Genomic DNA, 144179 nt, shown 5'->3' with positions numbered 1-144179 from the left:
TCACGGTCTCCAGATAAAGGAAGTTCATTGGAGCAAAATGACATTAAACCTGTTTTTTGTCAGCCTACATACATGTGTATACCTATGTGTCATGCAGAGTCTGTGTTAGGCTAACGCAGGGGTTTGGCATTGGCTGGATTAATTTAGCCTGATGTGTTTTGTAACCAAAAGCCCACCGTCTTTAGCCACACTGACCCACACCTTCTACATACCAGAGCATACCAAGATTCCAGCATGTACTGGCTGACTTGGCATGATACTGGTTTTCGGGGCATGATAGGAGTGATTGTTAACGATCATTTATTAATATTGTTATTGCATTTTTGTCCAATTGTGGTGTTACTTTTAATTTTTTTTTTTTTTCTTTGGGGTGTGGGGGTGGCGGAGCCTGTCGTGTGTGTGTGTTTGGGTGTCTGTATTTGAGAGCCGGTCCTGGTGTGTTTTGGTCATCTGTTTCCTGGTACTTACTGTAGGAATAAATAGAACTATTTATTTTGTACTTATCTAGAGGTAAAACGCCCTCAATGAATTTGTAGTCACTTCAGAGGACAAAACTTTCTAGGCCCAGAAATCAGTGAGATTTTAATCTGCATATTAGTGCAATAACTGCAATAAATTGTGGCTTCAGGCACCCCGTGTATGATGACCTCCCAATCCCATCACTTAAGATTCTATCCTATATTAACTGCTGAGAAGTTAAATTCTGTATATTTCCATAAAAAGACCAACCAAATGGTTTTGCTAGTATACCACAAAGCTCTTTTAATAACTTGGGGTGTATCGCATCAGTCCTCCTCGACTAATTTGTCTTTACCTTGGACAACTGAAGTAGAACCTCCTCCTCGATAAACTCACATGTATCAAGCGACTGTCTTTTTTCCTAACCGAGGTCCCTTTTCCTTCATTTTCATCTGTAGAAACTGAACAGAAATATTTGTTGAGGCAGTCAGCTAGAAATTTATCCTATTATACATACCTTCCTTTTGTTTTTAATCTAACTATAACTTGTTTTACTTTCCTTTTCTGATTTATATATATCAAAAACATTTAGCTCTTCTTTTTTTTTTTTTTTTTATATTTACGACAAATATTCTCTCTTCTGCCTGAGATTTTGCAGCTCTTATAACTTGCTTTGTTTCTTTCTGAGAACTGAGAAACTGTAGACTAGAGCACTTTCATCCCACCAGCCCCCACTTACCTGTTCTGGCTGCCCGGTTCCTAGAAGTTGGATTGAACCCTGTCAAAAAATTGGTGATATGCCCCACAAAAAACACACACTAAGAAGGTTGGGGAATATTCATTTTATTTCTTCTTTCTTGCTTTTAGCTTATTTTTCATTTTCTCATACGTGGATTTTAGGGTGTATTTTAGACTGAGTAATATCTGTATGTGTATATATATGTGTGTGTGTGTGTAAAATATATATAATCGTATTTGCTCGATTATAAGACGACCCCCCAAAATCTGAATGAATGTTAATTCATGTAAACTATTTTTTCATATTTAATAAAAGCTATGATTGAGAAAAATATATATATTTTTTATTTCCTTTTATTTGCCAACCTGCCCCCCCCAGTTATGCACATCTGCCCCCAGGGTTGCCACTCTGCCCCCAGAAATGCCTTATACCCCTTATTTGCCACTCTGCCCCATGATATGCCTTTTAACCCTCTATATGCCACTCTGCCTCCAGAAATGTCTTATACCCTCCTATATGCCACTCTGCCCCATGATATGCCTTTTAACCCCCTATATGCCAGAGTGGCATATAAAGCAATAGGAAGTTCATCCATATGGGAGCAACCCACACTGCCACAGACTGTAGGATCACATTCCATCACAGAACAATCATCATCAGGCTTCAGCTGGACATTCACCAGAGTTTGAGAAGCACCAGGAATCACAGGGGTTGGTATATACTCCATGGGTTCGCTGTCCTGGAGAATAAAGCTACTTCCCCTTTTAGGAGAGCTCTGTGCTTGTGATGTAGACTGTTAAATCGGTACAGAGGGTTTAGGAGGTTTCAGTGGACATTGGGTGATCCAGTGTCCCTTTTTGCCGCAGTAAAAGCAAGATTCATCATCACGCCTTTGTTGCAATTCGGTTGTGGTAAGGGGTTCACGTTTCCTAGATTTCCTAGGAGATTCCTTTTTGATACTGGTAACAGGCTTGTTGGTTTTCTTAGGTGATGTAAAAGGTGTAGGTGAATGGTCTTCATGAGAGTGATTGGAGTTGGAGTCCCAGATTTGGATTAATGATTTGCACAGTTCAAGCAAACATTATCCTATCACTTTGATGTCTGAAAGTAACCCTGCAGACTCCTTGTAGTGGCCTTTGTATTCGGTCAGGACTCAGGTGATCAGGTCGGGTAGGAGCCCATGTGCAGGGAATACTTGGGGTTCAGTCTGTAACCCACAGTGCATGATTATGCAAACAATAAGTCTTTTGGCAGGGAACCCACTGGGAAGGGCACAAAAGGCACACAGCCTGCTTGGAAGGGCACGAAGCAGGTAACCAGGAACAGTACAGGTGCAGAGCCACAGCAGAAAGGTCCACATACTTCAATTCAAAGGCCCTGACTGAAGGGCAGGGCAGGTTCATAAAGGCAGGGTAATCCAGGTAACAAGGCTCAGCTGGATGTATTGACTAGGGCTCAACCCAGGTAACAAGGCACACCTGATCCTAGTAATGAGTTCTGAGTGCTCCAGAGGGCTGAGGGTGGCCACTAGTGGTAGCAGATTTAAATGCCACAGGTATAGAGAAAAAAAAAAAAAAAGCCATGGTTCAGGCAGCGAAAAAGTGGGTCCTGACAGTGTGTGTGTGTGTGTGTATATGCGTGTGTGTGTGTCAAGGAAGAAGGGCTTCGTTTATAGGTCCGCTTGGACATACTAACAGCATATTAAAGTCGCTGTCTCTACATCCATCCACATGCCTTAGCAGGACTTTGCGCGGATTCCTAACCGTGCATATGACGTAAGGTATGGAGGTCGGATTCTAGATGTCATTCCGTTAGGAAAAGGATCGTACGACAAGACACTCGCGTAGGAAGACGAAAGATGGCGCCAAACGCATAAGAAGACCTGCGGACAACCAGACACCATACTCCTGAGGAAGCCACATAGACGAAACGTGTCAACATTTTTGTATCAATATTTGCATTTGAGAAACTTTTTTATCAAATTGGGACTCTTTGCAGATTTCTATCTATTTATTGCTAAATAGTAGAGTAGAGGTTGTAGCCGTATTAGTCCAGTGGTGTCAATATCAAATAACAGATGGAATAAGTATCTTGTGATAATACCTTTTTTTATTGGACTAACAGAATTTTGGACTGACAAGCTTTCGGGAGCTCTTCTCCCTTTCTTAAGTCTAGACTTGAAAAAGGGAGAAGAGCTCCCGAAAGCTTGTCAGTCCAAAATTCTGTTAGTCCAATAAAAAAAGGTATTATCACAAGATACTTATTCCATCTGTTATTTGATATTGCTAAATATTTATTTATGATGCATACAAATTGTCCCATATAAGAAAATATATTTTTTATACTAAGGCAGGGGTGTCCAAGTTTTTTCTGCAGTGGGCCACTTCATCAGAATTGTATATGTGCGAGGGCCGCACTCATTTTTCACTGTGAGAAAATATAGCCTTTAATAAAATATGCAGATTAAAATAAACGACACAAAACCTGGTTGGCTGGGCATGATAGGAGTGTGATTGCTGTCAACAATCATAGAAATTAATGGTTATTGTATTTTTTTGTCCAATTTTAGTGCGTTAACCACACAAGTTAAAAGTAACACCACAATTGGACAAAAAAAAATCAACAATATGACTTGGCATGATAGGAGTGTGATTGTTAACAGCAAACACACTCTTTTTATACCAGGCGACCAGTAAATGCTGGAACCTAGGCATGATGGGACTGTGACTGCTGTTAGCAGATTGCTGTTAGCTGTTAGCAATCACTTCTATCATCCCAAATCAGCCAGTACATGGTGGCTGTAAGTGCAGACCCCATACTGCTGGCAGCATCAATACACAAGGGTGGCAGCTAGCCAGGTTTCAGCATGTACTGGCTGACTTGGCATGATAGGAGTGTGATTGCTAACAGCAATCACAGTCCCATCATGCCTAGATTCCAGCATCCATGCTATCACACACACAAATTCATTCATTCACAGATTCATTCCTTCAATCAGGCATACTCATTCAAACACCCACCCCCTTACCTGCACCACAGCTCTCGATGCCGCTCACAGACTTCAGCAGGGGGCGTGGCCTCCTGCTTCCTCTGTGCAGGACAATAAGACCTCCCACAAGTAAGCAGCAGCAGGGCTCTGGCTGCCGATCTCACGCGGGCCGCACCTCAAGGTCCCTCGGGCCGCATGTTGGACGCCCCTGTACTAAGGGATGTGTCCCAGAATAAATTATATATTAAACCTTTGGTGAAACTAAGTTTTGAAAAAAGGGTTACCATTAGCCACTTACTAGTCACAGCACTTTACCTACACTTTTACCTGGGCACGCTGCAATATATCTGGAACAATGGTAACCCTCCCCCTGTAACGGGGGGGTGTTCCCTGGAAAACACCAGTGAAGTCACCTCAGGATCCGGGAAAACTAGATCGTGGAGCTGCAGATAGACACCGGACAGTGACCATCCCTGGATACACACCTGAGTTGTATACATTCCCAGTATACCCATCTAATTGTAAATGCATTTACCTAATCCGATCGTCATTTGCAAGAAGATAACATCCCATGTTTTTTTGCTCCTTGTCTTTTTGTTTTCTCCATATGTGAGCTATATGCAGACCCAAAGAAGTGTTTTGAGGATTTGAAAACCACATACATATTGTGAGTGTAATGGTTGGATTCTTATCAGATATATTTGGTTGAGTTGACTCCTACACTATCACCTTTGTTTTTGTTTGTTTTTTAATTTTTGTATGATAGGCCTATACGAGCGGGTCTGTCATACAAGTGGAATCTGTCATATATTAAACCACACAGACTGATCATTAGATTCCAAACTTTCGCCTACAGAAATATCCTTTAACACATCTCTATTTGTGAACACTAAATCTAATATGGCCTCCTTACGAGTTGGCTTCTCCACTACTTGTATTAAAGATAATCCCAGTAGGGAGTTTAGAAGATCTGCACTCCGGGTACAACCAGCTTCTTTGTTTTTCCAGTTCACATCAGGAAGATTAAAGTCACCCATGATTATAACCTTCCCCTTCACTGTCATGTTAGCCATTTCCTTAATTAGCAGATTTTCCAGCTCTTCTACTTGTCCTGGGATCTATATATAACACCTACACGAGTTACAGTACTTTTACCAAATTGTAATGTAACCCAAACTGACTCTGTTCTCATTACTTTAGACCTCGACTTCTGTGCACCCTAATCACTACACCCTGACAAATGATGCAGAGCGCAGGGATATGACGTTGTACCTCCGCGCTCTGCATCAATAGCCGTCTGGTAGTGATGAGGGAACAGTAAAGAGAGGTCTGAAGTGACGGACCTTGTGCTCCTACCACAGGATGGAAGATAAAGGAAGAGGTAAGAGATGGGTGTATGGGCAGTGCATGTGTGTGTAAAAGCAGTATAGGTATTTGTAAGCCGGTGTGTAAGGCCAGTATTGGTATTTGTAAGCTGGTGTGTAAGGAAAGTGTGTGTGTGTCAGGGCAGTGTACGTACTGCACAATAAGGATACTTCATTAAGATCCAGCAGGTTTATTGAAAGTGACAGTTGGGAAAATGTAACTGTTCTCCCCAAAACGATGACATCATCATAGCTTCCTCTAGGCCGTAGCAGCATCACTTTCATATAGACTGCAGCCCATCCTTTACACTCCCAGGGATTCTCCACAAAACACCACATCCCCTCTCTCGCCTCACAAGAGAGATGGAAATAAATAAATAAAAATAACATATACTATATAACCTTTAACATATAACCCTAAGTATTACATGAACATTTTCATGGTAGGCCTTATATTATACATTTTATATTATTTAAGCCTGAGACTAGCTTAGCGCACCAACATTTTTTCTTTTACATGAACATGATCCAGGTGTAAGTGTCTTTTCTGGAATCTTGGCATTGTTTACCTCTTGGAAAGGCCGATTTGATTCATTTTGTCTGGATCCATTTTGTGTAGGATTGTCTGCTTTGTACCAGACGCCTTGCCAAATATCCATGTTACACTGCCTGTGAGATTACTCTTTGTTTTGGTTCTTGACAATTGTATACTTTTGTGCCTTTTTTGTTGGACCTGACCTGATTTGGTTAACATGTCTTCTAAATAATCTGCTTTGAATGTTTTTGACTAGATATGATTTTGTTCCCATCACTTTCTTAATTCTAGCTGCTTGCCGTCTTTGTGTATCGTTATAACATCGAGTCCAAATCGCTCTTGTCCAACAGTATAGTTCTGTTCTGGTCGCCTCTTCACCCGCATTTTTTGTGCCCGTGTAACATTTTCCAATGCAGAATGTAGTTGAGGTTTTATTTTATCAAGCTTGGTTCGTAGAGGTCGTCCAAAAAAGTTTGGCTGGCGTGTAACCTGTGGTTGCATGGACTGTTGTGCGATAATGAAATAAAAAATCCTGCAGTTCTGTAGCATTTTTACCTTTGTAATTTGATGCCTTCAGAGCTTTTTAATGTCTGTACAAAATGCTCTGCTTGGCCATTAGTTGCCGGGTGATAAGGTGCAGTTCTGTGAGGTTTAATTTGTAAATCCGTCAAAAATTATGTAAATTCCCTAGACGTAAATTAAGGTTCATTGTCCGACACAAGCTCTGTTGGTAAACCAAAAGTTGTAAATATACTTTTTAGAGCCTTAATTGTGCTAGTTGATGTCACTGTTAACAGTGGTAAAACTTCTATTACTACCAGATAGTTTTGGCCATCGATTGGACCCGCAAAATGCACGAGTAACCTCTTCCAAGATTCTAATGGCCATGTCCAAGGTTGCACAGTACTCTTTGGTGTAGAACATGTGGCCTGAGCACAATTTTCACATCCTTTTACATGGTTTTTAATATCCTGATCTAGGGCTGCAACAACTAATCAATAAAATCGATAATACAAATCTTTGACAACGATTTTCATTATCGATTAGTCAAATCGATTTTTAACGATTATAAAAAGAGGGTTTTTTCAGAGCAAATGCCCTGAAAAACAGAGATCGGATTATAACACTAGAATCCAGATTCCCCTCACTGTCAGGCGGTGGGTGTCCGTGCGATGTGCACAGACAACTTCCGTCTCTCCTCTCCACTTCCGCTGCAGTGCCAGCATCATGTGATGTAGAAGCCCCAGCAGAAGTGAAGGGGAGTAACAGAGGCTGTCTGTGCACATCGTGCAGACACCCACTGCAATGTGTATGGGAGGGGGAGGAGGCAGAGTGGTGTATGGGAGGGGGGTAGAGAGGCAGAGTGGTGTATGGGTGAGTCAGTAGTGTACCTAGGGGGGGGGGGCAGTCCGCACCGGGTGCCACTCATCGGGGGTGCCAACTTGCCGGCACCCGGCACCCCTCCAGAGACGGACAGCAATGTCCGCCGCTGGAGAAGCAGGCTCGCAAGGGAGCGGTATCGGAGGTCTTTAGCAGACCTCCGGCTCCCTTGAGTGATTTTAAGCCGGGTTCAACCCTTGAACCCGGCTTAAAACCACTCAAGGGAGCCGGAGGTCTGTTAAAGACCTCCGATATCGCTCCCTTGCGATCCGCGCGGCAACAGCTGCTGTGCGCCGGGATTTGCTGTCAGATCCCGGCGCACAACACTGAAGCCGCGCCCACTGCCCTCCGTGCCCTCTGACCCGGAAGAAGACAGAAGAACTGAAGAGGGGCGAAGAGGAGGAAAAGAAGCTGTAAGGAGAAAAGAGGAAAGGTAGGAAAGCATTCAGTGAGTGAGAGTTGATTGGTGTGTGTGTGTGTGTGTGGATTGGTGTGTGTGGATTAGGGCTGCAACAACTAATCGATAAAATCGATGATAATCGATAATGAAAATCGTTGCCAACGAATTTCATTATCGATTAGTTGAATCGATTTTTATCGATTATTAAATGAGGGTTTTTTCAGAGCAAACGCTCTGAAAAATACCCCTCATTATATAATCCGTTTAGTGTGACTCACAGCAGCAGCTCCTACTTACCAGCCCCTCCCTGTAATCACTGTGACAACTGGCCCCGCCCCCTTCCTTCTCCCAGAAGGCCAGAACCACATGGCTGTGACACTCATCTAACTGTAAGTATAAAATTAATATTTGGGCTGCTGAAAGTTAGGGGAGGTGGGGGTTAATTTAGGGGCAGCTATGGTTAATGGAGTGTTTAGGGTTAATTTAGGAGCAGCTGTGGTTAATGGGGTGTTTGGGGTTAATTTGAGGCAGTTGTGGTTAATGGGGTGTTTAGGGTTAATTTAGGGGCTGTTGTGGTTGATGGGGGTCTTTAGGGTTAATTTAGGGGATGCTGTGGTTAATGGGATGTTTAGGGTTAATTTAGGGTAGTTGTGTTTGATGGGGTATTTAGAGTTAATTTAGGGGCAGTTATGGTTAATGGGGTGTTTAGTGTTAATTTAATGATGAGGACTGAGGGTTCATTTAATTAAGTTAACTTAAGGCGCAGTTAGAGGTAAAGGGGGGCAAACTAAGGGCAATCTAAATCCTGGGGGCAGTGAAGATTAACCCAGTACTTATTTATAAAAGTATGGTGTCAGTGTGCTGTGAACAGGTCTGTGACTCTGAGGGGACTATGAGATATCTGGGGGGTATAAGGCATATCTGGGGAGGATGGTGTGACATATCTGGGGGTAGGGGTATAAGGCATATACGGTATATAAGGCATATGTGGGGAGGGCAGCGTGGCATGTCTGGGGAGGATGGAGTGGTGTATCAGGGGGTATAAGGCATATCAGGCACAGTGGCATATGTGGGGGTAGAGTGGAGTGGTATATGTGAGAGGCAGCGTGGAGTGGAATATGTGGGAGGCAGCGTGGAGTGCCATATGTGGGAGGCAGCGTGGCATATGTGGGAGGCAGTGTGGACTGGAATATGTGGGAGGCAGCGTGGAGTGGCATATGTGGGAGGCAGCGTGGAGTGGCATATGTGGGAGGCAGCGTGGCATGTCTGGGCTCAAATGTGCATAAATTGGGGGGGCTGGTTGGGAAATAAAGACAAGAAATGCATTTTATCAGTTTTTTTTTTATTCTGCGTTTGTATTTAACAACATTTGTTTATTAAATTATTTTAAATAAATGAAAACCGTACATTCATTTTTTATCCGATTAATCGATTAATCGAAAAAATAATCGGCCAACTAATCGATTATGAAAATAATCGTTAGTTGCAGCCCTAGTGTGGATTGGTGTGTGTGTGTGTGGATTGGTGTGTGTGCGGATTGGTGTGTGTGCGGATTGGTAAATGTGTGAGAGTGATGGGTGTTATGCTGTACCATTTCCAATGTATTTTTCATTATATAATTATGCTCTAGTACATCATAACTCCCATCACTCTATACTGTTCATACAGTGGCAGAGCTGGGAGACAGAGGCCTTGCACCCCTACCGCAGGACTCCTGAAAGGTAAGTGAACTTCAAAGGGGGCAGAGGGTAGATAGGGAGAAGGGAGTGAGACGGGGGGATAGGGGGTAGATAGGGAGAAGGGAGTGAGACGGGGGGATAGGGGGTAGATAGGGAGAAGGGAGTGAGACGGGGGGATAGGGGGTAGATAGGGAGAAGGGAGTGAGAAGGGGTAGGTAGGACAAAAGGGAGTGAGAAGGGGTAGATAGGGCAATCATACTCCTATCATGCCAAGTCTGCGAGTACATCCTGGAATCTGGGTATGCCTGGGCATGATAGAAATGTGATTGCTGTTAACAATTATATATATATATATATATATTATATTATTGTTATTTAATTGTTTTGTCCTATTTTGGTGTGTTACTTACTTGAAATAAAAGTGTTTGATTTTTTTTTTATGGTGTGGGGGGGGGGGCGCATATTCAGTTTCGGCCAGGTAAATGCTGCATTTTCGGTTTCAGTCCAGAATTCGTTTCGGTGCATCCCTACTACTAATGAAGTGGTAGGCCTACACCACATCAATGTTTGGCTTAGTATATAGTGATAGGAGTTATGCTGCACTATTGTCAATGTCTGGCTCAATGTATAGTGATAGGGATTACGCTGTACCACCGTCAGTGTGCCTCAGTATATAGTGATAGGTGTTATGTTGTACCACCGTCATTGTCTGCCTCAGTATATAGTGATGGGTGTTATGCTGTACCACCGTCAATGTCTGCCTCAGTATATAGTGATAGGTGTTATGCTGTACCACCGTCAATTTCTGCCTCAGTATATAGTGATAAGTGTTATGCTGTACCACCGTCAATGTCTGCCTCAGTATATAATTATAACAGTAAGTGTTATGCTGTACCACCTTCAGTATCTGCGCCGGTATATAACGGTAGAAGCTATGCAGTTTTAAAGTGTGTGTGTGTGGGGGGGTGCCACATACAGGATCCGCTCCAGGTGCCAAATACTCTAGGTACGCCCCTGGGGTGAGTTATAGTGGTGTATGGGGGGTATAATGAATTTCAGGGTAGCAGAGTGGCATATCTTTAAGTTTAATGAATGGCTGCTGTCAGTTAAACAGCTCTAGCTGTTAAAATATGCCAACACAACTATATATTTTTAGAAACTGCACCCCCAGCTGCAGCAAATGAGGTCTTATTTGTATTTGTATCACAAATATGATGTGTACAACAAATAAGTGAATATTCACACGCCTTTCATATTTCCATTCACTCGCAGAAGCGCACACCATTCTTTCCCCTTACAATCCCAAAGAAATTATGGTAAAGGGAGAAAAAAATCACTTTTACAGCAAAAATACGTTTTGCAGTAAAAATGCAAGGACCTTTGGCTACCACAGTGATCATTTAGCTAGAATACTTAAACTTTTTTATAATAAGTTAAACTAGTTTGTTTAGATAATTTAATTTGGGGGTCTCTAGGCAATTTTGATCTTTATCTGCCTTTAGAGACCACCAAATCTTATTTTTTTTATTTTTTTTTACTTAATATTTTTTATTCTTTTTATACAAGCCTTATACTGTTGGACAGGTGAGGCGATTACAATGCTGGGGGTCTGTAGCTGCTTAGATGCCTGAGATACAGGCATCTAAGCAGCATGCCCCCATACCTCTTTAACTGACAATTGTCAGACCTCCATCAAGGTAGGGTAGTGCTAGCAATGGCATGGTGCCGTCGTTAGCAGCTTACTAGGACTGCTAGCAACGGCACCATGCTTCCAGCAGTCAATGGGTTAAATCAATTTTTTAAATTTTTTGTCCCCTTGCCAGAGAGGCAAAAATTTCTTCAGTTCTGGGAAGTGGATATTTCTCAATGGCTAGCTGATTGTTGAGTGCCATCCTGAAGTCTCCACATATTCTGAATTTGTTCTTTTTTTTTTTTTTTTTTTCTTCCCTTTTTACAGGAACAATTGCCCATTTACTCAGTTCAACTTTCGTAATGATCCCTAACTTCTCTAAGCACTGTAGTTCATCCTCTATCCCATTTTTGATGGAAAAAGGAACAGACCGTGCCTTAAAAAATTTGAGATGCTTCTTACCCTAAGGCCGCCACTAGGGTGCTGCCTCCTAAGGAGACCAACCTTTTCCCGAGCACACATCCAATGACATACATAGCTCATCCTCCACGTCCCACTCTGCTCCGGTGCTACTCTCATACGAGGCCCCCTATTTCACCGATTATACACCAGCATTCACCATGCCTTGCGGTCTCTCATCTCCACACCGCCGTCTGGCACGGTTTTACTGCCCTTCCTTCCTCCCCACTGATCTTATATGGGGCATGGTCTATGGGCCACGCTGTCACACTCTTGCTACATTGACGGACATACTCTTCTCCTCCCTGCCTATTTTCCTACACATTATGACTTACACTTTTGCTTCTACACATCATCACTCGCGCTACTTTACCACCCCCACCAGAGCCTACCTACCTTGCCCTTCGGGCCTGGGTACAAGGTCAATGACCACTAGCATGGTCAATCAGCTCAATATTCGATGTTGGTTCATCGGGCTTTTAGTTGCCCAGTTCGAATTGTTTTATTGCACACGTTTTTTTGTATTGTTCTTGCCGTATTGCATCTTACTGGATGGTATGGTGCGCCGTCACCACTTACTGCTACCTCTTGGATCTTACTGTCTTATAGCTTCCACTCACTTTAAAGTTACGTCTCTGAATGTCAGAGGCTTGAGTAAACCTCAGCAAAGGTCAAAACTGCTCTTCCTCCTCCATTCATTCAAAACCCACATAGCCTTCCTCCAGGAAACCCATTTCGTTGACGCAAAGGAATTCAAACTGACAGACACTACCAAACGGCATACTTTTCCAGCTCCACCACTACCAAGACCAAGGGGGTTGCCATTTTACTACATAAAAGCCTTCCCCTTCAGCTCCTTGATGTATGGAGGGACACGGAGTGCAGGCGTTTGATTGTCAAGGGGTATCTAGGTATGCACAAGATTACACTCGCCACTGTCTAAGCACCCAATAAGGACCAACTACCTTTTCTGGTTTGCTTTCTCTCCAAATTAGCAGACTACCAGGAGGGCATGACTATTTTCATGGGGGACCTTAATATGGTACTGGATCCTAGACTTGACTGCTCGACGGGTACGTCCCATCTCCCCTACATGAAAATTAAAAAAGTAAAACGAATGAGTCTCCTTAATCAACTAGTGGACGTATGGAGAGCCCAGCATCCCACTACTCTAGACTACACCTTCTACTCCACAATCGCTACACGCGTATCAATGCTTTATTCATATCCCACTACCACCTTCCTTACCTCCAATCCACTACCATAGGCTCCCAAGCACTCAGCGACCACGCCTCTGTGCACATGACTCTTCGGCTCCCTTCACACCTTCCCAAAGTATGGTGCTGGCGTCTTAATGCCAACCTGATAGACAACCCCACGTTCCTCCCGGAGCTCGAAGAGCATTTCAAGAACTACTTTGACGACAATTCCTCTCGTGGTACCCCAATTTGGATGGTCTGGGAGGCCCATAAGGCGGTAATGAGGGGCCATCTTATTCAGCTTGGTGCCAAACTTAAACGTCTAGACCACCTGTCCCTTATTTACCTGACGCACCAAATAACTGATCTAGAACTCAGACATAAGCTAACTCTATCCCACGAAATCCTTGACCAACTTCAGGCCCTGCGTACCGGCCTATCCTCCCTCCTGGACTCCAGGGTCAAGAGAAATTTTCTTCTTACCAGGAAACACTTTTATGAAATGGGGGACAAGCCTGGGAAACTACTCGCCAGGGCTCTCAGGGCCATGAGATCAACCACATACATTCCTAAGGTTAGGGATGCGGCAGGCATGCTACACAAGAGACTTTGCCTGTTGCTTTTCTGACTCATAACAAACTCTACAACTTAAATGGGGGGAGGGACCCAGAAGAACCAGCGCTCCCTCGCTGAATATCTAGACCAGGGGTTCTCAAACTGCGGCCCTCCAGCTGCTGCAGGACTACATCTCCCATACTCCTCAGCCAGCCCCTTAGCTGAAGGAGCATTATGGGAGATGTAGTCCTGCAGCAGCTGGAGGGCCGCAGTTTGAGAACCCCTGATCTAGACAAACACCTTAAAGTTAGACTCTCTGTGGCAGATAGGGCTGGCCTTTGTGCCCAGACGGGAGGCCAGGGACAATACCCTCAAGGTCCTTGACCTGATGGCGCTGGCTCACTCTCTCAAAACCCCTTTTTCTTTTGGTATCGATGGACGCTGAGAAGGCCTTCGATAGGGTCTCGTGGGCTTTTCTCTTCAAAGTCCTAGAAAAACTGGCCGTGGGTCTCAGGTTCTTACAACACATACGAGCCCTATACTCCTCACCCTCTGCCTACGTTTGAATCAACGGTACTCTTTCCCATAAAATCACCCTGGCCAATGATACCAGACAGGGTTGCCCCCTCTCTCCCCTACTCTTCCTCCTAACGCTAGAACCCTTGGCCAACGCCATCCGGGCAAATCCTTCCATCACTGGCGTCTCTGTAGCGGGTCTGGAATATAAACTATCTATTTACGCCGATGATATGCTTTGCTTAGTCACAAACCCATTAACTTCTCTCTCCCACATTACTTCCGAATTGCACCAGTTCCATGACCTGTCCCAATACAAAATCAATTTACAAAAATCACATACAAAATGTCTACCCCTTTCGATGGACGGATACGTGTTTAACTTACCTAGGGGTGCGCATCCCAGCCGACTTGTCCACCCTGGTGGAGGTCAACTTCGTTCCCCTGTTGTCCTTGGTCTCGGCGGACCTCAGGAAATGGTCCTTCAGCCACATATCCTGGTTCGGGAGGGTGAGTGTACTTAAAATGAATATCCTCCCACGCCTTTTGTATCTGCTACAAACCCTTTCCGTCTACCTGAACCCAATCCTTCCTTAACCGATGGACCAGGACCTTTACAAGGTACGTCTAGTTCAACCGCCCCCCTAGACTGGCCCTCTCTTACCTGATCGGCACTAAGGACCAAGCCGGCTTACGCCCCCCCAGACGTCGAGGGGTACTGGGTCGCCTCTCACCTACCGAGTGGTGGAATGGTTGTCCAGCAACCACAAACAATGGGTTCATATTGAAAACTCCCTTTTCCCCCATGACATCGCTGCAATACCGTGGCTCTCACGGAGGCATCGCCAACCCGACATACCTAGACACCCGTCACTCCAACGCTGCGTGTCTTTAACAAGATCTCCGCCAAATACCCCCTTACGACTTGCCTGAGTCCTGTCTCCCCCGTCTCTTCATGAATTCCCTCAGGCTGAGATAATGTTTCTACTACCAGAAAGTGAGAGGGTGCTACACGTTTCTCACCTATACACTGGGGACTCCATCCGCCCCATCTCAGACTTCATGTCTACTATAGGGCTGCAACTAACGATTATTTTAATAATTGATTAGTTGGCCGATTATTTTTTCGATTAATCGATTAATCGGATAAAAAAAATATGCAAATTTTTTGTTTATTTAAAATAATTTAATGAACTGGATGTTAAAAAACAACTTAAAATTTACATTAACATTCTTATTTTGTTATGATGTAATAAAAAAACAATATTTTCAAAGTACAAAAACCCAAACACAATATTTATGAAACAAAATAACCCCAAACATTCTGAAAAGAGGTGGACTATTACTGTTCAAGAAACTTTGCACCCGGCACTTTGCACCCGGCACTTTGCACCCAGCCCTGGCACTTTGCACCCAGAACTTTGCACCCAGAACTTTGCACCCAGAACTTTGCACCCAGCCCTGGCACTTTGCACCCAGCCCTGGCACTTTGCACCCAGCCCTGGCACTTTGCACCCAGCCCTGGCACTTTGCCCCTGCACCCAGTCTCCAACTCTGCCCTGCACCCAGCCCTGCCCCCACATTCTGCCCTGCCCCCACACTCACACCCTGCACCCACTCTGCTCTGCACCCACACTCACACTCTGCCCTGCACCCAGTCTCCAACTCTGCCCTGCACCCCCACCCCCACTCTGCCCTGCACCCAGTCTCCTGCCCTGCCCCCACACTCACACCCTGCCCTGCATCCCCACCCTGCCCTGCACTCAGTCTCCTACCCTGGCCTGCCCCCCCCCCCACTCTGCCCTGCATCCCCTGAAACCCCACCCCCGCGAATCGCTCTGTGCGAATGGAGCCACTCGCACAGAGCGGTTCGCTCTATGCGAATGGAGCCACTCGCACAGAGCGAACGGAGCCACTCGCACAGAGCGAACCGCAACTAAAAGAAGGCGCGTGTAGCGGAAGCGGGGAACGCTCGCGGAGGTAAGTAAAAGGAGCCGAGTGCTCCAACAACTAATCGATCACTCGATTAATCGATAACGGAAATCGTCGACAACGATTTCCGTTATCGATTATTATCGATTTTATCGATTCGTTGTTTCAGCCCTAGTCTACTACCCCACTGCCCTTCAGGACAATTTTCCTACACCACCAAATCGCCTCTCTATCTCCAACCTGACCAGACCATTAATGACGTTTGAATTACTTTGTACAGACTCTTCTAGACACTCGCATCTTCTCTCCACATTATATAAACTTCTCTTGACATATCGTACCTCTAAGAAACCATACTTCCTTAGCCTATGGGAAAGGGACTTGTGCCGCACATTCGAGCCAGAAGAGTGGGACAAGATGATATCGCTCACTCTTCGGGGGATTACATCTAGTAAGTTACAAGAATCTGCATACAAGCTTCTTACCAGATGGTACAGGGTACCTACAGATCTCCGCCACTTTCTCCCACAAGTTTCCCCCACTGTGCTGGATATGTGGGGTCGATATGGGCTCCTATATGCACCTATGGTGGAACAGTCCCCTTGTACAGCTTCTATGGGCAGCTGTGACTGCGGTGATACGGGCAATAGACGACCCTAATTTCCAGGCCTCCTTTAAAAGTAACCATCACAATAACCTTTCCTAGTGGTTTTAGGTAATGTAACAAATATATTTGTAATCTTACATTTGTTGGTTTCAGTGTTTTTGAAATGTTTAATTTCTTCCAATCGTTAAGCGAGATGACTGATACCACTGCTCCCGTATCAAGATACATACTGAGTGGATCATCTTATATCTTCACACATATACCACTATTTCTTTCTGGACTGTTCTCAAACTGTAGATATTTAGTACCTACAGTACCTGTTACCACCATTTATTCCAGCAACCAGTACTGTATGTATTGATACTTTGTTATTGAATAAACCTGCTTAAGAACACATAGAAGCTGTGGTCTTGATTGCTGTTTGGTCACTGGAGAAGTTTAGATATTAAAGACAAAGAATATTCTAACACTAGCGCGGAAGAGGATTGCTGCGCAACAGGAGGTCTCCCTCTCCTGCGTAGCTCATCGGAAGACTGCGGTGGAGGGTGGTCTCCCTTTCCTCCGTGGTGGCCGTGCGGTGGAGGGAGGTCTTCCTCTCCTCCGTGGCGGCTGCTGCGGTGGTGGCTTTGTGGTGGAGGGATAAATTCCTAGAAGACCACCGGGGTTTTGCACAGTCCGAATGGGATCACCAGATATTCATAGTGTCCTGAACGTGTGTTGAGTGCAGTCTTCCATTCATAACCAGCACGGATACGGACTAGGTTGTAGGCCCCTCGGAGAACCAATTTAGTATAGATAGTAGCCTATCTAACAGTTCAGAGATCAGGGGGATAGGATACGGATTAAGTCTCGTGATCCTATTCCAGCCTCTGTAATCGATACAGGGATGCAACTCCCTGTTCTTCTTTTTTTTTTTTTTTTATTTTTTTTTTTTTTTAGTAGACCGGCGGATGAAGCCACATTTCAGGTTCTCCTCAATGTATGTCTCCATAGCCTTAGTCTCGGGAACAGGCAATGGATAGACTCGGCCTCTGGGTGGCATGGTTCCTGGAAGGAGATCAATCGGACAGTCATATGGCCGGTGTGGAGGCAATTTCTCTGCCTCTTTATCAAAGACGTCCTTCAAACTCTTGGTATTGTCTAGGGAGAACAGAAATGGTCTCTGAAGTAAAAAAACAAGGAAGCCAGTTTAATAGGCTTGATGCAATGCTTCTCACAGGCTCCACTCCAAGACGTGATTTGTCTGGTCGCCCAGTTGATGGGGTTGTGGGACTAGCCACAGAAATCCTCAAATTATGGAAGTAGAGGGGGAGCGGATAACCAGTAATTGTAATTTCTCGGCATGTACCAAGCCCACAAAGAGAGTTAGTGGAGTCGTGGTGCGGGTGACCTGAGCGGGGTGGAGGGGTCTGCCATCGGTGGCTTCGAGCCGTACAGGAATCTCTTTAGGCGTAGTAGGAATAAGGTGCTGCTCGAAAAAGGTAGTGTCGATAAAATTCCCCGCGTCTCCAGAATCCAAGAAGGCCTCCGTGCAAAATAATCCCGTAGACCAGTGTCATGATTGACTCATGGTATATAGTGGATGTATGGAAGGATAACCCAGCAGAGGTGGTTAGTTTCTTTAAATCAGTTAATCTGAGATTGATTTAAATGTGTTTTTCTGTGCATGCCCTCTGTATCTATTCTGGCAAGAGGTGTCTCTTCCCAAAGGACCCCTGTGGTGATTCATGGCCTAACTGATAAGGACCCTGAATTATAGGAATTCCATTCCTATCTTAAGTGGAGGGGTTACCATCACCTTTACCCCACCATAACTTATTGGCACACAAAATGTAAATATATTCATTTAGGAAAAAAGCCTTAATACAAGACTACCCTATAGGGGAAAAAAAGTTTTACTAGTAAATATTCACATGTAAACCATCCTTTTTTTTTTTTTTTTTTTTTATTCCTTTTGTTTGCTAACCTAGTTATACACGTATGCCCCCAGATATGCCTTATACCCCCTATTTGCCAACCTGCCCCTAGTTATGCCTTTTCACCCCCTGTATGCCACTCTGCTTCCAGAAATCCATTATACCCCCTGTATGCCACTCTTACCCCCCCCACCGACTTACCAGTGCATCCCTAGACTTGTCCATGTGCTTCAGATTCCCTGGTGTCTAGTGAGGGCAGCTGGTAGAGGTCTATGCGGAAGTGCCGACACCAGCGGAGGCTGTCTCCAAACGTTTGCTGACTGCCGGAGAGGAGGATCCAGGTCTTCCTGCAGCATTGCGGGGGATTCTCCTCTCTGGGAGCTGGTGAACTTTTGCCGGATGCGCACAGCCAGCCTCTGCTGCTGGGGTTTCTGACTGAGCACTGGAACAATTTTTATTATTGTATAGTTGAATGCAGTACCTGTATTCAACTTGCAAAGGGAGCCAGAGTTCTCAGTAGGGTCTGGAGAGACCCTCTGTGAAACTTTTTCAACTCCATTTTCTTGAAAGGACGCTCCGCCATCTTGTGAGGGGCAAAATCACTTGCAGTGGTGGTTGTGAACGCTCTCCAGAGCGGTCGTGACCGCGGCGTGTCCTGGGGTGGGAGTTTGGTGTCGCTGAATGCTTTGCTATTGAGGCATTTCAGCTACAGCATTGAAGTTTAGGAGCTGATCGTTGATCATACATTGTATGGCAGACATTGACGCCCGGGGAGGGGCCAGACATGGCCCCTGATGTTGATTCTGGAGTTGCTGTAATGCCTTGATGTTTGGGTGCCGAAAGCGAATGTAGATCACTTTCTGCACGCGTTTAAAGCCATGATGGTCCTGGTACGTCAGTTGTCACTAACTGGATGTTAGTGCATGACGTGCTCGGGTCATCAATTGTCATCAAGGGGTTAAAGAATATTTATGACAATTCTTTAGTATATTCAGATACCCAAACACATTTTGCTATTCGGCTTTATCAGAGGAGTAGATGTATGTAAAATGTTTAATTAATCAGCTTGTGTCTTTGCTCTCTAATAAGAACTCACTCTTCTGCACATATTTTTAATAAAAGTAAGTTGCACACCAAAATTCTACAAAAAAAATTATATATTATGATTAACAGCAATCTCAGGCATACCCAGATTCCAGTATGTACTGGTTGGCGGGGCATTGTACCAGTAATTTTTGTCCAATTTTAGTGTGTAACCACACTTTTATTAAAAGTAACACACCACAATTGGACAAAAAAAAATCAACAATATGACTTGGCATGATAGGAGTGTGATTGCTAACAGCAAACACACTCTTTTCATACCCAGGCAACCAGTAAATGCTTGAACCTAGGCATGATGGGACTGTGATTGCTGTTGCAAGTAGATGTTAATAGCTACATTTTTTCAGATAGCTGTCACTACACTCCTTGGCTTTATAATATCCCTAAAAGTCAATTCACAAGAATAAGCAGGAACTGTACAGATCAAGAACAACACATTACACAAGCCACGATAGTTTGGGATTCTATTATTGAAAAGTAATATGATCCACAACATCTAAATCATGTAATATATGAAGTGGCCTTAGAGAACAAAAAGACATCCTATAACCCACATATAAAAGGAAAAGCCAGCAAATGTCAAATAAGGTGCAGGGTAGGGGATTAAAGAAAATCATCAAACTACATTGGAACCTGCTACAAAAAGATCATGATTTACGAGATATATTAGAGGAACACCCTAATATAGTATTCAGGGGAGCACCTAAAATAAAGGATAAATTGGTGAAGAGCTACTTTAAATAGAAAAACAAATAGTTAAAGATGATTTTTTAACTAGCACTAATGGTTTTTTCAAATGTGGACTTTGTTCAGCCTGCCTGTGCCGCCTCCTGCCCCTGGAGCAGCCTGCCTGTGCCGCCTCCTGCCCCTGGAGCAGCCTGCCTGTGCCGCCTCCTGCCCCTGGAGCAGCCTGCCTGTGCCGCCTCCTGCCCCTGGAGCAGCCTGCCTGTGCCGCCTCCTGCCCCTGGAGCAGCCTGCCTGTGCCTCCTCTGCTTTCCCTAATCAGCCTGCCTGTGCCTCCTCTGCCCCTAACTTACTACTAACTTCATTCATTCACCAACTTACTCACCAGTCACTCTCACACCCTCTTACCTCGAGTGCTGATTTCCCTGGTCCGGGGGCTGTCTAACGCGGGCCTGCAGTCTACTGCTGTGGCGCCCGCGCACTGTAAGAGAAAACTATTCCTGCCCATGTTCCTGCTCCCCCTGCGCAGGAAAAGTTTCCTCAGAGTGCCTCACCACTCACCAGCCCTTTTGGTCACTCGCTTAACCCTTAAACGCACCACAAAAACACCAGACTGGTAATACTCTGCCACCACCAAGTTATGTTTTAAGCTGACTACAGCTTATGGGCGCTTCGGTAACACCCAGTACCACACTGAACCCAATTTAAATAAAACAATTAAGTAACGTGGTTTATTCCGGCTTTCTCGTAAGGTAGGGTTCGGTTAGAGCACAGAGACGGAAACTGTTAATCTCTTGAGTGCCTATGTACAAAAATTAATATGAACAAAGGTGATAATTTAGAGTATACAATACAGTTTGTAAAACTAAAACATGGACAAACAGAAAAACACAGAAATTATACAAAACCCATATAGGTCATCTGCAGGAACCTTAATTCTAGTTGAGTTTGAGGAATTTCAGAGATGATCCAAGTCCATAGAAGGTTCCAGGAGAGGTTCTCTGATTTTCAAAAAAGTAAATTTTATCCCCTGTTGAGATGTTCCGCCCCTCCAGTGTCGCAGAGACGTCCCAGGCCCAGCCATTAGTAACACACGCACACGCATATACTCTTAACATACATTTGTTAAGATTGACAGGTCCTCAATATGACCCAAACCCAGCATAGAAGACATCCCCCTAAATTCCATATCATAGGGGAGTTACCACTAATGGTCACTGAGGCTGAACCGGAATGAATTTATGTCAGGGCTCTGGTATGTACTAACAGTTGGTTAGTCTGAGTGGCTTAAGAGGGCAAGCTGTTGGTTGTAAAACACATCTGGCTAGGTTAACCCTTCCAACGCCAAACCCCTGCGTTAGCCCAACACAGGCTCTGCATGACAATATTCAGGGATATAATTCTTAAATTATGGGGAAATGACTTCTTGTCATTCAGGGGTCAAGAAGGAATCTATTTTCCTAGTTTGCTGCAGAATTGGAAAGAGCTACAAACTAGATATTTTTTTTTGCCTTTTGGGTCCACAGCAACTAACAGATGTGGGAAAGGCTAAAAATGATGGATGCATGTCTCTTCTGTTCTAACACCAAGCAGCACCATACTACAAAGAAGGAAGATTAGCTTAACTTAACACACACACATATATATAATTTATATATGTATGTGTGTGTATATATATATATATATATATATATATATATTGTGAGCTGGGATAATGTAACCACACAGTCTTAAGGTTTTAAAATACCACACAAGGTTGAATGATTTTTAGAAATTGTAGTCCTTTTATTAAAAGGTCTGTAAACAAACATAAATATCAAACAAACAAAAAGAAAAGCCTTGCTCTCTGAGCACTTACTGACAAATATCGCTAACTATCATTGGACGGCTTACCCGCTACCAACAAAACATTTAGCACAGACCTTTTTGCTTTAGTAGATTCTTTCTGGAGAGAAATGCAGTCTCACTCACTGGTTGTGTCTTTCTCACCGGAATAACTCACAGGGCTCTCTTTTGTAGAAGTCCCCTGCTGCTCATTGGTAACAGGTGAGTAAATATCTGGGATAACCAGAACTCCTGGACTGGCTTCATCACCTGCTGCAAGTAAGCTGTGGAGTGGAGCACTGGCCATCCCTTCTCTCCAAATGCTGCACCCCAGGGACCCAAACGTAACTACAGTATTACCATTATTTTGTCGGTAACAAAACATTCTCCCTGGGGTTATCGAATACATTGCACTGCAGTATTTTGTGAGAAATATACATGTTATCCACCACCATGTCTTGTTCCCTGTCACAATATATATATATATATATATATATATATATATATATATATATCACACATACACTACCGGTTAAAAGTTTTTTCAGAGTTCTAAAGAAAAGAGAACCTTTTTGGGGAAAAGTAATGTGTTTGCAACTTATAGTGATTGTGTAGCAATGTAACTAAATTAAATCTTGAAAGTTTAAGCTAACAATGCCTACAGGTGCTGGCCATGCCCTCTTAAGCAATATGTGCATGGTATTATACAGCATGAGGTAGTACATTGCTCTCAAAATGGCAAAAAAAAATTAATAAATGAAGGAAGACAAAAAGATCATTATAACCCTTAAGTGTTGGTCTTCCCTTTAGAGAAACTGCAAAGAAAGGCAAGGCATCAGTACAGTACTGTTTTCTACACCATAAAAAGGCACTTGAAAACCGGAGGAAACTCTGACAGGAAGAGCTCTGGCAGACCCAAAGCCGAAACAGAATCAGCTTGTGAGACAGGTGGTAAACAGCAAAATCATCTTCAAGCACAGCTTAATGCTAAATGAACGAAGCAAGTCTCAGTTTCAACTTTGAGCTGCAGGTTTGAATGGTCGAGTGGCAGTAAGAAAGCCATTGCTAACATGGCATTATAAGAAAGAGGCTTGCCTGGGCCATGAAGCAAGTCCAGTGGATTGCTGAGGACTGGAATAAGGACAGTTGAACCAAAGATCTCAAATTTGGATTCATCACATAGGGTTTGTGCATGCCATCAAGTAGGTGAAATGATGGGGTCTCAGTGTGTGACACCAACTGTTAAACATGGACTTTTGCTGGACTCGCACAGAGTGGCACCCTGAACCAATACCACAGCATTTTGCAGTGCCATGCAGTAGACTCTGGTACACGCCTAGTTGGTTAGCGGTTTATTCTACAGCAAGATAATGACCCAAAATATATTTCCAGGCTGTGCCGGAACTACCTTAGAAGAAAGGACCAAGACGGTAGGCTTCAAATCATAGAATGGCCAGCACAGTCTCCAAACTTAAAGCCTATTGAGAAACTGGACAGAAGGATGAAAGCAAAGCAACCTACAAGCGCAACATATTTATGGGAAGTTCTGCAACAGTGTTGGGAAGAACATTCAGAAGAATATTTGATTTCTGTTGTGAAAAGAAAGCCATGTGTGTTGCATTTATATCTGCAAAAGTTAGCTACTTTGAGTCAAAAAGTTTACATGTTTAGTAAACTTTCATGACTTCTTTGTCCAATTGTTTTTGTTCTATGCTTTATTTTCAGAGTACTTTGAGACACTGAACTGTGTAAATTTCAATAAAAACTGGTAAAAAAGGGTGTTCTAAAACTCTTTTGACCAGTAGTGTGTGTGTGTGTGTGCATGTATGTGTGTATATATACCGTATTTGCTCGATTATAAGATGACCCCCCCCAAAATCTGAATATTAATTTATGAAAAGAGCCTGAATATGAGGACCCTATAGGAAAAATTTTACCAGTAAATGTTAATTCATGTAAGCCATGTGAACAATTGTTTGTTAATAAAAGCTATGATTGAGAAAAATATTGTTTATTTCCTTTTTTTTTAACCAGTTATGCACATCTGCCCCCTGGCTTGCCACTCTGCCCCAGAAATGCCTTATACCCCCTATATGCCACTGTGCCCCATGATATGCCTTTTAACCCTCTTAATGCCACTGTGCCCCATGATATGCCTTTTGACCCCCTATGTGCCACTCTGCCTCCAGAATTGCCTTATACCCCTATATGCCACTCTGGCATTTAGGGGGTTAAAAGGCATATTATGGGGCAGAGTGGCATATAGGGAGGTATAAGGCATTTCTGGAGGCAGAGTGGCATTAAGGGGGTTAAAAGGCATTTCACAGAGAACTCTGCCTCCAGAAATGCCGGAGCTTCTGAACGATTCGCGAAGACAACTTCCGCTGCAGCCGGGAGGAGGTGCGGTTAGCAGCGGGGGTTGTCTGCGTCCATTGCGCAGACCTTCCCCAGCTGTCAGAGATCACGGGGAACTCTGATCTAAGACAGCCGGGGAAGGTCTGCGCGAATCGCGTAGAGCTGTACACGTTGCCCGGTGCTTAGTCTGGACAGCGTGTAGAGCTCTACGCGCTGCCCGGACTAAGCACCGGGGACTCAGAAGTACCGGTAAGTTGGGGGGGGGGCGGGGACAGGAGGATCCAGGTCCCCTGCATCGCTGTGGGGGATCTGGATCTTAGTCTCATAGTCAGACCTAGTTGAGGTCTGATTATAAGACGACCTCGATTATAAGACGAGAGGTATTTTTCAGCGCAAAAACGGTAGAAATATAAAACAGGGAGCGGTAAGATTTAAAAAAAAAAAAAGGGAGGTATGTAGAAGAGGATAAAGGTCTATCTCACTGCCTCAACGAATATTTCTGTTCAGTTTTTACAGATGAAAATTAAGGAAAGGGACCATGGTTATGAAAAAATATTGAGTCATTTGATACATGCGAGTTTATCAAAGTCGAGGTTCTATGGTAAAGACAAATATGTTGAGACAATAGGGTTGATTCTCCAAATAAGGAGGGGTGTTAAAGGGCCAATAATACAAACTTGTGCCAGCTGACAATTGTCAGTTAATAAAGTTGCACGGTGACGTCATCGCGTCATTGCGCGGATCAGGTGGCCCCGGTGATGCCCTTCAGCTTGAGGGGCAGATCGCCGGGGTAGGTGGTGATGGAGGTCCACAGACCTTCATCAAGGTAGGGTAGCGCTAGCGACGGCATGGTGCCGTCGTTAGCACCTGACTGGGACTGCTAGCGACGGCATCTTGCCGTCGTTAGCAGTCAAGGGGTTAGTCCCATTGCGGGACTGTCCTGGGTGGTTCCAAATTCGGTGGGGGGGCAAGGAATAACCTAGGGGGGGCAATCCAGTGCTTCTGAGTCCCCGGTGTGTAGCCGGGGCAGTGTGTAGATGTCTCTACGCGAATCGCTTACACTGCAGCCGGAAGGAGGTGTGGCTAGCAGCGGGGGTTGTCTGCGTCCATCGCGCAGACCTTCCCCGGCTGTCAGAGATCAGAGTTCCCCGCACCGGTGCGTGGAATTCAAAAGCACCGGTAAGTGGGGGGGGCGGGGCAGTGTTAAATGGGGGGCTTAAGGCATTTCTGGAGGCAGAGTGTTCTATGAAATGCCTTTTAACCCCCTTAATGCCACTCTGCCTCCAGAAATGCCTTTTTAACTCTCTATACGCCACTCTGCCTCCTGAAATGCCTTAAACCCCCCTAAATGCCACTCTGCCCCATAATATGCCTTTTAACCCCCTTAATGCCAGAGTGACATATAGGGGTATAAGGCAGTTCTTGAGGCAGAGTGGCACATAGGGGGTCAAAAGGCATATCATGGGGCACAGTGGCATATAGGGTTAAAAGGCATATCATGGGGCACAGTGGCATATAGGGTTAAAAGGCATATCATGGGGCACAGTGGCATATAGGGTTAAAAGGCATATCATGGGGCACAGTGGCATATAGGGGGTATAAGGCATTTCTGGGGCAGATGTGCATAACTGGGGGGGCAGGTTGGAAAATAGAAGGAAATAAAACCAAAATATTTTTCTCAATCATAGCTTTTATTAAAAAAAATAGCTTACATGAATTAACGTTTACTGGTAAAACTTTTTTCGTATAGGGTCGTCTTATATTCAGGCTTTTTATTTTTTTCATAAATTAATATTCAGATTTTGGGGGGTCATATTATAATCGGGGTCGTCTTATAATTGAGCAAATACGGTAATGGACTAGTAAGAAAATCATTCCTTTAAAGCAATGAGGGCGCAAGATGTTGTGTTTAGACTTTAGCGTACCTGGTGCGTTAGCATGTGCCAGCAGTTTTTCTGTTCTTGTCATCGTGAATTCCAGTAGGGGCTATCTCATCAGTTGTAGTCAGTGCCTTTCTGGGGCATTAACACCAAAACAGTTGTGATCGTTATCAGCCTTATAGTCTTGTTCTGGTGTCAGATTTTCATCAGCAATGACCTTGGCAAATTCATCCAATTGCATCAAATGTCCATTGCTTCATGATCAGCAGATGCTTTATCACCACAAAAAATTATGCCATGTTTTTTCTTAAATTTCTGTGATCAGCCTGTTGAATATTCACAGTTCATCGTGACAGATCTTTGCTTTGTTTCATGATCAGCATGCTGACAGATTTGTTCTATCGTTACTTGGTCGAAGTCTTCATTCTTAGCTTTATGCAATTTTTGTTTTTTTGTTTTTCATTAACTTCTGTTCATCACTTTCAGCATAAAACTTCATCATTTTAGCCTTCTGCGTCTTCAGCTTGTATATGATGGTCAATCCAACATCATCTCTAAAAGGTTTTACTCTGACACCGAGGTCCGGTTTCTGCAATAGCTTGACTAGACAAATATAGCAAAGCGTGCGGTCTTGCTGGTGTTTTGCGGGTGGGCGGTCAGACACTGTACCTGCGGGTCCCGGTAATCCATGCAGTCCTGCAAGGCTGCCTTTGCGCTGCGCCCTCACAGCATCTCTTCTCTTGCTCTGCCCAGGAACACAGCGGAGTCATGTGATGTGACCTCACTTCCTGTGACTCCGCTGTGTTCCTGGGTGGAACAAGAGAAGAGACGCTGTGAAGGAGCAACACGAAGCCAGCCTTGCCCAGGAAATCTGCAGTTCAGATAAGGAGGTGGGCGGGATTGGACCACATATGTGGCGGGAGCGGGCGAGATTGGACATACATGTTGCGGGAGCGGGCAGGAGTGGACAAAAAATCAGCAGGAGCGGGATTAAAAAAGCAGTCCCACGCAGGGCTCTACTGCAGGCCTTAAAACGTTTACACAAAATTACATGTAGGTCTTGGCCAATGTGCTCTTACCTGTATAAACAAATGTTTTTTACACAATGATTATTAACCCCTTCAGGACAGCCCCCCCCATGTTTGCACTAAATGGCCAGAGCAGTTTTGCTATGACTTTATTCAACTCTGATTGCCCACTAACTCATTTAGTGCAGCCAGACAGTTATTTTTTTTTAGCACAAGTAGGCTTTTCATTTGAAATAATAATTATATATATAACCATCATTTAATATGCAAAATATCCCAAAATGTGGGGGAAATTATGAAAAAAATTTCAGTTTTACCTATAAAAACTATATGCAAATGAGAGGGGACTCCAAAGTGTGTTAAGGTATTTGTCCTATTTTTGGAAACACCATATATGCCTCGTATTTTCATTTATTTTGGCACTTACAGGGTTAAATATGAATGACACACATCGCTGTTTCTAAATAAGATTTTTTTAAAACATGGTATGCTGGGAGTTGTGCCCCAATAGCAGCCAGAAAAAGAAAAGTTTATATTTTTTTTTAAAGTTGACAAGTATTTGACTTGGGGTATTTTAACACTTTTGATTTAACCATTTTAATGCCAGTCAGTAAAACAACTTGTGATTTGTATTCTGAAACAACCCCGAGTACAGGAATACCCCATATGCATGAGTAGGACATGTCTCTTTGGCAATGCGGGTAAAAAATAGGAACATGTGCTTTACAATTTTCGAACATGGAATTTTGACAGATCAGTTTATTGGGTCCAGGTCTAATTTGAGACACAGTAGAAGTCCCATATTTAATTTCCCCCAATACTATATATTTCCAGACAGCTCAGTGAATCTAGTTAGGGGCATATTGGCCTGTCCCGTGCAGCTGATTCCACACCAGCGCCTATCAAAGTTAGGTAGGCTAGCAAGTCTAGCCTAACCAGTCTAGCAAGAAAAAGAAAACATTTTTCGCATCCGCTTTGCAGTTTCACCATGTTTATTTTTCTGAGTGGATATGCGAAAGAACAAAATCAGTCTTGATTTGTGTTCAGTAACACCCGCCTGAGCAGAAATACCCAACATGCGTAGATATGTCATAACTGGTGAATTCAAAACTGGAACATGCACATTTTAATTTTTAAACTTTTTGTAATATTTATATGTAAAGCTATCACCTTCCTCATATGCTGAAACACAAAACGAAGAAAAAAAATGGTTAGTGATTAAAAAAAAAATCACTAAAATAATACAATAAATAAAAAAAATAAAGTGAGCTAAGTGATGTCATTATGACATCACTGGCATTAACGTGTTCAAGAGGTCCCTAAGAGGACCTTTAACCATTTTTTTAAAAATATATATAAAAACAAATATATATATAAAAAAAATAAAAATAAAACCCTTACATCCCATTGCCCTAACACAACATCTACCCAGTATAACCCTCCTGCCCACGTTCACAACCCCCAAACCCTTTAAGCCGTAGGCATAAAAATTATACAAAAAATGTACACCTTATAGTATGCTCCCTGGTGCTGGGGAAGTATGGAACATCTATATAAATTAGGTATTTCTGAAATAAGGACACCTGAATTGATAAACTTGCAGGGGATTTTCCATCATTTTACCTAATTTTGTGAGGATTCAGAGGGAAAATGTATAAAAAAAATTAGGGTTTTTTTCTAATATTCGCTAGTTTTTACTAAATTTCTCATCCTAAATTTTCAGCTAATCATCTATCTATGGTATCAAAAGAAAGCCCTGTCTCTCCTTGAAAAACCAATATATAGTTTACATGGGTACACTATTCCCAGGAAAAGAGAATAATTGCTGAACCGACAGCTCAAAAAATGGCAACATTGCTCCGGGATTTATGGTACCAATAACTGGAACCCTGGGATTGAAGGGGTTAAAAACAATGGGACTTAAACACAGGATCCTCACTCACAAGTTTCATCAATAAGCAGGCCTGTGGGAACTCTAAGTCCAGACTATTTATTTAGATATTGTTCCAATCAGGTTAAAACATGGGGTTCTTCTTTTGAGGTCCCTGCATTGCCCCTAAATCTGAGTCTCTTTCAAAGAAAGCACCTCTCTGGCTACTTGACCAATTATGTGATACCTTTTTCAAGAATCTTTGATCTGCCAATAACAAAAGTTATGGTGGGGTAAAGGTGATGGAAAACCCCTCCACTTAATAGGGTGTTGGATTTCTATAGCTCAGAAAACTTTTAAGCTAGCCCATGAATCATCACAGGGGTCCTCTGGGAATTTGACACTTGCTGCCTGAACAGATACAGAGGGCATGCAGAAAGAAAATGATTTAAATGAACATCAGATTAAACCATTGAAATTTTACACTAAGAAACTAACCACCTCTGCTGGATTACCATACCTGGGAACTTCTCGGCTCCGGCTACCTGGAGCCTTCCCTTGCGGGACGCGACCATGACTGCACACTGACGCCGGTGGGCGGTCCTGCTGACGGTGGGCGGTCCCGCTGACGTTGGTGGGAACACCCCCATGTAAAGTTAAAAAAAAAAAAAAAAATGTGCAGGGAGCGGGGCGTGTCAAGACACCGCGACCCGGAGGATTCGGGTCTTGACCCGGAGGATTCGGGTCTAGACCCCGAGGAGCAGCGCTCACCTGGCAATCTCTGGGTCAAACCAGGAGAGTTCCCAGGTATGTGGATTACCCTTCCCTACATCCACTATATCCTATGAGTTAATCATAACACAGACCATATCCAAACTTGACATGATTTTATCCACCATAGTATATTCGGTGAAGTTACTAGTTGAAACAAAATGAGGGCGTGCTTGCAAGGGAATATTTTTCTCAATCATATTTATTTTTTTTATTAACGTTTACTGGTAAAACTTTTTTTCCTATAGGGTCGTCTTATAATCAGGTTTTATTTTTTTCCTAAATTAATATTCAGATTTTGGGGGGGTTGTCTTATAATCGAGCAAATATTATTCAGTTGAAAACCTTACTAAATAAACAACATTAAGTGTCATTCTGGCCAATTCAAATGTTGAGGTATAATAAAGCTTTGCTTTGCTTTTATAAACATTTGTTTCTTATCTAAGTTGGGATTTGTATGTGTATTAACCAGTTTTCTTCAGTGTTTAAGTTCAAAAGCAAATGTGGCGTAATATTGGTATGATTTTAAGTTACGGATTCAACAGTTTATTCATAGCAGTCTAGAGTAGTCTATAGCACAGACATCTAGCACTTGCTGCCAGTTCCTTGTCCATAGCCATAACTCTAGTAATAGTAATTAGCATGTTTGGGCATAGTTGGCGATGTGTTAACACATCGGTTATAGAGAATAATACAACTACTGTGTTTTTATATGCTTTTTTCTCTCTTAAGCCTCCCTAGATGATGATGTCGACCTAGAATCTCTAGTAAATGACATGAACTCCTCATTAGAAAACATATACTCCACATACAGCAGTGTGCCTGAATCGGTACCACTCATTAAAAATGGCCAGCTTAACAGAAGCCACCTGTCAGACTCAGGAACCAACACTCTTCCGTCCATGCTTCAGAGGCAGAAAGTGCAGCGCTCACAACCAGTGCACATTCAAGCAGTCAGGTAGGACATTTTTTTTTTTTTTTTTTAAATAAAAAAATTGGACTATACTAGGAATTATCAAATCTGTAAATTTACAGAATTTACTGTTTTTCGTGTGTCCCTATAAATTATACAGTATATAGGTGTATATAATCTTGTTTTTTTCTTTGCTACCTATATATTTAAAGTAACCCCTAGATTAAGTCCCTTCATTTTCCTGTAGCACCTGTAGCAGAAGGTGAATAATAAAGCAATATTTCATGCTGAAGAGTCAGTGACTTGATCAAAACAGTTTGCTATACTAGTTCTTCCATGACAGTTACATTTTAAACGAGTCTTGCATTACTACCGATTGCTATGCGGTTTTGTGGGGACATGGTATCATGTATGGTCCCAAAATGTAAATATAAAGGGAAAAGATCAAAATCCTCATCACTGGAGTACTCCCCCAAAAAACCCTTTACCTTTTAACTCTTTTCCTTTATCTGTGTAGAGGAGAGGAGCATTTAGTACATTTTACTTATTTGCCTTTGTGTCAATATTTTGTTTTGGAACCCAGTTTAGTAATGTATGATTTTTAATCTAAGACTAATTACATTTTGCATATACATTGAATATATATATAAAAAAAATCTACACACCCCTGTTAAAATGCCAGTTTCTTGTGATAAAGAATGAGACAAAGATAAATCATGTCTGAAGGTATTCCACCTCTAATCTGAGCTATACCGTGAACAATTCAATTGCAAAACAAACTGAAATCTTTACAGAATATTTATGAAATAAATACAAACTCACAATAACCTGGTTGGGTTAGTTTGCACACCGTCTTATAACTGGGGCTGTGGCTGTGTTCAGAATTAACCAATCACATTCAAACGCATGTTAAATAGTCATTACACACCTGCCATCGTATAAAGTGACTCTGATTAAGCACTAATAAAGTTCAGCTGTTCTAGTAGGATTTACTTGACCTTTGCTTAGTTGCATCTCAGAGCAAAAGCCATGGTCCGCAGAGAGCTTCCGAAGCATCAGAGGCAGGCCCGGACTGGGACAAAAAATAGGCCCGGGCATTTGAGACTGAGCAGCCCATTTTTATTTATTTATTTATTTATATGCCAGAGATGCCACTGTGCCCCCTGATATCCCTTATACCTCCTATATGACACTCTGTCCCGTGATAGAAAAACTGACAGCGCTAAAATAGGTATGAAAATATATAATAATTAGACAAAAAAAATAGATAATACATAATACAATATCAATATATAAATATATGGACAATACAAGCAATAAATCAAATATTACAGCAATCAAAAAAAAAATTAAAAAAAATTCAAGAATGCACATAATTAATAGATCCCGAAAAAATTGTATCTGCCCACCAGGGGTTAATATATCAACAGAAGAAACATGGGGCAAATAAGCAAAAAAATAAAGATAATACTCCAGGCTAAGCTTACCCAGTGGTGCTTATTTGCCCTGTTTTTCTTCTGTTGATATATTAACCCCTGTTGGGGCAGATGGAAGTGAAGTAGTGGAAGTTGCGCACTAAAATCCAAATTCCCCGCAGCACTGCAGGGGACCTGGATCCTCTCTCGCAGCCAGTCACAAACTAAGAAACTCAGACCACGCCAACTGAATTGCGGCGCTCAGCCAATCCTCTAGGCTGAGCAATGTGACTAAAAAAAGTCATCATACACGGGACCCCTGAAGCCACAATCTAGTGCCACAAATCCTTTTTAATAAGATACGCAGGTTGAAATAAGAGTAAATAACACAATACCTTTACTTTTGCTGGGCCTAGAATGTTTTGACCTCTGAAGTGACAAATTCAGGAGGGCGTTTTATCTCTGGATAAGTAAAAATTAAATAGTTCAATTTAATCCTACAGAAAGTAAAGAGCCAGAAAACAGATGACTAAATACACATCAGGACAGGCTCTGCCACCCAGTCAGTCACACACACACACACACACACACACGGACAGGCTCTGCCACACCAACACCTAAACACAAACACCGGGACAGGCTCTGCCACACTGACACCCGCATCCGGAGGGTTTCCACGGACGCTTTCCCTTTGATTTAGGTGATGGCCGCAGCTGGCTCTCTTGTGTATTGATGCTGCCAGCCCCCACGTGTATTTATGCACTCAAGAGAGCAGCCCCACTTTAGTATTGATTTATGTGACGCACTGATGCCTCAGCCAGCCCTACATTGTGTATTTATGCCAGCCACCCCCCTTAGTATCAAATCAGACCTGGCACCCAGACCTGCCTAGGACCCAAATTGGAAGAATATGACTTGCCATCTTTCCCCCAAAACAGCCCGCCTGTGGCATCTTTGGCCCCAAAACAGCCCGCCTGTGGCATCTTTGGCCCCATAACAGCCCGCCTGTGGCATCTTTGGCCCCAAAACAGCCCGCCTGTGGCGTCTTTGGCCCCAAAACAGCCCGCCTGTGGCGTCTTTGGCCCCAAAACAGCCCGCCTGTGGCATCTTTGGCCCCATAACAGCCCGCCTGTGGCATCTTTGGCCCCAAAACAGCCCGCCTGTGGCATCTTTGGCCCCAAAACAGCCCGCCTGTGGCATCTTTGGCCCCAAAACAGCCCGCCTGTGGCATCTTTGGCCCCAAAACAGCCCGCCTGTGGCATCTTTGGCCCCAAAACAGCCCGCCTGTGGCGTCTTTGGCCCCAAAACAGCCCGCCTGTGGCGTCTTTGGCCCCAAAACAGCCCGCCTGTGGCGTCTTTGGCCCCAAAACAGCCCGCCTGTGGCATCTTTGGCCCCATAACAGCCCGCCTGTGGCATCTTTGGCCCCAAAACAGCCCGCCTGTGGCATCTTTGGCCCCAAAACAGCCCGCCTGTGGCATCTTTGGCCCCAAAACAGTCCGCCTGCGGCATCTTTGCCACCAAAACAGCCTGCCTGTGATATCTTTGCCCCCCTTACACATCCATGCTATCACACACACACATATTAATTCACAAATATTTACTCACTAATTCACAGATAATCCATTCACTCATTCAGATATTCATACATTGATACTCATTAATTCCCTCATTCAGACACTCATTTACATATACTCATTCACAAACATTCATTCACTCACTCCTTCACAGATACTCATTAATTCACTCACTCAATCTCAAACACTCCTTCATGCAGCCTCCCCTTACCTTAACAACTGAAGATTTAAAGAGTACGTGCCGCTCGGCGCTCGCAGACCACCCTGTTCTTCTGCACAGGAGGAAGCAGATGCGCAGCAGGGTCATGTGACGTACGTCACGTGATTCTTTTGGATTCCTGCGTCCCCGGCATCCCCGGCTAGCCAGTAAGTAGCGGGCCCCCGCGGAATTAATCGTGGGGGTTTCACGGGCCCCCTAGAGTGGCGGGCCCGGTCGCAGCTGCTGCAGGGTTAAGGGGCAGGTGCCCCTTTTGCCCTGCGTTATAGACGGCCGTAGAGGCCCAGTCAGTCCGGTCCTGACTGGGCCTATTTTAAGGTAGGGGCTTGGAGCTGCAGCTCCATCAGCCCCTAAATCAATCCGGCCCTGCCGCGGCCCGGCCCGGCCCACCGGGCAAATGCCCGGTGTGCCCGATGGCCAGTCCGGGCCTGATCAGAGGGATCTCATTGTTGAAAGATATCAGTCAGGAGAAGGGTACAAAAGAATTTCCAAAGCATTAGATATACCATGGAACACAGTGAAAATAGTCATCATCAAGTGGAGAGACATTACCAAGAATTGGACGTTCCTCCAAAATTGATGAAAAGACAAGAAGAAAACTGGTCAGGGAGGCCTTGCAAGAGGCCTGCTGAAACATTAAAGGAACTGCACAAAGTACTGGCTGTGTGCTACATGTGACGACAATCTCCCGTATTCTTGTTATGAATGGGCTATGGGGTAGGGTGGCAAGGCGGAAGCATTTTCATACAAATAAAAACATCCAAGCCTGGCTGAAGCTTGCAAAAACAAACATCAAGTCCCCAAAAAGCACGTGGGAAAATGTGTTATGGTCTGATGAAACCAAGGTTGAACTTTTTGGCCATAATTCCAAAAGGTACGTTTGGTGCAAAAACACTGCACATAACCCAAAGAACACCATACACACAGTGAAGCATGGTGGTGGCAGAATCATACTTTGGGGCTGTCTTTCTTCATCTGGAACTGGGCCTTAGTCAGGGTGGAGGGAATTATGAACCGTTCCAAATACCAGGCAATATTGGCACAAAACCTTCACGACCCAAAACACACATCCAAATCCTCAAAAGTATGGCTTCACCAGAAGAAGATTAACATTTTTTGGGCCCAGCCAGAGCCCAGACCCAAATCATCTGTTGGGTGATTTGAAGAGGGCTGTGCACAGGAGTTGTCATCGCAATCTGACAGATTTGGAGCGCTTTTGCAAAGAAGAGTAGGCAAATATTGCCATGTCAAGATGTGCCATACTCAAAACGACTGCTGTAATAAAATCAAGAGGTGTTTCAACAAAGTATTAGTTTAAGGGTGTGCACACTTATGCAGCCAGGCTATTGTGAGTTATCCCCCCCCTCAAAGATTTCAGTTTGTTTTGCAATTGAATTGTTCACATTATAGGTCACAATAAAGGTGGAAAAAGTTCTGACATGATTTATGTTTGTCTCATTCTTTAACATCACAAGAACCTGGCATTTTAAATTCTCCTGCCAACGCTCTGTTTGGTGAATGTGACCCCCCCCCCCCAGCTGTACATGTTGTGATCCTGTAGTCTAGAATTTGTCGTTCCATGGCATCAGTAACCGAGATTCTACTTCCTAGTGTAGTAACAAACCTACAAACTTCACCTCTCCTATGGTCGCAACCTCGGGTCCCGGCAAAGACTTCTGCCTGTAAATGTCGGGCATCAGGGGCTTCTCTGCGTGTCTCTGATGCCGGCGGTCGGGTGTCTGTCCGCCGACACTGGGGACAGGAGTATCGGTCTGGGGGTCCTGTTACTGTTTCGCAGCTTGATGCCCGCTGGCCTAGAGACCTCCTGAGTAATATACTTACCGGCACTCTAGTCTCTCTCTGCAAGAAGACTGGTGGCACGGAAATGACGGTAGACCCGTAAATGTTGATCTGATCTTGTAATTTTTTACATTTTGATTGCCTGACTACTTACTTTCTGCTTAGTAATTTTGTACTTCTGCCTGATATATTTGTTTACCAGTTTGTCTTGTCTGACTACCCGTCCTGTCTTACCCCTGGCTTGTCTGGCTACCCGCTTCGTGTACCAACACGGCTATCATGACTCTTCTGATTGTATTAACCACTGCCTTGCTGAGTTTTTACGATTGTGGATCCTGTCCTGAGCTGGCTCCTGCACCTTGCTGTATCAATTCTACATGGTAATAAATCTGCTTACACTAGGCCTCCTTGCTGTTGGGATCATCTAAGTCCTGGTTTACTTCTGCTGAGGGCTTCTCCTTTGGTAGGCATATTCTGGGCGGAAAAACTTCCAGGGTGAGTGCCTTTGGTGTGGGTGGTCGCGACACCTATATCTCCCCCGTTAGTTTTGCCCTGCCCCACCTTTGTCTGTTATACAACAGGAGAGATATGGAAGTTAAGTGTCCGTTGTGAGTACCGTATTTGCTCGATTATAAGACGACCCTGATTATAAGACGACCCCCCAAATATTAATATTAATTTAGGAAAAAAAGAAAAAGCCTGAATATAAGACGACCCTATAGGAAAAAAGTTTTACCAGTAAATGTTAATTCATTTAAACACTTTTTTTAATAAAAGCTATGCTTGAGAAAAATATTTTGGTTTTATTTCCTTCTATTTTCCAACCTGTCCCCCAGTTATGCACATCTGCCCCAGAAGTGCCTTATACCCCCTATATGCCACTGTGCCCCATGATATGCCTTTTAACCCTCTAAATGCCACAGTGCCCCATAATATGCCTTTTAACCCTATATGCCACTGTGCCCCATGATATGCCTTTTAACCCTATATGCCACTCTGGCACTTAGAGGGTTAAAAGGCATATTATGGGGAAGAGTGGCATATAGGGAGGTTTAAGGCATTTCAGGAGGCAGAGTGGCATTAAAGGGGTTAAAAGGCATTTCACAGAGCACTCTGCCTCCAGAAATGCCTCAAACCCACATTTAACACTCCCCCTCCCTCCTCCAAACTTACCGGTGCTTCTGAGTTGGGGGGGGCGCATAACACAGGAGGGTCCAGGTCCCCTGCATCTGAGCCCCAGGTGCTTAGTCCGGGCAGCATGTAGAGCTCCACGCGAATCGCGTAGAGCTCTAAGCACCGGGGACTCAGAAGCACCGGTACGTTGGAGGGGGCATAACACAGGAGGATGCAGGTCCCCTGCATCCTCCTGTGTTATGCCCCCCCCCTCCAACTTACCGGTGCTTCTGAGTCCCCGGTGCTTAGTCCGGGCAGCGTTTAGAGCTCTACGCGATTGTATCGTGTAGAGCGTAGAGCTCTACACGATACAATCGCGTAGAGCTCTACACGCAGCCCGGACTAAGCACCGGGGACTCAGATGCACCGGTAAGTTGGGTCGGGGGTTAACACAGGAGGATCCAGGTCCCCTGCATCTGGGTCCCCAGTGCTTAGTCCGGGAAGCGTGTAGAGCTCTACGCGATTGTATCGCGTAGAGCTCTACACGCAGCCCGGACTAAGCACCGGGGACTCAGAAGCACCAGTAAATTGGGGGGGGGGGGGATTAACACAGGAGGATCCAGGTCCTCTGCATCGCTGCGGGGGATCTGGATCTTAGTCTCATAATCAGACCTATTTGAGGTCTGATTATAAGACGACCCTGATTATAAGACGAGGGGTATTTTTCAGAGCATTTGCTCTGGAAAAAACCTCGTCTTATAATCGAGCAAATACGGTAAGTGCTCTGGGTTCTGTTTAGGTACTGCGTTTCATGTTTCAATGGGATACAACGGAGGTAATCTATTTCACCCCTTTGGGTGGCAGCAGCAAGGCACCTCTTCCACATACTGTGGATGGTGTCAAGGTGGCCCTGCTGGTGCCTTGGGGCGGGGGAGACTGCCATGCATGCCGGCCACACTGTTACTTTCTACGGTAATGGACCAGTTTTTTGGTGACTGAATTTCTGCTCTGCTCCTTCTACTGCCCAAGTATAATCTTGGATGAATGCTGAGAATCCCTTGGAGGTCATGCTTAAAAAAGTTATATTGAGACCAAATATGCAGTTTGCTCACTGTGCAAAAAGACACTACTGGCATTTGAGGCTATTTCATCAAGCTTTGAACCTTGTATTGCCTCAGCTTATGTAGTGAATTTCCTTTGTGATGCGACTATTGATACTTTGAGCGGCTGGTCTGTGGATTTAGTGTCTAAAAGCAAGTTGCACTGCCCGATTAGAAATTTTGAAATTAAGTTAAACTCTATGGAGTTTAACTGTCTGCCCACCCGTTTTGTTTATCTGCTTGCATGGCTGGACTTTGAGGCCTTCTTTTTTAAGTAGTGAGATGTACTTGGGATACTCTTGGAGTCTGGTTTTGGTTTAATAGGGACTTGTGACACGTTGCATTACCATACTACTATGATACGATCTACCTATTGGTCAAATATAGGTGAAAATTGAGATCATGAATTTAAAATCATTATCATGTTATAGGTATGTATGTGTGCTTATTTTAGTATCAGTGTCTGGCTGTGGGGGTGGTGTTATATGCGTGTTAATGTGTCTGTGTTAGTGAGTGTGCAGGTGCCTTGCCTGTCTCTTCCCAATTTTCTGTTTCCTTTCCTCTCGTCCCACCCTCTCTTCTCTGTTCCTCTTCCTCTTTTCTTGCTTGTTTCTCTTCTATCTCCCCTCATTCCACCTTTTGATAATCCCCCTCTTTTGTCTTGTATTCTCTCTCTCCTTTTTAATTGCCTCTTTTTTTTCTTTAAATGCCTCTTATGATTATTTTTTTTTGTCTCTAAATTATAAATTCACACCTTTCCCAAACCATCCCCCCCAAGAGCCACTTCTACGATGGCTCCTATGACGAAGTGCCTGCATGATATGACCTTCTGGTGCTCCGTCATAGAAGCCCTGGTGGAAGTGGTAGACAGCAGCAGCGGAGGTTGTCTGCGCGTATCAGGCAGATGTTCACCGGCTGCCAATGAGGAATATCCAGGTACCCTGCAGCAGTGCAGGGAACCTAGATCATAACCCTGCTGCTTGCCTGCTGCAGGGCTAAATGAAAAAGAAAAACACCTGCCCGGGGCCGGGACTGCATGTCCTGGGCATTGGGCAATACGATCAAATTGCGCATCCCTGAGCTAAACCCCGATTATAGGCTGCACCCCTATTTTAAAGACATAAATTAGGGGGAAAATGTGGCCTATAGTCAGGCCAATACGGTAAATTAGAAGATCAACTTTGACCGCCTAGGCTACCCAAACTGAAGGGTGTTTGTATCCATGGTGCAACCTGTCTTGCAGATGCCTATATTTAAGGTATAAGATCTTTGATGTTTACCAGAAAGTCTAACTTTTCTTAGGGAGCATCATGTTATAAATATTTGCCTGAATATAGGCCGCACTTTCCCCCCCCACTTTAGGTCTTTAAAGTGGGGGTGCGGCCTATATTCGGAGTTTAGCGCAGGAATGCGGAATTCGTATCGCCCGGCGCCCGGAACATGCAGTGCCGGGCAGGCAGCAGGGTTAGGATCCAGATCCCCCGCAGTGCTGCAGGGGACCTGGATCCTACTCTCCGGCAGCCGTGGACGTCTACGCGATGCGCTGAGACAGCCAGCACTTTCCACGGGGGGTGCCGGCACGGGAGGTTGTCTATGCATATTGCACAGATGTCCTCCGCCAGCCCCGCTAGACACCCGGGAGTCTGCTTTGGTAAGTCTAGGGGGGTGCATATCTGGAGGGGGCAGAGTGGCAGCATATCTGGAGGGGGCAGAGTGGCAGCATATCGGGGGGGCAGATTGGCAGCAAAGTAAGGTGCATTAAAATGGCTATTGGTTTTCTGTTTGTATGTAACATATGTTAACTAACTGCATAATAGATACCAAAAATGTTAAAAACAGTGTGTTAGAATACTGTTTTACTATTCCACTAATGTGTATTTTTTCAAAAAATCTAAATTTGTCTTTTAAAAAACGACCTAACTTTTAAGGTGCGGCCTATAATCGAGCCAATACGGTATTACCTAGAATCCTGGCCAGACTTAATCGTAAGAATAGTAAAACATGAAGTGCATCCAAGCAGGTTATTTTCATGGGATGCCAGATACCCTGTCCATGGTGCTTAAAATCCTACAAGGAAAAAGCACCTAGTATCTTTATAACTATATTTATAACTTCATAGCTATCCTTTAACCCCCTTGTGACAGTGGCTGATTTTTTACGGTGCTTGTGTTTAGCTGTAATTTTCTTCTTTCCCATTTACTGAACCCACACAAGTTATATTTTTTCAGGACAAGAAGGGCTTTCTTTAGATGTAATTATTTAAATTGAATCATATACTTTCCCCTGCCATTTCAGGTGGCACGAAGGAGAGATGTCTCCACCCCTCAAGAATGACAGGGCCTTCTATAAAAGATTTGGAACCTCTCCAAATTCCCAGTGTAATTTCCTGCCTTTCTCAGGAAGGAACTGTGGGAAGAAGTTCTGTATCTTTTTTATTTAGTTTTCCAGGACTCCCGGCGGGTACTGTGGTAAGAGCCGGTCACGGCTTTGTTGTTATCAGTGGCGACTCTAGAAACAATATATAGGGGGGGCACACAAGATACCACAGTCAAACTGGGGGGGGATTAATAATTTCCACCATTAAATCATACCACTGAAAAAACATATATATATATATATATATATATTGCCAAAGTAATGTGCTATGGAATGATACTTTTGTTATTGGACAATACAATACTTGATCATTCAACATGGGAAGCCTGAATATATATATATTAGCCCCTGCTGCCCATATATATTAATATTAGCCCCAGTTGCCGATATATATATATATATATATATATATATATATATATATATATATATATATATATATATATATATATATATATATATATATATATATATATATATATATTAGTCCCTGCCGCCGATATATATATATCTATTGCATGTATAGATCAATTGAAATTCACTTGTGATCTCAGCACTGAAGGTATATATCAAATAAACAGAATCAGACATACAAATCCTGTATTTGCATGTATACAATAATAATAAATGAAACGTGGCATTGCAGGTATAGATCAAATAAATACATGGAAAAAGCATTGCAGGTATTAATCAACTGAACAAGACATACAAACCCTGTATTTGCAGGTGTACATAAATAATGTATGGAAACATAGCATAGCAGATATGGATCTACAGAATAACACAGAAACCCAGCTTTGCAGTGTAGATCAATTGGAATTCACATAAAAACACGGCAGTAAAGGTATATTTAAAACCCCCTAAATTACAGGCATAGATCACAGGTTGCACACCCCAAAGCTAGCCCTGGCGTCCACACTGCCCACATAGAACCTGGCCAGCACCCAGATAACACACATAAGATTTGCCATCTTTGTCCCAAATACACCCTGCCTGTGCCATCTTGGTCCCCAAGGCTCAAACATCCTGCTAGTGCCATCTTTGCCCTTCCACAATTATACATCTATGATACACACAAACACATTAACTCATGCTCTCCCTCATTCAGACAATTCATCCACATATTAACTCATGCTCTCCTTCATTCAGACAATGCATCCATTTTAAGAAACTACACCCCTTGGAGCTTCAAATGAGGGGCTACATTTATTTCTAGGACAAAAGTTGAGTGCACAAATAATGATGGAATATGTCGTTTTGGCTAGTTTTTCTAACCATAGCGACATGTTCATTTGTGTCTTGCGCACTCCAGGTTTGTACTAGAAACACATGTAGCCCCTCATTTGATGCTCCAAGGGATGTAGTTTTTGCAAATGTGTACTTTTTGTGCCATAATTTAACTTCCTACGTGAGCAGTAATGCCACGTCAAGGCTTCAACCCTAATTACTGATCTTTCACACGCCTTTCATATCTCCATTCACTCGCAGAAGCACACACCATACTTTCCATACATTCACTCACAGAAGCACACACCATTCTTTCCCCTTACAATCCCAAAGAAATGATGGTAAAGGGAGAAAAAAAAATCACTTTTACAGCAAAAATAAGTTTTGCAGTAAAAATGCAAGGCGCTCCAGGGATGAGATGGTTAAACTACTTTGTTTAAATAATTTTATTTGGGTCTCTAGGCAATTTTGATCTTTTTTTATCTGCCTTTAGAGACCCCCAAATCATTTTTTTTTTTTTTTTTACATTTTTATTTTTTTAACTTAATATTTTTAATTCTTTTTTTACAAGTTATATACCATTGGAAAGGTGATATGTTGGAAACGGTATATGTTGGGGGTCTGTAGCTGCTTAGATGCCTGAGATACAGGCATCTAAGCAGCATGCCCCCCATACCTCTTTAACTGACAATTGTCAATTAATAAAGTTGCGCGGTGACGTCATCGTGTCATTGCGCGAGGCGTCACCGGGCGGATCAGGTGGCCCCGGTGATGCCCTTTGGTTTGAGGGGCAGATCGCCGGGGTAGGTGGTGATGGAGGTCCACAGACCTCCGTCAAGCTAGGGTAGTGCTGGCGACGGCACCATGCCGTCGTTAGCAGTCAAGGGGTTAAAGTCCCATTGTGGGACTGTCCTGGGTGGTTCCAAATTCGGTGGGGGGGCAACAGGGTGGGCAAGGAATAATTGCCCCCCCCCTTGGCCCCCTGAAGCGACGCCACTGGTTGTTATATCAACAAACTGGGAGGAACGAGAAGCTGGAATCTTCATGCTCTTGCTTTCAAGATAGGTTTAGTTTGGCCCATAAACCTTTCTCACTTGTCAGCAGTCCATATCAAAGGTCCTACAAACATACAAGCAGACTTCCTGAGCGGAGAAGCCGTATTTGCAGGTGACAGATGGAGTGTCTCCTGAGATAGACCTCATGGCATCAAGCACCAACAAGCAGGTGGAGAATTTCTTCTCCCTTTCACCTAGGGGACATCTATCACGGCTAACCCGTGAGCCAAAAAACAGGTAGTTCCTATTAGGAAAGGCCAAACACACACACAGGCCGGGCGAGGTACAAAAAGGGTAATCCAGAAAGCGAAGTCAGGTCACAGGCAAATGGTCGACGCAGGCTGCAGGGAAACACTGTTCAAAATACACAACAGGGGATCCGGTACACGAGTAGGCAGAAGAAATAAACGCTTGGGTATAGAGGCAAAGTCCAGCTGATACCTGAGCAAAGGTTTCTGGGAGAACAGGGCTTATATTCATTTGGATTTGGAACCAAAATGACGTCATGGTGACGGACGTGTTGCCATAGCAGCGCTTATACACGTCTCTCTCTGCCTGCGTCTAACAGCAGCAGGGAGGAGATTCGTCTCCATGGTAACCTGTGAGTGTCTTCCCCCTCCCTGCTAGCCTCTGCAGGCAGTGGAGGGGGTGGGTCCGCACAGAGCTTCTGCTCGTGTCAGAGAGCAGGGGGGGAAGAGATGATGTGCTGCTGTGTTCTCCTGACTCTGGAACTAGGAGGAGGGTGAGTAGATTTATGACAACATCTAAGAGGACTGGAGGTCCTGTCCCAGATGTGAAATTTTAAGCTAGTTTACACATTTCCCCCTATTCCACTTCTTGCGAGGCTTCTGAAGAAAAGGGAAAATGCTCTTCCAGTTATACTCCTTGCCCCGTACTGGCCGTAGAGAGCTTGGTTTACTAACCTAATACAACAGGCCTGCGACAGCCCTTTCTGTCTTCCCATTCTGCAGGACTTACTCCTACAAGGACCTGTCTGTCACCCAAACCTGGATCATCTAAAACTTAGAGCATTGATTCTAAAAGGAAGATCCTGTGATCCAAAGGCATAGTCCAGGGGCGTCCAACATGCGGCCCGCGAGACCTCGAGGTGCGGCCCGCGAGACCTCGAGGTGCGGCCCGCGTAAGATCGGCAGCCAGGGCAACCGATCTTACGCGAGCCGCACCTCAAGCCCTGCTACTTACTTGTGGGAGGGTCTTCTGGACTGCACAGAGGAAGCGGAATTCACGTGACATCCTACTTCCTCTGTGCTTTAGCAGAGAAGGCAGAGGGAGGCCGCGCCCCCTGCTGAAGTCTGTGAGCGGCATCGAGGAGCTGCAGTGCAGGTAAGGGGGTGGGGAGGGTGTTTGAATGAGTGTGTGTGATTGAGGGAATGAATCTGTGAATTAATGATTATATGAATAAATGAGTGTGTGTGTGTGATAGCATGGATGTGTAAGTGCTGGAACCTAGGCATGATGGGACTGTGATTGCTGTTGGCATGATAGGAGTGTGATTGCTAAGTCAGCCAGTACATGCTGAAACCTGGCCAGCTGCCCCCTTGTGTAGTGATGCTTACAGCAGTATGGGGTCTGCACTTACAGCCACCCTGTACCAGCATGTAGTGGCTGACTTGGCATGATAGGAGTGTGATTGCTAACAGCAATCACAGTCCCATAATGCCTAGGTTCCAGCATTTACTGGATGGATGTGTAAGTGCTGGAACCTAGGCATGATGGGACTGTGATTGCTGTTAGAAATCACACTCCTATCATGCCAAGTCGGCCAGTACATGCTGAAACCTGGCTAGCTGCCCCCCTTGTGTATTGATGCTGCCAGCAGTATGGGGTCTGCACATCACTTACAGCCACCCTGTACCAGCGTGTATTGGCTGACTTGGCATGATAGGAGTGTGATTGCTAACAGCAATCACAGTCCCATCATGCCTAGGTTCCAGCATTTACTGGATGGATGTGTAAGTGCTGGAACCTAGGCATGATGGGACTGTGACTACTGTTAGCAATCACACTCCTATCATGCCAAGTCGGCCAGTACATGCTGAAACCTAGCTAGCTGCCCCCCTTGTGTAGTGATGCTGCCAGCAGTATGGGGTCTGCACATCACTTACAGCCACCCTGTACCAGCATGTACTGGCTGACTTGGCATGATAGGAGTGTGATTGCTAACAGCAATCACAGCGAGCACAGTCCCATCATGCCTAGGTACCAGCATTTACTGGTTGCCTGGGTATGATAGGAGTGTGATTGCTGTTAGCAATCACACTCCTATCATGCCAAGTCATATTGCTAATTTTGTCCAATTGTGTGTTACCTACTTTTATTAAACATGTGAGTTTTTATTATTATTTTTAAAGGTGGGGGTCATTTTCGGTTTTGGCTAAGTGAACCCTGAATGTTTTGGTCCAGAATTTTCATTTTAGTTCATCCCTAGAATAAATCTAGGGAATCCTGGAGGCCCAGAAATCAGTGAGAGGAAGAGTAAAGGTTTTGTGTCATTTTACTTTATTTTAATCTGCATATTTTATTAAAGGCCATATTTTTTGTCACAGTGAAAAATGTGTGGCCCGCGCACGTATACAATTCTGATGAAGTGGCCCACTGCAGAAAAAACTTGGACACCCCTGGCATAGTCAAACAAGCCGAGTCAATACCAACGATCAGAGAACAGAAGCCAAATCAGAAAACAGGAGCGAAGTCAGCAAGCCTGGTCAAACGAAGAAATAGTCACAGCAACTCGCACAGGAAAACAGCAGAATACACCAACCAAGGGTGACCCAGAAGAGGAAGTCCAGGTTTAAATAGGGAAAGGTGGAAGTGTGTCCTGCATTAAGGAGGATACCTGAGGTTATAAGAACACGTTACAGATGTAACGTGTAATATTATGTTTTGACCACACGGCGGAGCTGTGCTACCTGTGGCCGACCACACGGTGAAGACGCCGACCGGGTAGCGGTGGTACTCGCTGCCCAGGAAGCCGTCTGAGGAGCAAGCGTCGCGGGACCGGCCACGGCGTGGGACCGGAGAGGCAGGTAAGTCCTTACACTGTCATTTGTAAAGTGGCCACCTGGACTAACTTCCACGCATTCTCTAAACATTACCGTCTTGACCTCATGGCTGTTGAAGATGCCAAGTTTGGCTGCAGGGTCCTTCAACAAGCAGTGCATCCCATTTTTCTTCGTGCCACCTGGGAATCCCCTTTCCTTGTCCATTTCCAGATGGCACATAATTTTTTCCCTACCCACATTAGTTTATGACATGTTTGTTCTGAGTAAGTCTTTTTAACTAACAGGGCATTTGGGGAGGTTCCAGATCTTTTATAGAAGTCCCTGCCATTCCTGAGAGGTGGAGACATCTCTCCTTTCTGCCACCTGAAAATGGACAAGGAAAGGGATTTCCCAGGTAAGCATGGTGAAAACTTGAGAAAAATATTGAATTGAAAAATATTTTACCCGTCTATTTGCCAGTGGCAAAATCTTTTACAGTGGTGTTTGTGACCGTTCTCCGGAGCAGTCACAGTGTGTCCTGGAGTGGGTGTACGATGCAAACAACCTTTTAATCTATAAATTAAACCATTAAAGCCTTCAAGACTAGACAATTCATATTGCAACTATACAGATAGGAACTGGACATTGAAAAGTTTTAAAGAGATCCTAATAAAAGATGACCTAAAAGATGTTTTTTTTTTTTTTGTTTTTGTTTTTCTAAAGAGATGAGTTGACCAAGCATCATTAAGGTATATTCAAAGGTGTTCGATCTGAGGAATCCTAAACTCCATTTCCCAAGGACATAAGGAGAGCAAGGAAGTGTGTGTACTGTCCTGTAATTAGCGATCAGTGTTATACAGAAGTGTATGGTATATCCGTCTTGACGAGATAAGGAAGCATTTCACCAATACCAGATTTCAGAGTGACCTTGGGCAACATATTTGCAGATCTGTTCTGATACCATTTATGTTAATTTTAATGACTTCTAGTTTATCCACAGAAAATTAAATGCCCACTGTGCCTCATATGACATTGTATTCTTAGACAACGTAGCACAGTTGCATGGAATTTTTAGCTTAAACATCCAATATTTTCAGACTGTCTACCATAGAAACAAAAAGTAGAGCTAGTATGTAACAAACCTAAAGAAAGTAAAATTAGTTTGCAATTTTCTTTAAATTTCTTATACACAGTTGAACAATGACTGAATTAATGTTCTGCAAAATCCACTGATTATGTACCACCGGTACATATTTCTGTGTTCTAGAGGGCCACATCCATCATTATAGGGTAGTATATTCTAATAGTTGCGGGTTAACTGGTTACGGGGTAGTGAGCAGGAGCGGGGGAGGTTATACTTTTACAAGTAGAGGCAAAAAAAAAAACCTAATTAAGCTACTTCGAATTCTGCAGTCAGGGGGAAAAAATCCTTCCAAGAAACATCCATTCACAAGAACTCACTGCATTCTATCTTTTAGCTACTTTAACATCCAAATACAGACATTTGCCCGTAAGCCTGTTTCTGTTCATTTGTCAAGACACCTTTTGTGTGTAACTGTATCAAATGCCTTAACAAAGTCCAGATAAATCACATCTACAGCCACACCCAGATCTATATTTTTACTAACTTCTTCATAGAATGCTAATAAGCTGGTTTGACAAGACCTGTCTAACAAATCCATGTGGACTTCTACTAATTGGATTCTGGATCAAGATATGATCTTAAATGTATACCTTTAGCAACCCTTCAAATCATTTCCCCGCTACCGATGTTAAGCTTACTGGCCCGTAATTGCCCGGTTGAGATTTTGAACCCTATGTAAATATGGGCACAACATCTGCCTTGCCCCAATCTAATGGCACTATGCCTGAACTGAAAGAATAATGGTTGGGCCAGAATTAGGTTTAGCTCCTTAAGTACCCTTGGGTGTATACCATCCGGTCCAGGAGCCTTGTCTACCTTAACCGTATTTAATTGCTTGAGCACTTATTCTTGTGTTAGCCAATCCCATTTTTGCTGTAATGGTTCTGTAACATTAGCGAGCAGGGGCTCCGTCATTGGTTGTTGCATGGTATAAGGAGAAGAAAAAAAGTATTTGAGATGTCAGCTTTCTCTCTGTCCTCACTAACCCTCACACGTTTCCAGTTTCAGATAATAAGAGGGCAAACATTCTCTACCTTTAACATTTTCCCCATTTACTTACTTGAAAATATATTGGAATTAGTTTTACTATCCTTGGCAATTACCGTGTTTGCTTGAATACAAGATGAGTTGTTTTTTTTTTTTTCCCAGGAAAAAATGCAAATAAAAAATACCCCTAGTCTTATATTCAAGTTGCTCTTATAAACGGATCTCAAAATGGAGGTCTGACTATAAGACTAAGATCCATGTCCCCAGCAGTGCTGTGGGGGACATAGATCCTCCTCTCTGGCAACCTCCGCTGCTTCATATCAGGGCATATCAGGGTGGCACATAGGGGGTGTAAGGCATATCTGGGGGCAATGTTAATGATGCTTGGTCAATCAGGGAGGCAGAGTGGCATATAGGGGGGATATAAGTCATATATGGGGCAGAGGGGCATATAGGGGGTATAAGGCTTATCTGGAAGGAAGAGTGGCATATGGGGGTATAAGCAATATCTGGGGGGGCAGAGTGGCATATAAGGGGGGTATAAGACATTTCTGGGAGGCAGAGTGGAATATAGGTGGGTATAGGGCATATCAGGGAGGCAGAGTGGCATATAGGTGGGTATAAGGTATACCTGGGGGGCAGTGTGGCATATAGGGGGATATAAGTCATATCTGGGTGCAGAGTGGCATATAGGGGGTTATAAGGCTTATCTGGGAGGAAGAGTGGCATATAGGGGGTATGAGGCATATCTGGGTGCCAGATGTGCATAACTGAGGGGCAGGTTGGCAAATAAAAGGAAATACAAACAAAATATGGAAAAATAGTTTACATGTGAATTAATATTAACCAGTAAAAACTTTTTTCCTATAGGGTAGGCTTTTTCTTTTTTCCTAAATTAATATTAAAATTTTTGAGGGACTTATAATCGGGGTAGTCTAATAATCGAGCAAAAACAGTAGTTTCTCATTTTCCAATGTAGCCATTTTAATCGCCTTTTTGCAGGCTTTGTTGGCATCTTTGTATGCCAAGTTTTTTCTGCAGTGGGCCACTTCATCAGAAGCGTGCGTGGGCCACACATTTTTCATATATGAGCCATACAAATTAATACAGGGTTAATTTAATAATGAAACAAGCAGTGGAGAAACAGTTTTTTGATCAACGTTTATATGTAATTCTATCAATACTAAATAACTTAAACAGTAAAACAAAGTCAGTCCACAAACGATTTAAATAAACAGATGATTGGGGCGCAAATACATATAGGGAAAAAATATAATAATGCAGAGTGTATAACCAATAATAAGTGATATATGTGATATAGTTGCACTTACAAACAATATAGATGCTTTGGACCCATCAATGTGTAGTGAAAAAAATTATTTTTTTTATCTTCATGGAGAGTCTATAAAAAAAAAAAAAAACTACAATGGTGCAGTATCTTTAGGCAAAAACAAGTATGAATGATGGAATTGCGCTCACAGTCCATATAGGCACAACATGAGTAGTGTGCATGCAAGCTCGTAATGCCAAAAAGTCCGCGGTAAGTATTTAAAAAAAACAAATAATTGAGGTGATAGACGGATGGATGGAGTCATGGAGAGACATATTTATGCCCCTAGAGGGTGGCTGGGGAGTGGGTACATAATCAGTTGCTTTTAGAATATTATTGAAACATATTTGCAGGCCTACAGTGCACCATGTCTGAAATGTGTGCAGTTGATGTTCAGTCCCCTATAACCTCTGTTCTTCCATATTGACAATATTCTATTTAATATGAAATGGGAACCAAAATGGGTGGACTGGTAGGTGGTACAAAGCAAATGGCAACTGCTCAAAACAGCACACATGTATGACCTCAATACCTTAATTGTGCTTTTAACTTCATTATTACCTGGACCGGAGAAGTATTAGTCAGGGCAACAGTGGCAGGATCAAAAATGGAGCACAGGAGACGTGAGCTGTCAGCTCAAGTGTTAAGCCTGTACCTAGAACGACCAGATTCTGAGTTAAATAGCTGTTTATGGAGGTTATCATGAACATCTTAAATCGCTGTTTTTTCCTCCAAATATGTATAGGACTTTTTGTAATACATATGTAGAACCTGGTTATATATAATGGTGATGGTTTATGTCACATCCTAAAGAACATAGAGGAAACATACAACTTTATACCACTGGTTAACTGGAATACAAATACAGACAGGTAATAAGGTTAAAAAGATATAGATATGTTTTTTCCTGGGGCACATTGTAAAATACTGTAAAATCCAGTATTATTTTGAATGCTAATTGGAGCACACTAAACATTGAAGTAGAGGGCTGTTATCAATAAGCTCAATGATTGAAAACCTGACTACGTTCTTGGCCTTGGAGGTTTAATGTTAACATACAATGGCTGTGCCTTCTGTTTGTGAGGTAACTACAGCTAATAGGGCTACAACTTATCCATCACAGCCTTTCCAGCCTCCAAGTGAAGAACTCAAGTGCTCCGAAATGAATAAGAAATGCAGTGTCTGAGTGGGGAATCCATTACGCCACTATCATTTCCAACATTAAAGCCACATTATACTTTCCTCAGACGTGTGGTTATCTGTCTGGCCCTCTAAAGAAAGGCCTCATTTTAAAGGGTTTGTTTTATTATTAAAAATGTTGGTGGTCATCTTCTTCACCATACTTTGTGCCTGTTAGTCATATCTCTTTTCCATTTGAGTTATGGTTGAGTGTTTTGTTAAGTATGTCCAAAATAATTAGGGTCAACCTTGCAAGTCTCAAGTCTAAACCAAATAAGTCGCGTTGGTTATACCATTAACATTTCTAATCTTCTAATGATTTAATGTAAATTATCCAATTCCAGAAGAGTTTAAGAAATACATAATTGAGGTGATAGACGGACGGATGGAGTCATGGAGAGACATATTCATGCTCCTAGAGGGTGGCTGGGGAGTGGGGACATAAGTACTCAACAGGGTGGTTAGGACAATCTATACACAAAGGGGGGGTAATACACATGGGTATAGGGGCATTATAATTAACCAGTACAAAAGGGGGGGCATCAAAACACAAGGGAGGGGGGCTGGCTGGGGGCATCAAATAAATCAATAGACAGGGATGTGTTGGGGCAAAATGCACAAAGGGGCCTGGCAGGGGGCACAGTCAGATACACAAAGGGGGCAAACATGCAACAAGCAGCAATGTGGAAAGCATTTTTTATGCTCTTAGTAGCTTATCCCATCCTGATGATGGCTGAGCCTGTCCTGGTTTGTGTGGCAGAGCCTGTCCTGGTGTGTATTTGGTTATCTGTTTCCTGGCACTTTACTTACTGTAGGGATAAATAGAACTTTAATTTTTATTTATCCAGAGATAAAACGCCTTCCTGAATTTCTAGCCACTTCAAAGGACAAAACTCCAGACATCAGTGTGAGGAAAAGTGAAGGTATCGTGTTATTTACTCTATTTCAATCTGAATATATTATGGAAAAGGAAACTTAAATTTGTGAAACACAATTGCTGATTTCATTATAGAGGGGACTATACACCACATATTGCTCCTTACTACATTACACTATCTTTGTTTCTTTTTCTCCTTATGTATTTGCGCCCCATGTGGATGAGTATGCCTTTTAACCACCTATATGCCACTCTGCCTTCAGATATGCCTTTTAACCCACTATATGCCACTCTGCCTTCAGAAATGCCTTTTAACCTTCGATATGCCACTCTGCCTTCAGAAATGCCTTTTAACCTTCTATATGCCACGTCATGGGGCACATTGGTATATAAGGAGTTAAAAGGCATTTCATGGGGCACTCTGCCTCCAGAAATGCCTTATGTCCCTCATATGCAACCCCCAGACTTACCAGTTCATCTGCTTGCTGCTTCTTCTCTCTTCTCGCTGGGGGCAGCAGGTGGGTGTCTGCGCAATTCGTGTAGGCAACCTCCGCTTCCCGGAAGGTCACGTGACGCCAGTGCTCCGTCACTGAAGCATCGGCGGAAGTGCCCGCTGTAGTGGGGGTTGACCTTCCCCGGCTGCCAGAGAGGAGAATTCCCTGCAGTGGGATCTGTGCGATGCACGTATACAACCCCTGCTGCCCCTGGCACTTCCGCCAGTGCCCGGTTATACCAGGGGGGTTAGTGGAGAGGAGGATCCAGGTCCACTGCAGCTCTGCGGGGATCTGGATCTTAGTCTCATAGTCAGACCTCATTTGAGGTCTGATTAGAAGGTAACATCGATTATACGACAAGGGGTAATTTTCAGAGCAAATACGGTATATATATATTGACAGCAGGATCTAATATTTATACATATTGACAGCAGGGGCTAATATTTATATATATATATATATATATATATAATTGACAGCAGTCTTTACTTCAAAGAGATAAGTACTTATTATGTAGTTAAAATTTTTGTATTTTTTGTGATTTTGTCTTCTTGATACGCAGCGCTAAAGTCTTTACATTTGTGTGACCTTTTGCCAACAATATGCTTAAGCCATGTCTGGCAGAAAGAAACGCATACGTCTTTCTGGTGCACAATATGCAAAGATTAGAGTAGCGAAAAAGGCTTTTTTATCTAAGCAGAAAGGAGCCATGCTGAAATTTATTAATCCAGGGAGTCAAGACAAAGCTCCTATGGAGCAAGAGTTTCCAACTGAGGAGATAACTGCTACGGCATCCACATCAGCATCACAAACTGAGGAAGCTCTACATATTCGTGAAGAGGAAAGCCCAACAGATGTGAGCACGGTGGATGAGCTGGTTCCTGGTGACGCTGAGTTCAGTTCTCTATTTCTTGAAGACCCAGGGCTCTGGCCAAATATGAGCAGTAAGCTGAGAGATTTCCTGGTAGCATACGGTCCACACCAGCTGAAAAGTTTCAGCTTTCCAAAGGACAAATCTGAAGGAAATCGAGGCTTTCATCGGATGTATTATTGCAATATGGAGAAAGTGGAGAGGTCGTGGCTTATGTACTCAAAGAGTAAGAATGCCGTGTATTGTTTTTGCTGCAAAGTCTTCCAAACAGACCTCATTGCATCTGCTTTAAGTTCGAGAAGAACAAATGACTGGAAACACCTTAGCAGGCATTTGGCATGTCTTGAGAAGACACCATCTCACGAGAGAGCATTCCATAGCTGGTTGGAACTGCGTACAAGATTTAAGTTGAAGACAACCATAGATGCAAAACACAAAGAGAAGATTGATTCTGAAACTTATCACTGGGAAAATGTTCTAAAAAGGCTCATTGCCATTGTTAGAGTCCTTGCTACTCAAAACCTAGCTGTTTGTGCCCAACAATGGTAATTTTCTTAAAATGGTGGAGTTGATGGAAGAGTTTGACCCAGTCCTAAAGGAACATCTCAGAAGAGTAACCAGTAAAGAAACCCACATTCACTATCTTGTTAAGACTGTTCAAAACAAAATCATCCAGTTACTGGCAGGGCAAATCAAAGAGACAATTCTGGCAAACCTGAATGCTGCAAAATATTAAAAGAAATTAAATAGTAATTTTGGACTGTACACCTGATATAAGCCATTCTGAACAAATGACTTTAATGGTCCGTTTTGTAACGGCAACAGACTCAGGTGTAAATGTTGGAGAACATTTTTTGGGGTTCATCGATATATAGATGATACAACAGGATCTGGCATGACAAACATACTTCTTGAGAAGCTGGAAGAAATGGAAGTTAACCTTAAGCATATGAGAGGACAGGGATATGACAATGGAGCCAACGTGAAGGGAAAAAACTGCGGTGTACAAACACGAGTGCGGGTGTTAAATCCCAGAGCCTTTTTTTGTCCCTTGCAGTTCCCGTTCATTGAACTTTGTAATCAGCGATGCTGCCTCTGCATGTCCCGAAGCTTCAGAGTTCTTTAATGTGATACAAAGTGTGTATGTATTCTTCTCTGCATCTACCTACCGTTGGCAAATCCTCAAACAACATCTTGGACATTCACATATTACAGTGGTACCACACGATGGGAGAGTCGCGTGGAAGCAGTAAAGGCTATCCGAAACCAGATTGGGAAAATGTATGATGCCCTAACTGCGGTTATGGAGGATGCTGGTTTAACAGGAGCAGCTCGTGGCAAAACACTGGCAGAAGGGAGAGGAATCACAAGGAATATATGCAGTTTAAAATTTCTATGTGGTCTAGTGTTGTGGCAAGATGTACTCTTCCATGTAAACATCGTAAGCAAAAGACTGCAACGGATTGATGTGATATTTCTGCGGCAGTTCAACAACTTGACATGACAAAGGCATTTCTACAGACTTATCGATCAGATGAGGAATATGAAAATGTGTTGAAAAGTGCACAAAAGATGGCAGAAGAACGGGCTAGCCGCAGAAGGACCCTTATTGATTATGAGGCAGAGGATGAATGTATCAGCGATCCAAAACAACAGTTGAAAGTTATTTTTTTTTTTAGCAAGTTCTAGACTGTGCTATCCAGTCACTGGGAGAATGTTTTTTTTTTTTTTTGCAGCGACACGAACACAGCAATGTCTTTGGGGTTCTCTACAACATTCCAAAGCTCAAAGAAGCAATACCTGAAGACCTACTCCAGCAGTGTAAAGAATTGGAAATAGTTTTGTCCCATGAGAACATGTGGGATGTTGACTCGACTGATCTCAATGATGAACTGAGAGCAATTTAAAAATATATCCCTTCAGACTTGTCTCCCAAGGGTGTGCTGGAGTATATCTGCACAAACAATTTGACTGCCCTCTTTCCAAATGCCTTCATTGCACTGCGCATACTGCTAACACTTCCTGTAACCGTTGCTAGTGGAGAGCGAAGCTTCTCAAAGCTGAAGCTAATAAAAACATACCTGCGCTCCACAATGACGCAAGAAAGGTTGGTGGGCCTGGCAACAATTTCAATTGAACACAAATTAGCCAAAAATATACACCTGAAGGAAGCAATGTCTATATTTGCAGCCAAGAAGGCAGGGAAAGCACCGATTTGAGTTGATTGATATATAGTTGATTGCAATATTGTTGTGATAGTTAATGTCTGTTAATGAAAAATGCTATTTATTAAAACTATTTAAACTGTTATACAAATACTGTTATATAAATAAAGCTATATTTATTAAAAAATAATTGTAGGAGCTATATAGTTGATTGCAATATTGTTGTTATTAACGACAAACTGCTTTGCTATTTAATAAATCTATTTAAACTATATAAATAAAGCTATATAAAAATATGGAGTTTGCAGTTTTACATTGAATATAATGGTATTTCATATAATTTTGCATACAGACAAGGTGCTGTTGCATGTAAATTATCACTTCCTAATTTTATTTTTAACTATTATGATATGACATAATAGATGTAGGACAGTTTTTGCTGCACTTTTTCCCCTGGAGGGGGTGGGGCAGCATTTCACACTTTGCCCCAGGCAGCACAATGTCTTGGGCTGGCCCTGCTCCCCACTGTCTCGTGTTTGTGACAGCCACATTATTTCTAGAGCCTATTTAATAGTGAATGTTATTACAAAGCTCATCTTTAATGAATGATGGTAGCTCAGAATACATGTCTTCTAGGTCCTGTTTAGTGGGTAGTTGCAGATAAGAAGAGGGTTGGGGTGGCATTCATGATGCAAATCTCCCGTCCCCCCACATACCAAAGGTGATCTATTGGATTGAGATCTGTGGAAGCCATTGGAGTACAGTGAACTCATTGTCATGTTCAAGAAACCAGTTTGAGATGATGGTGACAGTGCATTATCCTGCTGGAAGTAGCCATCAGAAGATGGGTACATTGTGGTCATAATGGAATGGACATGGTCACCAACAATACTCTAGTATTGGCTGTCACGTTTAAATGATGCTTGATTGGTATTAAGGGGCCCAAAATGTGTCAAGAAAATGTCCCCCACACCATAACTCCACCACCACCCTGAACAAAGCAGGATGGATCCATGCTTTGATGTTGTTTAAGATGTCTGACCCTGTGTGAATTGTAGCATCAGTTTCCTGTTCTTGGCTGACATGAGTGGCGCCCTGTGTGGTCTTCTGCTGCTGTAGCTAATCTCGTGTTGTATGTTCAGAGATGGTATTCTTCATAACGAGTGGTTATTTTAGTTACTGTCATCTCGAGCCAGTCTGCCCATTTTCCTCTGACCTGACATCAACAAGGCATGTTCATCCACATAACTGCCGCTCATTGGATATTCTTTCTTTTTTGGATCATTCTCTGTAAACCCTAGAGATGGTTGTGCGTGAAATTCTCAGTAGATCAGCAGTTACTGTGATGGGTTCACACCTTTCCTCTCATATAATGCCTTAACAAGAGGTTATTCTCCACCCTAAGTAAAAATATACCAAATCTTAATTTTATATATGTGGATAGGTCTCACATTGAATAAATGAAATTGTGAAATTTCAATATAGTAATTACTTATATATTAAAGATCACAAAAATTACATAAATCCCTTCTGTGCTCACTTTCCGTCACTTCTCTGTGTACTGCTTGAAGCTTTGACCTTGCATGTCTGTGTGAGTCACTGTCTAGCATTTTTTTCCCCTTTTTTCTTCTGTCTTCTGTCTATTACTGTATGTCCCTTCACCAGTTAAATCCTTGCCTAAAAGAGTATAGGTATGTTTTATTATTTCACGACGTTCCTCTTTAGAAAGTCTTTCAACCTGTCTTTCTCAATCTAATATAAGTCCTTGTCCCCTTATAAGGGACTTTAAACAGCCCCAAACTATCTCATGAATATTTTGAGTAAATCTCAACCCCAAAGAATATGCTGCAACAATGCCTGTGGGCCTGTGCTAATGTGTCAGCTAAAGAAGCCACAGTAACTTTTCCATGAGTCTTTTCATACAAAGTACTCACTATGGAATTCCAATCATTAGCTTCCTGGAGTGTAATAGACAAACCAGGAGGTAGCAAAGCATTAATTAAGGCTTCTTTCTGTGCAGATGTAGGTCTAGGAAATACCCCATCTAATTAGTGTGTTCCGTCATTAAGCCATAGGGGAATCTCTTTAGTATGTGATGGAACCTGACCCACAGCTGCCTTACTGTTAGACATAGGAATTCCTCCTGTAGTCTCTAATGAAAGCTAAGACACATTTGGTCAGGGACTTACCTGCCATCCCCACCATCCGCGAGTATCTTCACCTGGTGGGGACTCCACCGATGTCTTCGTCCGCGGACCACATCTACGAACTGTTGCAGCGCACGACGCATAGGGAAGGCGTCGGGAGGAGAGTGATGGCGGGGAGGCGAGTCCTGTGGTTCAGTGACCCAGGTGGGCAGACTGGGGACAGGGTAAAGTGTTGACTGACAGGCACCATTAATGAAGCACATAGGAGAAGGAGGGCTGAGGGGAGGAGTCAGGCTTTGCCAGGCTATTTAAATCTGCAGCCCTATACCATCATTGCTTGATTGTTCAAGTTCCCTACTATACTCCCTAACCTGTTTGCTGGATACTAGTTTTTTGGATTCTACAGACTTTGACCGTGGCTTGCTTAACGGACTTTGCTGATTCTCTCTAACCCAGACCATGGATTGCTGTACAGTACTGTTTTTGCCCTTTATTACTGCTCAGTGAATAAATCTTTGCTGTTGCACTATATCCTGGTTTTGCATCTGCAATTTTTTCTGGTGTGTCTCTGCACTGTGCTCCAACCCCAACACTCCTTACACATTCCAAGCTCATCGAATTAGTATCTGCTCTAAAGTGGCAGTGACCAGATTCAGTTCTCTTAATAACTGTTCTCTCCCTAGCCGAGTATTAGACACCAGTGGAGGTTATTCCTCCTTCTTAACTGGTGAATATAATTTAGAACGGGGTGTACCCCACCTCTCACTCTGGACATATGGCCCTTCCTAAAATGATCTGACATTCATCGTAGATCAGATTAACAATGGTATGCCGAGCAGAATTAAAATCAATACCCTCAAACTCAAATGTAGAAGTTTGCAAAGCAACTCTATTTGGTCCTAACAGTTCATCAGTTAAGCAGTATCTAGCTCCTGATCCCCAGGGACCATACTGTTTTTCAAGTGCTAAAACTTCATCATTTTGTACATCTCTGCCTTGTTGCGATCTGCATAATATATTTAATCGCTGTATATCAGGACTCCGGTAAGAAAATGTGATGGGTTCACACCTTTCCTCCCGTATAATGTCTTAAGAAGAGGTTATTCTCCACCCTAAGTGATAAATTACCAAATCTCAATTTTATGCATGTGGATAGGTCTCACATTCAATAAGTGAGCACAATTATAAGAGAGAATTCCAAAATAATGCCCCAGCGGGGACAAGGGTAAATTACAACTACAAATAAACCAATCCCGTTCCCGGGATCAAAAAATACCCTTATTATAACCCCACCCTAAAACATGACTTTTATTAATATGTTTATTAAAAGGTATATAACCAAAAAAAAAGATTTTTAAAAACACCAGTGTCGCCAGTCCTACTATAAAAGGTATACGTCACAGTAACATAAGCTGTGTAACACTAATATTAGGTCGTACATACTGTTGATGGCTGCAGTCCTAACAACAGAAATAATTCAATTATGACCTATGGTTCATCCAACATCACACCAGACCTCACATTTAGCCAGTCAACCCTTACCAATGTCACAAAATGTGTATGCAGGGGTACAATCCTCCCAACATACCGGAGCCCCTGTACCCTCTTTTCATTTTTTTAGGGATGACCAACCCCCTTCCCTCCATATAGGTCACGGCTATGATGATATTATTGGAGGGAATCAAGATAGTGATTCCTCCCTACGGATCTTTAATTTATCATCCCATCAATTAACTGAGGACCAAATAAGTGTTCTCAGAAAGGGTTTATCCTTTACTCCGGTTCCTAATTTCAATGAGTTTATGTGGGCAAAAGATATTCATCTATTTGCCAGAAAACTGGCCCTACATAAGTGGCATACCAACAGGGAACAGGATATTAGATTTTTAAGGGACAGAGAATCAGAAGCGATTGGGGTTCTGGATAGCCTCTTGAGAGAGAATGAGGGGACTGAATTGGTTGCATTGACATCCCAAACAAATTTAAAACCGCGGTCACAATTTACACCAAGTATCTCACAGTATCCTAATGTTGAGACTTTCGTGACTCTTGTCATGGAGGATATTAAGAAGTTACATCCCAGGAAGGATAGGATTCATTCAAATCTGACTATTGGTGAACAATCAGCTTTGGTTGAGCTAAGAAGTCTGGATAATGTGGTTGTAAAACCAAGTGATAAAGGGGGCAATATTGTCCTCATGGAAAAGTCCGATTATGTTTCTATGGTTAAGAATCTGCTGGATGATTCTGATACATATACTGTCTTGCCCAATAATCCTACCGTCGATTTTCTGCAGGAGTTAAGGGGTATCCTAGATGATGCTATGTCAATGAAATTGATTTCTACTGATGAGTATAAGTTTATTCTAAATTTATCACCTACTTTGGCTACATTTTATGCACTCCCAAAAGTGCATAAGAACACTTTTCCGATGAAAGGGAGGCCTATTGTGTCGGGCAATGATAGCCTGACACAAGGGGCCAGTATTTATGTTGACAAGATCCTTTCTTCTTTTGTGAACACTTTACCCTCATTTTTACGGGATACCAAAGATACGGTGAAGAAAATTACCGATATCACAGTCACTAACACCACACTTTTGGCAAGTCTTGATGTAGAATCTTTGTACACTAATATCCAGCACGATTTAGGGATTCAAGCAGTGAAGAGTTATTTGAACACTAGAAGTATTATCTTTGGGGAACATAATTTTTTTGTCCTCACATTACTACGGTTTGTACTCACGCACAATTTTTTCTTGTTTGATTCCACCTTTTATCACCAGATTAGGGGTACCGCCATGGGGAGCACATGTGCGCCCACTTATGCTAATTTATTTCTGGGGTGGTGGGAGCACGAGCAAGTTTTTAATGATGATTTATTATTTTACACTAGTCACATTTTATTCTGGGGGTGGTACATTGACGATATTTTGATTTTTTGGGATGGGGATCCTGCACTTTTTTTTGGATTTTGTTGATATTCTCAATAATAATACCACCATCGGGATGAAGTTCACGCATGAACTTCAGACAAGAAAGATCAATTTCCTTGGCATGACTATCTATATAGATGACGGTCTGAAAATACAGACTGACATCTATAGAAAACCCACTTCTACCAATAATCTGCTCCATTGGACTAGTTGTCATCCAGAACCACTACGAAGAGGAATACCTGTAGGACAATACCTCAGAGCATGGAGAAACTGCTCTGAGGAATCCACTTTCCAAAAGGAATGTGAGAAGTCTAGATTCATGGCTAAGGGATACCCCATCAACTGTTTAAAGAAAGCATTTAGAAAGGCAAAATATACCAGCAGAGATCGGGCACTCCATGAAGACAAGGTAGACAATGGTTCCCCACAAGTGATACGGTGCATTGGAACTTATGACTGTTACTCTACTGAGGTGTCAATGATTTTTAAGAGGCACTGGAGATTACTGACCATTGATCCAGACCTAAAAGATGTAATCGGAAATAGACCAATGATTACATATAGACGTGGCCCTAACCTTAAAGACATGCTTGTACATAGTGATTTTATGACTGATAAAAAAGAGAAAGGAACGTGGTTGAAATCCCAACTGGTTGGTTCACATTCATGTGGGAACTGTAGCTTTTGCAAATATCTACCTACTGTAAAAACATTTCGGAATCCCGTGGATGGCAGGAATTATGAAGTCAGACAATTCATAAATTGTAAAAGTAAGGGAATTGTATATGCTGCTAAATGTAGCTGTGATAAATTGTACATAGGGAAAACCATCCAAGAGTTCCGTAGACGTATATCCCAACATCTGGGCACGATTAGGAGGAAAGAAGAAACATCTTTGGCCCGTCATGTTAATTTTTTCCATGGTGGAGATCTAGAGTCTCTGAGGTTTTGGGGTATCGCTCAACTTAAACTTGGTCCACGAAAAGGGAATCTGGATCGATTACTATTAAAAGAGGAAGACAAGTGGATCTATAGACTCAAACGTTTGAGTCCTCTAGGTTTAAATGAAGGTTTCTCCTTCTCAGCCTATTTGTAGATTCTAAATAATAGGACTCTGATTAATTGTAATACTGATTATCTGATAATGATTTACTTATTTTATATGGAGGTATGACCATATTATGGAGACTTACATTGTGATAGGGATATTTGGGAAGGGAATTATTCAATTGTGAAGGGTATAACTATGTACGGTAAATATGCCAAAATGATGTAAATTTGCACTGGTGTTTTTTGGATGTGGTGCCTTGGTGTTTTTTGGTGTCCGTTGTGGGATTTGAACCCTGGACCCCAGTGCTGCAGGGCAACGGTGTAGGCCACTGGGCCACTGTGCTGCCCGGCAATTTGCATCTAGTAATAGGAGTGGTTCTGAGTAGAAAGGAACATCTATGATTGGTGAGAATAACTGTCAGTCAATTTCTTTGACTGCTCACCTTTGGGAATTGGAGAGAACCACTGCCCATCATGTATATGGAATTCTATTGGACTATGTGGGTGATGTCATGCTTAGTCACCTTTAAAGCAATTGGCTGGATCTGGCAACACATCTAATACATCGGTAACTATTGGATATGATTGTTCCCTCCCCGAATCCGTGATGTCACTAACAAAGGAGATATAAGGCCAAACAGTCTCCATTTTGGAAGCCATTAGCCCAGACCTCTGATGAAGCTCTGAGGAGCGAAACATGTCAGGGGGGCTACTTGTCTGAGTTTTTAATTAGCCTCTGTCACTGGTCATAATTGAATTATTTCTGTTGTTAGGACTGCAGCCATCAACAGTATGTACGACCTAATATTAGTGTTACACAGCTTATGTTACTGTGACGTATACCTTTTATAGTAGGACTGGTGATACTGGTGTTTTTAAAAATCTTTTTTTTTGGTTATACCTTTTAATAAACATATTAATAAAAGTCATGTTTTAGGGTGGGGTTATAATAAGGGTATTTTTTGATCCCGGGAACGGGATTGGTCAATTATAAGAGAGGACCGAGAATTCAATATCGTAATTACTTATTTATTAAAGATCACAAATATTACATAAATCCAAAATTAAGCAATGTGAGTGTAAAATAGAATGCCTATTAAAATTTATATGCATTAAAAGTAAACATACCAGCCAGTCTCCATATGAAGTCTAGCTTCTGTCTCTCGGTCTGCCCCGCATTATAAACAAAGATCTGCATATATATAGATATAAAGTATAATAAATAGACCTGCGTATCGCTACCTCAAAAATGGTACAAACGGTCAGAAAAAAAATCAGAGGAAAATTACCAAGGCCAAGCTGTTGATCGTTTTTACAGAATAGCCAAAACATTCTAATCTTATAACATAAAAACATCTTAGGTAATATACTAGTCCTGCATAGTTAAATCCTTAATCATACGTCTACTGGGGCCTGTAACATTACTAAAATACTCAAACCAGCCAGTCTGGCACCAATAACCATGCCACATTCAAAGTCACTTAAAACCACTTTCTTCCCCATTCTGATGCTTCTGAACTTTAACAAGTTGTCTTGGAGTTGCTGCCATGTGATTGGCTGACTAGCTATTTGTGTTAAGCAATTAAATAGGTGTAGTAATTTTTAAATATAAAATTATGCCATATCAAATGTAGCCTTCATTTCTCTGTAAAGTGTATATTATGGGTATGTAGTAGCATGATGACACGCCTTGCGTACAATACTACAGGCAAATATCAATTTGTTGGTAAAGGGAAAAAAATAATGCAATATTTTTGTTTTCCTCCATAAGGCGTCTACAAGAGGAACAGCTACGTACCTCATCTTTACCGGCAATCCCAAATCCGTTTCCAGAACTTTGTACCCCAGCAAGCTCACCGTTTCTTGCATCAGGATCCTTGCCTCAAAACGAACCTTCCGCCAAGAAGAGTGTAAGTGTATGATAGTACAAAGGGGTTTTGTACACAACAAAAATGTATACATTTTTATATCTTAAACAAATCCTCCTGTACAAGGTCACTTATTTTTGGAGGATGGATACTATTCCTTCAGTGGCAGAGTGGCATATAGGGGGGTATAAGGCATATCTGGGGGGCAGAGTGGCAAATAGGCAGTTAAGAGGCATATCTAGGAGACAGTGACATATCTGAGGTCAGAGTAACATATCTGGGGGCAGAGTGGCATATAAGGGGTATAAGGCATATCTGGGGGCAGATGTGCATAACTGGGGGCTGGTTGGCAAATAAAAACACAAAATCCGACTTCATATTAAGGTCTGACTATACGACTAAGATCTAGATCCCCTGCACGCAGACAACCTCCGCTGCTGCCCAGCACTTCCGCTAGGGCTTCCATGACAGACCACCGGCGTGACATGACCTTCCCTGGCGGAAGTGCTTGGTAGCAGCGGAGGTTGTCTATGCAAGTCGTGCAGACTATCACCGGGTGCTCCCACTGGACACCAGGGAGTCTGAAGCACGGGGATGCATTGGTAAGTCTGGAAGTGGGACAGAGTGACATATCAGGGGGCAGGTTAGCAAATAAAAGGAAATAAAAACAAGAAATGCATTTTCTTAATCATAGTTTTTTATTTGAAAAAAAGTGTTTACATGGGAATTAATATTTACAAGTAAAACTTTTTTCTTACATTCAGACTCTTTTTTTCCCCCTTAATATTCAAATTTTGGCGGGATCATTTTATTATCAGGGTTGTCTATATGCAACTATATTAAAATAAATTTGGAAATGGATAGAGGGTTACAAATCAACAAATCTGTATACGGATCACTGTATGTTATCGTATACCATATCCAATGGATAAAATAGCAATATAGGAAAATATGGATCACAAGTTTGTTTGGCCTCTTGATTGCCTTTCCCCAACCCTAAACAGAGTCTTACATATTCTTTATGACCAATATTGGTAAGATATGTCCTCAGATGTTTGAGGGAGAATAAGAATACCCTAACTAATCTCTAAGAAGGGAGAATTTTATAAATTGAGTACCAACCTGTCATCTTTAAGGTGCTAAACAATCCTGAGAATTGAATTACCAGCAGATGCTATCTAAGTAATGACACAGTAATGACATAATCTCCTTTACTAGATCATATCATCCCAGAATATACGTAGAAGTGTGTGGTCTAGAAGTTGGAATACATTTAGCAATGGCACATAATCTAATTATTCATCCTATGTTACGGTCCAGCTAGTTGCCCTACCCTATGAAATGCAGGAGCAGCTGTTCCTTGGTTTACAAAACATAAATACCGAGAGTATCATCTTTAATTTATCCATCCAATTAAATTCAGACAGCACTTTATTATGGTGATTATTACGGTGAAGAGTTGAAGATATCCACCAGGGACCTTTTCTTATGGTTGTTTGGATGATATGATTACTTTTGATCCAATATGAATTTTAAATCTGAGATGATGGAAATATTCTGATTTTGTAATGCATCGTTCATCTCTACTTCCCTTTTTATAGATCTGTGTTAGCCACACGTAAGGTGCTTTCAACCTTGGTAAATAGTGTCTTCAGAGACTTTGATAATTGATAGCGTGGAAGCAGTTAGTTTAACCATGATAGTTGTCACGAACACACCCTACTCCAAGCATGCGTGTGACCTGGTTCTGGTGGTAAAAGAGTTAAAGTTCACTGTCTGTCTGCCCGCCCTAGACTGGAAATAGTGATACAAATATCCACCCTTAATACCACCCACAATTAACTATAATGATATAACTAATATCAAAATAATGCTGCGATCACCAAGACAATTTATAAATGGGGTGCCTTGGTCCCCCAAGTGAATGTGACTAAAAAATACACCAAAATAATCTAACACAATATGTGATTACAAATTACAATAAAATGGTCTAATCGGGTAACGCAAGTCTTTACCAAGCAGAACTTAATAAAGGAATATTTCTTATGAACAAAAAACAGTCACAGTGCATACAAAAAAGATGATAAACAGATTTACACCAGACAGATAAAATTAAACTACTCACTGACTACTCACTGAGTGGTAAAGTAACAGTTTTTCTGTCCGTAGGGCTCCGGCAAGGAAAGATGGCGACTTGCTCAAAATTTGATCTTGGCCCCTAGTACGCACACTGACCATTTTCCTCTCATTAAATTTATACCTTTTCCAGTTCATCTTGTGTTTCCAAGCCGGCCCAGAGGTGGTATTTCTTGTAAATTATGAAGTCCATAGATATGTCACTACTTATGACTGAATACCACAGACTTCGCAATTTCTACCAAACGGCTTACGTTGTACTCGCCATGTTTGTATTCTTCTTGTAGGGGGTGCTTTCCCCATTCTAGATACGCACAAAAGGAGGTTTGATTATGAATCTATGAGTTATTATTGTGTTTATATGACCCTGGAAGAAATGGTTTCCTGACTGCTAGTGGTCACTTAGCATATCAAAGCAACCACTATCTATGAGGGGATACAGGCATATGGTGAATGACTCAGCTAGTAGACGTAAAGCAGGGCCAGACTGGGAATGAAAAACAGCCCTGGAAACATTTGGAGACCAGCCCCATATAGTTTATCTCGCGGTCGAGCTCTTATACCCACACGCACCCCTTATACATACCCGAGTCTGTCATAAATCTACTCACCCTCTCCCCGGCAGAATGCAGCGTCGGGTTTCCTCTTCCCCTCTGCACGCCCCCTTCACTTGGTTGCTATGGAGACCCGTCTCCTTCCTGCTGCTGATAGACGCCGGCAATGAAGGAGTCACGTACTCTGTGTGATGTAATTTTGGTGCAAAATTCAAATAATAAAAGCCCCTTTCACTCAGTAATCAGTGCTCAAGTATAAGCTGATTGTTGTCTCTATACCTAAGCATTCCTGTTCATATCTACCCGTGTACCAGACCTCCTTTTATGAATGTTGACCAGCGTACCTTGCACCCTGCCCCGACCATTTGCGTGTGACCTGACTTGCATTTTGGATTCTCGCGATCGCGGCATTTTAGGGGTTAATTCCCGTTTTGTACGGGGCTCTGTTGCTGGTGCCCCCAGCAAAAACGAGCCCCCACAAGCCCTTTTATGACTCCTGTAGGCATGGAAGCCTACAGCAGTCATCAAAGAGACTCACCCCTGCAATGGCTGGTCTATAGACCAGCTATTGCGTCCCAGCTGCCAGAGGCAGCTTCAGGGACAGGGGAGAGGGTTCATTGGTCTCCACATGAGTGTGGAGACCAGCCCCAACCCTCCCCTGCTGCCCGATCGCTCCATGAGAGCGACAGTGCAGAGTTAACCCCTTCAATGCCACAATTGTGTACGACACATTCGTGGCATTGCAGGGGTTAACATTTGTCCCCACAAGCATGTGGGGACTAAATATCAGTCAATGCTGTGCTCCAATGGAACATCAGCATTGAAAGAGTTAAAAATCTAAAAAATAATTAAAAAAAAAACAAACCAGCACTGACCTGAAAGTCCAGGGTGCTTCCAGGTGAAATGCTGTGAGTTTAGTAAGTGGGCTGATGATGATCAGATCACTTCTGACCAACTGTTAGTTTTAAAAAAAATCCTGGCTCCTTACTTTTTTAGCTGGCGCCTAGATTCACAACAAATTTGTCAAGCCCTGCTTTAGCCTCCAAAGAACCAGCCAAAGCTATGCATATGTGATATCACTGTACTCAGGAGATGTTGCTGAACACATATTGGGGTGGTGTTTGACAGTGACATATACCAGGAGCTGTATATTCGTACCTGATTCACAATGTGTATGTAACCCCCCCAAAAAAAAATCTAGGAGCCAGCTAAAAAAGTTAGGAGCCAGAATTTTTTTTTTTAACAAAGTTTTATTTTTCCTCGAACCCCTATTTTTTTGTTTTAAATACTTATATTTTCGCTTTTCTTTTTTCCCCCGCTCTCCTCCGACGTGACCTCTCCCCATCACGAGGAACTCTTCTGTGAGCCCGCCCCCTGGAGTGTCAAGTGGTGAAAGGGACGGGACGAAGAGCCTCACTGAGGCGCTACTGCTCAGCAGCACGTGGTCTGCAAACAAACGTTCACGTGGTGTTGCCACGAGGTGAGGTGGTAAGACCACGGTGTGTGCACGCCGGCCGCTTTAATTTTATTAGGCGGCCGGCTTGCACACACCGTGCTGCCCTGTGATCAGGGCCAGTCTGACCTTGCTCACGCGGGCCGCACACTGAAGTCCGGCGGGCCGCACGCACCCAGCCACTACACATCACAACTCACTCCTATCACACCTAGGCATCACGTATCAGGCCTATCATACCTAGCTATTACACATTACCCCTCACTCCCATCACTCTCAGACAGCTGCTTTCTTCCTCCTCCTCCTTCTTCTTACCTTGAGCAGAGCTAGAAACTCCAGAAGATGCAAAACAGGGTGGGCCAGGCGAGTGGAAGCAGGCCAGGAATGGAAAGGAAGGGGCGTGTCAAGACAGACACTCGGGGGAGTGGCTGGGAGTATAAGAGAGGTGGTAGATGGCAAGATAGTCCCTCACCCTGTCTCTATATTGGTGCTGGCTCCTGCAGGGGAAGCACCACCCTTTTGAGCAAGTCTGTTGCTGGTTCCCCATCACAAAAGCACGGTGTGCGCACCATGCTGTGACCTGGCGCCTGGGATTTGTTGAGCCCTGGTGTATATATATACCGTATTGGCTGCACTTTCCCCCCCACTTTAGGTCTTTAAAGTGGGGGTTGTCACACCAACTGGTGAAATGCATACATGGACTTAGTACCTGGTAGAGATGGTAATGCCAATTTCAGCATGAGAGGGGTTAATTTGATTGTATAGGCATATGGTGCCAAAAGGTAAAGATAGATTGGTCTTTTGAAGCTGGGACTCCAACCAGGGCCCTCTGCAAGGTGTGAAATGTTACAGTGGCGGTGTATTTTTCTCAATCACAGTTTTTCTTCAATATGAAAAAATAGTTTACATGAATTAATAAAGAAATAAACTTTTCTTACAAGAATAATGTGATCATTGTTTTGTTCCACTGAATAAAATGGAACTTTTTAATCTAAAAATGTTTGCAGTAGCAAATGTTTTGATTCCATTATGTCCAATGTATTTCATTTATTAGGGCCTTTTAACACTTTTGCTTTCTGGCTCGGGTATGTGTAAGGGGTGCGTGTGGGTATAAGAGCTCGACCACGAGATAAACTATATGGGGCTGGTCTCCAAATGTTTCCAGGGCTGCTTTTCATTCCCAGTCCAGCCCTGCTTTACGTCTACTAGCTGAGTCATTCACCATATGCCTGTATCCCCTCATAGATGGTGGTGGCTATTGATTTTCTGTTTGTATATAACATATGCTGACAAACTGTGTAGATACCAAAATTTTTAAAATACATGTATTCCTGTTAATTAGATAAAATACTGTTTTACCATTCCACTAATGTGTATTTTTTCTTTAAAATAGCACCAAACTTTATTTAACATTGATTTTGTTTTTTTAAAACATTTTTATTAACGGAAAGGAAAAACATTAGTCAATGGCTAGGATGTCAAACATGAATAATATTCTTGTGTGTTTTACAGAAAGATAAAGAATATGGTTAGTATAGAAATTTGTCAGCTAGGCATTAATATCAAACTTTAATTACAGAAAAATGTAATCTTCAGTTTAAGATCATGTGGCTTATTATCAAACTTAATACCACATTCAAAGTTATTCTCACTTCTTTATATACATTTGTAACCAATTGACAATAAAAATAAAAAAATAATAATTTTATTAAAGGTGCGGCCTATATTTGAGCCAATGCGGTATATATAAATTATTTTTATGAGCAAGTCCTAAAATTTGCGCTATACAAACAATTCTCGCATGGAAAGAGTTAAAATACTGGCATGTGAAATGCCCATGCGGTTTCTACTTTAAAAAAAAAATGTATGATTTGATGGGGTAAATTGAATTGGTCGGGTTCAACAATGTCCAATTAACACAGGGGGAAGGATGACTACATGCTAATTTCCAATTTGAAAATTGCACATGTCCCAAATGTGGCCTTTTAGCCCCCAAACAACCTGACAAACTCATGCATCACTATACTCAGGAGGGGACAGTGACATATACCAGGAGCTGTAAATTCATACCTAAATTTCAATATGTGTGTGTGTGGGGGGGGACACACAAAAAATACTAGCGAAAACTTTGAGAACTGGTGGTAGAATAAGTGTATTGAAAAAGTTACTATACTAGCATTTGAAATACCCTGGGATGTCTAGTCTTCAAAAATATATGGTTTCATAGGGTAAATTTTATTGGCCGGCTTTAAAGATACCTGAAATAGCACATAGGGCAGAATGACCAGATTTGGGAAAAAATGGTTTTGAAATAGCAAAACTCTACTTGTACTTATTGCCCTATAACGTGCAGAAAAAAAGCATAAAAACATTGGCTATTTCTAAACTCAGGACAAATATTATTATAATTATATTTTATTTATATAGCGCCAACAATTTACGCAGCGCTTAATACAGTAAATATATTCAAGGGGTATGACAAGACGAGAATTGACAGACGTTAGGTGGAGAGAGCTGCCCTGCTCGCAAGCTTACAAATAGTAGAATCTATTTAGCAGTTTTTCTCATTAGTTTTTATAGATGAGTAAAATATTTTATATATAACTTGTGTAAATCTGAAAGAAGAAAATTACAACTAAACACGAGCACCGCAGAAATGTTGCAGCCATTGTAGCAAAGGGGATAAAACAAGTAGTTATATAACATTGTTTATTATTATTATTGTTTTATATAGCTCTATCAAATTCCGTAGCGCTGTACAATGGGTACACAGGACATAACAAGTAGTATGTAACATAACAAATTTACTAACAGAGACAACAGGTGAGGAGGGCCCTGCTCAAACGAGCTTACAGTCTAGTCTTGTTTACCTATTTAGTTTTGGGCCTAGGATGACAAATTTGATTAATATGAGCCCATTTTTCAGTTAAATTACCATGTTCCTATATTTGAGTTTTATATGTTACCGTAGGTATGCTGTTGCTAAAAACATATGGTCACAAACTTCAGAATATTTGCTATAAATTGCTTGTAATGTCCACACCTTCGCTTGAAGCATGCTAGGCTATACACACAGTATCTTCCATCGCTTCACTAAATCTGGTGGACTCAATATGCTGGGGGCAGGCCAAATCTGGATTTTGAGGGCATAGCAAACATCTTTCACAATAGGTTAGCACATCTCTCAGCATATGTGGCCAATAAGCATAGAATCTTTTAAATTTCATAATTTCAATCACCTGAAATAGGTGCAAGCATAAGAACTTGAAATACTTGTAGATACAACCTATTGCTTATTTCTAGGTTAAATATTCTTACCAATAATCCACTTTGTGTGCTAAATTGGAATTTATATTTCATCAAGATTTAGTCCTCTTTTTGTCTCTTTCCCTCTATCCCTCTCTCTCTCTCCCTCTTCCTCTCCCTCTTCCTCACGCTCTTCCTCTTCCCCTCTCTCTCTCTCTCTCTCCCTCTTCCTCTCAATCTCTTATAAAATTCTATAGGAAATTCTAATAATGGATCTTCCACCTGACTGGCAACTAAATCCTCACTAGGAAAATATTGACCCCACTGAGCAATAGAGTTCTGTATATTTTCTTGCTTATCACTGTCCTAGTGATGGCTTTCATTTGAATTGATCCGATAGGGTGGTCAGTGTTCAGGTCTTCCCCCTTTATGGACCCTTGCTTTGATATTAAGGTAGGACTGGAACCAAACTACAAAATACCCCTCCATGTAATTAAAAATACATAAATGCAAAGTAATGCAAAAATCAATTTAAGTGGGAACAAGGGCTGCCAGCAGATAAGCAGGGAAAATGAATATGGCAAATAGAATTTTTATTTTCCCTTGGCAGCCTTTAAATTAGAGATAACACAAAGATAAAGGGAGGTATTAGAGCAAGGGCCATGTGAATACCGACCTTAAGTGTTCTGGCGCCCTGTGCGGACTACTCCTCTGGCACCCCCCAAAAAATAAAGGGGAAAAATCTCCCCCCTCTGCCCCTTCTCACTATCTACCACCTCTGCCCCTTCTCACTGCCTTCCCCTTCTGCCCCTTCTCACTGCCTACCCCCCCCCCCCGCTCTGCCATGGTGCGTGCTTCACAGCTGAGTGCCAGAATAATTCCGGCGCTCAGCATGAAACGCCGGCACCACGACGGAGTCACGGAGAGTGAGGGGCGCTGAGCGGTTGCTGAAAACTTTACGATCGACCGCTCTGCGCCCCTGCCCGGGACTTAAATTAAAACACTGGTTTCATTTTTTGTTTTAACTTTACTTAACATCCTCCGTGTTAAATAACGTTACAAAAACTTTATTTAACATGGAGGATGTTAAATAAAGTAAAAAAAAACCCCGATGTTTTAATTTAAGTCCCGGGCAGGGGCCCCTGTTGCCATGTCGCACACCCCTAAGGCCGGCCCTGCCTCCCCCCAAGTCTGCATCTGATGAGGAAAAAAAGTCAATCTTATAATGCCTTTAAAGGATGCGAGGTCTTGCATACGGCTGGAGAAGTTTCTGCTTTCTCTTAGTGATGTCTGGATCATGAACGAATCGTTCTTTTGATCCGATTCTTTTCAGTGATCCGGATGAATCAGTTCAGTAGACTGAATGATTCATTTGTAATACTTCAGTCTGTGAATCATGCAGTTGTAACCTGATCCTAGAGTGAGTCGTCTGCACAGCACTCAGACACAGACTCTGGGATCAGGTTACAGCTCATTGATTCACAGAGGAACTATGACTCTTGATTCAGAGTCATTCAAAGATTCGAGTCATTCAAAGATTCGAGTCATTCAAAGATTCGAGTCATTCAAAGAGTAAGTGAAAGAGAAGTGTGGCTTAGTGAATGCGGGGACAAAGGGATTCTGGGGATGATTACGGGGGAGAGGGCCTCTCATTGTCACGGTAGGGTCAGAAAGAGGGAAGACTGCACTTTCACAGTCTTCCCCTAAACTGCGGTCAATGTGGCAATTTTTTTTTGGGGGTGTGCTAGCGGAGGGTGTGATTGCATGCTAGGGAGTGTGGCCCAAGGAAATATATGCCACTCTGCCCGCGGAGGTTGTCTACGCACATCACGCAGATGTGCGCCGGCTGCTGGAGAGTAGGATCCAGGTCCCCTGCAGCTCAGCTCAGCTCTGCCTTGGCTGAGGATAAGGCGATGGCCTCAGGGTACAGAGTGGCATAGTCCACCACGGTAAGAATAAATTGTTTCCCTGTGCTGGTGGGTATAGCTAACAGCCCCACAATATCTACGGCCTTCTCACTATCTACCACCTCTGCCCCGTCTCACTGCCTTCCCCCTCTGCCCCTTCTCACTGCCTACCCCCCCTGCCGCTTCTCACTGCCTACCCCCCCTGCCCCTTCTCACTGCCTACCCCCCGCCCCTTCTCACTATCTACCCCCTCTCCCTTTCCTTACTTACCTTGTTGCCGGAGTCCTGCGGTGGGAGCGTGAGGTGTCCGTCTTCCCACTCTGCTGCGGTGCGCGCTTCACAGCTGAGCGCCAGAATAATTCCGGAATCGGTACAGAGTGGCATAGTCCACCACGGTGAATTGTTTCCCTGTGCTGCTATAGCTAACGGTCCCACAATATCCCTCTCCAGGGATTATGTCGTCCGTATTCACCACTTCAGGGCGCACCAAGGTCAATGAAGCTCCAGAATCTCTCAGTCCCATGGTCACCCGGTCACCCACAGTTACACTCTGCAGGTTATCCTCCCTTTTCCCCATAGGCCCACCCACAAGCAAAACTGATGGTGCCCCTTCAGGGATGCTCCCACCTCCACGAGCAGGTTGGGGTGGATTTCTAGCGGGGCAATTAATGCTCAGATGCCCAATCTGGTTGCATCGAAAACAACGGTGGGCATGCGACTCACCAGACATAGCCTCTACCCCATTGGCAGTTGGTGGTGAAGTCCTCACTGCTGATCTTGTGGATGATGATGGAACTGCAGCCCCTCTCCATGTGGAAGTACCAGCTGACACAACTCCACGCCTAGATGTACGAATGTCGGCGTAGTCATCTGCCAGCTCTGCGGCATCCCTAGCTGTTTTCGGCTTTCTTTCTAAAATCCATTCTCGTAGAACTTTTCCAGGACCATTAAGTCATTAACGGCCTCATAGGTAGTAACTTGTACTCCAGTAACCCATTGCTTGTGCGGGGTTTCCAATTGTGCAACATATAGAATGCAGCTGGATGACGCACTCTGCTGAATGCTCCTAAACTTTTTCCTGTAAGCCTCAGGAGTAAGGTTAAATGTTTTTTGCAAGGCAGATTTGATTGCCTTATAATCGTTATCAGTCTCTGAGGGAAGGGACACAAACACATCCAAGGCTTTTCCTTTCAGTTGTGGGGTTAAATATCTCCCCCACTGGTCTGAGGGTAGTTGGTGCTGCCTGCACACTTTTTCAAAACCTTTTCAGAAATACATCCAAATCAGTCCCTTCTTCCAGGGAGGGTGTTGTGGTCATGGCCTGTTTTATGCAAAATTATGCTAATATTTAAATACACAATTTAGACAAAACACATCTAACAATACAACAATAAATTTGATTCAGGAATACATGATATACTTTAATAATTCCTCTAGCAGTAAAACAATATATCGAAAAAGCTTACCAGCTTAGTATCAGCATATCAATTGACTCCTTTGGTGTTCAGTTTCCAAAATGGCTCTAGATACCAGGATCATATAGAAGACTTTAAAGGATTCTTTCAGTAGTAGTTTTCTAATTTTTAGTTACAATACTAGGCACTAAACTAGTCCTAGCTTCTTGGCACTTAACTAGCCCAAGATGGAAGAGCAGCTTTCTATTTCATAATTTTTCTTTGGCAAACTGTCGCAGCTCTCTTACCTTCTGCCATGCTGCTTCCTTCCACTCCTTCCAGTCTCCTCTGCCCCTCCTCCTTCTTCCTGGAGCTCCTGATATCCCATTGTGCCTGGTATAGCCCACATGACTTTTCATGTAGGTAGCCATTATCTATGGTCTTAGATAAACAACAGATGTACACATCACTCACTCTCTAGTGCTACCTGGTGGTAGAAGTAATGCACTTCTTAAACAATAGAACTAATTGGTATTGTAATGTATGCCACAGTTAGGGGAGTGGTTTATCCAAAGGGAGATACAGATATTGCGTCTGTGACGGGGATCACTAATATTGCACGATGCACGATACGTGTGGTGGGATCTGATGCATTACTGTTCAGTAAGGAGTGAACAGTGGACTGCAGCTTTGGCCATTTCTAGCTCATGTCTCCTTTGTGCCCCTCTTCCTGTCAGCCTTTCCGCAGCTTCTCTTCCTGCCAGCCTTTCTTGTCTCTGCTTCTCTTCCTGCCAGCCTTTCTTGTCTCTGCTTCTCTTCCTGCCAGCCTTTCCGCAACTTCTGTTTCTGCCAGCCTTTCTTGATTCAACAGCAGGCAGCAGAGAGACATCACCTGCAAGGGCTCCCGAGGATTTGAAGCCATCAGTTGCCAAAATAAATCCATGTGCAAATGTCCATAGCACTTTGATGGGTACAACCACTGCGTTCCTGCAGTAGTAGGGAGCTCTGTAACCCTTTCGGTGTCAGTCTCTGGCTGGACAGTGTGTCTGTTAGTCTCCATAAGGTCAGCAATAAGTTGTTCCTTGCTTTTACCAAAAGTTTGTAAATCCCTTGCTTGGCACATCAATTCCAGGACCTCTTTGGGTTGTTTGCGATAGGCCTCCATATTCAGAAAGAAAAACAAGAGTAGGGAGGGGAGAACTGTTTTGCACTTTGTATGTCTTTTTAACCCCTTAAGGACAATACTGTTTCTTACTCGTAGTATATTGTGGGACAATGGCTCTTTTAACATTTTTCAGTGTTGCTGTTTAGCTGTGATTTTCTTCTTTCTCATTTCGTGCCCCCACACATATTATATATTGTTTTTTTTAGGACAAACAGGGCTTTCTTTAGATATTCATTTTATCATATCTAATTTACTATAAAACAAATGATAAAATATGGGGATTTTTTGGTTAAAAATTACTTTCTAACTTTTACTCATCTGCAAAAACTAATGAAAAAACCTGCTAAATAGATTCTACTATTTGTTCCTGAGTTTAGAAATACCCAATGTTTTTTTGCCTTTTTCTGCACGTTATGGGGCAATAAGTGCAGGTAGCATTTTGCTATTTCAAAACCATTTTTTCCCAAATCTGGTAATTCTTCCCCCCATGTGCCATTTCGGGTATCTTTGAAGCCGGCCAATACAATTTACGCCATCAAATCATATATATTTCAAATGCTGGTATTTCGATCATTTCCATGCTCTAGTTCTACCAAACTTTATGGTAGTAAAAAAAATTTGTAATTTTTTCACACACGTTGTACTCCAGGTATAAATTTACAGCGCCTGGTATATGTCCCTGCCAAACAACACCCCAATATGTGTCCTGAGCGCAGTGATACCCCACATGCATGGGTTTGTAGGGTTATTTGGGAGGTAAAAGGCCACCTTTGTGAGGTGTGTATTTTTTTGCCATTTAGACATCTGGTCCTACTGCCCTCATGTCCCATATTTAGGACATCTTTGAACCCGGCCAATTCAATTTACCCCATCAACTCATGCATTTTTTAATACTAGACACCCTATGGGCATTTGTAATGCCAATATTTTAACTCTTTCCATGCAGGAATTTGTGAAGATAAAGAATTGTAGGACTTTATTTTTTGTATTTTTATTTTTTTTTTACTAATCACTCTGATTAGTGAGCTGGGCTCCATTGACCTTGCATGGTTGGAGGCAGTACCTGCATTCAACCTGCAGGAGGAGCTCAAGTCTGGATAGACCCTCTGTGAACTCAGATCTATTGTTAATGCCATCGTGTGAATGACGGCAACGTAATTTACAGGATGATACTTGTGGTTGCTCTTCGGAGCTATCACAAGGCTATTGGGGTAGGGGGTAGTGATACTGACGTGCCTCGATATCAAGGCATGTCAGCAACACAGTTTATGCTGAGGAAGTGATTCCGATCGCTTCCTAAGCTGGTTTAGCCGAGCACCATTTTTTTTCCAGGGAGGGCTTTCCTCCCCAGATCCACGGTCAGCCTCACTTGTGAGGCTTCCGTGAATGCTGCAAAGCCACCGATCGCGGAGAAAACGCTGCGAACGCGGCGATGCAGCTATTTAACGGCATCGGGCTTTGTCGTTATCCCGTTGCACAGCAACCCCGTACATGTAAAAATCTCTTAAAAATAAATAAATAAATAAAATTAAATCTCTATATCTCCCAGCGCTATGCCACCAGTTTGTCACGAACACGGGCTATTGGCCCGGCTGAGACAGTGGGGAGAGTGTAGCAGTGAAAGGGTTAATGACACCAGATACCTGGTTACCTGTTGCTACTCCCAGCAACCACAAAATTAACCCCAGCAATCCCTCCTACACTATACCCCTAGTATACAATTTGCTGCCACCACCAAGGCTTTATACCCCAAACACATTACAATTATAGTATATCAGCCTTACTTTACTAATCAGACATATATATATATATATAAATATACATATATAATCAACCCTTTGGTAATGTATCCCGCAGAAGTGTGTTCATATAATTAGAGAGCAAAGACACGAGCTGCTTAATTAAACATTTAATCTGACAAAAGACGTCACAGTGCTGTGTACAAACATAAAGAAATAAATGACATACAGAATACAAGTTACAAAACAGTCCATAAAATCAAATGGGAGAAAACACAAGAAATCCTTGTGTGTGTGTGTGTATATATATATATATATATATATATATATATATATATATAATATATATATATATATATATATATACCCTTACGAAAAAATTACTAAGATCCAGATCCCCCGCACCGCTGCAGGGGACCTGGATCCTCCTGTCTCCCATACTCCCCCCAACACACACACTTACCGGTATAAGACGACCCTATAGGAAAAAAGTTTTACCAGTAAATGTTAATTCATGTAAACTATTTTTTTTAATAAAAGCTATGATTGAGAAAATTATTTTGGTTTTATTTCCTTCTATTTTCCAACCTGCCCCCCCCCAGTTATGCACATCTGCCCCAGAAATACCTTATACCCCCTATATGCCACTGTGCCCCATGATATGCCTTTTAACCCTATATGCCACTATGCCCCATGATATGCCTTTTGACCCCCTATGTGCCACTCTGCCTCTAGAAATGCCTTATACCCCTATATGTCACTCTGGCATTAAGGGGGTTAAAAGGCATATTATGGGGCAGAGTGGCATATAGGGAGGTTTAAGGCATTTCAGGAGGCAGAGTGGCGTATAGAGTTAAAAAGGCATTTCTGGAGGCAGAGTGGCATTAAGGGGGTTACAAGGCATTTCATAGAACACTCTGCCTCCAGAAATGCCTTATGCCCCCATTTAACACTCCCCCGCCCCCCCCCCAAACTTACCAGTCCTTCTGACTCCCCTGTCATGCAGCCGGGGCAGCGGGTAGATGTCTATGCGATTCGCGTAGACAACTTACGCTGCAGCCGGAAGGAGGTGTGGCTAGCAGCGGGGGTTGTCTGCGTCCATCTCGCAGACCTTCCCCGACTGTCAGAGAGAATTCCCCGCACCGGCTAACACCGGGGACTCAGAAGCACCGGTAAGTGGGGCGGGGGGGGGGGGGGAACAGGAGGATCCAGGTCCCCTGCAGCTGCGGGGGGGTCTAGATCTTAGTCGTCTCATAGTCAGACCTATTTGAGGTCTGATTATAAGACGACCTCGATTATAAGACGAGGGGTATTATTCAGAGCATTTGCTCTGAAAAAAAACTCGTCTTATAATCGAGCAAATACGGTAATATGAGTTTTGGATAATGAAATAAATCTTTTTAATAACTTCATGGAGAACGTTTCCATCTAAATATCCCACGATTCCTGTATTTTTGTAAATGGCACTGTGAGACGTTTTTTCTTCTTCTTCAGATTAAATGTTCAATTAATCAGCTCTGGTCTTTGCTCTCTAATATGAACTCATTACTCCCAAAAAAAACCTAGCCCTTAGCCCTCATTTGTGACATGCAACCTTCCCTGGAGCTGACTGGAGGGGAGAATATCATGTGCAGGGAGATGTATTCGGACAGATCCATCTCCTTCAGGGTATGTAGCTGTGGGGTGGGGAAAGGGGCAAATGCATTTGGAGGGATTCTGCAGAATCCTCTCATGCATTTGAAAAACAGACCACATTTTTAATTTAAAGAGACCATGCAGCTATCATGCATTAAATTGCATATGATGGCTGAAGTATCCTTTTAAATCTCTATATTTAAATGTTTATCTCATATCTTTCCTCCAAGCTATCCGTATTGACATCCCCCAGTCTTTCCTGATAATTTGTATCCTGCAAACCATTCAGCATTTTAGTAGCTTTTCTAGAATGCTGTCCGGAATGTCTATATGTCATAGTTTTCTAGATCAGAGATTAGTAAAATTACATTCATATTCATTTTTCAGACCAGAGATACATTGAATCTGTATGGTTTCATGCAAGGTATATATAGGTCCGACCATTTCAATGTTGTCGCATAATATGCCAAGAAACAACGAATAAGATTAACGGGCATTGCCAATATTTTCTTGTCAGAAATATTTTGTACTAATTATGGTACTCCCAAATTTCATGCACATGAGGTCTCAAACACAAGAATGACCTCACCAGCTTTGTCTGTTAACCTTATGCCATTCCGCTGACCAGATCTCCCAGGAAAATCTAGGTCACCGGAGCCACCGTTTGGTTTACTATGTGGCCAGAAACAGGCTGGGTGATTAGCTTAAAAAAATATTTAAAACTGCTTCAACACTATAGTACATACAGTGGATATAAAAAGTCTACACGCCCCTGTTAAAATGCCAGGTTCTTGTGATGTTAAAGAATGAGGCAAAGATAAATCATGTCATAACTTTTTCCACCTTTAATGTGACCTATATAACGTGAACAATTCAATTGCACAACAAACTGAAATCCTTGAGGTTAAAAAACCAAACCAAAAAAACAAAAAAAAAATACACTCACAATGACCTGGTTGCATAAGTGTGCACACCTTCTTATAGCTGGGGCTATGTTCATAATCAACCAATCACATTCCAACTAATGTTAAATAGATGTCATTACACACCTTCCATCATTTAAAGTGACTCTGATTAATCACAAATAAAGTTCAGCTGTTTTAGTAGGATTTATCTGACATTTACTTAGTTGCATCTCAGAGCAAAAGCCATGGTCCGCAGAGAGCTTCCAAAGCATCAGAGGGATCTCATTGTTGAAAGATATCAGTCAGGAGAAGGGTACAAAATAATTTCCAAAGCATTAGATATACAATGGAACACAGTGAAGACTCAAGACTCAAAGTCATTGTCAAGTGGAGAAAATATGGCACAACAGAGTTGTGGATGTCCCTCCAAAATTGATGAAAAGACGAGAAGAAAACTGGTCAGGGAGGCTTACAAGAGGCCTACTGCATCATTAAAGGAACTGCAGGAATTTCTGGCAAGTACTGGCTGTGTGCTACATGTGACAACAATCTCCCGTATTCTTCATATGAATGGGGTAGGGTGGCAAGACGGAAGCCTTTTCTTACAAAGAAAAACATCCAAGCCCGGCTGAAGTTTGCAAGAACAAACATCAAGTCCCCCAAAAGCACGTGGGAAAATGTGTTATGGTCTGATGAAACTAAGGTTGAACTTTTTGGCCATAATTTCAAAAGGTATGTGTGGTGCAAAAACAATACTGTACATCACCCAAAGAACACCATACCCACAGTGAAGCATGGTGGTGGCCGCATCATGCTTTGGGGCTGTTTTTCTTCAGCTGGAACTGGGCTTTCGGAATGGCCTAGCCAGAGCCCAGACCTGAATCCAATTGAACATATGTGAGGTGATCTGAAGAGGGGTGTACACAGGAGATGTCATCGCAATCTGACAGATTTGGAACGCTTTTGCAAAGAAGAGTGGGCAAATATTGCCACGTCAAGATGCTAATGCTAATAGACTACTACCCAAAAAGACTCTGCTGTAATAAAAAGGTGCTTCAAAAAAGTATTAGTTTAAGAGTGTGTGCACTTTTGCAACCAGGTTATTGTGAGTTTTTATTTTAATTTTTTCTCCCCTCAAAGATTTCAGTTTGTTTTGCAATTTTTGAATTGTTTTGAATTGTTCACGTTATAGGTCACATTAAAGGTGGAAAAGTTCTTTGTCTCATTCTTTAAAATAACAAGAACCTGGCATTTTAACAGGGGTGTGTAGACTTTTTATATCCACTGTATGTTGATACGGATGGCATATGGTCTTCACAGCCTGTTTAACTCATTTAAAGATACTAGTTTTCTTAATAGTCTGGCAACTCCACAGGGCAGTTAATCTCATTTTTATTTTACAACTCAGTTTTTAAATTGTTGCATATTTAATAATGAAGACTGTGTGTGTGTGTGTGTGTGTATACAGCATATACAGTATGTTTTGTAATAAACATTGTTCAAATATTTAAACAAAATTGATCCTGTAGTTTGGGGTAGCTGTATTAGTCCAGTGTATAAGAATGCAAAAAAAGAGAATGTTGCAGAATCTTGTAATACCTTTTTTTTATTGAACTAACAGTATTTAAAATAATAGACGAGCTTTCGGGAGTCAAAATTGATAAAACCTATACATTAGCCCCTTCTTCCCTTTTTGATCTATACCATCATAATCACAGCATATAATGAGGGGATAGAATGACCATTAACCAATGATTCCCTGTGATAGTCATAACTTTAACCTTGCCTCCACCTACTTCCTATAGTTATTTATTTATTGTTTTGGGTTTTTTTGGATGTACAATCTAGAATCATGTAACGTCGTTATATATGACCCTGTGAGTGGGCTGGTCCTCAAGGCAAGGGGAATGCCAGATAAGCGCATTCCAAAGGATGAGGCAGTCCTTTAGAAATCTTGTAAGTGTGCTTTAGAAGTAGAAATCAGAACAGGACAGACAAAGATCATTGGAGTCGAGAGACGGTAAGAGTGTATTGGGAGTTGAATCCCTTGTTGGGAGGAAAGGGATGGTCTAGGACAACAAATATGTTGTTGAGAAAGGGATAAACGGAATTAGAGGTGAAGGCTGTGACCACCGTAGTTAGTAGGTATACTTGGTTAGATCAAAGGAGGCGGTCATAGAAAAGACGTTAAAGACCACATGACCCAAAGAGTTGTCTACTGGGAGGTTGAAATCTCCAAGGATCATGTAGGAACATATCGCACAAATGGAAATGGGGAAGTCATCACGAGAAATGTTTAAGAAAGATGTTGGGAGCTGGTAAACAGCGATGTTTAAAGATATACTGAAGAGGATGTACATGCTCTTCTTTCCTCTTGTCCAACCACATGCCCCCTTGACCCGATCCCTTCCCATCTCACCCAGTCTCTTTCATCTACCCTTGTCCCTACTCTGGATCATATCTTCAACCTCTCCCTCACTACTGGATCTGTCCCATCCTCCTTCAAGCATGCTACCATTACTCCTATCTTGAAAGTCCTCCCTTGACCCGACTGATCTCTCCAATTACCGTCCCATCTCTCTACTTCCTTTCACCTCCAAGCTTCTTGAAAGAATTGTTTATTGTTTCGGGATTCCAACTCCCTGCTTGACCCTCTTCAATCTGGTTTTCGCCCTCAACACTCTACTGAGACCGTCCTTACTAAAGTTACTAATGATTTACTCACTGCTAAATCCAAGGGCCACTACTCCATGCTAATCCTACTGGACCTTTCTGCTGCTTTTGACACTGTGGACCACCCTCTTCTCCTTCAAATGCTTCATGATCTCGGCCTCCGTGACACTGCTCTCTCCTGGTTCACTTTCTACCTCTCTGATTGTACCATCGGCGTCTCCGTATCCAAGTAACACTTCCCTCTCTCAGTTGGGGTACCCCAAGGCTCTGTTCTAGGACCCGTTCTGTTCTCTCTTTACACTTCCTCTCTTGGCAAACTCATCCTTTGGCTTTCAATACCACCTGTACGCTGATGACACCCCGATCTATCTTATCCTCCCCTGATCTTTCTCCCTCTGTCTTAGATCATGTAACTAACTGCCTTGCATCTGTCTCTACCTGGATGTCTGCATGTTTCTTGAAACTTAACCTCTCCAAAACAGAACTTCTCATCTTCCCTCCAATGCTAACATTCCCCCATAAATTTCCTTCAATGTTAATGGTGCCATCATATCCCTGTCTACTCATGCATGCTGTCTTGGTGTCACCCTTGACTCCGACCTTTCTTTCACCTCCCACATTCAGTCTGTCTCTAAAAACTATCGCCCGCATCCGTCCCTTCCTAACAGAGCATGCCTCTAAGATTCTTGTCCATGCCCTGATTATCTCCTGTCTTGATCACTGTAACTCTGTCTTAGCTGGTCTCCCTCTTAACTGTCTCACCTCTCTACAATCCACCATGAATGCTGCTGCCAGACTTATCTTCCTCTCTCACCGCTTTACTAACGCCTCTCCCCTCTGTCAGTCTCTTCACTGGCTGCCTGTGCGTTTGAGGATTAATTTCAAAATACTCACTCTTACTTTCAAAGCCCTTCACAACGGTTCCCCTCCCTACATTTCCTCACTCATCTCTAAATACACTCCTAACGGATCTCTCCGCTCATCCAACAATCTCCTTCTATCCTCTCTTTCTAGCTCTCATGCACGCTAACAAGATTTCTCCAGGGCTGCCCCTATCCTCTGGAATGCTCTCTCCTTGCATTTGTTCCTTCAGAAAATCCCTCAGGACCCACTTCTTTAAGGATGCTTATAATATTGCACATTAACACCCCCCATATTCCCTTAGCTCACCTCTCCTATTCCCTCTAACGCAATACTAACACTAGTGTTGCTGGTCCATCCCTTACAATGGCACTTTTACCTATTTTGCAATACACCCTAAATCCCTCTAGATTGTAAGCTATTTATGTCCTGTCTACCCATTGTACAGCGCTACGGAATTTGGCGCTATATAAAACAATAAAAATAATATACAATAGTATGAACCTCAAAAAAAAAAGTGATGGAGCAGGGGGAACTTGTCAAAAAGTACAAGTTGGGTAAAGTAGGAAACCTACACCATCACTCTTTCTGTCATCAGGTCTGGGAGTGAGGTGGACCACCATAGGAGAGAGCACCTGGAGAAGCAGTGTTAGATGAGGTTAGCCAGGTTTCAACTAGAGTAAGGAGGTATAGGCAACTAGAGTTATAGTGTATGCTTGTTTATTATGTGTGTCCAATGGGGCAAAGTTGAAAGGAGTGCAAGAGGAGGGGCAAGGTATTCAGATAAGGTTGTTGAGGTTTCCAGATTATTGAGGGAAAAAGAGGGAGCAATAATGGAGGCACAGGATTTAGGGTGTTATCCTCAGCTGCTAAAAGCAGAAGAGTGGTTTAAGGTGGGAATAAGACTTGTAGGAGTGGGGAGATTGTGGAGAGTGGTAAGAGGGAAGAGAGAAGAAAAAATGCCTAGGATGAGAAAAGAGGATACAGGTAAAACAAGGGAGCAATAATAATTTAGTGTGGTGATGCTGGTGGCTGGAGAGAGGGAGAGGTTCTATTGATGACAGAGGAGACTCGGAATAAAAGCAAGAAGATTTGAGTGTAGTCCACTGTAAATAATAGGAGTAGAGGAAAAATGGTAGTGGAGATAAGATGAAGTGGACGTTTATGGACAAACACATGCAATCGGTATGGCAGCAGTTGGTAAATAATAAGTGGAGTATGGATTGAAAGGATGCTTCTAATTAACTTGTTTGTCCTTGTTTGTCCTTTCCTGTCCATATTTTTTTAAAAGTTGTATATAGACGAAAAGTCAGCCCAGGTATAAGGAAGTGCTTCTTGTTAAGTATGTGCTAATTCATCAATTATCCTTAAATACAATCACAGACATATGATAGGGAATAACATAGCTAACAGGCTACAAAAACTTCAATAAATCAAAGGACAAAAAAGTGAATGATTCTGATGCAAAGAAAGTGATGGCAGTAATGCAGATGATGGATATGAAAGCTTACAATAAACTTGAGGCTTTAATCCCAGGATGTGAGATCTGCTGACGAGTGACCAATCAGCCTTACATTTTAGAAAATAGTAAAATAAATAAAAATGATGGTGCATAAACGGAGGCAGCCAAATATAGCTCTTTGACAGTATTCAACCTTTTTTTCCCTTTTCTTCTAGCCTGCGTGCTCTGATCTCCATCTACTTCCCATACTAGCAAAACACTCACACCTGTCTCCACACCCCGTAACTAAATTAACATACACAAAAATAAATGACAGTTTTTTTGTGACTACAACCCTCCTCGTCCTGGTAATAAGGGTGGTAGAAGTTGTAGTCCACAAAAGTGCGTCTACTAGGGGTGGAAAGGGTAGACTGGAAAAAATAAATTTTAACAATCTTGGTAAAAAAAATTTTCAATATTTAACAATCGCCTCCTAAACTTAGATTTTGCTACTAGTGAGATGATGGCGCGTCCTTTAAAAAATAAAATAAAATAAATAATAAATAACAAAGTTGGAAACGTTCGCCTCTAGAACTCTGGCTCCACTTGCAGGTTAAAAACAGGTACTGAATTCAACCATAAATGGAGCCCAGCTTTCTAATCACAATGTGATAAGTAACATATTAAAAAAAATAATAATTACAAAAAAAAAATATGGAAAAGAAAAAGCTTAAAAAAAGTGGTAACATTTAAAAATAATTATGCATCAGCGGAACCATCCAGTTCCACCAAAATGTAAAAAAAAAGTCCAAAATAAGTTTATTATGATCAAGTGCTAAAATTAGTGCAGTATCCTCCCAAAAATCTTGACATGGAAAGAGTTAAAGTAAAAGCATTTCAAAAACCGAAGGGGGTGTCTATTTTGTTTTTAAATGAATGGTTTGATGGGGTAAATTAAAGTGCATAGGCACAGGCTGACTAAAGTGTGGGGGGCCACACTTACTAGCATTTGAAATACCTTGGGGTGTCTAGTTTTCAAAAACTTATGGTTTGATGGGGTAAATTGAATTAGCTGGCTTCAAAGATGGCCCTATTAGGACATGGGGCGGTAGGACCAGATGTAAAAGTTCCAAGTTAAAAAATGCGCACTTCCTAAATGTGTTTCTTTACCTCCCAAACAACCCCACACATGGGGGGTATCACTGTACTCGGGAGATATTGCTGAACACATATTGGGGTGTTGTGTGACAGTGACATACACCAGGAGCTGTAAATCCATACCTGAAGTGCAATTTTATTGATAAAAAAACCACAAATTACTACCACAAAGTTTGACAAAGGGTGGTAGTAGAATTAGTGCATGGAAACCAGCATTTGAAATACCTTGAGGTGTCTAGTTTTAAAGAATATGTTTTCATGGGGTAAATTGCATTGGCCAGCTTCAAAGATACCCAAAATAGCACATGGGGATAGCAAAACGCTACTTGTACTTACTGCCCCATAACGTGCCGAAAAAAGCAAAAAACATGAAAATATTGGGTATTTCTAAACTCAGGACAAATAGTAGAATCTGTTTTTTGGATGAGTAAAAGATTTTTCAAATGTTTTTTTTTTTTTTTTTTATCATATTTTTTTTTATATATAGGTAATTAGATAGTATGATCAAAATGGTATCTGAAGAAAGCCCTTGTAGTTTACATCTAAACACGAGCACCGCAAAAGTGTTAAAACAGCCTTGGTCCTAAAGGGTACAAAAGGTTAAAAAAAAAAACAACAGCCTGGTCCTTAAGGGGTTAAAATAAGTATAACTCTCTGGCTTATGGATCAAACACATGCAACAGCAGAACTACATCACATTGTATAACCACTTCATGTCCAGTAACGTACGAGGTACGTCATGCCAAAATGTTCAGTGACTTACCTGATACGTCATGCCTAAAAAATGCACCCATGTCACACACCCACCCAGCGCACACTTGTCAGTGTCAGTTTAGGTAACTAGTATACAGGTGATATCATAGTTATAATTTAGAATGTATATTTAACCTAATTGCTATGTGGCCTCTGACCTTTTTGGTCACTAATAATTGATCAGTCTCACAATCAATAGCTAGTGACTTAATCCGATTATGAACCCTATCGCTAACATTATACAGTACTGTGATCTAACATTAACAGGACCCCAGTGTTACCCCTTATGCTATACGCTAACACCTAACATACACCCTTAGCGTTTTCAGTAAGCTGTTATATTAGTTATTTGAAAAATTAGCCCCAGACCTAGAGAAGGAAAGACACCAAAACAATATTTATAAAATGCCCCCAAACCCAGTGAAGGAACTTCATCAAAAAGCCCTACCAAGGGCGCAATACAAAATAAATCCTGATATTCATCCTTTTATGTGCAAGAAATGTGAAAAGGTAGAAGAAAAGACCTCAGTCTCCACTGTTCCTGTTAGATTTGTGGTCGTGTTGTCCCACATAGAAAGGTAAGGGGGTGATTGTGAGGTCCATGGGCTTTGTGCCTTCAGGGAAACGTAGTTTATAAGGTTATTTTCTTGTTTAGAAGTAGTATTACCCCCTGAAATGAGATTTACCTGGTTCAGCAGTTAGAAAAACTTATTTGCATTTGGGGATGTCTTGTGACCAGTTAATGTTTATATACCACACGCATGTATCGGGTATCTACATGCTTAGGAGAAGAGTGATTAATTTGTTTTATTTCTTGTTACAGATAGCTCTGTGTGCAGCATGTGAAAAGGTAGAATAAAAACCTTAAACTTGTGTGTTCCAGTTATATTTGTGGTTGTGTCAAATGAGGCCTAGCAAGCTGATCTGTCAAAATTCCGTGTTTGAAAACTGCAATGCGCATGTTCCGATTTTAAACCGGCAGTGCCAAAAGAACATGCTCTATCCATGCATGTGGTGTATTCCTGTACTCAAGGGGTGTTTGAATACAAATCACAAGTTGTTTCACTTATTACACATACTTAGAAAAAATGTACAGTAATACTGTGTATGTATAGAATGGGTTTGTTAAAAAAGGAAAAAAAAAAAAAAATGTACTGCAATGTTTGGGACAGATTGGTGCTAAAATGTTAAATAAAAAGTCTTAAAATGCTGGTAGTAAAATAATTTGGGATGTCAACTTTCAAAAAGTATATACTTTTTGTTTCGCAGTTATTCTTTTTCTGGCCACTATTAAGGCGCAACTCCCAGCATCATTAAAAAAAAATGTTGCCTAGACACAGCAATCAGAGCCGACCTTAGGTGTTCAGGCGCCCTGTGCGGGCAACTGCCATGCTGCCCCCCATAAACATTGACACAAGAAGAGAGGAAAAAAGATCTTTGTAACAAATCATTTTTAATTAAAGATAATTTATGTGCAAGTGCAATAATAACTGGGGAGACTGGTAATAGAAATGTACACCTTCTGGCAAGAAATATTAATTAGAAACTCAAAATACAACTTTGCTTTTGCAAACTCATCAATGATCATATCCTATGTCTTCAATACATCGCTTTCAATGGATAATACTGATAAAGATGTTAGTCTGTCTTCAGTCATCGATGAGCTCAGATATGTTTTAGTGAGCTTTAACTTGGAAAAGCTGCGTTCTCCTGATGCCACAGAAACAGGAATTGTTAAAAGAATCCGTAGTGCTATCCACATGTTTGGAAATGTGTCAGCCAGGCCATTTCTCACTATGAAGTTGAGTGTGTGGCGGGGTGTTGTGACATCTTGAGATAGTAGGATTTGAATATGCCAAAGCTCCTCTGAAAGATCTAGACCATTAATGTCTGATTGGCTGTCCTTCTCTAATGCCTTCTGTAACTGCAAGCAACAGTCCCTTAAGTTTTCTCTTGTTGGAAGACTTTTCATACTGTATATGAATCTCCATACTTTGTGGTTTTCCATCTGGGTAAAACGTTCCTCCAAAGATTTTGCAGCAGTATCAACTAAAACATAAACAAAATTAAATCTTAAATTTCTCTGTGGGATCTGTTAATGGTTCATCTTGGCTTTCGTAGTCAAACAAGGTCTTTTTTCTGCGGATATGGGAAGGGTTTTTAAAAACAGGCTCCATGTCCACTTTTTCTGTTAGTTCCTTTGCAATTTGAAAGGAACTTTCAAATCCAGACTGTCTCAAATGTATTAACCCCTTAACGACCTTTGCCGGTTCAGGACCGTCATGGAAAAATGGTCACGTAATGACCTTTTACGGTCCTGAACCGTCAAAAAATTAAATAAGCTTAAAAACGATCACTTTCTTTGCTTAAACGAGGCATTCAGCAAGGCCGAGATCGGCATCGGGGGGCCATGTCTGGCCCCTCCCCGGGGCGTCAACATCCGCCATACATTGAGAGCGGTCACAGCCGCAGCTGCAGGTGATCTTCGCCATCAGCAAGATGGCGGCGGCCCGGGAAAAAACCAATAAAGATGAAAGAGTTCGCTAGATGGTCTCCAGACCCTCTAGAGAACTCTGGCTCCACTTGCAGGTTGAATACAGGTACTGCATTCAACCATGCAAGTCAATGGAGCCCAGCTTTCTAATCACAATGTGATTAGTAAAATATTCAAAAAATAATTACAAAAATAAAAAATAAAAATGTGCTAACATTTAAAAATTATTATGCAGTGATGTCACTAGATGAACCATCCAGTACCAGCAAAATGTGTAAAAATATTAAAAGTATTAAAAAAAATAATAATAATAATAATAAAAAAAAAAGTTTATTATTTTGAGCAAGTGCTAAAATTTCTCAAAAATCTCAACAAAGCGTTAAAATAAAAGCACTTCAAATACCCAAGGGGTGTCTAATATAAAAAAAAAATGGCTGATGGGGTAAATTGGAGTGGCCGAGCTCAAAGATAGGGTATAGGTACAGACTGACCAAAATGGAGAAAAAAGCCCGTTTCCCAAATGTGGCATTTTAAATCTCAAACAACACGACAAACCCATGCATGTCGGGTATCACTGCACTCAGGTGATGTTCCTGAACACACATTGGGGTGTTGTTTGACAGTGACATATACCAGAACCTGTATATCTATAACTAAAGTACAATTTGTGTGAAAAAAAAATAAAAAAAAATTACTATTACAAAGTTTGATAAAGTGTGGTTGTATAACTGTTGCATGGAAAGGGTTAAAATAACAGCATTAGAAATACCCTGGGGTGTCTAGTTTTCAAAAATATATGGTTTGAATGGGTTAAATTGAGTTAACCGGCTTCAAAGATGTTCCAAAGAGGAGATGGAGGCAGACTGACCAGATTTGTTGAAAAAGGTTTGGAAATCATAAAACGCTGCTTGTACTTATTGCCCTAGACCTTACAAAAAACAGCAAAAAAACATAAAAACATTGGGTATTTCTAAACTCAGGACAAGTAGTAGAATCTATTTAGCTAGTTTTTTTACTTGCTTTTTTAGGTGAGTAAAAGATTTTTCAAATAAAAGTCATAAAATGTTTTTTTTTTTTTTCATTTTTCACCATGTTTTTTTTTTTTTTTTTTTTATAGTAAATAAGATGATACAATCAAATCAAAAACAATATATAACTTATGTGGGTACACCAAATGGGTGAGGAGAAAATTACAGCTGAACACAAGCACCACAAAAGTATTAAAACAGCCTCGGTCCCACAGGGTACAAAAAGGAAAAACAAGACCGGTCCTTAAGGGGTTAAAAAACTTTTTTTTGGATTAGGCCTGAGACCAAAATGATACCAGCAGCCTCATTTTGCATAGCTTTGCTCACGATATTGATTTGGTACAACAGGTCATATCAAACACACAGTGACATAATAAATTTGAACTCCACAACCTGCTGAGAAATTGTTGGCCTCATGACTGATGTTCGGTTAAGTGTGGTTTTCCTCACACAAAGCAACCAATGCTTCCTGTATTTCGCCTAGATTATGCCTTAGTTGTGCCGAGTCGTACACGAAGGCTTTAACCCCTTAAGGACCAGGCTGTGTTTTACCTATTGTACCATTGGGACCGAGGCTGTTTTAATACTTTTGCGGTGTTCGTGTTTAGATGTAATTTTCTCTTCACTCATTTAGTGAACCCACACAAATTATATGTTGTTTTTTTCAGGACAAGAAGGGCTTTCTTCAGATACCATTGTTTTAATCATATTATCTAATTTCCCATAAAAAAAATAATAAAATATGATGAAAAATGTTAAAAAAAAACCACATTTTCTGACTTTTACCCCAAAAATCTTTTACTCATCCAAAAAAGCTAATGAAAAAACCTACTAAATATATTCTACTATTTGTCCTGAGTTTAGAAATACCCAATGTTTTTATGTTTTTTTGCTTTTTTCTGCACGTTATGGAGCATTAAGTACAGGTAGCGTTTTGCTATTTCAAAACCATTTTTTCCAAATCTGGTAATTCTTCCCCCCATGTGCCATTTCGGGTATCTTTGAAGCCGGCCAATGCAATTTACCCCATCAAATCATATATTTTTGAAAACTAGACACCCCAAGGTATTTCAAATGCTAGTATTTTAACCCTTTCCATGCATAAGATTCTACCACCAGCCTTTGCCACACTTTGTGTTAGTATTTTTTTGGTATTTTTTTTTTACACAAATTGTACTTTGGGTATACATTTATAGCTCCAGGTATACGTCACTATCAAACAACACCCTAATATGTGTTCAATAACATCTCTCGAGTACAGTGATCAAACCCATGCATGGGTTTGACTGCTGTTTGGGGTTAAAAGGCCACATTTGGGAAGTGCGCTTTTTTCCCCCTATTTTGGTCAGTCTGTGCCTATGCCCTATCTTTGAGCCTGGCCACTACAATTTACCTCATAAAACCATATATTTTTGAAAACTAGACACCCCAAGGTACTTAAAATGGTAGTATTTAACCCTTTCCATGCATCAGATTCTACCACCAGCCTTTGCCACACTTTGTGGTAGTATTTTTTTTTTCCACACAAATTGTACTTTGGGTATAAATTTATAGCTCCAGGTATACGTCACTATCAAACAACACCCTAATATGTGTTCAGGAACATCTCCCGAGTTCATTCATACCCCACATGTATGGGTTTGTCTGGTGTTTGAGGTTAAAATGCCACATTTTGGAAGTGCGCTTTTTTTTTTCCCCATTTCGGTCAGTCTGTGCCTATGCCCTATCTTTGAGCCCGGCCACTCCAATTTACCCCATCAAACCATTCATTTTTTTAAATTAGACACCCCTTGGGTATTTGAAATGCTTTTATTTAAATTTTTCCACGTCAGGATTTTTGGGAAGATACAGCGCTAATTTTAGCACTTGCTCATAATAATAAACTTTATTTTTTTATTTTATTTATTTTACTCTTTTTGGACTTTTTTTTTTACATTTTGCTGGAACTGGATAGTTCCTCTAAAGCATAATAATTTTTAAATGTTACCATGTTTTTTTTAAGCTTTTTCTTTTTTTTTTTTTTTAATTTTTTTTCTTTTTTTTTTTTAAATATTTTACTAATCACATAGTGATTAGAAAGCTGGCCTCCATTGACTTGTATGGTTGAATGCAGTACCTGTATTCAACCAGCAAGTGGAGCCAGAGTTCTCTAGAAGGTCAGGAGACTGTCTAGCGAACTTTTTCAACTTTATTATTTTTTTCCCGGACCGCCGCCATCTTGCGGATGGTGAAGACTGCGTGCAGCTGCGGCTGTGACCGCTCTCCGGAGCGGTCACAGTCCATCAAGAGGTAAGTGTTGGGTGTCGCTGGATGCCTCCTGATCGAGGCATTCCAGCGACACCATTGACGTTTAGGAGGTGATCGTTGATCGCCTCCTAAACGCTTTTAAAACGGGCGTCCGCCGCCATACAATGTATGGCGGCTGTTGACGCCCCGGGGAGGGGCCAGACATCTCGGTGTTGCTGAATGCCTCGACATCGAGGCATTACAGCAACACCGTTTAAGCTTAGAAAGTGATCATTGATCACTTTCTAAGCTTGTTTAAGTCTGATGACGTGTCAGGCACGTCATAGGTCGTTAAGTGACCGTTTTGCATGACGTGCCTGACCCGGCAATGGACGTTAAGGGGTTAAAGTGAGGCCATATACATGGTCAAAATTTTCCTCCGCTTTACTGATTCTGAGAATAGAACATAAATGCTTTGAATGAGTCCAAATAGTTGCATTGATTCCTTGCATGAGCGTACTGCATCTCCAATTACAAGATTTAGACAATGACATCCACATGGTACAAATACTGCTCTTGGGTTTATATTTAAAAATTTGTACTGAACACCGTTGTTTTTTCCTGCCATATTGGCTCCATTGCCATAACCTTGTCCACAACAATTATCAATATTCAAATTCAAGGAGGAAATCACTAAATGCTTTTCCAGTTGTATCCTCTACTTTATTGAAACCAAGGAAATGTTCCTTTACTTGGAAATTTCCAGAAATGTCTTCCACAAATCGAATAGTAAATGACATCTGCTCCTTATGGCTAATATCTGGAGTGCAATCAAGGATAATTGAGTAATATTTTGCATTTCTGCAGCGTTGTAAAATGTCATCAATTACCTGTTTTGACCATCGCCGTGTTTGTTATTCACCACTGTTATTTTGTAGAATGCTGAAGAAAAATGCCAATTATGGGCATCTTTTTTAACCCCTTCGTGACAAAGGCTGATTTTACTTTTTGTAGCCTTCGTGACAATGGGCGTTTTAACATTTCTGCGCTGCTCGTGTTTAGCTGTAATTTTCTTCTTTCCCGTTTACTGAACCCACACACATTAGATATTGTTTTTTTCAGGACAAGAAGGGCTTTCTTTAGATGACATTGTTTTGATTGTATCATATTATTTACTATTAAAAAAAGTATAAAATATGGTGAAACATTTAGAAAAAAAATGACTGTTTCTAACTTTTAGTTGAAAAATCTTTTACTCATCTATAAAAGGTAATAAAAAAACCTGCTAAATAGATTCTACTATTTGTCCTGAGTTTAGAAATACCCAATGTTTTTATGTTTTTTTGCTTTTTTCTGCACGTTATGGAGCAATAAGTACAGGTAGCGTTTTGCTATTTCAAAGCCATTTTTTCCAAATCTGGTAATTCTTCCCCCCCATGTGCCATTTCGGGTATCTTTGAACCCGGCCAATGCAATTTACCCCATCAAGTCATATATTTTTGAAAACTAGACAGCCCAGGGTATTCCAAATGCTAGTATTTTAACCCTTTCCAAGCACTTATTCTACCATCAGCCTTTGTCAAACTTTATGGTAGTAATTTTTTTGCATTTGTTTTTTCACACACATTTTAGGTATGAATAAACAGGTTCTGGTATATGTCACTATCATAAAACACCCCAATATGTGTTTAGCAACAGCTACTGAGTACAGCGATACCTCACATGAATGATTTTGCCTGGCTGTTTGTGGGCAAAAGGGCCACATTTGGGGCATGCACATTTGTCAATGTTGAACTTTGGCATTTGGGGATCCACTGCCCATGCCCTATTTGGTACATCTTTGAGCTGGGCCATTTCAGTGTGCCCAATAAAGCCATATATTTTTGAAAACTAGACACCCCAGGGTATTTCAAATGCTAGTATTTTAACTCTTTCCATGCACCATATCTACCACCAGTCTTTGTCAAACTTTGTGGTAGTCATTTTTTTGCATTTGTTTTGTCACACACATTTTACTTCAGGTATGAATTAAAAAGTTCTCGTATATGTCACTATCACAAAACACCCCAATATGTGTTCAGCAACATCTCCTGAGCGCAGTGATACCCCACATGAATGGTTTTGCCTGGCTGTTTGGGGCATGCGCATTTTTCAATGTTGAACTTTGGCATTTGGGGATCCACTGCCCATGCCGTATTTGGTACATCTTTGAGCCGGGCCATTTCAGTGTGCCCAGCAAAACCATATATTTTGGAAAACTAGACACCACAGGGTATTTTAAATGCTGGTATTTTAACTCTTTGCATGCACACATTTTACCACCAGCATTTTTTTCAAAGTTTTGTGTGTGTATTTTTCCCACACACACCTACTTTATGTATGAATTTACAGCTCCTGGTATATGCCGCTGTCACACGACACCCCGATATCTCCTGAGTACAATGATACCCCACATGCATGGGTTTGTCATTTTTGGGGGGAACTAAAAGGCCACATTTGGTACGTGTGCATTTTTCTAATTGGAAATTAGATGTGTGGCCATCCTTCCCCCCCGTGTTAATTGGGACCTTGTTGAACCCGGCCAATTCAATTTACCCCATCAAATCATACATTTTTTAAAAGTAGACACCCCATGGGCATTTAATATGCCAGTATTTTAACTCTTTCCATGCGAGAATTGTTTTAAGCTAAGATGCTAATTTTAGGACTTGCTCACAAAAACATATTTTTTATATATATATATATTTTTTTTTGCCTTTTTTTAAATTTCTTTTTAACATTTTTTTTCAACTTGAAGGTTCCCCTGATAGTGACATCAGTGGGAAATAATTTTTACATTTTACTGTTTTTTTACTATTTTTTTCTAATTATTATTAATTTTTTTATTTTTAATATATTTGTTCTAATCACACTGTGATTAGAAAGCTGAGCTCCATTGACTTGCATGGTTGAATGCAGTACCTGTATTCAACCTGCAAGTGGAGCCAGAGTTCTCTAGAGGGTCTGGAGACCATCTAGCAAACTTTTTCATCTTTATTTTTTTTAAGATCACCGGCTCTCCGGAGCGGTCACAGTCCATCCCCAGGTAAGTGTTTGGTGTCGCTGGATGCCTCCTGATCGAGGCATTCCAGCGACACCATTTAAGTTTAGGAGGCGATTGTTGATCGCCTCCTAAACGCTTTTAAAATGGGCGGATGTTGATGCCCCGGGGAGGGGCCAGAGATGGCCCCTTTGTGCCGATCATGGCGTTGCTGAATGCCTCGAGGTCGAGGCATTACAGCAACGCCGTTTCGGTGCAGAAAGCGAAAATAGATCGCTTTCTGCACCTGTTTAAAGACGTGCCGGTGCTGGAACGTCATTTGTCGTTATCGACTTGAATTTCGGTGACGTGCCCAGACAGGCAATTGTCATCAAGGGGTTAAAATCAACATCTGTTGTAAAGATCAACAAAATACCAAATAACATAGAGCTTAACTAAATACCACATGATAACATAGTGATCAACTGAATAAGACATACAAACCTTTTATTTGCAGGTATAAATTAAATAAAGAACACATACAAAACCAGTATAGCACTGTAGATCAACTGCATAATCCACAGAAACCCTCTAGTTCAGGTAAACATCAAATAAACAACACATTGCATTTCAGGTATAGAAAAACTGAATAACATACAAATCACATGCAAACTCAGCAGTGAAGTTACAGATCAAATAAATAATGCATGGAAACCTTAAATAACAGGCATCACAGGTCGCATGCATGTTTGATTGAACAACCAGAAGAAACAACCCCTATCATTTCTTAAAATAGATTAGTTAAGAAAATAATTAACCAGTTACTGCACTTTTAGGAGGTAAATAACCTAACCTAACCTAACGAACCTTAATATAAAAACAAAATCTATAAATAGGTATCTTTGCAAAATCCCAACTGAACACTGACAATAACAAGTAAACTCCATACTCTAATTGACGAGATAATGGCAGGCATACATAAACCATCAGGGATTTGTGTATTAAATGTGAATTTGACAACCATAAGCCAGTTTAGAAACAGGAGCAATGTTATCAGCACATTATAATCAAACATTCCACAATACTGAGCATGCATAGCAGCTAATGCTCTTTTTTTTTTTTATCTAAGATACTGTGAACTTGATTAAATCAGGCTGTTGAGACCTTTTCAAAAGTCAATACATTACACCCAAAAGGAGACCCATGTCCATTGTCTTTTTTTAATGACTGTTCAGGTTTTTTTAATATGCAGCAGCACTACTTACTGTATTTTTTTGTATGTATAATTCATATTTGGTATTTTTACTGGCATAAAACCTGTAGCTTCTTTTTAAATGGCGTATCCTTAAATAAAAAGGTGTTTTATGGAGTTACAGTTAAACTGTTATATCATTTTCGAAAATGTAATGTTCCACTTCCACTAACACAAATCATAAAGTGAGCACTATTTTTCCATATGTAAAAATTGTTTAATAGAGAAGGCAGTTATTTCCAAACACAAAAAGAAGTTCAAGGGGTACATCTTTTTTCACCCTTCATTAGATTACATACACTATACAACAAACTTGCACTTAATGTTTTCTTTAATTTTTTTCCTGTAGTTTTCCTGTAGTTTTTTTGGACCGAGCAGGGCACCCTGGATCCTCTTAGTCTGGCTGTCTGACGCTCCTGACACTGCCCAACGCTAAGTGGCGAAAGGTCACGTGACATCATATGACCCTCAACGCTGCCTGTCAATTTCGGTTCCAAGCGCGCCCTGCTTGTCATCGCCTCTGAGTGAGGTGCAGAGGGGGCAGCAGCGGACCCTGCAGCGGTGGCGGCGCTCCCTGGGGTGTTGCGCCCTGTGCGGTCGCACAGGTCACACACCCCAAAGGACGGCCCTGACAACAATGTGCATCATTTGTATTTAACCCTAGTGCAAACATAAATGAAAATGACAAGCATATGAAGCGTTACCAAAACAGGGCAAATCCCAGAATACGAGTTCTTTCTATTTGCACTAGTTATGTATAGTTTTTAAAGGTGAAACCGTGAAAAATTTGTGTTTTTTTTTTTTCTAACTTTCTCTGCATTAATTTTTTTTCCGTACTTGATGATTTATATAAAAGTATAATTTCGAAAAACAAGCACTGAACAGTCCTAAAAAAACCCAATATATAATTTCGAGGGGTGCACTAAATAAGTTAGCGTGCAATCACAGTTAAGTAAAGACAAAAACTGCTCTGGCCATTTAAAGCAAACATGGTAAAAATAAAAATGGCCCTGGGGGGATAAACATATTCATCAAATTGATATCACCAGAGAGAAACTGCGTGTGTTCATAATATCCAATTTCCACCCAACAGTTATCTTTTCCACTACACACAGAAAAAATGCAAAAATTAGGGTGGTAAGCAAAATAAAATAACAAATCTCACTGTACTAATGTGTTGCAATGACAATTGATTAAAAACAAGTACTGATCTGTGTTTAGACTATACATTATTGGTTTTAATTGTCAATCATTAGAAGAATATATTAAAATTACTGGTAATACTGTACTCAAAATTTCAGGTTATAAACTGCAGTCTCATAAGCCATTAGGTAACAATAAAAGGCCTTTGTTAAAGACAAAATTCACAGCTATTTAAAATAATATCATATTTATTAGACTTGTAGAATTTGATTAGTACAAATTGCAAATTTACGGAGGTTAAACCCTTTAGGACTCAGACGAAAACCAAACAAAAAGCTCAGAATTTTCATTTAACATTTGTGCGTCCGTATTCACTCTCATTCTAGTTCATTCTATCTCACACTCTCTAAATGTTTCCCTACCTTCTCTGCTGACCACTTCCACTTCTTCTTCCACATCTTCTTCTGCATTTGCATCTTCTCCCTTCTGTTCTATCCGTTATCTTCAATCCTTAACTTCTGCATCTCCATGGACATAACCCAGCAACTTCCGCCAAGATGGCGACGCAGTGGTGACGTCCTCTTCAATCCTCCAACTGAGGGAGAGGATGTCACTGTAAGCACGACAGTATAGCCCTAAGTTCACATGAGGGAAAAATGACAGTGCTTGTGTGAGCCTAATATGTCAAGGTATAATATGTGTTTTTCGGTCTACATCTGACAGTATATGTGTGTATTTAAATGTGTGTATGGAAATGCGTGTGTGTGTATGTATGTGTGTATATATATATATATATATATATATATATATATATATATGTGTGTGTATATAATGAATTAGAATACAGATTTTTATGGATGTTTATGTTTGAATGCAAGATGTTTTCTAATTGTGTATGTGTATTACATTTTTTCGTTTTATGCATTGTTTTGTGTGTATGTTGAGGTAGAATTAAGTATCATTAAATTAACCATTTATATGTGTATTGTATGTGGGTGGGTGAGATAGTTTTCTCTTGAAGTCCCTTAAGATTAATAAAACTAATGCTGCAAAAAAACTATTATGGTACAAAACCCTTTCACTTAAAATTAAGGGGTAGTAGAAGCATTATTAAACACTTATCCACAACTACCAGACAAGCCAGAAGGCTTGTTTGTTCCCAGAAATCCCATGGTGCTGCCACAACCAGAAGGAATTCTGGGTAGGTGAATGCAAATAAGGTCAACAATGATCACCTTTTGCCTCTATATCCACTTCATACATGGATCCCTTGAAGGTATGTATGAATGATAATCATGTGTGCATATTTTTTTTTTGTTTTACAATGGATCTCATGAGGCAAAACCTCAATTTCATTAATGATGTTGGAATGAAAAGTCAGTTAATTGTATCTTTTATATTGCAGGTTGTAAAAGTATTTAGTGAAGATGGAACACGCAAAGTTGTGGAGATTCATGCGGACATGACAGCCAGAGATTTCTGCCAGCTTCTTGTTTATAAAAGCCATTGTGTGGATGACAACAGCTGGACACTAGTGGAGCATCACCCCAATATAGGATTAGGTAGGGAGATACAAATAACGGTGATCAGTTGATCTGAAAAGAATTATCAATGTTTCTGGTGCCCCAAAAAAGCACAATTAGGGTGTAGTTGGAGGCAGGGCCAGGAGCAGGACCCTACATTATGAGGAGGTCACGCGGGAGCTTTATTTCTTCACGCTGTATGGATCAATAGCTCTTCGGGGATCTCTCATAAATTACTAATGCCATTGCTTACATTGCTGCCTGTAATATTTTTTTTGTTCTCCTTTCTTCACATTTAATTTTGGTAAATTTTGTACTGTGTCCTTTTATATGAGACCTGTGGTTTCACAATGTGTTCTGCAAGTGGAGTGAACATTTCCACCACGATGACATCAGTAGGCCAATAATACATGCAAATTCAGTGGCAAGAAAAAGTAAAAGAAGCCTTTAGAGTTTTCTGCATTAAGTGTTCAAAAAATGTGATCTGATCTACATCTAAGTAACAAGTGTAGACAAGCAATGTGCTTAATCTAATAACACACAAACAATCATCTTTTATGTGTATATTGAACACGCCCAGTAAATATTCACTGTGCTGGTGGGAAGAGCAAGTGAACCCCTGGATCAAATAACTAGTTGAACCTCCTGCGGCAGCAATAACCTCAAAGAAATGCTTTCGGTAGCTGCAGATCAGACCTGCACAACATTCAGAAGGAATTGTAGACCATTCTTCCTAACAGAACTTCTTAAGCTCAGCCATATGAAGTAATGTCACAGCATCTCTAATGAGTTAAGGTCTGGGCTCTCATTGGGACACTCCAAAAGGTGGATATTTTTTTAAGCCATTCTGTAGTAGATTTACTTCGGTGTTTAGGGATATTGTCCGCTTGACTCATCCATCTTCTACTGAGCTTTAGCTGATGTACGTTATCATACTTGATACCTTGCTAAACTTGGGAATTCATGTTTCCCTCAATGATGGCAAGCCATCGAGGCATCAAAGCAGCCCAAATCATGATGCTCCATTCGCTGTTGGGATTATGTTTTCATGTTGTTATGCAGTGCCCTTTTTACGCTGTACGTAGTGCTTTGTACTTTGTGTATTGATGCCCCAGCCAGGCCCCCCTTTAGTTTTAATGTATTCCCCCAGACCCTTGTGTATCGTCCCATGTGCATTTATGCCCCACACCCTTGTTTGTTTATTTGTGATGTCCCCAGCTAGCTCCCTTCCTTGTGTATTGATGCCCCCTTTTGTACTGTTTAATGTACCAATGTGTATTGCCCTCAGCCACCCACCCCCTTTTGTGTATTGATATATGTGATGCCCCAACCACCCTGTTGTGTACCTATACCCCAAGCCACCCCCTTTTTGTATTTAATTGTTGTCCCCTTTGAATATGGGTTCCCTTCCACCCATCACCCCAACAATTTTTATTTGTGCCAAGCCCTATCTTTGAGCCTGGCCACTCTAGTTTACCCCATCAAACCATAATTATTTTTTTTTTAAGTAGACACCCCTTGAGTATATGAAATGCTTTTATTTTAACTCTTTCCATGTCAGGATTTTTGGGAAGATACAGCGCTAATTTTAGCACGTGCCCATAATAAACTTTTTTTACATTTATTTTATTATTTTTGCCCTGACATCACTGCATAATTATTTTTAAATGTTACCACATTTTTGTATTTTATTAGCTATTTTAATTTTTTCCATGTTAGTTTTTTTATTTCAGATATTTTACTAATCACAGTGTGATTAGAAAGCTGGGTCCATTGACTTGCATGGTTGTAGTAGTACCTGTATTTAACCTGCAAGGGGAGCCAAAGTTCTTAGGATGGTCTTGAGTGAGGCAGTTGCCAGAGTAGCCACAGTACTAAATCTTATAATCATATAACTAATATCAGAATGTTAACACCACCAAACTAATCGGATAACCTAAATCTTTACCAAAGACAGAATAAAAAATAGTCACAGTGCATACCAAAACAAATGATAAACAGATGATTTACACCAAGCAGATAAAAATAAAATGGAGAAATTCTGTCTGTAGGGCTCCAGCAAAGAATGATGGCCACTTACTCAAAATTAGATATTGGCCCCTAGTAAGACTTTTTCTCATCGTTAGATTTATATCTTCTCAGTTCATCTCAAGTTTCCAAGCCAGCCCAGAGGTGGTATAGGTGGATGGAAGATGTACCTATAGGAACCGTAAGTGAACATATCCTTGTGTTGTGGAATAATGCCAGTCCAAATAGATAATTTTATTTTTTCTTCTGTGCGTGCAATTTATAAAGTCCATACTTGCTACTTATGACGGACTTCACAATTCCTTCAAAACGTATATTTGCAATTTTTGTAAGGTGTGCTTTCCCCGTCCTAAACATGCACAAAAAGAGGCATAATTATTAATCTGTGGGTTATTGTTAATGTATGACCCTGGACGAAGTCTCCTGACTGCTGATGGTCACTTGGCATTTCAAAAGAATCCACTATCTATGAAAGGATACAGGCATATGGTAGATTAGTCAGCCTGTGTACATTAAAGTAAAGTAAATTTAGAAGCAATTCATGTGTAACATTTCACACCTTGCACCGGGCGCTAGTTGGAGTCCCAGATTCAAAAGAGAAATTCATGTTGTAAGACCATACCATCTCTACCGGGTAGCAAATTCATGTATGTACTATATAAGTTAACGTGACACCTCTCCCAAATAGACACAGTGGGAGGATGCTCACATGCCTCTACCTTGTGTATTAGATGGAATCTTCCCCTTGGCTTGACAAATCTTACCCTTGGCATGACAAATCATTTGTCACAAAAAGGGGAGTACACATGAAAATGTGAATTTTTCATGTGTACTCCCCTTTTGTGCCAAATGGTAAACTCATATTGCTGTACTAGACTCCATCTGAGAAGTTTCCAGATCATCCTGTGTAACCAATGTGTAGGGGGTTGTGATCAGTAATCACAGTAAACTGGGGCCCATATAGGTACGGCTGTAGTTGTTGCAAGGCCCAATCGATAGCAAGACTCCCCTCCCCTGTGTCTCTACAGATGTCATCATCTCTCACACAAGCCATTTGTCTGGGGGTAGTTAGGGCTGGTCAGTAAAGGCTCTACCCCACACCCTTGGAAGCTTGGAAGATCTGATCATCAAGGAACAGTTTTTGCAATTGTGCCCTACCAATGTGCAAGAATGGCTGCTGGACATAGAACCCAAAACAGCATTGGAAGCTGTGGTGAGCAGGCGGCTTTCCACACAGCCAACCCAGCACTAGCGGACAGGAACAGAGGCTTTGGTAACAGAGCATCCAGCTTACCACAGGACTCTGTGTATTTTTACCTTTTAAAAAATCTGTTTTAACAAATGATTGCATTGTTCTTTCTAAAGTTGCACTTCCAGTCCTGTTTCATTGATTTGGCTCCAGGTTTGCTGACACCAATTAACTTTTGTTGAAGCGATAAGCCTATAGTTCACATACATTTTCCAACCCACATTGTGAATGCTTGAATGATATATTAAATATAGACAAGAGCTGTACAATAATTTGATAAAGCAAATTGTGTTCATTATTGTAACTATGCATAATTCTATTATACATAAATGCTCGTAATTCTAAAGGTTTCACTGTATTTTTCACCTTTTGGCAGCTATTTGGTATTTTGTGGTTAATGAGATTTGTAGGTGCCACTCCAAAGAATGGTCAAACAAACCACCAGAGTTACAACACAGAATTTGATGCAAAAGAAAAAGCTTTGTTAAGACGGAGCATCGTATAGTTGACTTACAACAGAAATCAATTAGCATAATTAACACATAACACAATGCAAAGTGATTACACAGAAAACAAAGGCTCCAGACTAATTTTGTCACACAGACAACAATGGAGAATACACAGGGGTAAAAGGAATAGGGAAGTAAAACTTAAACAGGCTAGACAGTTACTTTATTAATACAACCACTCAACCATTGCATTATCCATTCAACTAATCAAACACTGCAATTCACCAGTCTTCTATGTGGTACACTATGAAATGCCTTACTGAAATCGGGAAGGCTATATTCACTAACCCCTTTATGGTCTGTTATTTTAGTTACCCATTTAAAATAAATAAATCTGTCAAGATTTAATTGCCGTTTGTCATCTTGCAATGCTTTACATCCAGCTATTAAAGAAAATGTTTCTTTAGCATGAATTTCCCAACTAGTGACATAAAAAGTCTGCCATCTATTTTACCAGCATTGCAAACACCCAAGTATTCCACCTATATACAACTGTTTTGGGAATTGTTCTAGCCCATGCAGGTGAATCTGAGAACAACATTTTGGCACGGTGTAAGAGCAGCGTGATTGATTGGAATACATCAGAGAAGAAGGGAAGGCAGAATCCATAGAAACAAGGGAAAGGGGTTGCTTAGAGTGAGCTAAATCTTGGGACACAAGATTCAAATTTATGGGAAGCAACCACAGATCTCTATTCAACATGTGTAAGAAGCATATCTAGGTATTCAACCTGTTTCTCTCACTTCTCACTGTAGCTGATCAAAGTGATCATGAAGCATTTCTGTTTCCAGAAGGGGGTCATCAGATACTGTGGGGTTCTCCATGGCAGTCACCAATGTTTCTGATGCACAATCCTACTGGACCTTTCTACTGCACCCTCTTCTCCTTCAAATGCCACTGTGACACTGCTCTCACTTCCTACCTTTCCGATCGTACCTTCAGCGTCTCTGTCTCTAGTTACACTTCTCCTCCCTCTCTCAGTTGGGGTACCCCAAGGGTCAGTTTTAGGACCCATTCTGTTCTCTCTTTACACTTCCTCTCTTGGCAAACTGATCTCATCCTTTGGCTTTCAATACCACCTGTACGCTGATGACACCCAGATCTATCTATCCTCCCCTGATCTTTCTCCCTCTGTCTTAGATCGTGTAACTAACTGTCTTGCATCTGTCTCTACCTGGATGTCTGCACGTTTCTCGAAACTTTACCTCTCCAAAACTGCACTCATCATCTTCCCTCCCTCCAATGCTGAAATTCCCCCATCCATCTCCCTCAATGTTAATGGTGCTATCATCTCCCCGTCTACTCATGCACGCTGTCTTGGTGTCTTCACTGGCTGCCTGTGCGCTTTAGGATTTATTTTCAAATCCTCACGCTTGCTTTCAAAGCCCTTCACAGCAGTTCCCCTCCCTACATCTCCTTGCTCATCTATAAATACACTCCTAACCGGTCTCTACGCTCATCCAATGATCTCCTTCTATACTCTATCCTTTGATTTCTTGCTCTCATGCACGCTTACAAGATTTCTCAAGTGCTGCCCCTATGCTCTGGAATGCTCTCCCCGGCCTATCCGTCTTTCTCCGTGCCTTTATTCCTTCAAAAAATCCCTCAAGACCCACTTCTTTAAGGACGCTTACAACATAGCACATTAACGCTCTACCATATTCCTTTAGCTCACCTTTCCCAGTCCCTCTCCTGCAATTCTTTTACTAGTGTGGCAGGTCCATCCCTAACGACGGCACTTTTACCTATTGTGTAATTACACCCTAAATCCCTCTAGATTGTAAACTCGTTTGAGCAGGGCCCTCCTCACTTACCTCTCTGTAAGTAAATTTGTTATGTTACATACTACTTATGTCCTGTCTACCCATTGTACAGCGCTACGGAATTTGATGGTGCTATATAAAACAATAAGTAATAATAATAATGCACATCAAATGTAATAGTGCTGACTCCTGCTGACAGGGTAGAGTTCAGACTGTCATTAGGCTGAGCCCCATTGTATGTGCAGAGAGATCTCATCACTGAAACAAAACCCTAAGGATTTACTATTATGTTATAGTGGTCATATATATTCATATGCCAGCGGTACTAATGTTTTAGGAGATTTTTTTTCTCACCAAATTTGAAGGGGTTTTCAAGGACAACCTTTATTTAAGAATTTAAAGAGACATATGTAAAATTAATATACATTTATAAAACCAGAAAAATCAGATAATCTAGCATACAAATTCAGTCTGGTGAATAGACTTCAGCATTCTATGTATGCCACTATATCGCTGTGTCAAGTCATATGCAAGAGAGTATAACATCCTGTTTTGGGTTTACCCACTGAGGATGGTACACAAATTCCATAGCATTTCAAGCTGACAGTTTGCTTACATTGGTAATACGGTATATGTGTTTCATCAGTAACAAAATATTTTTTCTGTTTTTAATCTAGAGAGGTGTTTAGAAGATCACGAAATAGTTGTACACGTCCAGTCCATGATGTCAAGTGAAAGCAAATTTTTGTTCAGAAAGAATTATGCAAAATATGAATTTTTTAAGAATCCTGTGGTAAGCTTGCATCTTTTTCATTATCTTCTTTTAAATATGCAAAGATCCATTACAAATTAACAGTGTGAAATAAAATGCTCACCCTTTTTATAGTCTGCACTTCTGCCCAGTGATTCTCTCTTATGAAATAAAAAGTTATTACTGGCACATTACCTCTTATATAGATACAGCAATAAAACAGGTTAGTGGTAATCCCATACTCACTTTCATAAGATTTTTATTATTATCAATGGTACCATTATTATTAGCGTTGTCGTCATCATTTTTTCATGTCAGTACACCCTTGTGCTGTTCTTGGTCTGATTGGTTTATGATGTCCTATATTTGTGGCCAGCAGAGCGAGACCACAATGTGTGGGAATAGATGCAAGCTACACTTGAACAGAGTTTGATTAATGTACATACTGAGAGAATAGGATTAATTGAGACAAAACTTTTTTATATAATCCCTTAAACCCTCTTTTTTTCTCTCACTTTCTCTCTCAATTTATTCAAGCAATATTTTACTAGCTAAGCAGTCCGGCAACAGCATAGCCAACAAGGGTAAGCTCCAAGTGCTTCCCTTTGCTGCAGGGTTGACTAATGATACCAAAAGCACTTAGTCTGTGCTTTTCCCTTTTACATCCACTTTTACTCATGACTCCCACTACCCCCCCCCCCCCATATCAGGCTGCTATCTGACATACATTTTTTTTAAAAAAACATTCCATTGCGAGCAGTCCAAGTCTGCCAGTATGTACCCTATATGGACAAAAGTATTGGGGCACACCTCTTAATGAATTCAATCAGACCCATTGCCACAAGTGTATAAAATCAAGCACGAGCAGCATCTGAATAGCTCAATTCAAGAATGGTACTGTAATATGATTCCTCTTTCATGGTCAACTGGTATTATTGGAAAGTGGAAGCGTTTTGGAACGGCAGAAACTCAACTACAAAGCAGAATACCACGTCACAGAGCAGGGTTACCGAGGTATGAGGTGCATGGTTGCCAACACTGAAGAGTTCCAAACTTCCACTAGCATTAATATCGGCACAAAAACTGTACGGCAGGAGCTTCATGGAATGGGTTTCCATGGCCGAAGAGTTGCATGCAGGCCACGCATCACAAAGTATAATGCCAATAGTCACAGTGGTGACTAACATGTTATGTTGAGTGATGAATCAATCTTCTCTGTTTGGCAGTCTGGGTGAGTCTGAATTTGGTGGATTTCAGGAGAATGTTACCTGCCTGACTCCATTGTGCCAATTGCAAAGTTTGATGGAGTTGGGATAATGGTATGAGGCCGTTTTTCAGGGGTTGGGCTAGGCCCTTTACTTCTAGTGAATTGAAATCCTAATCATAAATCTGTCCATATAGGGTAGTACTATATTACATTGCCCTAACAACGTCTGTTATATTTATTGGTAAAATATACCCGACTTATAGAACTTCTCATCTGTTGATCAGCGTTACAGTAAAATAGGCAACATGTTAAAAATACAAAATCAAATTGCAATGTGGCTAAAACGTTACAGCTAATCCAGAAAGAAAGAACACAATTTTATTTGCCTGTTTGCTCTTTTTTGTCTTTTTTTATATTTGCTTTCTTTTGACCAAAAACATATAAATGCTCTTGCCTTTGCTTTTAACACTTTATTTATTTGCTTTTTAGAGTTTCTTTCCAGAACAGATGGTGACCTGGTGTCAACAATCAAATGGCAGCATTCCTCAATCTCATTTATTGCAGGTATTTTAATAATTAAACCTACATTGAGTCAACATTAACATCCCTCAATGTTAACTAATAGTCGTATTTTGTCAAATCACACCCGTGCAGCCACTTAAGTCATCGGTTGATGTAATTTGCTTATGCCTTCAGTCATGAGTTATCTTTATTTTCCTCTTTTTTCTTTACAAAATAGAGTATACATATGTAATCTTCTATATACAACATATCTTAAGACAACACATCAATAGACATAACATACATAAAATGGTAAAGAACGTACAACTTATATATACCGTATTTGCTCGATTATAAGACGAGGTTTTTTTTCAGAGCAAATGCTAGATTTACAATTTTTTGTGAACGATCCCCTGTATTTAGGTGTCTTTCTATCACATTTTTTACCCTCAGATAGTTACAGTTGGCTTTGTGGTCATTTTTTTGCGTAATTCATGGAAAGTTTTCATTTTATTATTATACCATCAGTTATCAGATATGTTGTTAATCCCTCTTTGTGTTCTTAAATCTAAATTATCAACATTTTTGGATATCACTCTTATTGGAAGATTCGGAAGAAGTTTATTTGTAAGCCCAAGTTGTCTCTTTATTAGTCTCCATTCTTCTAAGATATGTCCTAAAGTTAAACATATGTTAATATTCTTTTTTCTATCAAATTGCCAAGAGAGAGATAAGGCCAGGGCCGGCCCGACAATGTAGCCGAGTGGGGCAACCGCTCCAGGCGGCACTTTTGAAGGGGCGGCACTTTGCCACCCCAAGCCCTTTTTTTTTTTAAATGCAAAAGAGAGAGAAAGGGGCGCCGAGTGGTTTTTGCTTACCAAGCTGTCAGTACCCGCTCGGCGCCCCTCTCTCTCTCTCCTCTGCGGCGAGTCTTCCTGTTCGGTCTCGGTGCCGGCTTGTAATGCTGAGTGCCGGAAGATTTCCGGTGCTCAGCATTACAAGCCGGCACCGAGACCGAACAGGGAGACTCGCCGCAGGACAGCTGAAAGGTAAGTACAAGGGGGGGGGGGGGCGGCAGGGACGGAGGGAGAGGAAGGGTAGATAATGGGGGGGGCGGCAGGGACGGAGGGAGAGCAAGGGTAGATAAGGGGGGGGCGGCATTTTAAAATTTGCCCCAGGCTGCATTTTGCCTTGGGCCGGCCCTGGATAAGGCATCCCTTCCTTTCCCCTCTATTGCTGCTTCATATTTGAACCATCTCTCTTTCTCTGCCAGGCATGACTGTGAAATGATTGAATGGGATAATAGTGCTGCCTGAGCATAATCTTGTATCATGGGACTTCACAAACCACCTTGTATTTTCTTTTTTGACAGTATTTTCATTGAAATCCTCGGGCGTCTGTTTGCCCATATAAATTTATTGAATGCGGATTGGATCAGTTTGATCCAACTGTTTGGAATTTTCAAAGGAATCGTTCTAAATAGATAAACACATTTGGGCAGAACATAGGTTTTACAATGTTAATTCTTCCCCACCATATATATCCATTATTCTATCGGGGATATAGACCTTTTTAAATCAAGAGGCTCTTGAAATTTCGAGTTCAACTACCCTTTTACTATCTCTTCAAAAAGATGAGAAAGACCCATCGATCTTGAAGTGGGAAAACGATCTCGGTATTGATTTCTCCTTGGAACAATGATGTCAGGCCTTTGTATCGACTAAAAAACATGTCCATTCGATACATTTAATAGAGATCTATATTAAGATAATTTACAGATGCTATTTGGTTCCAACTAGACTCAATAAAATCAGTAATATACACCCAAATAGGTGTTGGCGTTGCTCTGCTCACATTGACACATTTGCCCATATATGGTGGGAGTGTCCACAACTACTAAATTTCAGAAACAACGTTTCGCAATTACTTGGATCACTTCCAGGATCAACTAGATCCACAGATGTTTTTGTTTCATCTGGGTCTTGAGAAATTTCAGCTAAACCACAGGATTATTATTATGCACATTCTTCTGGCTGCAAAGATTTGCATAGCTAGACGCTGCAGACAAGCAGGCTTAATTAACTGGGAATTAGTTATTAACCAATCCCATTATCAGTACTTAATGGAAAGAGGATATTTCATCAAAACTATTAAGCTTGATAAGTTTGATAATATCTGGCTACCTGAGAAACAACTTTGGGAGCCTGATCAGTGGCATCTCCAGCTTTCATATTTAGGGGGGGCACATGGGGGTCCAGGGACCAATTATAAAACGGTACATATACACTATATATATATATATATAACATACATATAGGCATTAGACGTGTATTTTTAACTACATAAGATGATTTTAATATTAGCCCCTGCTACCAATATATATAAATATTAGACCCTGGTTCCGAAATATAGAACTATTACACCCTGCTTCCGTTATATAGAAATATTACACCCTGCTTCCGATATAAAGAAATATTACACCCTTCTTCCGAAATATAGAACTATTACACCCTGCTTCCGTTATATAGAAATATTACGCCCTGCTTCCGATATATAGAAATATTACACCCTGCTTCCATATATATATATTATTAGCCCCTGCTGCAGATATACATAAAAATTAGCCCCTACTGGCAAAATATATTGATATTAGCCCCTGCAGACAATATTTATTGATAATAGCCCCTGCAGCCAATATATATTAGCCCCTGCTGCCGATATATATAAATATTAGACCCTGCTGTCAATAAATATTAATATTAGCCCCTGCTGCCAATATATATATAAATATTAGACCCTGTTGCCAATAAATTTTATAGTGAAAAAATTGGACCCTACCCAAGCATTTCCTTGGGTGCCGCCCAATGCTCCCTTTCATACAATCACTCCCTCCGCTACCACACCAAATAAAAAAACTGCAGATCTGGGGAAGACTGTGAGAGTCAGTAAAGTCTTCCCTCCTTCTGACTGCACTGTGACATTGAGAGGTCCGTTCCCCCATAATCATCCCCAGAGTCCCTTTGTCCCCTCATTCACTAAACCACACCTCTTTTACTTACTCCCTGTAGCTCAGGTATAGATCAGATAAGCAACACATGGAAACAGCGCTCCAGGTATTGATCAACTGAATAAGACATACAAATCCTATATTTACAGGTAAACATATATAATGTATGGAAACATAGCAGATACAGATCAACAGAATAACACAAAACCCAGCTTTGCAGGTATATATCAATTGGAAATTACACACAAACTCTGCATTAAAGGTATAGATAAAACCCCCTAAATTACAGGCATAGATCACAGGTTGCACACCCCAAAGCCACCCTGACGTCCACATTGCCCTCATTGAACTTGACCAGCACCCAAATTACACATACTTAGGACATGCCATCTTTGTCGCCAAACAGCCCTGCATGAGTCAACATTGTCCCCCAACAGCCGAACGTACGCCATCTTTGTCCCATAAACACGCTACCTGTGCCATCTTTGTCCCCAGTGCTTAAACACCCTGCTTATACCATCTTTGATTTTTTACAAATCAATAATACACCTATGATTCACACAAACACTTTTACAGTCACTCACTAATTCATTTTCATTCACACAATCATTTATTCTTTCATTTACACATATTCATTAATGCATCCACATATTAAGCCATTCATTCTCTCTCTTTCTGACTCATTACTTCAATATTCTTGCCACCCTCCTTTCTCCCTATCTATCCCTTTTTTTCTATCTACCCCTTCACCCTGTCTACCTTCTCACTCCCTGTCTACCCCTTCTCACTCCCTGTCTACCCCTTCTTACCCCTGTGGCTGGTCTAAACACACCAGTTAAATGGACCAAGGTCATTTCACTCCCCACACATGGGGTTAGTGCAGGAAACACAATGGAATTGTGCGGGGGGGGGGGGCATACGTGAATATATGATCTAGAATTATCAGACTACGTATCTGCTCCATACAAACCCAAGAAAAGTGGGGTTGCAATATTACCGTATTTGCTCTATTATAAGACGACCCTGATTATAAGACGACCCCCCAAAATCTAAATATTAATTTAGGAAAAAAACAAAAAGCCTGAATATAAGACGACCCTATAGGAAAAAAGTTTTACTAGTAAATATTAATTTATGTAAACAATATTTTCATATTTAATAAAAGCTATGATTGAGAAAAATATATATTTTTTTATTTCCTTTTATTTGCCAACCTGCCCCCCCCAGTTATGCACATCTGCCCCCAGGGTTGCCACTCTGCCCCCAGAAATGCCTTATACCCCCTATTTGCCACTCTGCCCCATGATGTGCCTTTTAACCATCTATATGCCACTCTGCCTCCAGAAATGTCTTATACCCTCCTATATGCCACTCTGCCCCATGAAATGCCTTTTAATCCCCTATATGCCAGAGTGGCATATAGGGGGTTAAAAGGCATATCATGGGGCAGAGTGGCATATAGGGGGTTAAAAGGCATTTCTGGAGGTATATATATATAACTGCTAACAGCAATCACACTCCTATCAAGCCAAGGCAGCCAGTACATGCTGGAACCTGGGGATGATAGGCGTGTGAGTACAGCCTCCCTATGCCATGCTACCACCACTACCCCCCTTACAAATCCATACTAACACACACTCATTCACAAACATTTAAATACTCATTCATTCCATTAATCACACATACTTGCTCAAAACCCCTCCCCCACCCCATTACCTGAACTGCAGATCTCTCACTCGAAGACTTCTGCAGGGGCCCGGCTGTGCGAGCAACTTCTCTGGCCCCGCCCCCAGAGGAAGGAGCGGGGAGACAGAGTTATGTGACACTGTTCTAGCTTCCTGTTCTCCTGCTGCTCGCGACCAAAGCACCGGTAAGCAGCCTGGCCCCAGCGGACATTTTGAGGTCTGATTAGAAGACGACCTCGATTATAAGACGAGGGGTATTTTTCAGAGCATTTGCTCTGAAAAAAACCTTGTTTTATAATCGAGCAAATACGGTAATCAGTAAATCTGACACATATGGTTCACAAAACCACAATTGACCCAGTTGGGAAAAAATTAGCAATGTCTCCTTTTCCAATCTTATTTTAATAACACTTTAGACCCCAGACTTCATAGAACAGGACCATCTTCTATGATGACTTTTGGCCCAAAGACTACGATTATCAGACCCCTGGAGAATTAGATACCCTACAATGAAGCAGTTCACCCATATTTCATGTGCTCCAGACTAGACTATTTTTTAATTCCCAACTGAATAGTCTCTCAGATTGTAGCATCGAAGATAGAAAACATTGCAATTTCAGATCACACTCTAGTTTGGATAATATGATTCCTGACAGGGCTTGATCTTCACCAGACACTGGAGATTTCCAAACTATCTAGGTGCGAGAGAGGTTTCAAATACTCTTTTGGAGGGCTCCTGGGCTAGATATGTGGATGACAATTTGGAGCGTACTTAGGAGGCCCTGCTGTTCTGGGAGACTTCCAAAGCAGTCACATTATACCATATTTGCTGGATTATAAACTGACCCTGATTATAAAACCAACCCCCCAGAATTTAAATATTTAGGAAAAAAAGAAAAAGTCTGCTTATAAGACTACCCTATAGGAAAAAGTTTTAATTGTAAATATTCACATGTAAACTATTTTTTCATATTAATTAATAAAAACTATGATTGCGAAAAAGTCTGCATATAACACTACCCTATAGGAAAAAGTTTTTCATGTGAATTAATATTTACAATTAAACTATTTTTTCATATTAAATAAAAACTATGATTGAGAACAATGAATTTCACGTCTTTAATTTGCCAGTGATGCACATCTGCCCCCACATTTGCCTTATACCCCCATATGCCACTCTGTGCCCCCACCCGACTAGCCAATGCATCCCCAGATTTGCCCCCAGTGCTTCTCCCTGGTGTCCAATGGGGCAGTCTGTGAACGTCTGTGCGATGCTCGTAGACAAACTCTGCTTCTGACCGACACTTCCGACGGGTCATGTGATGCCAGCGCTCTGTCGTGGAAGCACCAGTGGAAGTTACCTCCGCAGCTACCCTGAACTTCTACACAGTCTTCTATGGCGGAGCACCAGAAGGTCATGTCACACCGTGGCAGCGACAGAGGATGTCTGCACACATCCTGCAGATGTTCATTGGCTACCAGAGATGAGGATCCAGGTCCCCTGCAGCGCTGTGGGGATCTGGATCTTACTCTTATAGTCAGACCTCTATTTGAGGTCTGATTATAAGATGACCTTGAATATAAGTTGAGGGGTATTTTTCAGAGCATTTGCTCTGGGAAAAAAACTTGTCTCATATTCGAATACGGTATCTTTTGGGGCAAAACAGTCCAGGGCATGGTGGGCAAGGTATCAGACCCTAGCTGCTTCCCAGACAAGGGTCTGTCAGGATTATCTAGAGAACCTTCCGGAGAGCACAAAACAAAAATATTTTTCCAAGCAACTTGATACCTTTTTAGAAAAAAGACCCAAACCCGTCTAGACCATACACAGAATCATTTTATCAGGTGGGGTAATAGGTCGGGTAGAATTTTAGCAACTATGTGCACAAGTGTTGCCCATCCTCCTACAAAAAGCTGACATGAAACCAAAACCAAAGGAAAAAAAAAAAAAAACAGAAAAGAGAAAAAAAAAAGCAAACAAAATAAACATATGTCCCAATAACAAAAACAATAAAAATCCATCTGAACACAGTTAATCCACAGGAACAGTGTCACTGGTGTCAGAAGGCTTGTCTTCTGAAGGAAGGTGAGGGGGCGAAGAACCTTCAGGATTTTTCCGTGTCCTATGGAAGGACCGACTGAAGTCGCGTATTCGTTCTCGAAGTTGTAAGCGGTCAGGAGGGTGTCAGAGGTGGCAGGACAGGAAGAAGGGGTATGTGGTGGGTTCAAGCTGGTAACCTCAGAACCATGAGGAACCAGAATCACAGGCCACCCCAGAAGGTGAATTCAAGTTTTCAGAGTCAACCCAAACGCCATTCCAGATGTCCTCCGTCTCATTCGATTTGAAATCGGGAAGTTTGGGGTTCAAGGGTTCGGGTAACCGGGAACGGGACCTTAATTGGTCTACATGTCATCTGGTAACAGAACCATCTTCCAGACGGACTGTGTACATCTTGGGTCCCAAAGATTCCACAATAGTGGCGGGAAGCCACCGAGTATTGGAAGATCCATAAGATCGTGTCCAGACTGCTTGATGGACTTAAAAAATGGGAGACTCTTTGGACGTGACTGTCACGGAGCTGGCTAGTCCGACCGACTACCTCCGCTGTCTTGTGCTCCCTTAGCCTGGGACAACACACTTTCCCCGGTTCCCCAGTCACTAGCCGAGACTCAGTGTAGGGTAAAACCAAACGAAGACTGATTTATTTTGGACACATAGGGCTGAATATATCCAGCAAAACATACATTTACATAAAACAAGATATTGGGACACAAACCGCCCCTTAATCTGCCTCCCAGAGACAACAGGGGCAGTAACGGGATTAACGATACAATAGGGGGGGAGACTGATCTATACAACATTAAACTGAAACAATGGTGGTCACTCCCTGGTTGCAGATCCTGGCTGTCTGCTGGAGATAATCCCCTCAGCCAGTGATGAGATGATACTGCTGGGGGTAGTCACAGAAGCCTTTACAGACCCAGGGCCCATAGTCAATAGGGAGGAGGCTGGCAGTCATGCTTCTCCAGTGGTCCCAGTGATGGAGGCTTCCATCACAATTCTCCCCCCTCCGAATTGGACTGACACAGGATGAGACCCCAAACGGGGGTCAGTCAGTTTATTTGGCCCATCAGTGCCGCTGGGGAAGGAGGACCGGTTCCTCTGCTCCCAGACATGTGAGCTGCCACTGGTGAGATGGGCCGGCTACCGCATCTCCCTGGATCCCTGTAGCCATTGAAGGTGTGGGGCAGAAGCCAGCAGCGCTCTGCCCTGTTGCCAGCTCTTCAGCTGGGTGGGTGCTAGTGGAGACTGCAGTCCCATCCACTACACCCAGAAAACTTTCTTCCTTTCCCTGGGAAGAGAAGCCAATTGCAAGCCCTCCCTGACCAACATCCTCAGATGTAAAATCAGTTAGATCCACAATCTCTGGATCTGGTTGTGGCGTAAAGTCACATAGCTCTGGTATCGGATCTGGATTAGCTGCCCAGTATCCCTATGACTCAGGGGTGGAGACCGCAGTCCCATCCACCCCGCCTGGGTCAACATCCTCAGATGACCACTCCATAACATCCACAAAATCACTGGACACTGGGGCATTCTGTTGAACACGGTCGAACAGTTTTTTATATGCCTTCTGCAGTTCCCACTCCTGTGTAATTAAAAAGTCTAAATCACCTTTAAGTCCTAGTGCATCTGGTAGGTCCCACTCCCTGAAATCCCGGATGTCCTCAATCCGCCACTCCGCTGTACTGCCGAAGTCCGGATCCTCCTGAAGACTATCCCATAATAATCCGGGGCCACCAAAGTCATAGCCCTCTGGAGAACATTCTTTCGCAGTTCCCCAATATGCTTGTTCTGTATACCACTGCAGAGCCCTATAGTGATTTTCCAGCTCTACCTCCTGTTGGACCAGCTTGTCCAATTCGGATACCCATTGCTCCTGGGGTTGCTGTCCCAGGAATGACATCCGTAGTTCCCGCTGGTCTCTAATCTTTTGTTTGGAGCTTGGAAGACACTGACTCCGTCGTATAACAGCCCTTTGCCATAGTGACCGTCGAACCAGTTGCCTCAGATTCTGGTATTGTTCTATAGGTAGAGTAGTGGTGTAGCAGGAGAGGATGACCCGCAGCAGCCCCTGGAATTCTGATACCACATCCATGTCCTCGTCAAGGCGACCGAAGTCTGCCGTCCTGTCGGTCAATCCCGGTAGAAAGGAAGTGTCCCTCAGACTAAGAAGCAATCCCGCCGCTTGCCACCAATGTGACGGATCGTCTTGTGCCCCAGACTGGACACATCCGCCCGTCAGCTCCTTCCCTCTCCCAGTAAGCGGACACACTGTGGCTGTCCAAAGAAAGCAGTCACAGACCAGCACCCCTCAATCATGAGACGGGACTTCATGCTTTGAGGTTAAAACAGAACTCTCTTTATTACAAACACACAGAATTTATATACAATCTCCATTCACTGTGCACCGAACCCAACCTCCAATCCTATCAACCAAATCCCATCAGCCACATCCCCTCACAAATCCCATCATTATACAGGGGATGTATCAGGTGAGGGGATTAAGGGATACAATGGGTTTCCCCCACCTGTGTTATCCCCCCTGTAGTGCGAGTGCTGTCTGGGCAGACAGGGCTGTGCTGGCTGATTAAGAGCCCCAGCCAGATTATAGGATCATCTCTTTGAAGGCTGGAGCTGCAGCCACATTCAAACAGGGTACACATAAATATGATAATAATAATAACAGTGAAGATCAGACATGGTTCTTCACAGTGACCATTTTCTCCTGGGAGTGCAATACATGGTCATGGACAGTCTTAGGATGAAGCATGTCAAAAGCAGTCCATGGCCGTCGGCCTAAAAGCAACTCAGCTGGTGGTGTACCAGTAGTAGCATGTGGTGTTGTTCTGTAAGCGAAAAGAAGAGAATCCAACTTCTGAGGAGATAGGGACCTTTGGCTAGTTGAAGCCACTGTGGCCTTGAAGTAATTCTTGAAAGTCTGTACAAACCGTTCCGCTTGGCCATTGGTCGCTGGGTGATAAGGCACTGTTAACTTGTGCTTGATGTTATGAACGGTAACAAAACTCTTAAATTCATGGCTTGTGAATTGGGCCCCATTATCTGTGACAATCTCTCTAGGGTATCCAAACGTGGCAAATAGATGCAATAATATGACAATCGTAGCTTTTGTAGTTGGCTGGGTTATCGGAAACACCTCAGGCCATTTCGAGTGGGCATCAATTATAACTAAGAAGGTTTGCCCTTTTATTGGACCTGCAAAATCCAGATGAAGGCGAAACCAAGGAACCGTGGGCCAAGTCCAGGGCTGAATACATCCTTGTGGTGGGTCTCTGGCAGTTTGTGCACATCCTATACAAGCATTGACATAGGCTGTGATATCTGCATCTATGCAAGGCCACCACACCTAGCCTTGTGCTTTCTGTTTCATCCGTGTGGTACCAGGATGACCACCATGTAGCAAGTCCAAGATATGTCTCTGCAGGGTTTTTGGAATGATCACTCGTTCTCCCCATAAGAAACAATTGTCATTCACAGTCAATTCCATCCGCCTCCGGTAGTAAGGTTCATAATAAGCACTGTTTTCAGAACAGTATCCTTCATCGTATGGGCTGCTATCTCTCCAGAAGTCAGGAGGTGTGTGGCATTTGCATCATGGCTTTGATACTGTATACGGTAGCTATATGCGCCAAAGAACAGGGCATAACGTTGCAGACGGGTTGCAGTTGTCTGGGAGATTCTGGGAGATGTCCGGGCTAAAGATTTGAAGTAGAGGTTTATGATCCGTTAATATGGTGAACTCTCTGCCATAGAGGTAAAGGTGAAACTTTCGAATTGCCCATATCAACGCAAGTGCTTCTTTATCAATTTGGGCATAGTTGCTTTCTGTCTTTGTCAAGGATCTCGAGGCGAATGCCACTGGTTTCTCAGAACCATCTGGTAGGAGGTGGGAAAGTACCGCACCCAGACCATAAGGTGAGGCGTCGCAAGCCAAAGTGAGAGGCTTGTGGAGGTCGTAGTGTGCAAGCATATGTGAGGCCAATAGTTTACGTTTGGAGAACTCAAAAGCCTGTTGACATTCTGCTGACCACTCCCATCTGGAGTGTTTCTCTAGGAGTTTATGCAGTGGGAACAAGGTGTGAGCCAGGTCTGGAAGAAACTTATTATAGTAGTTGAGTAGGCCAAGGTATGATCTTAGTTGTTGGACATTTGATGGGGCTGGCGCTTTGACTAGAGCGTCGACCTTGGCTTCAGTGGTGTGTATACCTTCAGCATCTACTAGGTGGCCACACAACTCCAACTTGGGCACCATAAATTTGCATTTTGCTAAGTTCACCTTAAGACTATGGTCCTGAAGTCTTTGTAAAACACGCTCTACATTCTGCTTGTGTTCTTGGTCCGTACGGCCAGTGATGAGCATGACATCTAAGAGACACTGTGTGAAAGGAATATCTGCTAAGATTGTATCCATCTTCCTCTGCCAGATGGCTGGTGCAGGTGCTATGCCAAACACCATTCAAACCTTTGTGTGTGTTAATGGTGAGGTATTTCCGGGAAGAAGGGTGGACCTCAAATTCTAGGTAGGCTTGTCGGAGATCAATCTTAGTGAACTTCTGACCCCCAGCAAGTGAAGCAAAGATGTCATCTACTCTGGGTAGAGGATACTGGTCTATATCCAGTAGAGAATTCAGTACCATGCGAAAATCCCCGCAGATGCGCAAGTCCCCATTTGAATAGGTGATGCCCATTCACTGTGTTCTACTTTGGAAATGACGCCCTGTTCTTCTAGCCGGATGAGTTCAGCTTCCACTCCTGCTCGAAGGGCAAATGGTACTGTCCGGGCCTTGAAGAATCTAGGATGGGCATCTGGTTTCAGCTTGAGCTTCACACAGTCATTTTTTATTTTTCCCAACTGGTCTTTAAAAACCTCAGGAAAACGCTTTTTCAAGGATTCCACCCATCCATCATTCTGTGTTGATGGGACTGTAAGGGTGTTGCAAGGGTTCTTGATGATGTCTGGCATTCCCAGATGAGCAATCCAGTCTCTAACGAAGAGAGGTGGTCCTCCATGCTTCAGACTATATAATGGTAGTCTCTTTGTTTGACCCTTGTATGATACCTGTACCTTTGCACAACCAAGTGGGTGGAGTACTTGCATGGAATATGTCTGCAGCTTGATTGGGGTTGGGTGGATAGTTGCCTGAATATGTAGTTGTCTCCAGTGTCTTTGTGTGATGACTGAAACCACAGCTCCTGTATCAACATCCATTTTTAGTGCCTTTCCTTCAATGGTTACTTCTACTGTCATTGCAGGGTTTGACGAGTGTAGGCGATGTATAGTTAAATTGTGTAATGGTTCATCTGATTCAGATGAAGAGGTAGGTTTCTCAACTCTGTACGTGTTCTTCTTGGTGTACCGCGGTTGTTTTTCCCTTATCTTCCTACTACGGCAGACGCATCTGAGGTGGCCCATTTTTCCGCAATGGTGACAAGGTTGGTCCTTAAATAGACAGGTTTTGGAGTCATGGTCTGCATTGCCACACCGGTAGCAAGCTGATTTGGTTTGGGGTGGAGATCTGTATTTCCAGTTGGATGCAGCAGAAGTGACTGCTGCTCTGAAAAACTCCTCTTTCACTCCTTCTTTGTGAACCTGATGGCTTAATGCCTCAGTATCCCTGACAGCCATTTCCATGACAGATGCAATCTCAATCACGTGTAAGGGTGAGTCCTTGTTCAGTCAGAAGTTTCTTTTGAATGGTTTCACTATTCAGTCCCAGGACAAACTTGTCCCTAAGAGCTATGGGTAGGTACTCCCCAAATGAACAGGTGGAGCCCAGTTTGCAAATGGCCACCATATAGGCCTTAATATCTTCCCCGGATTGCTGCTGCCGCTGATAAAAGCAAGATCTTTCTGCAATTTCCAGAGGTTTTGGCTGGAAATGATCCTCTAGTAGTTTTAGTAATTCCACTAGTGTTTTGCTTGCTGGTTTCTCAGAAAACAGAAGGTCTCTTACAGTGTCATATGTTTTAACTCCCACCACTGTCAGGAATACAGCTACCTGCCTTTCAGGTGGTATGTTCTAATCCTTCAGTCCAGGAACTCCAGGAAGTCTGCTCTCCATCAAACTCACATAATGTGCCTATCAGTGCCATGATCTTGCTGGGCTGTCTGTGGATGGCAGTGTGTAATGATTACAATACCTCTTGTTATTTTCTAGTTCAGGCTGAGTAAGGCCTTTGTAAATCCCATCCTCGTCGCCACTGTTGTAATCCTATCTGCTTCAGATATAATACCAGTAGTTTAATACAACCTTGCTTTATTGCTGAACATTACTGAATAATCAGGATATTAATGCTGACACAAATATAAGACTCATGCCATACTGCATCACTGCTTAACACTGACTAGCTTACAAAACGGCCACCGTGCTCTCTGACCTGTGAGGCATTACAGAGGCGGAGCCACTAGTTAAAGTGAGAGGGACAGTGAGATGCAGTATCCTACATTCCAGGCATAACAGAAACTCCTTAACTGATTAATTTACTGATTAGTATATTTAAACTCCACAGATCATAACAACATTTGGTACTTAATGTGGGAAATTACAATATGGCATCTCCCATGAGGCATGCTATTGACTGGATTAAGCATGAAGAACCACACCTGACACTATCATGTCTTCTTCAGAAGATCAACAATAACCCTCGGTTGTATTCAACATTTAAACCCTGTAATAGAGTATGCTTAAAATACAATGCCCAGTGGCGTGATTTCATTCATCTTCCCTTGATACGCAATCCAGAATTTCAAAATGCCCCCTAGCTATATTTTAAAAATGGTATCAGGAAAGCATCCGAAACATTGGAGATCTCATAGACGGACATGAAACAACCCCTAACATTAAATAGCTGCCGATAACAATACCCATCGTCCCTGTTCCAATGGTTTTTCTAGAAGTGAGGTGTTAGGATTATTCCAGTCTGTCTGGGTGAAGTGAGCCATAGCTGTTCTAATCTATTGATCTAATTAGGTCCACCCAGAGACTCCTATACCCAATACATAAACACTATTCTCAGGTGAGGTGGGGGAGGAAGTACACTTCCGTCCATGGCAGGGCTCTCCTACTGGGTGAGGAAAGTGCCCTGCGTGGAGCTAGATGACTTGGTCCAAGTGACCCTTAAATTAACTCTTCCCGGCTTCCTCTTATACCGAAATGGCTCAAAATAGCTGATAAGGCGTATTGTCCCCTAAGCAACAAGCCTATATCGGTCTAATGATCCAAATTTTAAACCCCAGAGGCAAATTTATAGCATTGTTTTTGGCAATGTTCGACCATGCAGTTTTTTGGTCCTAATTTTGGCAGTATGTGGTACGGAACAAGAACAGCAGATTTACCTGCCAGTGGCCATATTTGGTGTGAGTGACCAAACTGATACACATGACCCTGGCTGTGCGCGCAAAACCATCTTCACAGGTATTTGAAACAAAACTTTTTTGTTTTATTTTGTATGGAATGGGTTGAAACCTCAGATGCATTTAATAATTTTTTTTTCACTAAATGGGAACCATATGTTAACACGCTAGATGCAAAAATCAAACAGTTGATTACACTTGCCTTTTAATACACTTATTGATAGTCAACTGCTAATAGCAGGGAGAATCCCAATAAGAGCCTGGAGCATAATATATAATGATAAAGGGATGGGAGAGGACATTTAGACTTTGCATTTCTATAAGGGTGCAGAACTTGTATAAACATATTAGAATTCTATTTTGATTAAATACATTCTGTTTGGTGTCGGGATGTAGGGGGGGATCAGAGTTTGGTGATTGTTACACTCAGGTGGTCTAAGGATAAGATTCAAGATATTTAGGACAATTTAAATATAGACTTCCGAACTTCAAATCGGGTTAGTGTCATTCCAGTAGATAAATAACAATGGGTACTGATAAGCGCAAAAATGTATGTGGTTTGTGAATAAAGCCACCTAATAAATATTTAGTGAGTGCAGCACACAAATGAGACAGTCTTCACCACTGTTCACAACATAATGGAAATATTATACAATATAACAGTGGCGCACATCTATGTGGAGAATATAAAATATACTTCCCACTAAAGAGATTTCTGCAAATTTCTTTACACAATACCTGCTTAGAGGAACGTTTTTCAGAGTCTTTCCTTAGCAAACACTTCTCTCCAGGTAGCGGTATTCTCAATTGAAGAGGGTTTTCAGACATATATGAAGACAGGCAGCAGCAGCATAATGAGTATAGCAGCGGTTTCTTATAAAAAAATATAAATAACATCCATGTGACCAGATGTCTAAATTGCAAAAAAATACACACCTCACAAAGGTGGCCTTTTACCTCCCAAATAACCCAACAAACCCATGCATATAGGGTATCACTGCGCACAGGAGATGTTACTGAACACATATTGGGGTGTTTGATAGGGACACACAGCAGGAGCGGTGAATTTATACCTGGAGTACAAAGTGTGTGGAAAAAAATAAAAAAAATTTTGACTACCATAAAGTTTGACAAAGGCTAGTGGTAGAATTAGTGCATGGAAAGGGTTAAAATACCAGCATTTAAAATACCTTGGGGTGTCCAGTTTTAAAAATATATGGTTTGATGGGGTAAATTGCATTGGCCGGCCTCAAAGATACCCGAAATAGTACATGGGGCAGAATGACCAGATTTGGGGAAAAATGGTTTTGAAATAGCAAAAGGCTACTGGTACTTATTGCCCCAAAACGTGCAGAAAAAAGCAAAAAAAAAAACCATAAAAACATTGGGTATTTCTAAACTCAGGACAAATAGTAGAATCCATTTAGCAGTTTTTTTTTGTTTTTGCAGATCAGTAAAAGATTTTTCAAAGAAAAGTGAGAAAAAGTCATTTTTAACAAAAATAAAAATCACCATATTTTATAATTTTTTTTATAGTAAATTAGAAGATATGATAAAAATAATGGTATCTAAAGAAAGCCCTGTTTGTCCTGAAAAAAACCCAATATATAATGTGTGTGGGTACAGCAACCAAAATATACTACGAGAAAGAAACAATATTGTCGTTAAGGGGTTAAAACAGCCATTAAGTGTTTTAAGTTTTAAAGAAACAGTCTAGTCATGAATAGATTAATAAAGAGGGTACTTCTGTGCTGAAATTATTCAGCGTTATAAAGATTATGCACAATAAAGAATCACCTTAAACAATAAACCGTACTTTGTTTTATTTTAAGTCTCATAAAACCAATACAAAAACAAAGCATTTTTTAGCTTGTATGGTAACAACCTGTCAGTGCACCTTTTAGTGTCGCATTGCAAGCATTCAATGAAAAACTATGAATAATCCCAAATTTCCATAGGTTAATAATTTCTGGGAACTCTTAAAAACTCTGCCTTCAAAAATGTGAAATCGTAATCTAAGAACGCAATAATAACTGTTTATTATATATATTTTCACAGAATTTTTTGAATGCCAGCAGCTGTCCTGAAATTCAAGGCTTTTTACACGTGAAGGACCTTGGAAAGAAATCTTGGAAAAAACTATTTGTATGTTTGAGGAGATCAGGACTGTATTGCTCTACAAAAGGAACATCAAAGGTGTAGTAAAGGGTTTTAGGTCAGATAATCTGACTGACTAAAAATGGCAGGTTATTGGGTTACATGGACTTGTAAATGGTATCTAGGTCTGTCAATATCCTTTTAAAGACTTTGTTTTCAAAATATTGTTTATTGAGCCGCCATTTTTAGAACATGTATATATTCACTCACTCGCACTTTATTAGGTAAATCTAATTGCTTGTTAACACAAATAGCTAATCAGCCAGTCACATGGTAGCAACTCAATGCATTTAGGCACATAGACGTGATAAAGATAACTTGCTAAAGTTCAAATCAAGGAATGGGGAAGAAAGGGGATTTAACCCCTTCAGGTCCGGGACGTACCTGGTACTTCCTGGTTACAGGTCACCGGTAGACCGGGACGTACCAGGTACGTCTCCTCCAAAAACCGCCCCCACATCGCCACAATCGTGGTGATCGTGGGGGCGCTGCTGCTGCTGTCTGCCCAGGAGTCTGGGCAGACAGCACAGCCTCTCTAAACCCGCCCCCAAGCCCACGATCACTCCCACGGAGTGATTCTCTAGGCAGAAACTGCGATTGCAGAAAAATCTGCAATCGCGTTTTCAGCTGCCACAGGCAGCTTCAGGGAAGGGGGTGGTGTGTTGAATGGGTCCCCACACAAGTGTGGGGACCTGACCCAACACCCCCCTGCTGCCTGATCGCTCCATGAGAGCGTCAGTGCAACGTTAACCCCTTCAATGATTGCGGCATTGAAGGGGTTAATTCCCGTTTTGTAGTGGGCTCTGCTGCTGGTGGTCTGCCAGCAACAGCAAAAACGAGCCCCCAGAAGTCCTTTGATCAGTCCTGTAGGACTGATCAAAGAGACTCCTCCCCTACAATCTCCAGTCTATGGGAGATTGTGTCCCAGCTGCCAGAGGCAGCTTCAGGGACAGGGAGACAGGGTTCTTTAGTCTCCACATGAGTGTGGAGACCAGCCCCCCCCCACCCCCTCCCTTGCTAAGTTAACCCCTAGCCCTCTTCCTCAATTAACCCCTTCAATGCTGCGATTGTGTATGACCCCCATCGCAGCATTGCAGGGGTTAATATTAGTCCCCACAAGCTTCTGGGGACTAAATATCAGTCAATGCTGTGCTTCAATGGAGCATCAGCATTGAAAGAGTAAAAAAAAAAATGAAAAAATAATAATAATAATTAAAAAAAAAAAATGAAAAAATAAATAAATTAAAAAAATTAATAAAATAATAATAAAATAAATATAACAGCACTGACCTGAAAGTCCAGGGTGCTTCCAGGTCAAATGCTTGCATGGGCGATACAATCCTCGCCTGGGGATATCTTTAGCAGCAGTCCTGTGTAGTTCTTTTTTTTGGTTCTCAGGATAAAGTGCACATAAAAAGTTAAACAGAAATAGGCATAGTGCTTTCTGTATAATAAAATTAATAAAACAAATAAAAACAGTTCACTATATACTCACAATATGGTGAGCAATAAATGGATTGCTCACACCTTCTGGCGTAGGTGGAATGATCCCCACCAAGGATATAAACTTGCGTGTTTAAAACAATAAAAGGATACCAGGAGCAGAAAAGAATGGTTTTTAAAAAAAACTTATTTATTTTCTGCTTTCTGGTTAAAAACCATTAAAAAGTCAATAAAAATAGTACAAACGAGTTTCACCTACTAAATAGGCTTCCTCACGTAAAATCCATTTTAATTCCAGGTTGTAATGCAACAATATAGGAAAAAGGCCAAGGGGTGTGAATACTTTTGCGAGGCAGTGTGTATGTGTGTGTCTATACACACAAACATACTATAAGGACAAAAAAATGAGACACCTAACTGTTACACCAATAGGAACTTTTATGACATTGCATTCTAAATGCATAGACATTAATGTGTAGGTGGCCCCCCTCTGCAGCTGTACGTTTCCACCCTTTCCACAAGATGTAGAGTGTTTCTGTGGGAATTTGTGCACATTCATCCTGTAGATCATTTGTGCCTGACTCACAATCTCTGTTCCAGTTCATCCCAAAGGTGTTCAATAGGTGTTCCATGACTTTATGGACCTTGCTTGGTGCACTGGGGTAGAGCCCTGTGCAGGACTGTTTTTCCTGATTTTCACCATTACCGCCCTCTCCCGCAATGTGTGTTCCGCTCCCACCACATATGTGGTCAATCCCACCCGCCCGCTTCCGCAACATATTTGTTCAATCCCACCCGCCCGCTCCCGCCACATATGTGGTCAATCCCACCTGCCCACTCCCGCCACAGCGCCTTCGCGTTGCTCCCTCACAGCGCCTCTTCTTTTGTTCTGCCCAGGAACCCAGCGGAGTCACATGATTTTACATCACTTCCCGTGACTCCGCTGGGTTCCTGGACGGAACAAGAGAAGAGACGCTGCGAGAGAGTGCGCAGGATTACCGGGACCCGCAGGTACATTGTCTGACTGCCTGCTCCCGCCCACATCTCCTGGAAAACCGCCCGCGCCCACAAGTTTTCCCACGGAACCAGCATCTATCTTTTTTATATTTACAGGAACCCAGACATCTGCAAGGAATATGTGATTTAGAAGATTGTAATATTTATTTACTGATATCCTGTAAGAAGCTGTATAATCCACCAACAGACTTTGGGTTCTGTGTAAAGGTAATAAGAGCAAATCTAACTTTTCAGGGTTGATAAGAGCTTTGGTTTTGTTGACACAGCTGACATATATTTTCTCTCATAATGCATTTTATATATAAATGGTGCTATTTGAAAGAAAATAAAAAATTGTTCTAACCAAGTAGAAGAGCTGTACATTTAGAGCATTTTTTCAGCTGGTGTTCAAATCATTGTGTGAGGAAAACTACTGCAATTTAAAAACAAGTGACCTTTCACTAGATAATAAAATACACACACCCTTGCATATTTGTTTTTTTTTGTCTTGTTGTAAAGATTATGGCTTTGCTACATAATGGAGAAGTAATATATAGTTAGTTGTATAGGCTGAAAAAAGACATGCGTCCATCAAGTTCAGCCTTTCCTATATCTGTTAATTTGTTGCTGTTGATCCAAAAGAAGGCAAAAAAAACCCAGCTTGGCTCTTTCTAATTTTGCACTAACCAGTGAAAAAAAAATTCCCTGACACCAAAATGGCAGTCAGATTTCTCCTTGGATCAATAAACTGTTTCCCCATAATTAAAGATTATATCCCTGAATATTATGGTTTTTCCCAAGTATTCATCCAGTTGCTGTTTAAACATCTGTACAGACTCTGATAAAACTACCTCTGCAGGCAGAGAATTTCACATCCTTGTTGTCCTTACTGTAAAAAAAAAAACCCTTTCCTCTGCCTTAGACTAAATCTCCTTTTTTCCAGTCTAAACACATGACCACTTGTCATATGCATAGTCCTGTTTATGAACAGATTTCCACACAATGGTTTGTATTGGCCCCGAATATATTTATATAATGTTATCATATACCCTCTGAGGCACTGTTTCTCTAAACTAAACAGATATGCAGCATAGTTACTGCAGTAGAGAATGCCGTTTTGTTTGAGAAACAACTTGCTTAACTAATGGTTCATCACGTGGGAAATACGATGTTAAGCTTAGGTTAACCATGTGATGACAACGTCTGTGAAGATTTAAGGGGCCATATATTTTAAACTTAGTCAACCGCTATTATGTTGGTTAAGAAAGGAAGGTTGTTACGTAGATTTGCTCCAAAGCTGGTATTGCTTGAGGTGGTTCTGGAAGATGAATAAAAACCTAGGGGGTTATCCACAGCATTTTATTTTCGAAAGTTAAAAAAAAAAAATTAAGATGAAGTCAGTATTTTCCATGAGTCATAATGTAAATCCAGGAAGTGGACAACAGTCCTTAAAGCATTTCTGATTCTTGATTTGTGTGCTGGATTAAGCTTGGGGAATTTCTAGTTTTAGTTTTAAACACGTTGTAAAGCAAGGAAATTTCTGCCAGGTGGTTGACTTCTGGTAGTGCATTCAGTAAGACCAGGGACCCAAAGGTGTTTTACAAGACGAAAATGTTATTCCATATTTAAACTGGCTATTCTAAATGCAGCTATTAGAGGATAACTACAGGTGCAAATTCAGTATGTCCTACAAAGGCATGGTTGGTTAATACATTTCCAGAAATCAAATAAGATTCTGTTCCTTGGGGTTACATTTGATACAACAGAGTACAGTTTTCTAACTTCAGTATAAATAAAGATAATGACCTTGGCAAAGTTGAAATTTTACAAACCGTAGCAACAAAGTGAAGGTGTCTGCTAAAGCAACAAAGGTAAATACGTAAATGTAGATCCTAAAACAAGCAATATTCAGTCAGTCACAGATGCTGTGCTCATAAAATGGTGCTTCAGCTCGCATGCATCTTTCTAGTAGCCATGATACCACAAGTATTGATAAAAAACATTCTAGTGACAGAAGCTGTTTGATCCATCATATTTTTGTAGCCCAACAGAGTAAGGACTGAGGTAAAGGAACTTCGTTTTTTGTGTGCAGAGGATGAACAAAGTAGAACATGTTGGATGACTGCATTCAGACTTCTGAAGGTAATAAGCTTCTTGGATATTATAATTTTGTGGTGTGTACTCCAATTGTTGGCAGCAGGTTAAGATGGCTGTGATATTGAGTATGTTGAGGCTGCTTGTAGTGATCTAAAATGGGAGTCTTGCTTCTCAGGAGTAGGTAAATTACATGATCATTTATCTCTTGACAACAGAAAATATACATGCCAATTACTATGGCTGGAGAGATTATAAAGGATGATGAGCCAGAGAGACAAGAATGTTTATTGTGCTAGGGATTTTCACCCACTTCAAGTAAACAAGGCTTTGAAGGGAGTTAAAAAATACATATTGAAAGAAAATGCTTGAAGGTACAGTTTCACCTGGACATTGTGCTTGGTATTTTTCTACCTAATATACAGATCTCTGCTGTTACTTAGCAGTCTACTACTACTACATGAGTTAAGGAAATAGCAGATTTAAAGAATTATTATACTTACCATAACACAGTGTATATGTAAAGTATTTACTTATATATATCTGCAGTTACAGATTTCCCAAATAATCTGAATTGAATAATTTTCTATTTGGAGCTGAGTCAAATGTCCATTTCTGTTTATTGCTTGAAAAAGAGACAATACATTAAGAGTATAATGTTTCCCCCCGCAGTATGGTATGCTGCTTTATCAGAATTACAGAATTCCCCAGCAGAAGAAAAACTTCTATACAAACTTCAGTGCAGTGGTAAGTGTGTTTTTTGTACTGGATAGAAAACATAATCCAATCATAACAGCATCTAAAAAATTATATTTATACAACATGCAGGTCCTGAATTTTATATAACATACCTATGATCTAATAGTTGTCTTTTGAATTACATCTCCATTAAGTCCACTTATTCATTTTAAAGCTCCGATTTTATGTAAAAATTAAGATTAGACCTAATGCTTAAGAGCTGCTGCGTTTGCACACATTTTGTACAAATGCTGGCACATGTTTTGTAAATTTCTTATGTTTATGTGAATATTAAATAGCGGTAATGTTCTTTTATTCAGAGAAGTGTGTCAGAAAATTCCTTAGTTGCAATGGATTTCTCTGGACAGACTGGAAGAGTCATTGAGAACCCCATGGAAGCACAAAGTGCTGCAATAGAAGAAGGGCATGCGTGGAGGGTAAATATTATGCTAGTCTTATGTTAGGAAAGGTTATTAAGTAGCTAATGTTTAGACAAAGCTGTAGATTTTTCAGTGCACTTATCAAAAAATATATTAGTATCCTGTCTTTAGCGTTATAAAATGTATTGGAAGGCTGTTAAAAACAGAAAACCTTACATCACAAGTACTTTACAAGTATAATTGAATATTTGATATAAATGGCATCCATTTCACAGTACTACCTAATTTAAAGCATGGTGCATAACTGACTTTCATTCCATGTAACAGTCCTCTGAAGTAATACAATTTGGTGATTATGTTGTCCTTGTAGTCATTCATATAGCAGAATCATCTCCACAGATATTTTTCTAATATAGGCTGGGATGCCCAGTGCTGTATCTTGGCCTAGGGCAGCACTTTACAGGGGGAAGCATAAAAAAACAACCTCACCTGTCCAATTAGATGCCCCTTCCTGTCCAAAAAAGAACTAAGCCTGCCCACTCAATTTTCATGGCCAGCACTGTTACACAAGCTCTGCGGGCACAAACGGGGATGAGGTTAAACTATGTTTACATAGAGTGCCTATATGAGCAAGAATTGAGCTCTAGACACCTGTAACAGGGAGGCTGCAACTTGAAGGGGAAGTTGAGTGACTCTGCCCCTTTTTGACTCCACACCTGATCATGACCCATGACTATGCTATTATTTTTTTCCCTTTTTTTTTTTTAAGAAAAGGTCACAACCCTAATTGTGAACCTTGACACTCCAGCTACTGTGGACTACATTTCCCATTTTGTTCAGCAAAGCCATTTAGTATAAAAGACTAGATAGGTTGAAACGTCTTGTTTTTATGGCTCAAATGGTGTGTGTCCAGTAACAGCGGTTGAAGCCTGGATGTGGTGTTACTGCTTCCATAATGAACTGACCATGTGCTAATTCAACCAACTTGTTGACACGGATGACTGATCTTGGTGGAAATGGTTGAGTTATTTTATTTAAAGATTATTATTTTGATATTTAAAGCTTATTTTAGTTGATTTTGATCCTACCGTATTTGCTTGAATATAAGACAAGGTTTTTTGTCCAGAGCTAATGCCCTGAAAAATACCCCTCGTATAATATTCAAAGTATCTGACCTCCAAATAGACAATTTGGACTAAGACTAAGATCCAGATTCCCCCAGTTCTGCAGGGGATCTGGATTCTCCTCTCTGGCACCTCCGCTTCTGCCTGGCACTTCCGCCGGGGTTTCTATAACTGAGCACCAGAAGGTCATGTCACGCTGGCGCTCTGTTATACAAGCCCCAGCAGAAGTGCTGGGCAGAAGCGGAGGTTGTCTGCGCGCATCACGCAGACGTCCACCGGCTGTCAGAGAGGAGGATCCAGGTCCCCTGCAGTGCAGCGGAGGATCTGGATCTTAGACTTAAAGTCAGACCTCTATATGAGATCCGATTATAAGACGACCTTGAATATAAGACAAGGGGTGTTTTTCAGAGCCTTTGCTCGGAAAAAACCTTGTCTTATATCCAAGCAAATACAGTATTTATACCCACGTGAAACAGGAAGTTACAGTTGAATAAAGACGAGTGGGTGGAACCAAAAGAGGAAGGGGTGGAGTTTACAGATGAAGTTGGTGAATCGTTATCAAGAGCTGCGGCCTGGTAGGACAGGTTGGGGCAAATTAGGATTTGGGGCGCATGAATTATAGTCAGGCCATGGGCAGCACAAAACCTAAATATACTACTGGGGATAGCTATATTAGAAAAAAAACAGTGGCGTTGATTCTGCTAGATGAATGACTACAAGCTTTCAATACAAGAAATCTACTATGGAGGGTGCCACCATTGTGTAATTTACTATACAGATTTTTACCTTGGTAACACACTTTTGCCCCCCGGCCCAGCCCGCCCCTGCCTCGAGGTCTCGCGGGCCGCATTTGCGGCGTTTCTATTGGGGGGATTCCTACGGCCCTGGGGGGGATTTCTTAATTATCGGTCCCCCCCCGCATAAGTTACTGGGGGGGATCTGTCCCCCCCGGTTCCTACGCCCATGACCCTACCTCAATTTTCTTTTTAGACTAACACTGCATAAAATATCTTTAATTGTGGTAAAATATATATTGTGGTAAACAGAATAACACATTTTCCACTCCCCAGGCTGTCAGATTTAGTCTACACCAAAGCAGTACTTGTAAGGTTTGGCGTTTGCTAGAGAAAAAAAATAAAAAATAAAGGTTTCTTTTTAATGGTGTTTATTTAAAAAAACAAAAATCAATAATAGTATTTGCCTTTTTTTTTTTTTTTTTGCAGAAGCGTAGCTCGCGAATTAATGTCTTAGGGAGTCAAAGCCCTCTTCATTCTTCCACTCTGAGCACAGGTAAAAAATATTAAATTGGTGGTTGAAGTCCATCTAAAGCCTTTTTGTTTTTCAATTTGTATTTATCAAAAGATGTAGTAGGCATGCTTACAGTGTGTCTTAAATTTCTTATTGTTGCTTAAGTTAACTAATTTTAAGCTTTGTTAGATACACTATATGACCAAAAGTATGTTGACGCAGAGCTATCTTACCTCTGAAATTGTTGGACATCCTGTTACAAAACCATGGGCATTACATTTTTCGCACAATTTGTATGAAAAAAGATACAAAAAAAATTAGTACTGCAAACTTTGGCTGGTGGTAGAATTTTGTGCACGGAAAGGGTTAAAATTATCAGCATTTGAACTAAGTTGGTTTGTCTAGTCTTCAAAAGTATGTGGTTTGATGAGGGTAAATTGAATTAGCCGGCTTCAAACATGTCCAGATGGGGGCAGAAGGATCAGATGTACGTTTCAAATTAAAAAATGCGCACTTCCAAAATGTGGTGTTTGTTCTTCCAAACAACCCAGCAAACTCATGCATGTGCACTGTACTCTGTCTAACTTTGAAAGTACACTAAGGGTGGTAGTAGAATTAATGTATGGAAAGGGTTAAAATTCCAGCATTTGAAATACCTGGAGTGTCTAGTTTTCAAAAATAAACGGCTTGATGGGGTACATTGCATTGGTAGGCTTTGAAGTCCAAAATAGCACATGGGGTATAATGACCAGATTTTGAAAAAAAAAAAAAAATTAAAACAGCAAAATACTAGGGCAGCAACAACTAACTGATAAAATCTATAATAATGAAAGTTGTTGTCAACGATTTTCATTATCGATTAGTTTAATCGATTTTATCGAATATGAGATGAGGGGGGATTTAGAACAAATGCTCTGAAATATACCCCTTGTCTTATAACACTAAGTTCCAGATTGCCTGCAGCGCTGCAGGGGACCCGGGTCCTCCTCTCCGGCAGCGGGTGAACGTCTGCGCGATGATTGCACCATCGTGACATGACCGTCCGCTACAGTCCTCCACCTCCGCTGGGGCTTCTATGATGGAGCACCTGACCTTTTCGGTGTTCAGTCATAGAAGCTCCAGCGAAAAGTTCCGGGCAGCAACAGAGGTTTGCATCGCGCATCGGGCAGACGTCCACCGGCCGTCCCGACTAGACACCAGGGAGACACCAGCAATTTATTTGCTTCATTTAACACAAGCCTTTGCATATGTTTATACACAAGCTTTATACATTTCTGAAATATGGGATTTTGGTTTTTCTCTTTTCTAGTAATTCATAGAACACAACACTGGTTCCATGGCAGAATCTCTAGAGAGGAGTCACAAACTATAATTAAACAACAAGGGCTCGTGGATGGGTAAGAAAATTTTATGTGTAGAACATGTATTCTGTGCAGTGAGAATACATTGATTTAACAATTGTTGGATTTCTGTTCTATTTATTTGCTTCATCCTATATGCTATTAGGAAGGAAGCACCCTTAACTCCCAGCACCTTGGCGTGCCCACCAGATGTATTCATTTGCATATTACTGAAAACTCTTAAGAAATTTAGTGAGTGGGTCACTTTTACAGAAAATCTTGTTCTAAATTAATAGAAATTTTAAAAAAATCAATCCAAACGTTAAACACAAACAAGCACAAGTCAAGGGGTCCTACAAATAAAATTCAGTGTAATATAGACTTACTGGCCAATTTATTAGGTACACCTTACTACACTAGGTTGGACCCCCTTTTGCCTTCAGAACTTGCCTTCATTCTTCATGGCATACTTACTACCAGGTGCTGGAAACATTCCTTAGAGATTTTAGTCCATATGGATTTGATGGCATCGCACATTTGCTGCAAATTTGTCGGCTGTACATCCATCTACCACATCCCATAGGTACTCTATTGGATTGAGATCTGGTGACTGTGGAGGCCATTGGAGTACAGTGAACTCATTGTCATATTCTAGTCACCAGTTGGAAATGATGTGAGCTTTGTGACAAGGTGCAGTATCCTGCTGGAAGTAGCCATCAGAAGATGGGTACACTGTGGTCATAAAGGACATGGTCAGCAGTAATACTCAGGCTGTCGCGTCTAAACAATGCTCAATTGGTACTAAGTGGCCCAAACTGTGCCAAGAAAATGTCCCCCACACCATTAAACCACGACCAGCCGTTGATACAAGGCAGGATGGACACTGCGTTCAAGTTGTTTACGCCAAAGTCTGACCTTGCCATCTGAATGTCACAGCTGGAATCAAGACTCGTCAAACCAGACAACGTTCTTCTAGTCTTCTATTGTCCAATTTGGTGAGTCTGTGCAAATTGTAGCCTCAGTTTCCTGTTCTTCGCTGACAGGAGTGGCACTCGGTGTGGTCTTCTGCTGCTCTAACCCATCTGCTTCAAGGCTCTACGTGTTGTGCATTCAAAGATGGTATTCTGCATACCTTGGTTGTAACAAATAGTTATTTGAGTTACTGTTGCCTTTCAGTCATCTCATACCAGTCTGCTTATTGTCCTCTGACCTCTGACATCAACCAGGCATTTTCATCCACAGAACTGCCACTCACTGGATATCTTCTCTTTTTCTGACCATTTTCTGTAAACCCTAGAGACGGTTGTGTGTGAAAATTCCAGTAAATACGCAGACCAGCCCGTCTGGCACCAACCACCATGCCACGTTCAAAGTCACTTAAATCCCCTTTCTTCCCCATTCGGATGCTTGGTTTGAACTTCAGAAAATTGTCTTGACCATGTCTACATACCTAAATGCATTGCGTTGCTGCCATATGATTGGCTGATTAGCTATTTGTGTTAACAAGCAATTGAACAGGTGTACCTAATAAAGTGGTCAGTAAGTGTAAAATTAAATATCCAAACAATGCCTGTGAATAACTGTTTCTCCTAAAGGTGAATAATTGAATAAGCGCTGTTGCTCAATGTTGGTTAATGGACAGCAGTCTAAAATTTTAGTGTCTGACCCCCCAAAAAATATTGTGCAATTAAGAAGTTTAATCACGGTTTCAGCCAAACTGATGCGCAAACATTTTGTAACCATTTTTAATTGATTAGTTGAATTTAAAAGTTGATTATCATTATTATATATGTATTTTTGCATTCATTATATGACCCAATCACTTCACATACAGGGAATTTATCCCTGCTACACAAGCCCCCCCCCCCAAAAAAAAACAATAAGGGATTTCCTTATGTATGAATCTAAATCAATTTGAGTTCTCTGTAATGTCAAGGGCACTTTTTGAAAAAATTGTAAAATGCAACACTGTTTCCATTGTACCTATTTAGTTAAAGTATCAGTTTCTCAGGTGGTCAACTGGTTATGTTGAAATTTTAAAGGATGTCATTGCTCAAAGTTACAACAGTAGCAATGAAATAATTATATATATATAAATATATATACACACACATACCGTATTGGCTCAATTATAGGTCGCACCCAGTTAAAGGCTGCACCCTAAAAGTTAGGTGCTTTTTTAAAGGAAAATTTAGATTCTTAGAAAAAACAACAACTTCGTGTTATAGATATGCTGCCACTCTGTCCCGTCCCCTCGAGATATGCTGCCACTCTGTCCCGTCCCCCCCGAGATATGCTGCCACTCTGCCCCCCCCGAGATATGCTACCACTCTGTCCCGTCCCCCCCGAGATATGCTGCCACTCTGTCCCCTCCAGATATCCCCCCACCCTAGACTTACCAAAGCAGACTCCGTGGTGTCTAGCGGGGCCGGCGGGGGACATCTGCACGATATGCCTTCACAACTTCCGGTGCCGGCACTGCCGGCGGGGGACATCTGCATGATATGCCTTCACAACTTCCGGTGCCGGGTGAAGTGCCGGCAATGGAGATTGTTAAAGCACATCGCGCAGACGTGTTGGCATTTGCTCAATATGCATAGACAATCTCCCATGCTGGCATTCCCCCCGCGTATCGGAGAGTGTATATATATATATATATATATATAATATATATATAAATACACACACACATCAAGGTCCTGATGAAAGTCAGCAATGACTGAAATGTCGACTTGACTTTGTTTGAATAAAGAAAAGTTGTTAACTTGAAGACCTGGGCTGCTGACCATCCTTTGAGAGTACTTTGTATGGAAACTGCTGGTTACTAGCACCAGGCTTGGAATATTTGGAATGGTGTGCAATGGACTTTGTGAATATATATATATATATATATATATATATATATTACAGTGGGGCAAAAAAGTATTTAGTCAGCCACCAATTGTGCAAGTTCTCCCACTTACAAAGATGAGAGAGGCCTGCAATTTTCACCATAGGTACACTTCAACTACGAGAGACAGAATGAGACAACATAAATCACATTGTCTGATTTTTAAGAATTTATTTGCAAATTATGGTGGAAAATAAGTATTTGGTCAATAACAAAAGTTCATATCAATACTTTGTTATATACCCTTTGTTGGCAATGACAGAGGTCAAACGTTTTCTGTAAGTCTTCACAAGGTTTTCACACACTTTTGCTGGTATTTTGGACCATTCCTCCATGCAGATGTCCTCTAGAGCAGTGATGTTTTGGGGCTGTCGCTGGGCAACACGGACTTTCAACTCCCTCCAAAGGTTTTCTATGGGGTTGAGATCTGGAGACTGGCTAGGCCACTCCAGGACCTTGAAATGCTTCTTATGAAGCCACTCCTTCGTTGCCCGGGCGGTGTGTTTGGGATCATTGTCATGCTGAAAGACCCAGCCATGTTTCATCTTCAATGCCCTTGCTGATGGAAGAAGGTTTTCACTCAAAATCTCATGATACATGGCCCCATTCATTCTTTCCTTTACACGGATCAGTCGTCCTGGTCTCTTTGCAGAAAAACAGCCCCAAAGCATGATGTTTCCACCCCCATGCTTCACTGTAGGTATGGTGTTCTTTGGATGCAACTCAGCCTTCTTTCTCCTCCAAACACGGCGAGTTGAGTTTCTACCAAAAAGTTCTACCTTGGTTTCATCTGACCATATGACATTCGCCCAATCCGCTTTTGGATCATCCAAATGCTCTCTAGCAAACTTCAGACGGGCCCGGACATGTACTGGCTTAAGCAGGGGGACACGTCTGGCACTGCATGATTTGAGTCCCTGGCGGCGTAGTGTGTTACTGATGGTAGCCTTTGTTACTATGGTCGCAGCTCTCTGCAGGTCATTCACTAGGTCCCCCCGTGTGGTTCTGGGATTTTTGCTCACTGTTTTTGTGATCATTTTGACACCACGGGGTGAGATCTTGCGTGGAGCCACAGATCGAGGGAGATTATCAGTGGTCCTGTATGTCTTCCATTTTCGAATAATTGCTCCCACAGTTGATTTCTTCACACCAAGCTGCTTGCCTATTGCAGATTCAGTCTTCCCAGCTTGGTGCAGGTCTACAATTTTGTTTCTGGTGTCCTTCAACAGCTCTTTGGTCTTGGCCATAGTGGGGTTTGGAGTGTGACTGTTTGAGGTTGTAGACAGGTATCTTTTATACTGATAACAAGTTCAAACAGGTGCTATTAATACAGGTAAAGAGTGGAGGACAGAGGAGACTCTTAAAGAAGATGTTACAGGTCTGTGAGAGCCAGATATCTTGCTTGTTTGTAGGTGGCCAAACTTATTTTACTGAGGAATTTACCAATGAATTCATTAGAAATCCTACAATGTGATTTCCTGTATTCTTTCCCCCCATTCTGTCTCTCATAGTTGAAGTGTACCTATGGTGAAAATTACAGGCCTCTCTCATCTTTTTAAGTGGGAGAACTTGCACAATTGGTGGCTGATTAAATACTTTTTTGCCCCACTGTGTGTGTGTGTGTGTGTGTTCTGTGAAATTACACTGTCCACTGAGGAAGCAACACTGATGGACAATCAATTTCACATGCTGTTGTGCAAATGGAACAGACAACAGGTGGAAATTATAGGCAATTAGCAAGACACCCCCAATAAAGGAGTGGTTCTGCAGGTGGTGACCACAGACCACTTCTCAGTTCCTATGCTTCCTGGCTGATGTTTTGGTCACTTTTGAATGCTGGCGGTGCTTTCACTCTAGTGGTAGCATGAGACGGAGTCTACAACCCACACAAGTGGCTCAGGTAGTGCAGCTCATCCAGGATGGCACATCAATGCGAGCTGTGGCAAGAAGGTTTGCTGTGTCTGTCAGCGTAGTGTCCAGAGCATGGAGGCGCTACCAGGAGACAGGCCAGTACATCAGGAGACGTGGAGGAGGCCGTAGGAGGGCAACAACCCAGCAGCAGGACCGCTACCTCTGCCTTTGTGCAAGGAGGAGCAGGAGGAGCACTGCCAGAGCCCTGCAAAATGACCTCCAGCAGGCCACAAATGTGTCCACTCAAACGGTCAGAAACAGACTCCATGAGGGTGGTATGAGGGCCCGACGTCCACAGGTGGGGGTTGTGCTTACAGCACAACACCATGCAGGACGTTTGGCATTTGCCAGAGAACACCAGGATTGGCATATTCGCCACTGGCGCCCTGTGCTCTTCACAGATGAAAGCAGGTTCACACTGAGCACATGTGACAGACGTGACAGTCTGGAGACGCCGTGGAGAACGTTCTGCTGCCTGCAACATCCTCCAGCATGACCGGTTTGGCGGTGGGTCAGTAATGGTGTGGGGTGGCATTTCTTTGGGGGGGCCGCACAGCCCTCCATGTGCTTGCCAGAGGTAGCCTGACTGCCGTTAGGTACAGAGATGAGATCCTCGGACCCCTTGTGAGACCATATGCTGGTGCAGTTGGCCCTGGGTTCCTCCTAATGCAAGACAATGCTAGACTTCATGTGGCTGGAGTGTGTCAGCAGTTCCTGCAAGAGGAAGGCATTGATGCTATGGACTGGCCCGCCCGTTCCCCAGACCTGAATCCGATTGAGCACATCTGGGACATCATATCTCGCTCCATCCACCAACGCCACGTTGCACCACAAACTGTCCAGGAGTTGGCGGATGCTTTAGTCCAGGTCTGGGTGGACATCCCTCAGGAGGCCATCCGCAACCTCATCAGGAGCATGCCCAGGCGTTGTAGGGAGGTCATACGGGCACGTGGAGGCCACACACACTACTGAGCCTCATTGTGACTTGTTTTAAGGACATTACATCAAAGTTGGATCAGCCTGTAGTGTGGTTTTCCATTTTGATTTTGAGTGTGACTCCATATCCAGACCTCCATGGGTTGATAAATTTGATTTCTTTTGAGAATTTTTGTGTGATTATGTTGTCAGCACATTCAACTATGTAAAGAAGAAAGTATGTCATACGATTAGTTCATTCATTCAGATCTAGGATGTGTAATCTTAGTGTTCCCTTTATTATTTTGAGCAGTGTTTGTATGTATATATATATATATATATATATATATATTTATCTGTAGCTAAATCACGCTTATGTGTTGCTTTGGATTTTTCAGTGCCGGTTATGTGTAGCAGTATACAAAGTCACCGAAATTTGTTCAACGTCATTTCCAGAATACCCCACATGCATAGGTTAATAAACCTACAAGCTACAGGGTATGAATCAAAATGGGACAAATACTTTTAACAAACTTTTATTTTTTTTTATGGCCCTGTGTTTCATTTCGTTTTAGTAGCCTCCAGTTCAACATAACAACTATAGGTATATATTTATATACGCAATCAACCCAGATTGTGTTTCTAGGAGCATTTGAACACTTGTCATGCAGCCACTTGACCACTGGTCAATGCCAAAGTTGGCCATAGCTAAAAGTTTCTGCGCTTTTTTTCAAATGCCATTCCACGTTGCTTAAGATTTTTTGTACAGGTTATGTGCAAGGTTATTAAGGAATGGTTTGAGAACAGTTTGTACCTTGAATTTTTGAAAATACATTGAACATGCACTGTTTTCGTTCTTTTAGGCTTTTCATTCTTCGTGATAGCCAGAGCAATCCAAAGGCTTTTGTGCTTACACTGTGCCACCACCAGAAAATAAAGCATTTCCAGATATTACCGGTAAGCGCTTAGCATCATTAAGAGCGATGGAGCAATAACATTTGATCGTAATTTTTATAATTTGTATTTTATCTAGATATTGTAAGTTTCCACTCCCACAAAAAACTATGCGTTTCATACTACGTTTGTGCACTGCTCAGCTTTTTTTTTTCCCCAGACATGTTAAAAAAAATCTTTGGAAATAAATATTACTATCGTATTTGGTTTTTGGCATTAAAACACCAGAGTGGAGTTTGGCGTACACAGAGAGCCAATCTCACGTATGCCAATCTGCCCCCCTGATATCTCTTATACCCCCCTATATGCCCCCCCCTGTCATGATTAACTCATATAATGTAGTGGATGCATGGAAGGGTAACCCAGCAGAGGTGGTTAGTTTCTTTGTTTAAGCATTCAATGAGTTAATCTGAGGTTGATTTAAATGTGTTTCATTGTGCATGCCCTCTGGATCTGTTCTGGCTAGAGGTGTCATCTTCCCAAAGGACCCCTGTGGTGATTCATGGCCTAACTGATAAGGACCCTGAGTTATAGGAATTCCATTCCTATCTTAAGTGGAGGGGTTTCCATCACCTTTACCCTACCATAATTTATTGGCACATCAAAGATGGAAACCAATTCTTTGAAAAGGTGTCATATAATTGGTTATGTGGTCAGAGGGGTGTTTTCTTGCAAAAGAGCCTGATTTAGGGACAATGCAGCGACCTCAAAGCAGAACTCCATGATATACTGTGATTGGAACAACATCATAAGAAACCATCTGGACTTGTGAATGAGGTCCTGTGTTTAAGTCCCATTGTTTTTAAGAACTGTTTGCCATTTTATTTTTCTTTTGTATGTCTTGTTTTTTGTAATTCTGGCACTGTGTAATCTTTGTCTTTTTGTTATTAAACTATTCATAATCCAAGTCTGTCTTTAGGCTCTAGTATTGATATCCACAAACCCTAAGAGAGGAAAACACGTTACCATATTGTTATTAAGTTCTAGAGGAGATATATATATATATGTATATGTTGTTTGCCCGGGGTGGGTTGATATATATATATATAGAGATAAATGTTCTAATTCGGATTTCTCACAAATCCGGTATCAAAATCGGGAGTGGTGGCAGACTACCTGGGGGGATACAGGCAGGATTTGGGGGTTAATTTGGTGTAATTTATGCCTTGTTAAGGGGTGAAGTTAGTAAATTCAGAGGCCTGGTGCTATTAACCCCTTCATGCCCACGCCCTCAACACAGTCACGGCTTGGCAAGTAGTCCTGACCGTGACACCCCCTACTTAGTGATGGATCCCTAGACTTGTCCCCTGTGCGGCCAGTGGACATCCGTGCAATGCGCGGAGACAACCTCACGCACCAGCATGACATGGCCTTCCAGGGCTCGACCATAGAAGCCCTGGCGGAGGTACCAGCAGCAGCAGAGGTTGTCTACGCATATCGTGTAGACGTTCACCAGCTGCCAGAGAGGAGGATCCAAGCTCCGGCTGGAGTGTTGTAAAACACACCACGACTGGACTCTGGAGTGATGAATCTTTTATCGCGGCTTGGCGGATACCAGGAGAATGCCACCTACTGTAAAGAAATAAAGGCCTGGGGTTAGACTAGGCCCCTTAGTTCCAGTGAAGGTTAAAGTTACAGCGTACAACTGTACAGCATACAGCTACAGGATACAAAGACATTTCAAACAATTGTATGCATCCAACTTTGAGTAAGGCTGCTCCAGCATGACTTCCTCTGTGTGCAAACCAAGGTCCATAAAGGTATAGTTTGAGGAGTTTGGTATGAAAGAACTTGAATGGCCTGCAAAGAGCCCTGACCCACTGAACACCTTTAGAATGAACTGGAAAGCCAATTGCAAGCCAGATGCATTTTTGGTTGGGGCAACTCCAAATCTTACTCGACCTCTCTGCTGCTTTCGACCACCACCTCCTCCTACAGACTCTCAGCTCTAGGTCTCCGAGACACTGCTCTCTCCTGGATTAACTTGTATCTTTCCAACAGATCCTTCTCTGTGTCTTTTGCTGGTGACTCCTCCTCCTCAATGCCTCTGTCTGTTGGAGTGCCTCAGGGTTCTGTCCTGGGTCCTCTACTATTCTCCTTCTTCACTTCCTCACTTGGAAAACTTATCGACAGCTTTGGCTTCAAATACCACCTCTATGCAGACGACAAATCTCTCTCTCCACCCCCAATCTCTCTGCATCTAACCTCTCTCAGATCAGCAGCTGCCTATCTGGCATCTCTTCCTGGATGGCCTCTCACCACCTCAAAATAAATATGTCTAAAACCGAGCTCCTTCTAATCCCTCCCTCTAACTCTATTCCCCCTTCTGACCTTTCCATCACTGTTGACTGTACCACTATCTCTCCTTCACCGCAAGTCCGCTGCCTCGGAGTGACTCTTGACTCAAACTTCTCTTTTATCCCTCACATCAAATCACTCTCTAAATCCTGCCACAACCAACTGCACAACAATTCCAAAATGCATCCATTCCTGACTGCCAGCCCCGCTAAACAACTAATCCACTCCCCATCCATAGCAGAATTAAATTCAAATGACTCTATCCTACAAAGCTCTCACTAACGCTGCTCCCCCTTACCTATCCTCCCTCGTCAGCAAATATACTCCAGCCTACCCTCTAAGATCCAACAATGACCTGCTCCTCGCATCTTCACTTATCTCCTCTCATGCACGCCTACAGGACTTCTCTCGCACAGCGCCAAACCTCTGGAACTCTTCCCCATGCTGTCCGACTCTCACCAACTCTACCCTCCTTCAAACGCTCACTAAAAAATGTTCTCTTCAGGGAAACCTCATTCCTCGTGTATCTGTATGTCAGTCGTTGTATTGTACCTGTCATTATCTGTAACCTTTTCACCTTGCACAGCGCTGTGGAATCTGTCGGCGCTTTAGAAATAAAGAATAATAATAATAATAACTCCATATTAATATTCATGGTTCTGAAATGTCTTTTTGTCTTGTATTTTAAAAGATCAACTTTTTTAGATGTTTAAAAGAAACTTAAACAGAGTTTTATGCATAATAGGTTAGCATCCTACTTTTCTGAATAGGACAATATACTGTTAACTTTTTTTTTTTCCTCCTCAGTGTGAAGATGACGGTCAAGTGTTCTTTAGCCTGGATGATGGGAATACCAAATTCACAGATTTAATTCAGCTTGTTGAGTTTTATCAGTTAAACAAGGGAGTTCTGCCTTGCAAACTCAAACACCACTGCATCAGAGTGGCCTTATAACCTCCGATAAAGACTGGATCATGCGGACATATTGTTTTTATGGATGTGTTAGGTGAAAGGGGAAACCCATACTGTTAACTGTGCACCTTGAAACTTTCAGTTACTCATATGGTGCCAGTTAACAAAAATTGGATGTAATCCCTGCCATGTATTGCCATATGCAAATGGAATAGGATTAGCAGTAAGACTGAGGAAAACAAATCAAGTGATCTATCACTTTAATGCTAGACTGCTTATCTAAAACAGGCCTTGAACTAGAATCGTGAGGTAATGTTGGGTAGGAATGCAAGGTAGTTTATCAAGGATTGGAATAAAGACTATTGCCCTGGAGTATTCTTGAGAACTAAGACTGGTCTGTTTTTTACACCAATAAATGTTTGCACTTTTGCGTTTTTCAAATATGGATTATCGCCTTTAAGGAATTGCTGGTGTTGCATTTTTAATTTGCACAGAAGATGTCTTTCAGTGATGTGCAAAATGCTACAGCCTACAGGATCATGGGAAAGTTAAGAACATTTGTATTTCTTTCATGTTTATACATCTGTTGCTCTTCTAAAAATGTTGATACATTCTGGTGTTTTCCTTCCACTCAGCTCACAACAAATTAAAAAAAAATAACTTTTGAATATCTCCTAGTCTCCTGACTATGCATTTATGTGAACTGAAGATTCTGTCTACTAGTTCAGTATAGTTTACTCACTGCAAGACTGTGTAGCAGTGCTTTCATTTAAGGATTTATTCATTAAACCATGAATCTGTAAGTGAGCTGCAGTGTATTGGCAAAATTATATTTTGTCTGCATAACCATGCATTATGGAAAGCAGAGCAATATGAGGACAATCCCTGCAGATGCAGGTAAATGAGCAAGAGTTTTTAATGGCATTGCCTTCAATTATGTAGGGTCTTCCAAGAAAAAAAAATCACCAGGATTAGTCCTTTATGATATATAGTGAATTTGGTAGGGTGAATGCTTTAATTGGGATAATAAATTTATAACTTAATTCAATGAAACTTTTTGGTTGCATTTTATGAAAAATTCTACCTAGCATAACATGGTTTGTGGAATTTTTTTTTTATTTGCAAAAAAATGACATCGGTTTATTGGCCAAAAGGGAAAAAACATTAACTACAATAAACTTTAATTGAGACTAACCGCAAATGTCTACAATAAGGAAAACTCAAGTTTGTGGCTATGAAAATATATGTAAAAATAGGCCTATTAGGACCCATCTGAAAATTGTCCAAAGTATAACATAATTGGTACATAAGAAGAATAGGGATCAACTGGAAAAAAAACCCCAAAAAACCCCCCCAAATCCAGTTATTTTGTTAAAAGTTCAGCCCATTCAGTACTATGAGCCTAAAACCTTATCCTTGCTTTATTCCTAGCAGCTGCATATTAAAACCAATATCAGTACGATATTTTCTGTCAGTGACCACTTAATTACTGGCAAGAACTTAATTTCTAGCTTGTGCTGCTGTACAGGGTCAGTAATACGCCATCTTCTCTGTTAAGCCTTCATTTTAACTAAACTTCATTTAAGTTGAATGAATCCTATACAATGTGTGTTGAATTGAATTATTTCCATGTTTTCCGGTCAGCTACTTGACTTGACTATGAGTATTTCAATGTATATATCCATAAGAAACTTATTGGATTATGGGTTTTTCTCCAATGCTTGCTTGTTTTCTTTTAATTTTTATAAATATGTTTGCTCTATTTTCTCCAGAAAATAACCCTTGATCATGAACCTGAATGCAGATGGGTACAAAATCTTTACTTATTCTGTAAAGAATTCTACGTAGCTTAGTTTTTTCTATACCTGTCCTCAACTTCCCAGAGTTTCTGAAGGTTTTTGTCCAATGTGTTGCTAATTGGTTTGCAGAGTTAAAATGTAAGTAAATACAAAACAATTCAACAATTTTACTTAAAAATGTTGTTAGTTTCTCGCAAATTCTGTCAGCCCTTTACATTACAGCAATCATTCTTTTAATGGTTTTAATTCTTCCGTGTAATTACAAGTTTTATTATAATTGAGAACTTTGTGGGTTTTATTTATTAATGGTTTTTTTCATGTTAAGTTTTATTTTAACTATTTTCATTTACTAAATAGTCTTAAATTGTGGTATTTGTAAATCTTTGTCATTCTAAAATGCCAATTGTTAATTGATGCTT

At 41.7% G+C, this 144179-nt stretch overlaps 1 protein-coding gene across 3 annotated transcripts; it reads left to right on the top strand.

Moving 5' to 3' along the window:
- The first annotated feature begins 30621 nt into the window (after window positions 1–30621).
- Window positions 30622–142003, top strand: GRB10 (growth factor receptor bound protein 10). Of its 3 annotated transcripts, none has more exons than XM_089506657.1 (14): window positions 30622–30833; window positions 62623–62761; window positions 98307–98463; window positions 104651–104766; window positions 106421–106495; window positions 122620–122757; window positions 125275–125385; window positions 127201–127299; window positions 127924–127995; window positions 128310–128426; window positions 130717–130783; window positions 132051–132138; window positions 138661–138754; window positions 141857–142003. In XM_089506657.1, exons 1-14 carry the CDS (start codon window positions 30652–30654, stop codon window positions 142001–142003), a joined length of 1602 nt encoding a protein of 533 aa, XP_089362783.1. In that variant the 5' UTR covers window positions 30622–30651. The 3 variants fall into 3 exon arrangements, with proteins under 3 accessions (XP_089362783.1, XP_089362782.1, XP_089362784.1); XM_089506656.1 differs by having other exon boundaries at window positions 127924–127998; XM_089506658.1 differs by lacking the exon at window positions 122620–122757 and having other exon boundaries at window positions 30625–30833; window positions 127924–127998.
- Window positions 142004–144179: the final 2176 nt, after the last annotated feature.

The sequence above is a fragment of the Sceloporus occidentalis genome, unplaced genomic scaffold (assembly GCF_023333645.1).
Source record: "Sceloporus occidentalis isolate IW3139 unplaced genomic scaffold, rSceOcc1.0.p SCAF_407, whole genome shotgun sequence".
In the NCBI taxonomy this organism is placed as follows: Eukaryota; Metazoa; Chordata; class Lepidosauria; order Squamata; family Phrynosomatidae; genus Sceloporus; species Sceloporus occidentalis.
This window is presented reverse-complemented; position numbering and strand designations above follow the sequence as displayed.

Coding starts and splice junctions, on each gene's coding strand:
- GRB10 (XM_089506656.1), top strand. CDS start 30,652: ATGAACTCCTCATTAGAAAACATATACTCCACATACAGCAGTGTGCCT. Junction 104,767..106,420: donor AATTTTTTAAGAATCCTGTG/GTAAGCTTGCAT, acceptor TTTGCTTTTTAG/AGTTTCTTTCCAGAACAGAT. Junction 128,427..130,716: donor AAGAAGGGCATGCGTGGAGG/GTAAATATTATG, acceptor TTTTTTTTGCAG/AAGCGTAGCTCGCGAATTAA.